Here is a 142,648-nt window from a genome sequence, read left to right as displayed (position 1 = left end):
AAATGATAAATAAATTAATATAAAAAGTAACGGTAATAACTCAATTAAAACCAAAGAAGAGATATCAAAATCGACAAAGTTTGTCCAAGGGCCAACTTGTATACCATCTCTCTAATAGAGGTGGAGCCCACCAATACAATGGGTCACACACTCTATTAGAGAGATGGTACACCAATTGGTATCTAAAGTTGGTCTCCCTAACATTTTCCTTAAACCAAACATTAAGAATTTCATTGTCAACGTAAATTAGATTAGATTAATTTTTGTATTTTGAAATATTCATAAAAATTCCAACAATGGTAAGGGTTTGAGAAATTAACATATTTAAGTTAAGAATAACACTAGTCTTACCACATTTTTTATACCACAATTTTATACCACATGATGTGGCAAGCTAATGTATACATACCACATCATGTAAAATACTAGTTTCCCATTAATTTAATTGATATGACGTATGATATGGACATGCCACATCATGTGGTATAGAAATGTGGGATAATAATGTGGTAAGTGTAACATTACTCTTAAGTTAAATGAATTAAAATGGTTTAGCAAAAATAATTGAATTAAATGAATGGTTTCATGTTGTTTATTGCCACATCAATAAGTTAATGCCACTAGCATTACTGTATATCTATAAGTGTTAGGTTATGAGTTATTTTCTTGGCGCATATACAGTGCTCCATTTTCTTGTCCGTGTGTGTAATAGTGAACCAATAAGGCAGTGGGCATATTAAATTATTAGAGTTATTTAAAGCCGCAAATACAGGCATGCATGTTTTCTAAACATAAAGTCCATTATTTTCCATGTAGTTATACATTGACATGACATGACAATAAGGTCTTAAATTAATATGCTATTGTACAAGGATGGGGTGACATTTTCCAGATATAGTGAGGATTTTGCTAAGGACGTATGAGAATGATAACTATCGTTTTCTTGCAATTAAGAGCATATATTGCGATTACAATGCAGTAAGATATACACCACATTATATATATAATGGCCAACCTTTTCCAAACTCAGATCGGGCAAACCTTCTAATTGCTTTGGAAAAAAAAAAATAGAAAATTTGGGATAAGTTCAAAATTTAGAACATATGTTGGATTTAATCTTCGCATTTGTTGTCGTTGATATAAGTCCCTTGACTTTTCTGTCCCTGAAGTATAAATCGTGTAGAAATTAATTTATAGGACCATAATTACAAGATTTTATTATGTTTTTAATATAGGGATATACATAAGTTAATAAATCTCATAATTTTAGGACATCTTATTATTTTGGAGATACAAAAAAATAACAATTTTTAGTTTTGTTCATCCTATGGTAGAAGTATATCATATACTCTTGTAGATATATTATTTTATGGTGTAGTATATTGTTCTATTGCCTATTGCATAGGTATACATGTGGTTTTTCATATTTTCAATAATGTGTAATAGTATTTTATGTACCTTTTTTTTTAATAGGTAACATACAATTTTACTTGTCTATTTTTGTATCTAATTTATAGGTAGCATTCTAATTTATGTTCCCAACTTCCAAGCAGTCTTCTAATTTATGTTCCTAACTTATAGGTCACACGATTTATCACTAAGTTTTTTTCGTTGCCAATTTTGAGTAGCCATGATTATACTCTTTGAAGCTTTTCGTTGCTTTTGATTTTGAGTTGGGACCTTCACATCTGTTGCCAATCCAATAGCTTGAAGAAATTTTATTATGTACCAAGTAAAATCAAATTGCCACCATTCTAGCCCTTGTCGTGCTGAGTATTCAAAAGCGTCGTGGTTATTATGCCACCCTTCTCCAAAAGCTAACAGTGCCACCCACCTAAATTATTAATATTAATATCCCTAGTTTACATCTAGCAAGATGAAATATGGCAGCGTGGGGAATAAATACAATATATCAATTGTTCCTGGACATATCACCAGTGTTCCGTGGTTTCTTTCCCCACTTGTGGCCAGTTGAATTAATTAGAAAAGTGCTATGAAAAATAAGTACCATCCTCACCCCCTAAAATTATAATTTAGATTTAGGGCATGTTTGGATGAAGAACTTAAACATGATATTTAGAAAAGAATCATGTTTTAAGGAATCATATATTACTATTTCGTTATAAATTGGGTTGATAAACGAGGAAGTTTTAAATTCAGCATTAAAAAAAAAAAAAATTAATATGAAAATGTCGTAAATTTTATTTCTAAATTCCACCTAGATTTTGTTTCTTAAAAATCCCAAAACAATGCGATTTTAATATTAAAAAAACCACATATAGCCATGACAAAACCACCATCAGCATCCCCACCCCTTAACTAAGCCACAACTAATTCTAGTGTCGGTCACTTCTGGTGTTACAATCCCAAACCCGCCAACCACCTCCTGCCTCGGTCACTTCTTATTAGTGGCCACAGTCACTTCTAATCAGTTGTAAGATTGGCGGATCAAAATAGAAAATAAAGTATATCAAATACATATGATTTAAAACTTACGTGTTAGAGGTAAATATTTCAAACTTAAACATGTCTCCGCCCCTGCTTCTATTGACAACATTGTCACTATCACCACCGCAACTGTGTGCACCGACATTGCAATTAAATAAGATCATGGTTATAGGGTTTTGCAAAACAAGAAATGTTACAAATTTGTGGACTTTAAGTCACAAGTTTTTTTAGAATTTTTTATATAGAAAATTTGATATAGATCCAAACTCTCGTTGAGGAGTTGTGCTTAATGCTTGGATTTGGAGACTTTTATCCAAGTCCTTTGACTTTTATGCCATATAGGATTATATTTCTTTTCAAATATTTTCTGGTGTAATCTTTTTTTTTTTTTTAATTTTTTAAAATCATTTTTTATTCTAATGTTGCCCCTTATGACTTGAATCGGGTAATAGTCATTTATGTCATATTGCCTATTGCCTATCCATTGGTATATATATTCTTTTTCATATTTTTGACAATGTGTAATAATATTTTATGTACCTTTTTTAATAGGTAACATACAATTTTATTTGTCTATTTTTTGTATATGACTTATAGGTAGTTTTCTAATTTATGTTCATAACTTGCAGGTAAGATGATTTATCACTAAAAAAATTTGGTTGCTAATAATAACACTATTTTCATTTATGTCATGTACATAACTTAGTGTGGGTGCTTATCTGATCGATTGATATAATATATGGGTCTTTACTTTTTATTGATTAAATTATATTTTATCCATATATTAGGAATACTATCAAGGAAAGAATTTAAAATTTAAAGAGTAATGCTACTCTTACCACATTCTCATACCACCTTATGTGGAAGTTGAAGCAGATAGCCACATCAATTAAAAAGTGTCAATAAATCATAAAGTGGTATGAAAATATGGCATACAAATATAGTAAGAGTAGCATTATTCAAATTTAAATTATGGAATTCAATTACAAGGAAATAATACATTAAATTTAGATTTTCAACGTGTTTTCCTTATTTACATCAAAGGGTAAAATCAACACAACAAAAAAACTAATAAATGTCAAATGACCCATCTAAAACTAAACGTGTTGACTAAACCCAGTAGCAACTAATCGTTTTGAACCTAGATCTAAGAAGCCCCCCCTTTTTTTATTTTATTTTATTTTTATTTTATAAACTCAATATAATTGTTCCGTCACTCCTTCCTTGTTGAACAGGAGTTTTCGAAACACCAAAGCAGCCAAGTCTTTGTCTAAATAGGCATCGGCGGAACTAGCAACAGGTAGCCTTTAAAAAATATTAAAAAATATTATATGTATTTTAATGTGATTTCACTCTATAAAAGATTAGTAGTCCACCAAAATATAGCCTAATAACCTAGTGTCCACTCAACCTATAGGCTTATAATCATCTTATATTTAATTTGTTTGCTCACTTAAGAGAATTTCCAATGGAGATGTCAAATAATATGTATCAAAATTGAATTTGATGGCTGATAACTTTAGTCAATGAAACTATGATACATTATAAGCACACCAAACAATGGCTAGGACCCATATCAATTTTAATTGAAAAAATCCCATCTAGTCCAGCCCACCAAACATGGCCTATTAACTTACGACGCCGCATTATATAATGGCCAACTTTCTGCAAACTCATATCATGCAACGAAAGATCAACCTTCTTGTAATTAAATGGGGCTTTTGAGCACGGTTGTGGTTAAGACCTATGTAGAGTTCTGGGGGAGGAAATGGAATATACAAGACATATCCACAGTGGTTGTGTTTTTGGCTTCGCATTGCCTTTGTTTATTTGCACCCTTTCATTTCAACTGGGGTGCACTTTGGGTGGCTATGGCTCTCTATCTTCTGACTGGTTTAGGAGTGACTCTCTCCTACCATAGAAATCTTGCCCACAGGAGTTTCACCCTTCCAAAATGGCTCGAGTACTACTTTGCCTACTGTGGGGTTTTGTCACTTCAGGTATATAATATGTACATACATGAAATTATTCTGATCCATCGATGTGACTGGAAAAGAATTTCATGTGATCAAGAACGTTTCGTATGTTTTTTTATCATTGTATTAGCTAGCTGTTAGTAGAAAGATAAAATATGCCTTTGCGTGTTTGTTTGGGTTTGCAGGGTAGTCCGATTGAATGGGTGAGTACGCACCGGTACCACCATCAGTTTGCTGATACAGGGAAAGACCCTCACAGCCCTATCAATGGTTTTTGGCATAGTCACGTGGGTTGGATCTTTGATAGCAGTTATCGGTTCGGACAAGTAGAATACAAATCTCTCTCTCTCTCTCTCTCTCTCATACATTCTTCGTTATTTTTATTTAAATGAGAAATTTGCAGTATGGAGGCCTAAAGAATGTTGAAGATTTGAAGAAGCAGCCCTTCTATAGGTTTCTTCGTCATACTAACCTTCTACATTCAGTTCTTCTTGGAGGTTTACTATATGCTGCAGGTGGATTTTCCTTCTTGGTTTGGGGAATGGTGAGACTGGTTATTTACTGGTTAATTTCCATTAAATTTAAATGGGAACATATGGTCTTTAAAAATTTATATCCAAAAGAGACAACCTATGCTAATGAGTCAATAAATACATCATGGGATGAGGAAGTATATGTCAAAGTTCAACCTGTGGAATTTAAAAACTTGTGACTACATATATGGGTTTAATCAAGTTGACTAAAGTGGATGTGCTCTTCACTCTCCACCAGAGTTCAAATCCCCCTTCCCCGTATTTAATTTTAATTTTAATTTTTTGACCTACCTCCTCTACTATATATATATTATATATAATATTATATAAACTTAATAATCGACAACTTGTAATTTAAGTTAATTGCTTCTCTGAAATAAATTAGACATGATTAAGTTCGAAATATTAAACTATAACATGTAAGTATTAAATCATATATATTTGATATACTTTATTTTCTATTTCGATTCCCCCCAATCTTACAATTCTAGCTCCACCACTAACTAAAAGTGACTGAGGCAAGAGGTGGTTGGTGGGTTGGGGGTTGTAACACCAAAAGTGACTGACACTAAAATTAGTTGTGGCTTAAATGAGGGGTTGGGGGTGCCGATGGTGGTTTTGTTTCTGGCTACATGTGGTTGTTTATATATTAAAATGACATTGTTTTGGGATTTTAAAGAAACAAAATCTGGATAGAATTTAGACATAAAATTTACGACCTTTTCATATTCTAAATTTTTTTCACGCTGGATTTAAAACTTCCTCGATAATCAACCCAATTAATAACGAAATCATAATATACTACTCGTTAAAACATGAATTTTGTCTAGTTATATGTTTAACTTCTTCATCCAAACATGGCCTAAATCTAAATTCCTTGTAATTTCAGGGGGTGAGGACCGCACTTGGTCTCCACAACACTTTTCTGGTTAATTCAGTTGGCCACATGTGGGGAAAGAAACCATGGAACACCGGTGATACGTCTAGGAATAATTGGTATATTGTATTTACTCCCCACTCTGCCATATTTCATCTTGCTACGTGTAAAATTGGGATATTAATATATTTTATACATCATCTTTAATCATTTAGGTGGGTGGCACTGTTAGTTCTTGGAGAAGGGTGGCATAATAACCACCACGCTTTTGAATACTCAGCTCGACAAGGGCTAGAATGGTGGCAGTTTGATTTTACTTGGTACGTAATAAAATTTCTTCAAGCTATTGGATTAGCAACAGATGTGAAGGTCCCAACTGAAATTCAAAAGCAACGAAAAGCTTCAAAGAGTAGAATCCTGGCTACTCAAAATTAGTCTTTGAAGATTCATCCTACTATGGATACGATGGATAATTATAGCTTCAAATCCTATATGTATTTGTAATGGGGTTAATATTCATGCATGGTGTGGATTCTGCGATTAGTATCGTATTTCTATGGCTTCTAAAATAATCACTTATAATCATATTGTGGAAAAATCAGCTATGAAAAGTGTGTAATTCTGGCATATTATACTAATTTTCTGTATTATGAATAAAATTGAACCCATGTTGAAAGTGTGCTTAGTGACTTGTTTGGTTAAAAAAAAAAAGTTACTTTCATTTGCATTCACACTGATTAGTTAAGATTATAATAAGAGTTATTTACGCATACATCTCATGAGATTTCTCTTGTTTTCACATAACCCCCTGAAGTTTTGAAAATTACACGACCACTCCCTTGAGATTTCCAAATCATTACATGTAACCCCCTTGATAGAACTTGAGAAAGAAAGAAAAAAGTACATGTTTGCACTACTACAAAAAAGGATAAAGACGACGGGAACTCACCGTCGTGTATTCGGTTTTCAAACCGTCATGGAATCGACCGACATCTATTTGGGTGTTCAAACCACGACGCTAAATCACTGTCGTCGTTACAACAAACAACGTCATTAACAAATAATAACCGACGTCTTTGTAATGGAAAAAGAGATAATAAAAAACAGTAGAGGATGAGAATAGACGACCAATTCTAACAAAAAAAGTCGTTAAAGAGGAAACATGTGACATATATTAACAGAACATGGCCGCAAGATATACATACAACGACAAGAACTAAAACCCAGCGCCGTTAAATATACCTTTCACGACAAATAAAAATATGACGTCTTTAAATACATAATCGACGCCGTTATTGACTCCTACTACATCAGTATCTTTTTAACAACCGTCGTGAAATGAATTTTCTACTTCGATTTTTCTATTAATGATGACTTGGAAATAGATGTTTGGGTCATTACTTACGACGCATATATTTAAACTGCCGACGTTGTACTAATAAACAACGTCGGTTACAAATAATTGAGAGCCGTATTACAGAATTTATACGTCATCTCTTAAAATATAATCGTCGTCTAATGGATTTGATACGGCAAGGTTTCTCAGTTCAACGCCGTGTAAACTAGTTTTAACAACACGATCTTAAAATAAACGACGTGGAAAATATGTTGGGGTCATTACTTACGACATATTAATTTATAAAGACGACGTTGTCGTCAATATACAACGTCGTTATCATTCTAAAGACAGCCGCGTTTCATAATACATACGTCATCATTAAAAAAAATACCGTCATCTAATTCCTATTAGACGGCGTTGTTAATCCGATATTAGCCGTGTAAAGAAATTTTAACGACATTATCGTAAGAAAAGAGACATGGATACATTCATATAACGTTGTTTTTGTAAAGGAACGACGACCAAATATATCTTAAGATGACGTCGTCTTTTGTAACGTTCATGTTAGATATCTCGTCTTTTAGACGTCGGTATTATGGGATTGGAGTCGTGTTATTTGGAATTACATGGCGGCCCTTTATGCTTCTTCGATGTGATATCCTTAATAACTGTTTCACAATAGCATCGTGGTTCTTCTTTGTTACGTTGCTTTAAGACGTCGGTAAATATATTGCAGTCGTTGAATGCTCCAAAACGTCGTTTTTTATTAGAACAGGCGTTTGTTTTTCACATTTTTATAAACCGTCGTGTTTGTAATCTTGAACCAGTATTTTTTGTACTGATTGTTTTGTGGCCAAAACCTGTATAATGAAAGTGAAGAAATCACATTACAATATATTACAAAATTAATGTCATACACTGCCAATTATATAAGCATCATTCAATCCATATATCTTCACACCTATCTCGAATATTTTGACTCCCAAACTCACCCACTAGTTCATCAAATGTGTCAACATTTGGTATCCCTCTAGTAAATGGCTCACACTCAATTCTCACATCACCTAAGACATCATCATCACCAATAACATCATTATATTCTCTATTAGGCATTGATAACACTACCGACCAACCACGATGCATCGGGTCGTCAACAAAAAATACTTGTTTGACTTGAGAAGCCAAAACAAATTGGTCATTCCTATGTCCAATTTTACTCAAATCTACAAGGGTAAATCCAAGTTCGTCGACTACAAGACCAGAAGTACTATCTATTCAATCACACCTAAAGACTGGGATTGTAAACTTTTGGTAGTCAAGGTCCCAAATTTCTTGAATGACACCATAGAAACCCATATTTGAGAGAATTGGGTTTTTATCCTTGGCACTAGCAACTTGCATGGTATGTGCAAGTAAATAAACTCCACTATTTTGAGTTGTATGCACATCATCTTGTGCCTTAATGTTAAATTTAATATATTTAACAAGATAGCTCCTATATGATGGCACTGCCATGTTTGGACCAACTGCTAGCCACCTTAAATTTTCTGATACGCTATGATTGTCTTCCTCATTAAGTTCACTTTGAACCTGCAAATTAATCATATCTTAATTCAATCTAACATTAAAAGAATAGAAGAAAATTAAAAGTCCAATATGTTATTCAATAACATATACCTTAAAGCGTAGCCATTGAATGAAAGTGCTATTGTGCTTATCCTGCAGCCACTTTGTTCTCTTTCTAAATTTTGGATAAGCGGTCTTGATGTGGATCATATGTTGCTTACATGACACGAAAAATTCAAGCATTATGGTCCCAAACATATAAGATAAACATAAGAAATAATTTAAAATGGAAACTTAAAGAATAAAACTTATACATACTCGATATAAAGTAGGACTTCCTTCGTATTCTCCAAGACATATAGATGTGTTTGGTTCAATAGGTCCCGATGAACTACGCTCACTGTACAACCTGATAATGGCTTTGAAACTCCCATCTTTTGGGTTGAAGGCACTCCAACTGTACTAACATCAGATAAATGCTCGGTACAAAACTCTACAGCTTCTTCAGCTATATACCGCTCAACAATGCAACCTTCGGGACGAGTATGATTCTGAACATACCCATTTAGCACTTTCATATATCTTTCAAACGGATACATATATCTAAAATATACTGGCCCACATAGACGAACTTCTCTGACAAGATGTACTACTAGATGAACCATGATATCAAAGAATGAAGGGGGAAAGTACTTCTCAAGCAAACACAAAGTAACTACTACATCTTCTTCCAACTTATCTAACTTGGAAACATCAACAGTCTTTGCATATATAGCATTGAAGAAGAAGCACAAACGAGTTATTGCATACCTTGCAAGCTTCTCCAAAACAGAACGAATTGCCACAAGGAGCAATTGTTGCATTAAGGTATGACAATCATGTGATTTAAGGCCAAGAAGTCTTGAATCTTGTAAAGATACAAGATTTTTTATATTTGAAGAATAACCTTCAGGGACCTTCATACCATAGAAAGAATTGCAAACCTCTCTCTTCTCTGCTCTTGACAAATTCCAAGGCCCGGGAGGTAAACGAGTACGTCTTTCTCCATACTCGGGTTGCAAATCAGTTTTGACCACCATGTTCAATAAATCTAATCGAGCAGCAATCCCATCTTTATTTTTTCCAGGATCTCCAGCAATGTACCAATGATACTATCGCAAACATTCTTCTCAATGTGCATAACATCTAGGACATGCCTCACAGGAAGGTATTTCCAATACTCGAGATCAAAGAATATTGATTTCTTCTTCCAACAAACTCTGTCACCATCTTCAACCATATGCAGCACTTCTTCTCCGGTTAATGGCTCGGGAGGCGTGCCATATTCAGGTTTTCTATTAAAAGCTGCACGTTGCCTCCTATATGGATGATTGATTGGTAACCATTTTCTATGCCCAATGTAACAAATTTTGTGGCCATTTTTCAATCTATGACTAGGTGTATCATCGCCGCATATTGGACAAGCTTTATATCTTTTAACAACATAACCAGATAAGTTTCCATAGGCGGGGAAATCATTAATTGTCCACATTAATGCAGCTCTGAGCGTAAAGTATTCTACATTATGTGCATCGTACACTCCTTTAATCTCATCCCACAAAGATTTTAAATCATTAATGAAAGGCTCCAAGTAGACGTCTATATCATTTCCGGGTTGTTTAGGACCGGAAATCAATAAGGTCAACATCATGAACTTTCGTTTCATGCATAGCCATGGAGGGAGATTATATGTAACTAAGATAACTGGTCAGCAACTATATCTACTACTTAGAGAACTGTAGGGATTGAATCCATTAGATGAAAGAGCCAATTTCAAATTTCTCGGCTCATTACCAAACTCGGGCCATTTATCATCAAGAAGTTTCCGAGACAGGAATCCATCGATGAGACATCCGACCGTCAATTGATTTTCTAGCAGCATGCCAAGTCAAACTCTTAACTATCTCATGTGATCGAAACATCCTTTTAAACCTTGGATTTGGAGGAAAATACCACACCACCTTCGCTGACACACCTTATTTCAAGATTGAATCTTTGCCTTCCTTCCACCTTGAGATACCACAAGTAGGACAATTAGTTGAATCTTTATACTCCTTCCTATACAAGATGCAATCATTGGGGCATGCGTGCATTTTCTTATAACTCAGCCCCAATGCTCACAAAGTCTTTTTTGCCTCATACATAGAGGCCGGTATTGTATTTCCTTCTGGAAGCAAATTGCCTTGAAGTATCAATAATTCTGTAAAACAGACATCACTCATCTCATGTTTTGCCTTAAAATTATACAACTTCACTAATGCTGATAACTTCGTATACTTTCTACAACCAGGGTACAATGGTTGATCTCCATCCCCAATCACATTGGCAAACTCATAAGGATCGGATCCAAAATCACCAAAATCATTATCATCCATCTCTATTTCTTCAGACACAAAACTGTACCTACTATGGTCATCATCTTCTTCAACATTTCTACTAGCATTAGTAGTTGCTTCCCAATGTTCTTATAGCTTTGGTCAACTCCATTAAAGTATAAGTGACCTTATAATTCCAACCCCAAATAATTTCAAATTAACACATTTAACACATGGACAACGGATATGTATTGTAGTTAGAAGATTTTCTACAGAAAAGTTCAAAAATGCTTCCACCCCTAACTCATATGCCTTCGATCTTCTATCCGAGTGCATCCATGACTTATCCATCTCCGACACTATACCCTATTATCTATAATAAAGTGAAAAGACAGGCAATGACCATCACTATAGTAGATTATATAAAGTTTTAATAACAAGTAATATACTACACAGACGACGGTTTTTAAACAAAACAGACGTATTAACATATATAGACAACGGTTTATCAACAAACGTCGTCTAATTATAACCACGACGGTGGATAAAGAACACCGTTGTGTATAAGTAATACAGATGACGGTTTATTAAAAAACCGTCTCGTATGCCTAAAAAGGCGTCGATATCCCAGTTTATTTTCAAGAACCCAAAACCCTATTAAGAACATAACATATACATTAATTTTTATGTTGGGTATTAAGCATGAAACCAAGCATGAAACAACATATACTAAGCATGAAAACAATAAATCCATTCCCGATTCAACATAACAGAGAGTGATTAAAAGATTCGACAAAATTAAATCCATTCCCTATTCAACATAACAGAGAGTGATCATGAAAACATTAAACAAAAAATCCATGAACCCATACCTCCAACAACATTATTAAAAGATCGTACAATATATATCTAAAACCCTTTAACAAAACAACCTAATATCATTCAATGAATTTACAAGGGGAAAATAATGGTTTGTACTTACAGGTTGGCAGAGCTCACAGATTATGGCCTACTTGGATTCGACGGAGCCTAGAGAGCCCAACTTTGAATTAGAGAGTAAGGGAGAGAGCGAAATGTTATGTTGCTCGAAATCTGAAAATTTTAGGGTTCAGGGTTACAAGTATAAGACTTAGAGCGAAATCTGAAAATTTTAGGTCTCGCGAATTTTTTTTGGAAAGCGCGCTCTTTAAAACATCGACGAAAAAAAAATCAAGTCGTCAAAACTAAGAGAAACCATGGCGAAAGTTTTACTAAAACCGACGTAAGTTCATTATTCCACGACTCAAACACTGAACTCAACGCCGTTTATTTTAAAGAAACCACGTCGTTTGTTGAACCAATAGAGTCGTTTGAATAACCTTTTACGTTTTTTTAAATCGATGACGTTGTTATTCATGTACAACGTCATTTTAAAGGAACATAAACACCGTCGTCAAAAAAGTAAACGTCGACTGAAAACATAAATACCGTCGTTAAAAAATAAACCCTAAACCCTAAACCCTAAATTATATATATTTTAAATATAATTTTATAAAAGGGTTTATGGCTTTACAACCTAATATATAACAAAAATAAACCGTAAACCCCAAAAATTATCCTTTAATCCTAAACCCTAATAAATAACAACCCTAAACCCTAAACCTTAAACCATCAAACTACAAGTGATGTTATGACTCATCAAAACAATTTATTTTTGGGTGGTCATTTTAAATTTATATTACTCAAAGTGATTTTTTTTAAGGTTTAGGGGGAAGAAAATATATCAATGACTTCATAAGAGTTGACGTTTCATTTTTTGAATTTATTTTATATTTATTTTGAATATTTTGAATTAAAAATAATAAAATATTCTTATATCAACTACAAACCACGTCGGGTTAATAAATTAAAGACGTTGTAAATCATAATAAACGACTTACTTATAAAAAGGACGTCGTTTAAAAGAGAAACCATGGCGGATGTTTCACCATCCGACGTAAACTCAATATTCCACGACTCAATCACTGTCGTTAAAAAGTAATACCCTAAACCCTCCTAAACCCTAAACCCTAAATTATATATTTTTAAAATATAATTTTATAAAAGGGTTTATGGTTTTACAGCCTAATATATAACAAACATAAACCGTAAACCCCAAAAATTATCCTTTAATCCTAAACTCTAATAAATAACAACCCTAAACCCTAAACCCAAAACCATCAAACTACAAGTGATTTTATGACTCATAAAAACAATTTATTTTTGGGTGATCATTTTAAATTTGTATTACTCAAACTGAATTTTTTTAAGGTTTAGGGGGAAGAAAATATATTAATGACTTCATACGAGTTGACGTTTCATTTTTTGGATTTATTTTATATTTATTTTGAATATTTTGAATTAAAAATAATAAAATATTCTTATATCAACTACAAACCACGTCGGGTTAATAAATTAAAGATATTGTAAATCATAATAAACGACTCACTTGTAAAAAGGACGTCGTTTAAAAGAGAAACCATGGTGGATGGTTCACCATCCGACGTAAACTCAATATTCCACGACTCATCACAACAAACCACGTCCACTTTAAGAAAGTAACGACGTTGTAAATATAATTAACGACTTACTTGTTGAAAGGACGTCGTTTAAAAGCGAAACCATGGCGAAATTTTCACTAAAACGACGTCCTATCGACGTACAAACATTATATCACGACTTAAACAAAAAAGGTGTTGCCATGTAATTTAATTACCACGTCATACTTGTCGTCTAAATATCCTTTTACATCGGTTTTGTTTCAAACTATTACACGTCGGTTACGCAATTTATTTATTTTTTAAATTATGAAAACCTCAACAAATTTTCAGGGAAAAAACGGATGTATATTATAGACAAAATTTGTACATTATATATTATAGACAAAATTTGTACATTATATAAAAATATCAAGTGTTCTAAAAATCCTCTAGTCCACATGAAGGCAAACAAACTCTGCCCATTCATTCCTGACTTCATCAATGGTCTGTTTTAGTCCGCGCTTGCTCTTTTCCCTTGGCAAACGCAATCCATAAACAATGATTATTAAGCTTTATAAATAAAAAGAAATTGAATCACAGATGACACTATTTTCATAACTGACATAGTATATCAATTCAACAACGGTAATTTTAAAGGACCGTCGTTGATAATACAAAAAACCACATAAAATGTATCTGAAAATTTTCTTCTTACGGTCTTCTCAAACTCCAGGGAAGGATCCATGATGATGTCTCTCATGAAAGCGCATGACATAATACCCGCATTCGACACTGCTGGGTTGCTTTCGTGTGCCTAGTAGAGTTTTCCAAATGGGTGCTTTGCGGCCTTGTCTGCCTATGTGAGAATTATAAATTTTTATAACACTGTTCACCATTTTTTGGCCTCCTCATTAACCACACGATTTCCGGGCAGAGGATCCAGAAAATAGACGGTTTCCTTCTTTGTTCTCACATTCAGCAAGACCAAATGACAGCTATACAAAATTAATATAAAACAAAGATATATAAAAAAAGTTCAGCACAAGAAAACAAACGACTGTTATTTATAAAAACGACGTATTACATAGTTTCACACGATGAAATAATGTAGCAATCGACGTCATTATAAATTTATCATGACGGTAATTAACTAACGACATCGTTAGTAGTTTCAAACGACTCAATAAATAAAGAATCGACGTGGTTAGATGTTTCAAACGACACAAAATTAGTTAAACAGTTTTATATGCAGTGCATCATACAAACAAAATCCCGTTAAGGAGACTAACCCTGGATTGTAAGGCATCATGAAAATCTGTTCACCATCCGCCTTCAAGTCGATCGCTACAATTCATGATCTGTCAGTTAGTGACCCAGCGTTGGCACTAACTTGAGCTAGGTCGATAAAGCCAACCATGTTGAGCATATTTGCTACTTTCAAATGATCATATAAGCACCTAAATATATAAAACAAAGATATATAAAAAAGTCAGCACAAAAAACACACGACGGTTATTTATAAAAAACGACGTAGTATACAATTTCACACGACGAAATGAAATAGAAATCGACGTTATACTTAATTTATAATGACGGTACATAACTTAATTTATAACGACGGTACATAACTAATGACGTGGTTAGTAGTTTCAAATGACGCAATAAATAAACCACCGACGTCTTATGCTATAATGATTTTTTTTTTCAACACAAATTTGAGTGTGAAATAAATATTTGATAAGGACAAACCTCATATATACTGCAAGCACAGTAGCCCCAATTTCTTCCATGTCCGCTAATCTGTGTAATATCTTCAGCAAGACGAAGGTATCGCGATCTGCACCAAACACCTCCTGCCCAATTGTAAAGGTCATGATCTTCTCCTGAGGCTATAGTGTGGTTTCCACATAACGACAAAGGGATTGTAAGGAAGATGGCACCTCCACCTTTGAATAATGAGCTACTTCAATCCCTGCTTAAAGAAATAAAGCAAAATAAAATGACGTGGTAATTCAATAAAAACGACGGTTTAAAGAAAACGACATCGTCTGATAATAATTTAAACGACGGTAACAAAACACCGTCGTGTTGAATAATTTATTACGTCATAGGAAACAAATTACGACGTGTAATTTGAAAACAAATGACGGTTTAAAGAAACTATCGACGTCTAAAATTTGAAAAACAAATAAAAAAGGCAAAGTTATGAGAATATACCTTTTCATCATGCTTTTCTTCATCTTCTTTTTTTTCTTTCTTCTCTTCATCTTCTTTTTCTTCTTTCTTCTCTTCATCTTTTTTTTCTTCTTTATTTTCTTCATCTTTTTTTATTCTTTATTCTCTTCAACTTTTTTTCTTCTTTCTTCTCTTCATCTTGATTTTCTAAATCCCCAGATTTCTGTTTTAAGTAAAAAAGAAATATATATATATATATATAAGATAGATTGTACAGAAAGTAAAAAAATTAAATCAAAACGTCGTGGTAAGGCATAACTTAAGACGGTATGTAAAAATTATGGACGTCTTAAAATTATTAAACGATGGTAAATAATAAACATCGTGGGGATTCATATATTACGTCGGTAAGGACTAAAACCGTTGTCTAAATCACCACAAAAGTTTCCAAAAATAACGACGTCTAATGGCGTGTAAAACAAGTAAACTAAATACGACGTTGTATTGAAATACAAACGACGGTTTATTAATAAAATCGTCGTGGTATGTATTTCAAACGACGATTTTCTTCATAATAACGACGTCTAATAGCTCTTTTAAAAAACAGAGAATTCAAAGTTATATATATTACCATTTCTTCCTGCTTTTCCCCATTTTTGGCAGTATCATCCTCAAAATCTAGGGATCTCACATCCCCAGAGCAGCTTGCTTTGTCAGACATTGGATTTTTGGGACTTTGCTCTAGACCTAGATTTTGACAGGGGCTAGTTTTTGGTTTAAGCATGCTTGGATCAAAATTGGGGATGAGTTGGGAAAGCTGACTCAGTAAATGTTCCTTCTCAGCCTCTACCAATTGCTTGGTTCTAGCCTCCATCCTTAAAGTCTCTTTCCTTGATCTAGCTTCCATTTTCTTAGTCTCTTCTTGAAGGACAATTCTTACACTTTCCTTCAATTGATCGGCAAACTTTACCCTCTGTTGTCTAGGTAAATTGAAGTATTGCCTAGGGAAATCCCAGCACCTACCCCTCTTACTCTCCAATGCTCGGGACCCAAAGCCAAGGTCAACACATCATTACTACCAGATACACTGAGATCGCCTTCAGCGACTTGTTTTTGCAATTCATCCTAAAACGAAGAAATATAAAAAAGTCAGTACAAGAAAACACATGACGGTTATTTATAAACAAACGGCGTATTATATAATTTCACACGACGCAATAACATAGAAATCGACGTTATAATATATTTATAACGACGTTACTTAAAGAATGACGTGGTTAGTTGTTTCAAACGACTCAATAAATAAACCACCAACGTCTTATGCTATAATTACAAAAAACAGAGTAGCAATTCCAAATTCAGAATCTGTAAAGACGTTTTTAAAACTTCTCGACGTAGCAATATATTCAAACGACGCAATAAATAAAACACCGACATCTTATGCTATAATTACAAAGACAGTAGCGATTCCAAATTCAGACCTGTAACGACATTTTTTAAAACATATCGACGTAGTAATATCATTCCACTACTACAATTATGTTAAACTACGACACCCAATAGACGACCGTTTATATAAAAACTGTCGTGATTTTTGAAAAGACGACGAGTGTTATAATACCGTCGTGGTAAGTTACCTAATACACTGATGCGTTGGGTTAATTTTTAAAATTACGACGACAGCCTATTAGAACCGTCGCGTTTTTAGGAGGTGCTAAACAGAATTGAACGTTTAAGTTCGCAAGCGCGGAGCTTTTCAGAGACCCCATGCTCTCTCAAACACTGTACTATATCACGACCTTTCAGAAAACCCTTTCTCACATCTATGAAGCAAATCTCCCTCGCGCCGTCCATTGAACTTGCCTTGGTCACCATCTCCGTCGCGCCATTCAGGTCACCGAGCTTGCTCGTTCGCCATCTCCCTCGCGCTGCCCATGGAAGCTACCCTTCTTCATCGCGACCATTTTTAAGCCCCCATCTGGATTCCCATCTTCCATTTCATAAGCTTTAGATTAGATCTTCCTCGTGGGCCAAAAAGGTACGAATCTACTTTTCTAGGTGTTAGCTTAGGCTTCTTCTAATTTGTTGTCTAAAAATCCGATGCAGATTTTCATGATTTTTTGTTTGCAGCAAGGATATTTTGAATCCTTCGGTTCCCATGGCTCTCAGACTCCGAGATTCTCATGGGTAGCCAAACTCTCTCTCTCTCTCTCTCTCTCTCTCTCTCTATATATATATATATATATATGTATTCCCTTTGTGTTATGTGTGCGGCTGCAGTCATTGGGTTGCTGATTTTGGTCATTATCAAAAGGGCAAGGCAGGGCAGAGGAACAGAGAAGATAAATTTGAAAGATCCATGGTTGAGAAAATTTCCGTTCGAAGCTCCCCAAAGCCGAACATCGATGCACTATTTAAACATATAAACACACCCAAAACTCATCATTACACACACTCAAAACACATTTATAAACACACCCAAATCCTTGGGTTTTTTTATAAATACATGTCTAGGATTGGGTTTATTTATAAATTTGTTTTTTTTTTCCTTAATTCCTTTGAAATTTTCTGATTTTAATGACTAAAAAAAGAAAAAAAAAACAAAGATGCATGCTTTATGGTTTTCCTCCCGTTTGGTATACCAAAGTTGTCTTGTTGGTACAAGTACTTTAAATCATGTTGCTGCCTTTCTCTCTTGTACAATATAAAGCTATGTTTAATGTCTCTTTCAATGTTTTTAAGGATGATGAGTGACTATATTGTGGAGACAATAAATGGAAAGTTTTTCATCTTTCCTTGTCTTTTGGTAGACGTTAATTGAGTTTGCTCTTAGATGAATGCGTTTTGGAAACGAATGTTTCTTTTTTATCCGCTAGTCTTTTAGTGGCTGAGGCTCTAATGCCTATTGGCTTTCGTTTAGACATTGTTTAAAAGACGTTTTGGTATAATATACTCTATGTGATGCGGTGGTTGCAGGTCTTTATGAAGGCGGAGTTTGGAAAATCCGAGTTGAGATTCATGAACAAGATTTTCCACCCAAATGTTGATGATTGTGAGTATTCTGCAATTTAAAAAGCAAAATCACCTCTCATTACATCCGAGTAGAATTATCTTCTCTAGGATATTTTGAGTTCTAATTGTTACTGGTATCCAGCACATTGGGTCAAATAAAGGCACAAGTATTAAGTTTACTTAGAATGGTGTGATATACTGCTGATTATCAAATGATTTGAATAAGTTTGTGGAATTGATAACGTACTTTCTTTCTTATTTTTGTAGTAAGCAGCTGGAACTTGAGTAATTGGTTATTGGTTTTTAATTTTCTATGACCTGACTGATTTGTCTTTCTGTTTGTGCTTAAATAAATCACGGTCGTCAGAAGGGACCTCTTCTCGCCGTGGCACTGCTCATGGATCTGAAACGCCACGCTTCGCCAAACATTTAGCCTTTTCGAAAACAGAAGAAAAATACGAAGGCAAGATCTTCTCGCCAAAGATACTATGGTCAAGTCGCCACGTGGCCTCGTGGTCCCACGCCCCATTTAATGAAGTAGTGTCTCTGACCGCCACAAAAAACCACGGGTGCAAGAAGCATTTAATGCACGAGGGCAGAGGAGAAGTGATTGAAGTCAGGATTTGGTAACAGGAATCAGAGTGGTTAGGCGCAAACATTCTCACAATACATTCTCACAGCTTGAGGTCGATCACCAACCACTGGACCAGAACATTAAATGCGTTCCCACGGCCAAGAGTGCAGAGCCCACGATCAGGGTGGTGGCCGAGATTTGCCGAGATTTATGGGGGTCACACCACCATGCTTCACGATCCCAAATGCCGATTTGACTACCCACTTGCCCCGATCAGACTCCATCATGCAGATATTTTCAAGCCATCAGGCAGATCTTTTTTCAGCCTCGATTGGCCCTCCAGGACTCCTCCTATAAATACTAAGCTCAAGACCAGGTTCAAACACCAAACCAAAAGCCTCCCACGGAGCAACTTATTTTTTCCTGTAATGCACTTTCAATACTTTACATGCTTTCCTAGGAGTAGTGGTAGATTGTAAAGAAAATCCATTCATCAATATATCATACGACCCTTGATTTTCAAGGTGCCGGAGCACCATTCCTGTTATCGCCTCATTCACCCCACATATCATACGACCGTCGCTCCCCGAGCAACGCGCCGGAGCGCCGCCTAAAACCCACCACCAACACCACCACTAAACGGCCTTGTAGCTTAGGCCGTGTACCTGACGGCCGAGACCAGTTCCTCTCTCAGCCACAATCGTTTGATTAGAAGTCGAACCAGAAACAGGCGCATCATTTGAACATCTTCTACCCAAACCCCATCACCATCTTGAAGCCCGATAGACCGTGCTGACACGCCCGCGCACAACCACACCGCATCCAAAAGGAGGATGTCACGTGTTGACGCACATCCTCGGCCCGAGCACCAGGCCGCGAGATTTACGACGGACCAACACTTTCCCGAGTAATTGCAAATCTGGTTATGTCTACTTAGATGTAATTAACCAATCATAGAGTAATTGCATATCTGGTTCTGTCTACTTAGATGTAATTAACCAATGATGGAGTCCAATGTTCGGAAATTACGGTGTGTACTGTATGCTTTAACACTGTAGTATTGGTTATAAATGTTTATAAATCATAATGTGGAATTGGAGATGAGACTAGTGCTTAATTGAGGTTTAATTTCTTCTTTCTACCTACTAGTCATTGACTTGAGATCTCTCCCTCCTTTTATTATCGAATTTCTATCTGCTTTGCAAGATGAATACTTTACTGAAGCTACAATTGCTAAATATTTTGTAGAAAGAGAACATCATCACTCTCTAGTTCCCAACATTCCATTGATGAATTCTCTTTAAACTTTAATTATATATATCAATCTCATTACTGAAAATTAATTGTATCAGTGGTACACTTGAGATTAAATGCAAGTGGAAGCATGGAAACCGATTCTTGATGCGGTTCATGCCAAAGGTGGTGTCTTTCCAGGAAACTTTCCATGTTGATCCAATCGGTTCATGCTAAAGGTGGTATCTATATGTCATTCATATAAGTGCTGGCAATTTTTATATTTTGTTGAGTTTTCTTTCTAACCAGTACACTGATTGGATCAACATTTAGGTCATTGATGTAATTGCAGCCAACACGAATGACATGGGGCCTTTGAGCCTTGATTTCTTCAGAAAAAACAATTTGTCAGCTTCATGGAAAGTCAATGGGGTAAAGACTTCAATTACGGATAAGGTTAGTACGTCTGTTATGTTTCTTCTTGATTTTTTAACCATCCCTGATAAATCTTGTGTGCTACTGCTGCAAAAATGTCATCCATTTGTTGCTTGCTGCTGATTGTTTGCGTTTTGGATTGTCTGTATAAAGATAAATTTTACAGCTGTAGATTCTAGACAAGAGACACCTAAGGTTAAAGTGGATGTATCTTCAGGTGGTAATGTCTTTTCAACATTACTTTCTGTTGTCCGTAAAACATTTCTGCTTTCTTTTTTATTTTATTATGATTTGCAGGTGGTCATGCTCAACTTGTTGATCCTGCAAAACTAGCCCGACGGGTAATTATCATACTCCAGTGTGCTCTATGTTTTGCTTGTTATATGTTTTTTTTTTTGTCAAAGCTTGTTATATGGTTCTTGCTTGCTTGAAATTGTCTAATCCATGTTTGCAAACTCAGAATGGAAATGAAATAAACTGTAATTAAACCAAGGTTATGTTTACATGGGTATGCTCCTGTTTATTATTTTTTCTAAAGGTTCTAATATCTCACTATTACATTATTTTGGCTTGTTGAGCAGATTCCTAGGCCATGGAAGTGGATCTAACGAAGCTACTCCTAGTGGTAAAAGTTGAAGAAATGCATAGGAAAAGTGGTGATGATGAATGTAGTTCTATATACATATGGAGAACTGGACTTGAAGGATAATTAGGTATAGGAATTTTGGTGTATTATTGTAATTAGGCTTGTAGCTTGCAGCTTTCATTTTTTAGATTTTATTTTGTTCTATTGTACTCTTGATATTCTATTTATGAAAGAACCAATTTTTTAGTATATATATGTATTCCGTGGGTAATAACATATTTGAGTATATATTTCTGATACCATAGGAAACAAGAAAAAAAAAAACTAAACTGTAAAACCGTCGTCTATTTCAGAAAAACCGTAGTCTATTACATTAATAGACGACGGTTCTTTTAAAAACTGTCGTCTATTACATGTAATAGATGACGGTTTTTCTGAAATAACCGTTGTCTATTAATGTAATAGACGACGGTTTTCTGAAATAGACAACGGTTTTTATGAAATAACCGTCGTCTATTAATGTAAAGACGACGGTTTTTATGAAATAACCATCGTCTATTAATGTAAAGACGACGGTTAATTATGTCGTAGTTTGACATTCAAAAAGATGACTGTCGATTTAACGACGGTTTGAAAAAGAAAAAGACGACGCTGTTTTCCCGTCATCTATTTCAATTTTTGTAGTAGTGTTCACACGACGGTAAATATAACATAAGACGTAATAAGAATTATCAGGGCAATACAGAGTTTAATAAAAATTTAAAATAGAGTGAGTAGGCTTACAATTAATTTTGCTTTCTCTGCCACTTTTGGATCAGGGATGTTACCATCTTTGTCTTGTCTAGCTTTCTTCCATAAGGTAGATCGATCAATTTCTACCCTAGGCATGGTTTCCTCTAATTGATCCTCCAAACCAACATATCCTTTTCGAGACAATCGACGATTGTACTCAAGTTTCTCCCTAATCTTTGAATGTTGAGAATGCACAGACACAAATTCTTGAGATAACCTTGAAGCCACAAAGGCATCCCATTCTGCTTTCTTTATGAATTTATATAGTTCAGGGGATTGGCTTAATTTCTCCCTCTCCTTGATGTATGAAAGGATATAATGTCTCGTTAGTATAGACTTGAAATCCTTCCATTTCTTGGCAGCAGAAGATAACACCAGGTTCTTGCCCCCTTGACCTACCACAAAAGCCATGTCAACGGCTTCCCAAATCTTCTCCTTTATATCCTTAGGGATTTCAGCCCATTTCTTGTCCACAAGTGGGACTCTGGAGCATGCCAACACACCAATGTAAGACTGCATCTTAGTATGTGCAGGGCCACATCCTTTCCCCCTTTTATTGTACTCAACAATTGGCTTGATTTTCTGAAATTTTCTCTTCACAACACGAGGCATTGTGCTCATATCTCGACCTGACTTTGAATCCTCAGAAATTGTTGTCGTGCTGGCTAGTTCTGTCTCAGCAGATGAAACAAACTTCATCTTCTTCAAGGACTTGTCTTGAGGAGTTACCATTCCAAGCTCCATACCTCCATTTTTTTTCGAGCCAGAGTCCTTACTTTGGTCTTGAGAAACCATGGTTACAGACAAATCAAACCTGCAAGTGAAAATATTTCAGGAAAAAATTAAGAACACAAACGACGGTTATTCATAAAACACGACGTATGATAAGATTTTACACGATGCAATAACATAACATCAGACATAATAAATGTTTAAAACGATGGTACTTAAACAACGACGAAACCATATGAAAGAAGACGTAATAAGAAGTTATTACGGCAATATTTACACTCCGTCGTGATATTTAAATTCAAACGACGTTAATATTAATATAACGTCGTGGTATTGAAATTAACACGACGTGAATAATAAGATACTGTCGTCTATATAAGATTCCAAACCCTTCTTTCTTTGTCTGTGAAAGTTTGATTGCAGGTTTGATTTCTCGAACCATGGTTTTGTTTTTCCTAATTTGATAAAATACAAAGACAAAGAAAGAAGGTTTTGGAATCTTATATAGACGACGGTATCTTAGTATAACGTCGTGGTATTAACATTCACACGACGCGAATAATAAGATACCGTCGTCTATATAAGATCCCAAACCCTACTTTCTTTTTCTTTGTATTTTATCAAATTAGGAAGAACAAAAACCATGGTTCAGAGAAATCAAACTTGCAATCAAACAAGAAAATAAAAAAAACGACAGTCATTTTAAAAAAAACTTAGATCAATTTTCAGACGACGCTAGGGTGATTGATGAACCTTCGTGGTCTACCTATTTAACCACGTAAATAAGAAGCTACCGTCGTCTTATTTAGTTGAAGTAGTTGTGTTCAAATTTGGAAACTTTCCCTCTTGTCTGTATATTTTATCAAACTTGGAAAGAAATAAATTGATTTTGGCCAGAAAAAAGGTAAAAATATTTTCAAAACAAAAACCGTATGAGCATGCAAAACAGCAACAAAAATAGTGAGAAATGAAAGCTTACCTTTAGCGTGCAATGAAAGCTTCCTCTCGGAGTTTGGTGTTTAAGTTCAGAGAAGACGATGAAGACGCAGAAGACGATGAGATACACTGACAGTTCTCTCGACAAGGAAAAAAGACGAAAAGTTTTCTCTCGGAGATTGAAATTTTTTATCGGGTTTGGAAACAGTGCATGTGTAAGTCAGGTAGACGAAAAGTTGAATATATACACAAACCGTTTCATAAAAATAAGATGGCGGTTTACAGAGAATGACGACGTATAAATAAAAAACTACGACGATAATTTGAACTTAGGACGTGGTAAATAAATACGACAGTAGTGTTGTAGGTACCGTCGTAGTAAACTCCAAAATAAAAGTCGATAAATTAATATCTCGCGTCATGGTACAAGGATTTGACGTCGTTTTTTTGTAATATACCGATGTGGATTTTTATGATATACAACGTATATTAAATAATAACCGACGTTGATTTTAAAATTAACGGCGGTTTGTGTGTAATGACCGCTGTGGTTTAAAAATTTATTGTATAAATTTGTCGCTTTCTTTCAATTTCAGTTTTCATTTAGGGTTCCAAGTTCTTCCTCTCTCACAGACACTCTCTCTCACCTCTCAAAGACAATAATATGGATGTATTTCTCAAAGAGAAATAGAGCTTACTCTCCAACAAATCTATGTCCACAAGAAGAAGCTTGTCATCTAGACTTCTCACTTCCGTGATCAGGCATGATAGGAGACTTAGTGTGTCACACCCCAACCCTCGGATTTACAAACCTTGGGTTACGACGTGATTCACACCTTAATTATAGAATTTAATAAAAACTCTAACTAAAATGTGAAGAAGACATTTAAATAAATAAAATAGATATTTCACAAAAATATTCAGCAGAAACGCGGAAACGATAACGTTTGAAACCATAAAAATTTTACATTATTTTACAAGTTAGAACTACTCGAGAGTTCACTTAAAGAGTAGCTCATTATTCAACCACAAGCTATGTTACATTCTATAGACATGCCAAAAATCATCACAAGCTCTAGATTTCAGGTTCGGTACCTGCAAAATCTATTAGGGGGTGAGCAAAACCACAGCTCAGTAGGGACATAAACCTTTTTACTATAAATTGATATAATTAAATTAAGTGACAAATAATCAAGCAGCCAAATTTCACATTATTAGTAACAATGCATGAATGCTCTTCATCTAATCCCGTTAATTCATATAACTGGACAAGCAGACCTGCACGTCCCATACCATGCTTATACCACTTGGTCCCGAATGCCCATTTATATGAACTAACACCCATTTTAATCATCCATAATTCCCCTTTTGTTAGTCATCTTGTCTAACTCCCTTTCGCCAGTCCCGAATCACCCAATAAAAACCATGTGCACTGTGGGATCCCTGAGACTGGTACCTGCCAAGAGTTAGACTCAACTACACAAAAGACCATTCTCATTACCCTCTTTTTCCACCATTATTTTCTCAACCCAAGAACTCCAAATAATTTCCATGACATTATATAGTTCAATATCTCATAAAAACAATGTAATCATTTAAATATCACCAATGTACATATAATCATGCCCACATTGTTCAAACAGTTAAGAGTACGTAAATCAAACAGTACCATGTATAATATAATGCTCATGAAATTTAATTAAATCAATCTCTGAAAAAGGCCCCCCAAGAAACCCCTACCTCGTTTCCAAAGCTAACTCCAAGTTAAGAAAACACAAGCTCCAACCTCTAACTCCTCTAAGAATATTATCACCTCTCTCTCTCTCTCTCTCTCTCTCTCTCTTTCACGTTGCATGCACTACTATGCAAGTTGTTTAAACAAGTTAAAGGAATGGTTTCTATAAGGGAATGGTTTCTATTTATACTAACAAAAGGCGGCAATTGATGGTTTTTGATTGGCGGAAAGTAGGTTTGGTGATATACTTCACTTCCTAAGTTATCCAACTTTCTCTTAATGCCAACAGCTCATGCTTTATACAAAAGCTTAGTCATCTAGGTAGAAAGCTTAGTCTTCTAGGTATACACTTGTGAAGAAACTAAAGTAGTGGTAAATATGTTTGTACGTGGCATCAACTTATATCAAACAATAGGTATTTTTATAATAGTATTATCATAAAGGTAACAACTATGTGGTCAAACAATTATATATAATTAACTATAACCCAAATAAATATATAATCAATTTAAACATATAACTAAATAGCCAACAATATATATATATTAAAAAACGGGATTTCACATAGTGCTTCTGAATACTCCTTGCTTTCCATCAAAAAAGATGCAAGCTGCCTCCACTACTGTCGAAGGAAAGTTCGCTTCTCAAAGACGGATCCATCGCGCCATTTCTTTGCAAAGGGAAATCAAGATCGATGTGCTCGATCCTCTGCTCGATTTTCTTGGCTAAGAAGATCCATCAGATTTGTGATAGCATGTTCCTTTATCCGTAGACTTCAGAAGAAGAAGATGGGTTTTCAAGAATGCGATAAAGAATAGAAATGGCTTCAGATGGCCTCTAAAGCCTGAGCAATCGAATTTGTAAAGACATTGTCAATGCTTTGAACTATCCAAGTCCTGTAGAAAGAGAATAGACCAAATTTGAAACAACGACGGTTTTTTGTTCTATCGTCGTCTTTTTTGTCGTCGTAGTATATTAAAGTAAGATGGCGGTAGGTTTATAATTACCGACGTAGATTATTTTTGTTAACGTCATTAAGAGTAATATAACCGACGTGGATTTTATTTTTAAATTATAAAGAGTTTTTTTTTCCCGAGTTCTTTCAGTTTTAGTTTTCAATTACAGTGCGTTATAAATAGAGTTTTTTTTCCGATGAAATTTAAAATGACGGAAATTAATGTTATAGAATTTGTAAAGTTTCTTGTTTGGGTGACTGATTTAAATTAAATACGAATATAAAAACAACGACGATTTTTTGTTCTACCGTCGTCTTTTTTGTCGTAAGATGGCGGTAGGTTTATAATTTCCGACGCCTTTAATTTCTACGCCGTTTCTTAATTGATTCTGCTGGTTTTTTGCTCTGAGACTAAGACGATGCAATATATTTGTTTCGCGATGTGGATTCTTTTTGTTAAATGTCGTTAGGTGTAATATAACCGACGTGGATTTGATTTTTTAATTATAAATAGAGTTTTTTTTTTCCGAGTTCTTTCAGTTTTAGTTTTCAATTACAGTGCGTCATAAAATAGAGTTTTTTTTCCCGAGGAAATTTAAAATGACGGAAATTAATGTTCTAGAATTTGTAAAGTTTCTTGTTTGGGTGACTGATTTAAATTAAATACGAATATAAAAACAACGACGGTTTTTTGTTTTACCATGGTCTTTTTTGTTGTAAGATGGCGATAGGTTTATAATTTCCGACGTCTTTAATTTCTACGTCAGTTACTTAATTGATTTTATCGTTGGTTTTTTGCTCTGAGACTAAGACGACACAATATAGTTATCTCGCGACGTGGGTTCTTTTTGTTAAATGTCGTTAGGTGTAATATAACCGACGTGGATTTGATTTTTTAATTATAAATAGAGTTTTTTTCCGAGTTCTTTCAGTTTTAGTTTTCAATTACAATGCGTTATAAATAGAGTTTTTTTCCTCAGGAAATTTAAATGAAGGAAATTAATGTTCTAGAATTTGTAAAGTTTTTTGTTTAGGTGACTGATTTAAATCAAATACAAATATAAAAACAATGACGGTTTTTTGTTCTACCGTCGTCGTTTTTTGTCGTAAGATGGCGGTAGGTTTATAATTTCCGACGTCTTTAATTTCTATGTCAGTTACTTAATTGATTCTGTCGTTGGTTTTTTGCTCTGAGGCTAAGACGACGCAATATATTTGTTTCGCAACGTGGATTCGTTTTGTTAAACGTCGTTATGTGTAATATAACCGACGTTGATTTGATTTTTTAATTATAAATAGATTTTTTTTCACGAGTTCTTTCAGTTTTAGTTTTCAATTAGGGTTTCAACTTCTTCTTGCCCTTTTCTCTGTCTCACCTCACCTCTTAGGAGGCAATTGTTTGGATGTTGGTGTGTGTGTATGTTTGTGTATCGGATTCCCAAACATACACACATCACCAATTTTCAAAAAATTGTCTATCTGATTGCAAATCTGCTGCCGTCGTGAAATTTTAGGAGGTAATTGTTTGGATGTTGATGTGTGTGTGCGTTTGTGTAGATATACAAACGCACACACATCATCAACTTCCAAAAAATTGTCTCTCTGATTACAAACTGAGGCTGCTATCGTCAAATTTCAAAGACACAAATCTGAGGTTTCGATTGGATGTTAATGTGTATGTGCATTTGTGTATCTCAAAGACACAAATACACATACATCATTAACCTCTAAAATATTCTTTCTGGTAAGATTATGATGAGGAATAGAGTTCCATCTTGTAAGATTTCGAAACCCTTGGGATCTCAAAAAATGTGATTATGTCGGCGGTTTTCTATATAAACCGTCGTGGTTATTTCAATTCTTGTCATTAAGTTGATCTACCGACGTAGGATAACAAAATTCAAGAAATAAATTGTTAAAAAAAATTCTTATTAAGACGACGGTTTAAATATAAGGCATGACGTATAAAGTGAATAAATACGACGTTAAATTTTATAATACGTCGTTAAATGAAAAACCCAAATGTGGTGAGAGTTAAAGATACCGTCGTAGAACTATACGAGAAAGACGTCGATATATTTATCTATGTCGTAGTTGTACATTAATTTAATACTGCAGTATTTTGTATTATACCGCCATGGATTTATTTGTAATTATACGGCGCCTTATACGAAAACTTGGTCGTGTTAATTTCTGAGTAAAACGGCGGCTTTTTTTGACATCGTCGTCTATACTTTCAATGTCGGTCTATTCATAACTTCGCCGTTCTTTGATTGCTTAGATTTTAGTTTGCGGAAATCCCATTTCAATAAGACATCGGTTTTTTAATTAGGTGTGTCGTCTTTTATGAACAACCATTGGAATCTCCCATTTTTAGGTGTCTAAGGTGTTATTACACGGCGGTTTTATAGAACCATCGTTTTAAAAACAACGACGGTTTTCCCTTAGACCGTCGTTTTTTTCTGGTCGTCTTTGTCACTTTTTGTACTAGTGTTGTGTCTTATCTTCCAATACTTGTTACAAGCAGTTGGGCCAGAAAATCAGCCCACTCATCCTATTCTATGTTTATTTACTTGTGTTTTAGGAAGCTATGGGATTTATTCTGAAATGCTTTTGGCATTTTTCATATAGCGAATCTCTTTTATGTAAAATTAACCAACTTAGCACCTAAACTGAGAATTTTTCAGTTTTTATTGGTTCAAAATGAGGTAAGTGTTGAACAAAAAAGGCCTCAACTTTTATTTCGGCCCAAAACCTCCAAAATCAATTAACCAACCCTGTTGGCATGTCCATCAGAGCTGCCTTCTTGTGTGTTCAAGTGACATCATTTTCACCTAACTAGTATGTGTGTGTGTGTGTCTTTTTTATTTATTTATTTATTTTATAATGTATGGAAAAAGGGGAACTAATATGTAATGTGGTGTGCTTTGTCTTTCTGCGTCTTGGTACAAGTATTAATTTTGTTGACGTGAGTTAACTTACTAAATCAAGGTGATTTATTTCCTAAGTTAATTAGGTGATTTACTTCTTTGTTTTATATAGTTGACACATCTTTTTATAATTAGGGGATATTCTCCTAATTAATTACTGTATATATTTCCTTGTAAAACACCCTTATAAACTCCTATATATACCTCCTCAATGAGAAGAATACAATTAACTTAAAGTATTCAAACCAAATATCATATCTTAGCATGGTATCAGAGCAATCGATCCTAAGTTGCCTCTAAACCCTCAAATCATACCCTCAAATTCAAACCCAAACACTAAATCAAATTCCTTATCTCTCAAATCAAATCCTCTTGTCCAACTCCTTAAACACATACCTCTCAAATCAAATTCCTAAATCAAGTTCCTAAATCAAATTCGTATCAAATTTCTCAAATCAAATTCATCAAATTCTCAAATCAACTCCTTAACTCCAAACACACACTCATAACAAATCTTACTTCTGTTACGGTGTTAGGACCCTCTACGATTCTCTTCCTCCTTGTAAACTAATAGAAGCATGCGGTTAATCCTGCTAAAATGGCTACCCGGGCTCATGCTTCTATCGCCACCACCAAAGGTTTTGCCTTTCATATGTCATCTCCAAAGCTCGAATGGATTATTGACTTAGGTGCTACAGATCACACGACATTTGATCCTAGCCAACTTATTAGTTGCAAACCATCCACTCAGTCGGTGGTGTCTAATACTAATAGTACCCATTCCCCTGTGGCTAGGGAGGGTTCTCTATATATCTCTAACTCCATACATCTGGATCCTATATTGATTGTTCCATCATTGGAACATAACTTATTGTCTGTTGCACAACTTACTACTACTTTGGAGGTGTACTGTAACATTTTGGCTGAATCATTGTATTTTTCAAGACATCTTCACAGGGAAGACGATTGATTGCGGTGCTAGACGGGGCAAACTCTACTACTTGGATTGAGTGTTGGATAGTAAGACCAAGGTTGATCAAGCTTTCACAACAAGTGGAGCTAGTTCTAAGAGGCAGAAAGACAAAGTTTGGTTATGGCATAAACGTCTTGGGCATGCCTCGTTTGGTTATCCTGAAGAAGTTTCCATCATTATTTTTTAGTTTTGATGTTTCCAACTTCCAGTGTGATACTTGTGAATTGGCCAAGAGTCATCGTGTTCCGTTCCCATTAAGTACAAATAAAAGTTTGGTTCCCATCTCCCTTATTTATTATGATGTCTTGGGGCCTGCTCAAATCGCTACTCTTACTGGAGCTCAATGTTTTGTCACTTTCATTGATGACTGCACCCAAATGACTTTGGTTTCCCTTCTCAAAAGCGAAGGAGAAGTCAATTTAACGTTTCAACAATTCCATAAAATGGATATCGTCTCTACAACATCATTGAAGCCCCGTTTTTGAAGTAATGGATTTATGAGATGCAAAGCAAGTCAAGCAATTTTAATGTACACCAACAGAATCTTAGAGGATTAAGAACTTAATTTGTTGTATTTTTTTCCTTTTTTCTTGTTCTTTTTGGGGGGACAGGTAAGGATTTACATTGTCTTTTCTACATACCACCCCATTTAAATATCATCTAATGACTGAAAGATAGACACCAAATTTTATTTTTTGGCTTTTAGGTGTAATGGTCCCGAACTTTGACCCGATTCACATTTTGGTCCTTCAATTTCCAAAATCATTCTCGTGGTCCTTCAACTTTAGTTTCGTTAGGACAAATGGTCCTGCAGTCAATTTTGTTATCTTTTCTGTTAAATGCAGAGGAAAATTGTCTTTTTATATTATTTTTAATTTTCACCAACCCAAAAAATAAAAATAAAAACTAAAAACTAAAAACCTTCTTCCAATCCTCGCCATAGTAACCACAACCTCTCCAACTCAACCCTACCGAAATTTGCCCATGTACCCCAAGAGTGAAGAAATTTCTAATTTTGACCATCAACAGTACATCATGTACCATGCACATACTCAAATTTGACGGCAGGATCATTTGTCCTAATAAAACTGAAGTTGAAGGACCAAGAGAACAATTTTGAAAATTAAAGTTCAAGGACCATTGAACCTAAAATTCTTTATTTTTTGGGTAAATTGCGGAATACTCCTCTAAACTATTTTGATTGTCCAAATTACCACCCTTAATTAAATTTTTAGCCAATTTAGCCCTAAACCCAACAACCAATCACCGCCCACAAACCTATCCCCTTCTACCCTCCCCTCCCCAAAAAATGCAAAAGCTAGAATCGCTCTCTCTAATTCCCTCTAGACCCCTCCCTTTTTTTTTCCCAATCCCCAACCTCAGAGAACCGTAACCAGCGCCCTCACCTTCGATTTCTTCTTCCCCATTTCCCAACCATAACTCGAAACCCCTCCCGTTTCTCCCACCCCCACCTGCAGAAACCAAAGTCCCCTCTTCCCCATGCCCCTGATTTATTTCTCCTCCATTTGAGCTCTTTAAAGAACCAAAGAAAAAAACATTAATTTTTAATTCAACAGTGAAGCATATACTTAACATGGTTCTTTTTTAATAAAGATTTCGATGGAAATTGCCAAAAATAACAATGGGGGTCAAATTGGAGATATAATTTAGTATGAGGGCTAAATTGGCAGGAAAAAAAGTTAATAGTAGAGATTTTGACAAGCGTGATAATTCAAGGAGGTATTCGGCAGTTTACCCTTATTTTTTTCAGCATAAAGTAGGAACTAATAATTGTTCTATGTCCATATCTTCTCCCTTGTGATGGGCTTCTTTAATGTTTCTTTTTGTTTTACATTAGATGAGTGTATGATGCACATATATAGGAGAATACTTTATGCTCAGAGTTGCTTTACTGTGGACAATTAATGATTTTCTCGCTTATGGAAACTTATCCGGTTGTGTCATTAAATGATATAAAGCGTGTCCAATATGCGGTGATGATACACCTAGTCACAGGTTGAAAAATGGCCACAAAATCTGTTACATCAACCATAGAAAATGGTTACCAACATATCATCCATATCGAAGGCAGCGTCTAGTTTTTAATGGGAAACCTGTGTAACATCTCATATCGACCAACGGAGATGGGGTGATGTGCCTTATATGTACATGCCCGCGTCCATCTAGTACGAGGCCTTTTGGGAGCTCACTGGCTTCGAGTCGTGGGAACTCCAAAGTTAAGCGAGTTGGAGCCAGAGCAATCCCAAGATGGGTGACCCACTGGGAAGTTACTCGTGAGTTCCCAGAAATGAAACCATAAGGGCAAAGAGGGGGTGCCAAAAAGGACAATATCATATTACAGCGGAACCGATCCCGGGATGTGACAATTTAGTATCGAGTCATTCTACTGTGTGGTGCGAGTGTGCTAACGAGGACGTTGGGCCCCTAAGGGCGGTGGATTGTAACATCCCACATCAACCAACGGAGAGGGGGTAATGTGTCTTATATGTACATGCCTGCCTCCATCTAGAATGAGGCCTTTTGGGAGCTTACTGGTTTTGGAGTCATGGGAACTCCGAAATTAAGCGAGTTGGGACTAGAGCAATCCCAGGATGGGTGACCTATTGAGAAGTTGCTTGTGAGTTCCCAAAAACAAAACCATGAGGGGCAGACGGGCCCAAAGCGGATAATATCGTGCTACGGCAAAGCCGATCCCAGGATGTGACAACCTGAATATGACACGGCTCAAGAGCCATTAACCGGAGTTGAATGTATTAATTATACATGAGGCTCGAAAAAAGGGGGAGGTGGAGGTGAAAATGAGGGTGACAAAATTTTTTGAAAGAAGAAGTCAAAATTCTTTGATCTCGAGTATTGAAAATACTTTCTTATGAGGCATGCCCTCGACGTTATGCACATTGAGAAGAATATTTGCTATAGTATCATTGATATGTTGTTGGAGATCCCTGGAAAAAAATAAAGTTGGGATTACTGCTCGTTTAGATTTATTGAACATGGGGTCAAGACTTATTTGCAACTCAAGTATGGGGAAAGACGTACTTGCTTGCCTCCAAGGCCTTGGAATTTGTCAAGAGCAGAGAAGATAGTGGTTTGCAATTCTTCATATGGTATGAAGGTCCCTGAAGGTTATTCTTCAAATATAAAAAATCTTGTATCTTTACAAGATTCAATACTTATTGGCCTTAAATCACATGATTGTCATACCTTGATGCAACAATTGCTCCATGTGGCAATTCGTTCTGTTTTGGAGAAGCATACAAGGTATGAAATAACTCGTTTGTGCTTCTTCTTCAATGCTATATGTGCAAAGATAATATATGTTTCAAAGCTAGATAAGTTGGAAGAAGATGTAGTAGTTACTTTGTGTTTGCTTGAAAATTACTTTCCACCTTCATTCTTCGATATCATGGCTCATCTAGTAGTACATCTTGTCAGAGAAGTTCATCTTTGTAGGCCAATTTATTTTAGATGGATGTATCCTTTCGAAAGATATATGAAAGTGCTAAAGGGGTATGTTCAGAACCGTACTCATCCCGGAGTTGCATTGCAGAGCGGTATATAGCTGAAGAAGTTGTAGAATTTTGCACCAAGCATTTATCTTATATTAATACAATTGGAGTGCCATCAATCTAGAAGATAGGACTTTCAAAGCCATTATCAGGTTGCACAGTGAGCTTTGTTGATCGGAACCTGTTAAACCAGCACATCTATATGTCTTGGAGAATATGGAGGAAGTCCTACCTTATAACGAGCAAGAGTTTTATTCTTTAAGTAGTCATTTAAAACTATTCCTTATGTTGATCTTATATGTTTGAGGACGTAATGCTTGATTTTTTCATGTCATGTAGGGAACATATGATCCACCTCAAGACCACGTATCCAAAATTTAAAAAGAGAACAAAGTGGCTGTAAGATAAGCACAATAGCACTTTCATTCAATGACTACGCTTTAAGGTATATGTTATTGAATAAATATTGGACTTTTAATTTTCTTCTTCCTATGTTACATTGAATTAAGATATGATTAATTTGCAGGTTCAAAGTGAACTTAATGGGGAAGACAATAATAGCATATCAGAAAATTTGAGGTAGCTAGCAGATGGTCCAAGCATGGCAGTGCCATCATGTATGAGCTATCTTATTAAAGGTGTTAAATTTAAAATCAAGGCACAAGATGATGTGCGGGCAGTTCAAAATAGTGGAGTTTATTTACTTACACATACTATGCAAGTTGCTAGTGCCAAGGATAAAAAAACTCAATTGTCTCAAATATGGGTTTTTATGGTGCCATTCAAGATATTTGGAACTTTGACTACCAAAAGTTTACAATCACAGTCTTTAGGTGTGATTGGATAGATAACACTTTTGGCCTTGTAGTCAATGAACTTGGATTTACCCTTGCATATATGAGTAAAATTGGACATAGGAATGACCAATTTGTTATAACTTCTCAAGTCAAACAAGTATTTTTTGTTGACGAACCAATGCATCGTGGTTGGTCGATAGTGCTATCAATGCCTAATAGAGAATAGAATGATGTTATTGGTGATGATGTCTTAGGTGATGTGAGAATTGAGTGTGAGCCATTTACTAGAGAGATGCCAAATGTTGACACATTTGATGAATTAGCGGGTGAGTTTGGAAATCAAAATATTCGAGATGGGTGTGAAGATATATGGATTGAATGATGCTTGTAATTTATGAAATTACTTATGCCCTAAACGGCCATGTATGACTTTTAATTTTGTAATAAATTGTAATGTGTTTTTTTTCACTTTCATTATGCAGATTTTGGGCACAAAACGATCAATACTAAAAAAATTGGGTTCAAGATTCAAAAAACAACGGTCCTTATAAAAAATGTCAAAAACAGAAATCTAAAATATATCAAACGTCGTTTTTTACATACGTCGTGTAAACCAAAAACTTTGGATACAAAACACGTCTGTTTTAATAAAATTGACATTAAAAAATGACGTTTTGGAAGCATTCAACGACCCCAATGTACTTACCGACGTGTAAAGCATAACTCACAAGACTTCTCATTTAATTCAAAGTAACGTAAAAAAGAAGAACGACGACGGTAGTAAGCCACAGTTGTTAATTATATCACGGCGGAGATGCCTAAAGAGCCGACATTTAAAGCCACATAACATGACTCCAAAGAATACCAACATAAAAAATGACTACGACCATCTACATTTTACACTTTGCGCGACGAAGAGAATTTCGTCGCGCAAAATACATTGTAGTTGCCCAAATTTCAACGCGACAAAAACTTTGTCGCGCTGAATCCGTCCCGCAAAGATCGTGAAGAAAGACTTTGCGAGAGGAAAATTTTTCATTGGTCGCGCAAAGTGACTTTGCGCGAAGAACAAATATTGGTAACTTTGTGCGACGAAAAAATATTGGTCGCTCAAAGTGACTTTGCGCGATGAAAAATATTGGTCGCGCAAAGTTTTGTGCGATGAAAAACTTTGGTCACGCAAAGTCTTTAAAAAATTTAAAAATTTAAAAAAATTCCCGCGTCCCATTTTTGGTACCGCCCAAATTTTTAGAGTTTTGCACAACGAATACTAACGTCGCGCAAATATTTGCGCGACGAAATATTTTGGTTTTTCACTTTTTGTTTTATTATTTCTATTAATTTAATTATATTAATTTTTTCAAATTTTTACTTTTAAATTTAATTTAATTGTATGATTTTTTTCGCTACTTTAATTTAAATTGATATTAATTTTTTCAAATTTTTACTTTTTAAATTTAATTTAATTGTATGATTTTTTTTAAGGGAGCTTTAGTAATATACCCAAAATAGGGGCTGAAATTATAAAAAAAAAACCCCACATGAAAATGCACTTTAGAAACACACCCAAAACCTATTTACTAAGTAAGAAATGAGTGTTGAAGTTTCTATAAATTACATATCTACCATTGATTAACTTAAAACAAGCCCAATACAAAAAACTCAAAAAGAACCCAAAACAAGCCCAACCTAAATTTAAAAAAAAAAACCAAAACTAAAAAAAAATTGTGAAAATCAAGGAGCTGTCCTTACGACCCTTCTCCACTAAACCTCCGTACACTGTTAATACTATGTGATAGAAGTGCATTGTTAATACCATGTGATAGAAGTACATTGTTAATACCATTTCATAGAAGTATATTGTTAATGGCATGTTATAGAAGTACACTGTTAATATCATGTGATAGAAGTACTTTGTTAATACCATTTTATAGAAGCACATTGTTAATACCATTTCATACAAAAAAATTTTAAAAAAAAAAACTAAAACAGCCCAGCAAGACATCCGATATCTTTTGCAGAAACCACCTCCAATTGTCCATAGTTTCACCACATACAATCGCAAAGGCAAAAGGAAATACCTCTACAAAAAGAAAAAAAAGTACACTGTTAATATTATGTCATAGAAGTACACTGTTATTACTATGTCATAGAAGATGTTGTGAGTACTAAATTCTCCACAAGCTCTGATTACCACCCAGTAAAACAGCATCCAAACTTATGTAGTTAAAGGAAAACATTCCCATGAACAAAAAGAAGAAGAAAAAATTGACCCTTGGATTGATTTACTGTGAAACATTCCCAAGTGCCGCTTAACTCTCCGGCCCCTACCCTTTACATTTAGAGTGAACTCGCAGCGGTGTTCTCCCGCTTAGGGTCTAGGAGCCACCTAGGTCGAATTTTCAGAGTTTCTTCTTTCTTCATATTCTTTGGTGGTGGGAGGTAAAGAGATAAGAAAACATGTAAAAAGGGCATGAAAGATGAAGAAATATTAATAAAATAAAAACAAAAAATTATTTTTAATTTTACTCAACAATCATTTGATATTAATTTGTCCTTACCAGCCCTTAAATGTCAGATGAATCATCATATTTTTGACTAGCATTGGCCTAATGCATGAAAGCACTTTTGATAATAAGAGTAGAACGGAATTGTTTATGTTCTTAATATGAAGGAGACATAAAGCCATGACAGAACTAAGCTGGTGGGCGTTGAGTTTTCTGCATATTTTTAACATAAAGCTAATTCACAACAACTAACAATTGCAAGAGTAAATCAGAACAATACAATTAGATCACTCTTAACAAGTCAACAATTATCATGGCATCCACTGTTTAGAGAGAGAGAGAGAGAGAGAGAGAGAGAGAGAGTGGTAACACTCTTGTATATACATCTGATGTACTATGTATGAGCCCTAATCATACCAAGAGTGTGTTATATTGAATCTGGAAAGAATGGCTTCAAAGGAAAAACACAACAGTTGGCCAAACTTACAGTAAAAAGGGAGTGAAGTGAAGACAAGTGAAAGAGAATGGGGCATCAAGCTAACAACACCCTTCTTGACATGGGAATCTCTCATCTTGCATTGCATGTGAGAGAAAATTATAGATAGAGAGCACATAGATGCAATGCAGCCACACCATGCACCTTGCAAATCAATAATGAAGTGAAAATGGAGATTGAGAGTTTTGAACTCTAAAGCAACTGACAATATTACCAACCTTAGTCTGTGGAAAATACAAGATACATATACATGACAGTCCTGCTCTATATGCGAACTAAATGTATAATTTTAAAGTATAAAATTCCAACTTTTGGTTCAATTTTAAAATAGGTTTTAACTACTTACATTACTTCAGATACATGATAAGTTCATTTTCATATCTAAGTACATACAAAACAAGACAGTTGCATTGTGTTACCAGCATATCACAAAAAATAAAGCCAACCATTTTAAAATTCACCGTACAAACCAACACAACACACGGAGTCTCAATGAACAGAATGCATTGCAAATATCATATCAGCACATTGTTTCTCAAAATAAACAGAAGCAACTTTACATACAAGGTCATCAAGATAACAAAGCTTGCATATAGAAATGACCATGAAACTGATGAAAGCAGTAAAACAAGTATTCACACTGGGCGGGTCGGGTGGTTGCTTACATATTCCTTTGTGTCATGCATTGTTAGTACCAAGGCCATACTAGAAAACTCGTTGGTAATAACTAATAACCACTTCACTACCATAAAGGTGGTAAACACTTTCAAAATATATAGACATTGAGTGAATGAACAAAGTCATCAAATTCAAAGACACCATTTTCTTTTCATCAAAGAGATCAAAAACCTAGAAAAGCAAAATCCAGTTCGTGTAAGTAGGTGCAGGGAATTATATATATCCTAGTCAATTAGTTCAAGATGTTGGTATGAAGCATATACCCTGTCCATGAAAAGATTTTCACCATAGGGAATTCTGAATAGTGCTAGTTGAAACTCTTCCTGCAACATAATCATCATCCAAATAATTACTACAATGCATGAAACTAGAAAGAAACAACACATTTCTTCATAATTGAATTTGAATGATTCAAGTAAATTTGGCTGACCTTATGAATTCATCTGTCATTGATAATTGAACTACACAACTTTTTAAACAGCTCATACAATACCTCCAGCTCATTAATAGTAACTGCATCATGATTTCATGCAAGTAAATGGCCCAAACAGCATTCAAAATTCTCATTAACTAATCATTTATTTCTTCTTCTTCTTTTTTCTTTTTTTCAAAATTCCCAAAGCAAAAGGAAATAATTCATGATTCGAAGTTCTGCATATATATAGTTTTGTTAATCTTCTGAATATTTTAAATAAATAAATAAATTCATACATCTGGTTTCATCGGCAATGACAACATATCTCCGAAAACGAAACGGCGTTTGGTTAGGCAGGGACGGCCGCTGAAGCAACCGGTCACAGCAAAAATCAACACCTCTATGATCGCTACAAACAGTATAAATGCCACGCAGATCCACTCGCCCAATGATAAAGAACTCGATCTCGATCTCTACTCAACCTCCTGCTTGATTAATCAGAAAATCAAAAATTAAGCATAAACAATAGGAAATGAAAATTCGCACATTTTAATTTTTACCGAGAAATCCATTGTCGTCTGCAACAACTCATTAGATCGAGGCTACTAATTCTGGCACTGTGTTGCTTTGTGCTTTTCAATGAAATATGCCTGCGTCCGCACCACAGAGAGAGAGAGAGAGAGAGAGAGAGAGAGAGAGAGTAACAACCGATGAGTAATAATCCACTTTTGAGTTTTTTGTATGAATTTCTCACTAAATGGTAAATCAGGAAATCTGTATATTAAGTAAACTAAAAAAAAAACAGCTGGCAATAGTAGGGTGTGTTTATAAAGTCTGTTTAATGTAAGGTAGGGTGTGTTTATGAATTCAATTTCATATAGGGTATTTCTATGATTATATAGCTAGAATTGGGTTTCTTTATAATTATCTATTTTTTTAATTACTTTAATTTAAGTTGACATATTCAAAATAAAATTACATATGAAAAATAGTGATCAAATTATCCAATAAATATATATATAATATTCAAAATGTACACATAAATTAACAAAGTACAATAATAAAATCCTAATACAAGAGTATTGTGGTGATAGTGGCGGAGGATATGTTTTGATAGCTTCCTAATCCTCAACATTAGCCGCAAAGTCTCGATGATTCCCTACCCAAAAAAAAAAAAGGTCAAATAACCACACAAAAAAAAAAGGGACAATCTCCCCTAAAATTGTTATACCACAAATCCAACCCAAACTCCAATCCCAAACCCCACACAAACTCAAAACTAACTCCAAAAACACATTAATGAAAAAAATTTAAAATTTGGAGAGAATATACCTTTTGGCAAGATTGAGAGTGAGTGAGAATGAGAGAGAGAAGTGAGTGTGAGAGAATTAGAGAAGATAGTGATAGAGAGATGAGAGAGTGAGTGAGAGTGAGAGATAGTGAAGAGAGAGATGATGAGAGATTAAGTGAGAGGAGTGAGTGTGAGAGAAATGGTGGGATTTGGGGAGAGGGAAAGAGAGAGGAGTGTAGAGAAAGACATTGAGAAAATAGTGGAGTTATTTTCGTTTTAAAAACTGAATCACTTTTATGAACAATATTGTTGGTCGCAAAAGTTTTGCTCGACTAAAAATATTGGAATATTGGTCGCACAAAGTTTTATGCGATGAATACTGGAATATTGGTCGGGCAAAGTCAAAAAAATCCCACGTCCCATTTTTGGTACTACCTAAATTTTTAAATTTTATGATTTAAAAATACATATTGGTCGCGCAAAGTTTAAAAAAATTATATAAAAAATTTGCGTCCCATTTTTGGTACTACCAAATTTTTGCACTGAAAAATACATATTGGTCGCAAAGTCTAAATTTTTTTAAAATCCCGCGTCCCATTTTCGTACTACTAAATTTTTAGAGTTTTGCGAGACAAACTATTGGTCGCGCAAACTTTTGAGAGACGAAAAATTGGTTCGTAGCACAATATTTATAAAAATAATTGTTATGAATAATAAAAAATAAAATTATTTTATTTTACGATTTAAAATATAAATAAGGTTAAAGCTACTTAATAAATGTATATAATATTCAATTTCTTAAGTGTTATACATACAAAATAAATAAATTTAAAGTTATTTAAAAAGTAAATAAATATATATATACACACACGATTCAACGATCCAACCGTCAGACTTGTTTGTATATACTTCAAGATGGTATACCCCAAAAATCGCAAAAAACAAACATTCAGAGACCTAGTAATAAGACAAAAAATTTCGACGGTTACAAATGAAAAATCACAATTTAGCGGTTATTTTAATTCCTATTTTGATGATTTTTTACAGCTACACTCCTTGACCCTATATGAATACAATGAACTAATTTGATCGTCAATTTAAAACATTTACACTAGTGGATACCACAAAATCTTATGTTATATTTAACAAAAGTGTAAATAAACTCTTAATTGTTAGTGAATCTATTGTTTTGATGGCATACGCATTCAACAAAACTTGTTTAAACGATCCAACTGTCAAATTTATTTGTTTATACTTCGAGATCATATACGCCAAAAATCGAAAAAAATAAACATTCAGAGATGAAGTAACGGGACAAAAAATTTCAACGGTTATAAATGAAAAATCACGATTTAATGGTTATTTTAACTCTGATTTTGATTATTTTTTACAGCTACACTTCTTGACCCTATATGAATACAATGAACTAATTCGATTGTCAATTTAAAATATTTACACTAGTGGATACCATAAAATCTTATGTTATATTTAACAAAAATATAAATAAACTCTTGATTGTTAGTGAATATATTATTTTGATGGCATACGCATTCAACAAAACTGGTTTCAATGATCCAACCGTCAAACTTATTTGTTTATACTTCGAGATCATATACGCCAAAAATCGAAAAAAAATAAACATTCACAGATCAAGTAACGGGACAAAAAATTTCAACGGTTATAAATGAAAAATCACAATTTAACGGTTAATTTAACTCCGATTTTGATTATTTTTTATATCTACACTCCTTGACCCTACATGAATACAATGAACTAATTCGATCGTCAATTTAAAATATTTACACTAGTGGATACCACAAAATCTTATGTTATATTTAACAAAAGTATAAATAAACTCTTAATTGTTAGTGAATATATTGTTTTGATGGCATACGCATTCAACAAAACTAGTTTCAACTATCCAACCATCAAACTTGTTTGTTTATACTTCGAGATCATATACGCCAAAAATCGGATAAAATAAACATTTAGAGATCAAGTTATGCGACAAAACTTTTCGACGGTTATAAATGAAAAATCATGATTTAACGGATATTTTAACTCTGATTTTGATGATTTTTTACAGCTACACTCCTTGACCCTATATGAATACCATGAACTAATTCGATCATCAATTTAAAAATATATTTTCTAACAAAAACCCAATTCGAACAACTATAATATATTTTTCTAACAAAAATCCGATACAATCTAAAGTAATAAATTTAGAGCTACTTAATAAAAATATATATACCGTTTAATTTCTTAAGTGTTATGCATACAAAATAAAAAACAAAAATAAATTGGTTTAGGCGACAAAATGTTTGGATTACGCCATGCAAAGATTTTAAAAAAGATTTTTTTAATTTTATTTATTTTTATAAGGACTTTGCGCGATGAAGTTTATTATTTTGTCGCACAAAGTCACTTTGAGCGACGATGTATTGTCATCGCGCAAAGTCGCTTTGTGCGATGAATTGTTTTTCGTCGCTCAAAGTCACTTGCGTGACGATTTTTTTCGTCGCGCAAAATTTGGTCTCGCAAGACTTCATTGTCGAGCAAAATTTGGTCGTGCAAGGGTTATTTTTTACTAGTGATATATTCTACGCCTTCTTTTGCAGCAACAAAAGGCTTTTGCATTTAAATATCTAACGTGAAAGTTCTTGTGAACATCATAAAGATTACAACAAATGACGTCTTAGATGACAAGCTCGATGGTAGAATAACAAAAAGCATCGTGTTAACATTGTACCACGCCTTTTTTTAATGGGAGTTTCACTAAAACACCCAAAATAGGGGCTTAAATTATAAAAAAAACCCAAGTACTATTTAAACATATAAACACACTCAAAATCCATTTATAAACACACCCAAAAAGTTGACTTTGGGGTTGATTTTGGGTGTGTTTCTATGTTTAAATAGTACTTGGGTTTTTCTATAAATACATGTCTAGGATTGAGTTTATTTATAAATTTGTATTTTTTAATCTCATAAATGAAGTGGAAAAGCAACAAAAAAACAATACTATCGTAATAGATATTTATAACGTGGTCCTTGGTAAAGTAGTCGACGTGAAAACTTGTTTGAATGTTGTACTTTAAATGGACGACGTTATATATAGGTCAATTACATTGTTTCTTTTTAACCAATGTCGTTCCTAGTGTACACGGCAATTGACCAACAAACTCAGACGTCTAAGGTTATTGAAACGATGGTCTTTTTGTTCCCAATGACGTATAAATCATAAAACATGGCTGCCTTTTCATTTTACCAACGTTGTACCGGAATGGCAACGTCGTGTGTAGAAACAAAAGCGTCGTACGAAATGACTATAACCTCATTCTTCACAATTTACTGCCGTTACTAAGATTTACCATGTCAACGTTTATAGAAACGACAAAGTAGAAACCGGATTTTAACGACGGTTCTATAAATAAGGGTGATGTAGTAGAACCTAATAACATCGTCTTTGGTTTAGTTAATGACTTCAGAATTTATATTTCACGTCTCTAATTTGCTCATGTGTCATGGAATATAAATAAAAAACAAAAAGCCTTATTTTTTTGGAAAATTGACTAACATAATCACTAAAGATAAACCTTAATCAGAAATACTCACTTTACAAAACTTAACCACAAATATTCACTTTCCAACTTGAAAATACCAAGTTACCCTCCATATAAATACTTTAATATTCACCTTTTATCACGTCTCAAAAATTCATTTCTCAATCTGAACCCAACTCTCCAGCTCTTTGACTCTCACTCCAACCAGACTGCACCTTCCTCGTTGGCACCCAGCCCCTCCAGCGACGCCATCCATTTCCCTGATCAAAACCCAGTTCTCCTCCGAATTCCTCCTTTTTCCCAATCAAACGACCATAACTGTTTGAAGAAGGTAATTTTATTAGTTTTTTTGTTGTTAATTTTCTTTGTATGTTTGTGAGAAATTTTTGGCCCGCACAGGGCTGATTTTGGCATGAGTTGGGGATGTAATTTCAACTTAGGATTGTGGTTTAGGGTTTCTAAGAAATGGATTTAAGCTTGTGGTTGTTGATTCCTTTTTTCAAGAAATTAACAATTCAAGCTTGCTATGGTTGCTGACAGAAACAAATGCTAAGCTTGGTGGGTTTCTCAGTTTTTCCTACTTACAAGCTTGATAAATTTCACTTTCGGGTGTTTGATATTATGAGGAAAATTTATGATTTTTTGTTATAAAACATAGAATTTTGACAATATGGTCGGTCCAAATCTGATTAGCAGGGTATTTCTGATCAAGTGGAGCTGTTTTTTCTTTGGATTATAGAGCCCCAGTCCCAGAAGATAGAAGTTGTTCTCTATTGTGGACAAGCATGGGTTGTAGCTGTGACTTTTTAAGACATGGTTCTTTCTTTTTCTTAGTTTCCCAGCTTTAGTGGCTGGTCTTATATTGTACAAGCCAAACGTTGATTATGATTTTACGTTAATCAGAATATCTAGATGGTATTCGTCCATGCCATTTCATATTATCTTAGTAGTTTACCTACATTTTCCTAGGGCAACCTGAAATGTGGAAAGCCAGTTGTTGTGAAGACACTTTCTGCTCGGTCGAAGCAGGGAGTCCCTGAATTCTTAAATGAGATTATTGCTATATCAAATGTCAGGCATCCAAACCTTGTTGAGTTGATTGGGTGTTGTGTTCAAGGAGCTAATTCTGGTCTTATATTATGTATCAGACAGACCATGTAATTATTTAGTCCTCATCGAATGAAATTGACCACAATTATTTAGTTCCCCATTGTTGAGGAAAAATTACTATAAAATCTTTATTTTTTGGTGTAGGGGTGTAAGAATGCGATTCCAGAGCGTCTTGTTCGTTTTTAAAGAGATCACGTTATATACATTCTGTATTGCTTGTATTTGCCCTGGTATTGCATGTATATTTCTTCTATATAGCCCACGTATTGCTTGTGTATTGCCATTCTAAGAGAATTTGCAGATATTGAAAACAAGAGAGAAAAGGAAGCCAATCAATATATTGCGCTTATATTGCCTATGTATTGCCCTTGTATCACTTTGTTTTTCAAGTCTTTTCGAAAGAAATTATATAGTGGGAGTATTTAATTTTTGTGTTGCCCTCTTATTACCTACGTATTACGCTATTACTGCTGCGTATTACCCTTAAATTGTGGTTGTATTGCAGGCTCGACAGCAGTACAATGGCAATACATGGTCAATACGTGGCAATATATGGGCAATACATTGGCAATATATTGGCAATGCATGGGCAATACACGGGCAACATTGGCATTAATTTGGGCAATATGAGGGTTATATGAAGGGAATATAAAAACTCCATTACCCCACTATAATTTCATTCCAACAGACTTGAAAGCAAAAGTGATAGGGAGGCAATACATTGACAATACAGGAGCAATAGGAGGACTATACAGAGGCAATACAAAAACTCCATAATCCCACCTTTTTGCAGATAGTCCATATAATTAATTTCAGGACAGATTTGAAACTGATAAAGTACAATGAAACCAGAGCATGTTTATTAACAAACTATACTGTAAAAAACATCTCCAAAGCAGTCGAATTTGCAGCATTTACTGTTGCAACCATTCCTCGTTTTTCAGAACCATTGTCACTCAAGGAATTCATAGCTTCTTTACGGACTTTCAAAACCAAAGGAAAACCTACAAAATAGAAATGGAAAGTACATAAAGTTCCAAGAGATCAATTACTATCAACTATGATGTGTATATTCTATCAAGGACATAACCCAACCATTTTTTAAGTGATGAAATATAGTAGCATTACTTACAGTAATTTCTTTGTTTTTGATTAGAGAAATGTACTTCATAGAAACATGACAATCAATGCAAACAATTAAATTCTTCATCACCCTTACTATTGCACTCTCAGGAGTGTTCGAAAATCCAAAAGCAATGAAACCAATACAGAACTGGTGAACCTGTATGGTGTATAAAGTGAGCTATGAAACCTATTTCAAAATTCAAAACATAATGAACTACTTGAAAAAACTGTCCTTTCTACTCTCATATTGCAAATTATTTGCTCGTGAAATTTTTTCCAGAAACTTATTTCCTTTAAATAGGATTAGACGCCAAACCCCTAAAAATCAAAATTGAAGCAAAAACTGACCTAACTAACCTATTTCTATGCTAGAGAATATCAAGATTTGATTTTTATTTTTTTGTGTTATTTTGAGAAAAATGATTCCTGTGTATTGAAGAAGGAGAAAAATAGCTTAGAACTCAAAATTACAAAAACAAAGTGACAAGAGGATCAGAAGAGAGCACCAGGTGACAACGGGTATGGCGGGTTGCCGTTGTTGATGCGTCCTTTTCTATTCCTTCTGTTTCTCCTTTGTGTAGGCTTTTGTTGTTGGGGTGGTTGTGTGTGTGTGCGTGGTCTCCTCCTGAATTATGGTGCTGGTCTCAGATGCTCTACGTCCGACAGAGGAGAGAAGAGCTAGAGAGTTGTGTTCAAATCAGAAATGAATTTTTGTGAGTGGATAAATAGGTGAATATTGAAGTATTTATAAGGAGGGTAACATGGTACTTTCAGGTTAGAAAGTGAGTATTTGTGGTTAAGTTTTATAAAGTGATGATTTCTGATTAAGGTTTATCTTTAGTAACTAAGTAAGTCAATTTCCCTTCTTTTTTTTTAACCATATTGTATTAGCTAGCTGTTACTTGCGGGAAAGAGGAAATATGTTTGCGCATGTGTTTGGGTTTGCAGGGTAGTCCGATTGAATGGTTTTACACGCCGACACCACCATCAGTTTGCTGACACAAGGTGGGGCTTTTGGCATAGTTACATGGGTTGGATCTTTAATAGCACACATCGTTTTGGACAAGTAAAAACACACACCTTTCTCTCTCTCTCTCTCTCTCTCTCTCTCTCTCTCTCTCTCTCTTACCTTTTTTTGAACTTTTTTAAACGGAAATTTGCAGTATGGCGGACTCAAGAACGTTGGAAGATTTGAAGAAGCAGCCATTCTATAAGTTTCTTCATTTTACTCACCTGGTACATTCAGTTCTTCTTGGAGGTTTACTACATGCTGTGGGTGGATTTTCCTTCTTGGTTTGGGGACTGGTGAGATTGTTTACTGGTTAATTGCCAATTTAAATTTCCCTAACCGTTTTATTAGTTCCTGAACTTGGTTGAGTACCTCAATTTTCAATATGGTTCTCGTGATCCTTTAACTTCACTTTCGTTAGGACAAATGATCGTGTCGTTAATTTTGTTAACTTTTCTATTAAATGCAGGGGCAAAATGGTATTTTTGTATAAAAATTGATTAAAATATGAATAAAAAATCAAACAACTGAAAAATTAAAATTAAACTCCCTCTCTGCCCATCTATCCTGATTTCTACTCCCCAAAAACTTAATTTTTCTTTTTTTTTTGTTGGTTATTTATTTATTTTTTTATTTATTGTTATTTTAAAGATATTATGTTTTATTCATTTTTTGGTTTTAATGTAAAAATACCATATTGCCCCTACATTTAACAAATAAAGTTAATAAAATTGGGTCACCATTTTGTCACCAATTTTGGTTTGTGAGGGTTACTAAAGGCATCATTTTTACTTTTTGGTGAAAAAAGTCACTAAAAAAAAAGGTGACTAAAAGCCTTTTTAGTCACCAAAAAATAAAAATGGTAATCTGTTGCCTTTAGTAACCCCCACAACAGTCACCAAAACTGGTGACAAAATGGTAACTATTGCCACTTTTTTTTGTAGTGATAACCATTTGTCCTAACGAAAGTGAAGTTAAAGGACCACCATAACCATTTTGAAAATTGAGATATTCAAATACAAATCGGGTCTAAGTTCAGGAATTAATAAAATGATTAACCCTACTTTTGAATAGGCACACCCCATGCTCTTCAAAATCTCATACCAAAAGTAAGTAATGTGAAAAATTTATACAAGGCGGTTGACGTAAGTGTAAGCCGTGTAGATAGGTCATCCATCCAAATACGTATTTATTATATCTACATTTTTCAATGTAATCAATCATAGAAAAACTATCTAAATTAAAAAGTTGAATATTTTGGGCTCGAATCCAGAAGCCCCTTCAGAAGGGGTATTTTCTCCTTTGTCAACCCAATTGAATCATAATAGTAAATGGGGTCTAGGGTCTAGTGAAAAAGGACATTTCACTTGCAAACCAGCGATTTCATGTTCGAACCTTGATGGCACCATTGATAGTGCGTGCACGTAAAAAACCCCCTTCCCCTTTCGCTTCTATTTTTTTTAAAGTAACTGAATCATATATGTCATTCGTTCAAACAAGAATTTGGCTTGAACAACACCTCGTTCGATAAATTCAGTTGGCCACATGTGGGGAAAGAAACCATGAAACACCGGATGATATGTCTACGAACAATTGGTATATTGTATATATATTCCTCACTCTGCTATATTTCATCTTTGCTAAATGAAAATTTGAGATCCTAAAAGTTTCATACAAATTTTTAACAATTTAGGTTAGTCGCGTTGTTAACGCTTAGAGAAGGGTAGCATAATCACCACCACGCTTTTGAATACCCAGCTCGACAAGGGCTGGAAGTGGTGGCAATTTGATCTTCCTTGGTACATAATCAGATCTCTTGAAGCTTATTGGATTGGCAACATATGCGAAAGTCCCAATTGAAATTCAAAAACAACGAAAAGCTTCAAATCCAAGAATCATGGCAACTCAAAATTTGGGTTTGAAGATTTACTCTGCTATATGTATGTATACGATGGATAACTAGTTGTCAAGTCCTATATGCATTTGTAATGTGGTCAAATTCATGCATATGGTGTTGACCTTGGGGTTATTCTCGTATTTCTGAGGCTTCTTAAATAATCACTTGTAACCATATTAGTGGAATAATCAGCTATGAAAAGTGTTTAATTTTAGCATTGAAGTAATTATGTGTACTATGGATAAAATTGACATGATGTTGAAGGTGTTATTAGTTACTTGTTTAGTAAAAATAAATCTTACTTGCATTTGCATTCCACAATTATTAGTTAAGATTGAAATAAGAGTTTTTTATTATTATTATAATCAAATATAAACTTGGGAAGCTTTAGTATTATACCCAAAATAGGGGCTGAAATTATATAAAAAAGCATTACTTGTGCATCCTTATTTCAGAATTGCTGGACATTTCTTATGATTGAAAAATTTGTTGAGGTTTTCATTTGAAAAACTTGTTATGCATTTTAATATATATATATATATATATATACTTGTATGTCAAGAACTGAGGTTTAGCAAGTTGAGCATTTAATTATCTGTTTATTCATCACCTATTTATACTTGCTCATATGATTAATTGTGTTATAAGAGTATAAATATGATATTGGAATAATATGCAAGCAGAGAGCAAGGTGGTTAATTAACTAGTTAAGTAGTTGATGCATATATTTGGTGGTTGAAAAGGAAGTAATATAACCTTTTGGTTTTTATCAGATTTTGGTATATATATATATATATAAATATACAGATATATATCGATACATTTAAGCTTAGTTGAGAACTAGTTTATTGAATAAGTTCAATTCAGAACTAGTTTATTGAAAGTTTATGTAAATAACAGATTATGATTTTCAAACCCACCATAGGGTACCCCCTAGTTGCCTTGAGATAGTTTATGCCCCACGAGTATCGAGGACGCCTGAATCGTGTGGTGCAAGGATTGTGGCTCAGGTGACTAATGGTCCCCGAGACCTGTGAGGAATGAGACTCGGATGGACTTGGTGTCTTCGGGACCTGCGAGGATTGCGGCTCAGATTCAAGTTTTATCTCTGAGACCGAGGAATGCGGCTCGGTTAACTTTGTGTTTCCGAGGCCTGCGAGGATGGAATTGACGGATAAATGGAATTGACGGTATTAAAAGAATTGACGGTATTAAAGGAATTGAAGGATCAAATATGAGGGTACACCTAGGTGGAGAGGATTTAAGTTTTGAGATTTTTTTTAAAATAAATTAAGGATTTATACAGTTAGCATTATTTATTTAAACATCACAGTTGTTTTACAAGTAATAGATGGAGTATATATATGCATATATATATATATATGTATTTACTTATGGACTTTATTTATTTTAGTTTAGTTTGCTTTAATTCATCTTAGTTTATTTTATTTAAGTTGTTTTATTTTATTTCATGTAAGTTGTTGGCTTTCATATTTTACTATTGGATATGGTATTAAACAGTTCCAGTAATACTAGCATATTTTGCCCCACGAGTCTTACAGTTACCTGATGTGGAGCTGTGCGGATCAGTTGACAGATGTCTCCTGAGTCCAGCAAGGATTACAGAACATGATGAATTATACATTCAATGTTTTTCAGCAGAACTACTATTTGATAATCATGCATAAGTAAGAATGCACGAGTTAAAATGTTTGAGGTTGCCAGAGTATTTTTATTGATCTCAAAGTTGACATGAATCTCCTGAGCAGATTGAATTATTTGATTTGTTGCAACCTGAGACTTGAGTGCTACAATGCTTGATTCCTTTTGGATATAATTCATTACATGCTGGCAGTTGTAATACAGATACATATTTAAACATATATGCTTGTTTTACAGGTAGAATGTTTTTGGGAATGTTCATTTACAAGGAAAACTCTGCCCAATTTTCGTAGAAGTTGCACTTGAATTTCAGTTAAAAAGGGCAATTAGTCTTTTGTGCCCAACATTAGCCAAGTGTCGGACACTCCTAGGAAAAAGGGGATTTTAGCTAAATATCAGATTAATGGCAGCAGAGTTTTAAATTTATCATAAATTCAGTTAATTAGCAGATCTTTTCAGAGTTTTATACTTTCTTAAGCTACCTCAAGTACCCATATATACATAGGTTGCCTTCAGATTTTATTGATTGTCTTATAGATACAGTTATTGAGATGCAAGTGGTGTGTGCAGTACTAGAAGAGCGTACTTAAGCATCCGAGTAGCAGTCGTAGGCCCAGCACCTCCACCCCATCTAGTGAATGATAAGTAAATTCCGAGGACAAAATTTTTATAAGGGTGGGAGATTGTAACAACCCGTTCCTTAATTAATATTTAATTATTAATTTATTCCAATAAAAGACCATTATATCCTTAGAATATTTTAGGGAGTTTCACTAAAACACCCAAAGTGGGGATTGAAATTATAAAAAAACCCAAGCACTATTTAAACATATAAACACACCCAAAACCCATCATTACACACACTCAAAACCCATTTATAAACACACCCAAAAAGTTGACTTTGGGGTTGATTTTGGGTGTGTTTCTATGTTTAAATAGTGTTTGGGTTTTTTTATAAATACATGTCTAGGATTGGGTTTATTTATAAATTTGTAAATATTTTATTAGTTTAAAAGTTGACTTTTTGACCGAGTAGGAATTTGGGGATTTCAGTTATACCGCTGCGTAGAGCGCGATGAAACGAGTCCGTAGACCGTAGTGGACTCAAATCGGAGTTGTAACGAAGAAGTTACGATTAAAAGAAGTTCAGTGACATAACCGTAAATATTTCGAACTTCAGTTTATATAAACCCAGAAATTTCTGGATTCGAGGGCACGACCAGCCGACTTTGGGAGCTGTTTTCTCACCGACCTCCGATTCAGGCAAGACCAGTGCCAAACGAACCACCAAACTTCCCTCTTCCAGTCCCAGCCCTTCACCGCCTCGATTCGCTGCCATAGTAGCCGGAATCCCTCGCCATAGTCGCCGAATCCGCCACAAAGCGGTGCCGATGCTTTTGATGAACTTCCAACCTTTCGTTCTTCGTCGTCCGGCCACCAAATCGGACGAGTGAGGTATGGTTTTCTAGCTATTTTTCATGCTCTAGCTGCTGGTTGGGTAGGATTTCAGAAATTTCAAGCATAGATAGCTCGATTTACGAGTTAGGTTTCAGCCGGTTTTGAGAGCACAGTTCCTGCCAGTTCCGGCCACTTTTTGGGGTATGTCCAAGAACAAAACTTGTTCCAAATGGGGTATGTTACCTAAGTTAGGAGTTTGGACGGGTGGTATAGAGTTTTTCAGACCGCCAGGAATTGATCAAGCCACCCACGCGCGGCGCATGTGGCGGCGCGTGGGCGATTGGTAGAGACCACTTTCAATTTTAGAATGATCCTTGGGTCGTCACGAGCGCGTAGGAATTCGCAGATCTTAATTTGGTTAACATTTGAACCCCAAACGGATCTCGCATATTGTGTGATTTCCGGATTCAATAGTTTCGAACCGTTGGATCGTAACCATTTTCGGATATGGTAATCTAGACTTGGCCAGGATCGTATAGTGTTTGACGAATCATAAAACGGAGTCCCGGATACTCAGGAATGCCAATCCTAGAACCAGGTTTACAGAAATGCCTGGGCTTACATATCGAATGAAGAAAGAACTACGTGTGGCTTGATCCTCGTAAAGGGCACGTGGCAGCCTACGCTATCAAAGCGCAGCCACGAGTTAGGGGCTCAGGTTTATGTTACTATTTTCATGGCATTTTGGTCATTTACGATCCACGGTTACCATGTGTCAGTTTTAAATAGGTTTTGACCCGAATTCCAAAGTGGAAATTGGGTCAGGTCGTTTCAGACTAAGTTTTATATTTCCTATTATTATATTATATATTTATATAATTTATACAAATCTTAAATCATACTACTTATTTAGGGTTATTCACAGCAATGATCTCTAAACTATACCCGTAGTTATATTTGGGTCACTAAACTCAATTATTAGTTGCAGATATCACTCAAGTATGTGTTTTGTTGCACCAATAGTCCTTCCATCAAGTTTGTGAGTTTCTTCCTTTTAAAATGACGACGTGGCAAGCATCTCACAGATTCTTGATGGTCAAATCTGGCTTTTCAGTTAATTAAGACAAATCTTTTGTTTTTGAAGAGAACGTTAAATAGAACTGGCAGTCTGAGCAAAAGGGAAAAATCGCGAAGGTCTAGGGTTTTCAAATCGAGAGGTATTTGACTTCGATTTTTGGGGGATTTTGGAACATTATCTCAGTATTATGCTTTAATGAACTAAGTTGCGAAGGATTTTGAGTTAAAAAAAGCGATAAAGTATAGATCTAGGATTTCAATTTCATGGAAATCACAAAGAAAAGTGTTGGGTCTACTGTGTGTGGAGGCTTCTTCAAATGGATTCAATTTTTCGATGGTCGAGAACACCCCCAAGTATGGTAAGTTACTATTACCTAAATATTCCTTATGCATTTTATATTTCAATAAATTTTTTTTGCAAATGTGTGGTCCTATTGTTGACAATGAAGTTTTGGCTTCAAGGTTGAAAAAAATGTAAGTTTGAGTCTTTATTATTGTTTGTGGTCCCATTTATGTCGGTTTGTCATGGAAGTGATTTCACACTTGCACATGTCTGCACTTACTTTGTCTTCATTGTTTACTTTGTCCTCATTGTCATGGAAATTGTTTGTAAGCATACCTTTGTGTAATGTGATAGATAAAGCAGAGCTGTGTACTTTCGAAATCCACCACTTTGGTCTGTTGGAGAATGGCGTGTATAAGGAAGGCAAAGTATGCTATGTTGACAACTATATTCATGACTATCTCTCATTATTGGATTTAAAGAAAATTGGGATAGATCTTGGATACAAAGTTGATATAACACAAAGGGTTACAAACTTAAAAGTTTACTATAAGGGGCCTGCAAAAATTGGTCAACGTGTTGTGAATGAGGTTGTAAATGATAGTTGTATTCTAAGGTTGGTTGGGAGCATTTCATCATATCAAGTATTGGTGTTGTATTACCATGATCCTACTCATAACAACGAGCTAGAGAGTGAAGACAAATAGCAACAACAAGCATAGTGAGGATGTTGGCAATGAAAAGGAAGAGGAAGAGGAGGAAAAAGAGGATGTTATTGTTGACAGTGATTATGAATTAAGTGAAAAAGAAAATGGTAATAAAGAGGCTGCATCAAGAGCACAACCAAGGAACGATGCACCAAATGTTGAATATGCACAATGTTTTGAAGAGATGAATGAAATGCGTCTTAATGAAGCTATAGGGGAGATATCAGATGATGATGAAGATAGTGATCGACTTCCTTTTGATGGTGATAGCTCTGGTGGTGAGGAAGATTGTCAAAAAAAGACAAGCTAGAGGAAATGAAATAAGCAAAATTTTAAATAGTCTAGGAAATAAACTGATTTGAGAAATCCAGAGTTTAGAATTGGAATGCAATTTGCCAATAAGGATGAACTCAAGGAAGCTATTAGGGAGTATGTAATTGTGCAAGAGAGTAATGTTAAATTGGTGAAGAATGATAATAAAAGGATTCAAGCAAAGTGTGTAGGTCACACGAAATGCCCTTTTATTCAGTTTGCTTCCAAGATAGACAAAGATGAGCAGACATTTGCCATAAAGACTCTCTCCTTAGAGCATGAGTGTACTAGAGTGGACAAACTTAAATATACTAATTCAAGGTGGTTGTCAAAAAGATTTGCTGACAAGATTAGGAAAAATCCTGGGTAGAATGTGGGGGCATTCCAGTCTGAGGTATTAGAAAAGTATCATATGAATGTTTCAAGGAATCAGATTTATAGAGCAAAGAGCTTGTCCAAGGTGATCATTGAAGGAAGCTATGTGGAGCAATATGCGAGGCTATGGGACTATGCAGAAGAATTGAAGAAGGCTAACAGGGCAGCACTGTGATTATAAAGAATAAGATGAAGGGTAATGTACCTATGTTTGAAAGAATTTATGTATGTTTGGAAGCTTGTAAGAGGGGATTTTTGGCAGGATGTAGACTCTCATTGGTGTAAATGGATGCCATTTAAAGGGACCTTACATAGGGCAAGTTTTAACGGCCATTGGTGTTGATGGGAATAATGGAATGTACCCAGTTGCTTATGCTGTTGTAGAGGTGAAATCAAAAAGTAGTTGGATTTGGTTCCTTGAAATTTTGATTGAAGACTTAAAAATTGAGAATGGGAAAGCTTGGGTGTTTATGAGTGACAAGCAAAAAGATCTAATACCTGCAATTGAGATATTGCTTGCAACAACTAAGCACAAAATGTGTGTTAGGCATCTCTACAACAACTTCAAGACAGAGCATGCTGGCCTTGCACTGAAAAACATTCTTTGGGCTGCGATAAGAGCAACTATCATTCCCTGGTATGAAGTAGAAATGGACAAGATGAAAGAGCAAGATGAAGAAGCGTGGAAGTTGTGAAAAGACCAGCCAAAAATTGGAGTAGATCTCATTTTGAGCCACATTCTAAGTGTGATCTATTGTTAAACAACCTTTGTAAATCCTTTAACTCTTGCAATTTAGATTCAAGAGAAAAGTTTATCTTAACATATCTAGAAAGGAGTAGAGTTTATATCATGTTAAGGATGGCTAATAGAAGGATTGCTGGTACGGTTTGAAGACATCCAATTGGCCCTAGGATTCTCAAGATCGTTGAGAAGAACAAGTTGGGAGCTAGTCAATGCATTCTTAGATTAGCATGTGAGAGCAAATACCAAGTGAGCCATATGTATGGAGGAGAGTATGTAGTGGATCTAAAAGCTAAGACTTGCTCTTATAGAAGATGGGATTTGTGTGGGATCCCATGTTCTCATGCTATTTCTTGTATCTTTCAAAAGAAGGCAAATGTGTTTGACTATGCACATGACTGCTATAAGAAAGAAGCCTACCTGAGTTTATATGAACCTATGGTACACCCAATACCATCCATGGACCAGTGGTAGAGAACTAATTGGCCTCCAATTAAACCTCCTCCATATAAGAAGCAGCCTGGAAGACCTAAGAAATCAAAGAATAAAGAACCAGTTGAGGTTGAAGTACCTATTCCAATTCCTCCAAACCCTTTGCCCCCATATTACAATCCACCACCTACTAAGTTGAGAAGGATTTATGTCAAGATAAGATGCTCTATTTATGGCCAGGAGAGACATAATAAGACACGGCATGCCAACCAAGGGGCAGCATAGGTATTTGGGTTATATTTTCTTTAGTTTAATTTCCTTTTGTTATTATTTACTTTAATTAGTTTTTTGTTTTTGTTATTGTAGGACCTTCCTAATCAGCCCAACCAAGGAACATTTGGCTCTTCTACAGTCCAAGAGGCAGCTTAGGTATTTTAGTTAAAATCTCTTTAGTTTAAATCCTTTTTGTTCTTTAGGCCCAACCAAGGAACATTTGTTATTGTTTAGTTTATTTTTGTTTTTTAGGCCCAGCCTAATCAGCCCAACCCAACTAGAGGCAGAGAGAGAGGTAGAGGTACTACTACAGGAAGAAGGATAGGAAATAGGAGAGGACAAATGCCAAATGGAAGAGGAAATGTAAGAGGAAATGTAAGTGACAACTCTGTCATGCTACTTTGGTTGGTTAATTTGGTCAGAAATTTAATTGATGTACTTTATTTAGTTAATATGGTTCCATTTTATTTTAGGTTGGAAATGGGACAGTAGAAATGCCAAACAAGCCATCATCATCACAACCACTCCCATCATCATCACAGCCACTCTCTTACACTAGAGCTACATCATCATCATTACAACCACCCAAGTCTCCTACCAAGAGATTCAAGTCTCCTGCCAAGAAGCTTAGACCATGGATGTTTTGAAGGCTAACTAGAAGGATGTCTGTTGGATGTCTTGTTTGAAGTAGTTAGATGTGTTTTGTGAATAGTTTGTTGGATGTGTTTTTTGAGTCTCTGGGCTGGAACCTAGTGTGGTTGTTTTGTATTTGGTACATTTTGGAACCTGAACTGGGTGTTTATGTTCATCTATCTTTATGCTTCTGTTTCACTTAGAACCTGATTTGGTACATTTTGGAACCTGTAACTGGGTGTTATATATGCTGAAGAAATTGTTTTATATTTCTCCCACCTCTTGATCAACACCTACTACTAGTTGTTCATATCACAATTATCCACTCATGCCCTCTCATCAACAAAATGGAAACAAATTGAATACACCAACACCAATATGCCCACCAAACTGGAACTGAAATTATATTGCAAAATGAACTATATATCGGTTACATTTCGACCTAATTGATCATAAGCTTTTCATAGTTTCCACCCAGAAATGTCAACCAATTGCTCAAGATACAGAGCATCATCATAATCACCAAAAACCCAAGACCCAATGATAGAAATGAAACCCCCCAAATTTGATTCTCTCTTGGTTGTTGGCCTATTGTTTTCTCTTCCCACAGTCTTTTCTGCTTGCCTAATTCTCCAACTTTGTACTCCAATTCCTTCTTTTCTCTCTCCACCATTTTCAGCTTATCTTCCACTTCTTTCTTCTGTTCTTCTATTAACTTTAGGTCCTTTTCCATTGCTCTCATTCTTCTTAGCAACCCAGGAATTAGTTCTTTTCCTCTAGCACAGGTTGGTGTGTCTAGTCACTCCTAATGATGCCCATTTCCACTGTTTCTCTGCAAAGTACATTTCATAACATCAAAGCTAAACCCATCAAGCAACAAAATAAAATTTCATAGATGAACTTACTCGACTCATCTCACAAGCCTCAAATCTTCTCATAGGATTTAAATCAGTCCATGAAGTCCAAGTTTTGATATATCCCCCGCACCTATATAGCTTCCTTGCACTAGAGCTCTGATTTGTTGATGAAGAAGAAATCTGCGACATTTTTGCGCATGCACTGTGTGGACTTCCCAGATTTCCTTCGAATTTCTAAAATTTCAACACATCTACTGTTTTCATGTCGATTTCTTCAAATATAAATGGGAATTAGATATTTATTTAGCGTCATATTTGACATTTTTCGAAGGGAAGTTACTTTAGATGGGAAGTTGGACATTGTAGACTTGAAAAGACAAATTTGCCCATGAAATTGACACCACATTAGCCAGACTTGACGAAAGGACTACTGGTGCAACAAAACACATACTTGAGTGACCTCTACAACTAATAATTGAGTTTAGTGACCCAAATGTAACTATGGGTATAGTTGAGGGACCATTTCTGCCAATAACCCACTTATTTATTTAGTTAACTTCCAGTCCATATGTAAACATTCTTATATTGTCTTATAAGTATATATATTAATTATCTTGTCTTAATACTATTTTTTTCCTTCAACAAAGTAGTTATTTATATTAATTTTTTCTTCTGTAATGGGACGGGTGGAACCCATTCTCAACGAAGGTGGGGATGGGGAATCCCCGATATAAATATTGCGGGTATTAAGGCAGGAATAGGGAGGAAAAAGTTTAATGAGGATGGGGATGGAGATGACATACCCACCCCCGATTCGACCCATTGCCATACATCTTTCCATGCAGGCCCCGCCCATAGAATACGCTAGTTGGGTGATGGCATAGGGCCCTGAAAAATAAGGCCTCCTATAAAACCTTTTAGCCCAAGAATTATAGTAACAAAAATGGCATTTTATTTGTGTAATTCATGCTTTTTGGGATTTATTCTGAAATATTTTTTGTATTTTTCTTTATTTTTCATATAGCAAGTCTCTTTTATATTTTATATTTTATATATACTAGCCTCTTGGCACATGCGTGGTTTTATTTTTTATTTTATTTTTAGAATTAAGAAAAAAGTAATATGGGTAGTTATGTTCCATAAAAGTAGGACTTATTATTTGATTTTTTTTTTAATTTTAATTTTTTTTAATATTAAAAAGTGTGAATTTACCATATTATCCTCATTTAATTAATAATTTCAATTCTTAATATTTGCATTAACCAAAGGCATTTTCTGGTATTTTAAATGTGTTATCTATATATGTAATAAGGTGAAACATTCAAAATACCAGAAAATGCCTTTAGTTAATGCAAATAATTGAAATTATTAATTAAATGAGGATAATATGGTAAATTCACACTTTTTCATATTTAAAAAATTAAAATTAAAAGAAAAATCAGATAATGAATCCTATTTTTATGGAATACAACTACCCATTATATTTTTTAATTCTAAAAATAAAATAAAAATAAAAAAGAAAACTAATTGACACATGCATTAGCATGTGCCAAGGGGCTAGTATAAATAATGTATGAAAAAAGGGATCTAATATGTAATAAGGTGTGCGTTGTCTTTCTGCGTCTTGGTACAGGTGTTAATTTGTCTTTGTTTGTACCCAGCTCGCCCACACTTTTAATTATCTCATTCAACCTAAATATGTCTTCCCACAAGATTCACATATATCTCATTTGATTTAGCTGTTCGAATTGAATGGTTTCAAACTCAAAAAGTCTACACGTTATTGAAAGTGGGACTCTTCATCTTTGATTTGATTCACTTTTGCTCCTTATTATCGAACGGTTGTCCTCACGTCATGCTTTTGTATCAATGATGTCAGTAAACCAAGGTTGTTAACTTACTTTCCTAATTATTTGAAAATTGTGGTCTTAATCACATGATAAATGCAGTCCACTATATGATTAGGCAAAATGAGAACAAATTAGATGAAAGTACCTAATTTCTAATTGCAAGTAATTAATCTTGGGAGGTCATGTGTATGAGATCAATGAAACATTTTCCTTGTCCGGATGGGCCCTTTTCTTGTTTTCCTTGTCTGTTTTTCCTTCTTTGTCCATTCTCTAAACAATATCGCTTTTTCTACGAAAACGGGAGCAAATGCATGAAACCTTCTCTTTTTCCAACATTCTTTTCAAACGCTAGCACAACGTCATGTTTATTTATGTTAGGAATTCACTGTTTATGGGCATTTAATTTGAAAACATGGAAAATTACATTTTAAAAATAAGAGAAACTAATGGAAATCCTTTTATCCGTGACTGCCTTCATGTTGTGTTACATGCTAATTCACAACAGAACTTTTCTTGTACATGGTGACCTGCAGAGATCAACTAATTTTTCGCCTCGTGATATTTATATCCGCTTTTACCCTCACTACTCGTGGTTTTATAAATGAGGGAAACAAAAAAAAAATTGTAAAAAAAATTGAACTTAAATTAAAATGCCATTTGTAGACGATTTTAAAAAAATGAAACATACGTCCAATTCTGTGATCATAATTCACAAACCTAATGTATATGCCTCAACTTCAAATGAAAAGACAGGACCATTGCGTAGGAAGGTTCCATAATGGGAAGACAAAATATCTTGCCATTGCTTTTTGCGAACCAACTTCCGATTTTGTTCCCAGAAATTGCGTGCCCCCACACAACATCTCTAAGCATGCATAAGCATGACCCATGCATTCCATAAGCCGTGGCACTCATGAAACTAACAGCTATGATCAAACCCACGACATCATCAAAACGTCATGCTGATGTCATACACTAAGGTACATAATAAAGTCCCTGGAGCTCAAGCAAACCTGTCCCATTTGGTCTTATTGGCTGTCAACAAAATTCACTTTGACCTTCCAAAAACATACCGTCTTTTTTCTCTCTCTAAATTCTCTCTCTCTCATTGCTATATATACACCTACAGATATCTCTCAATTTCCCTCACATTAATTTGAACCACTTTTCAAACCAAAGTTTTTTAAGACTGATAACAGAGAATATGCCTGAGAGAGAAGTTGTCAAAAAACCCCGTCTTGTGGTGAGGAAGTTCTTGGCTAGGCCTCAACATGAAGGAGTTGGGGCAGTTGTTAGAAGGAGCATTGGGAGGTAAGTTGATCAGTGAGTTCATGACAGATAGACCAGAAAAGTTCTTGTCTTTCATTCAAGACCAGAAAAGTTCTTGTTTTCATTCAAATGAAGGGAAAGATTGGGGAATTTGAGATGTTTGAATCAATGGGTTGTTGCATTTTTGTGCAGGTTTGAGCTGAAATACTTTGATCCTTTTCTTGTTCTGGATGAGTTCTCAGGTGGGCAGCTCTGTTTTTCTCTGTTTCTTTATTGTATGTAAATGTAATAGATGTGTTTGTTTACAGCTATTTTCTAATATTTTCTTTTGCAATTGCAGTTTCTGCTCCTGCTGGGTTTCCTGATCACCCACACAGAGGTCTTCATCACCGTCCTTGTAATTAGCTATGCTCATTGAGATTAATATCGGGTTGAATTCTAATTTTTTTTTTTTCTTTCTTTCTTAAATTACAGGGTTTGAGACAGTGACCTACATGTTGCAGGTATAAAGTCTTTATAATTATTTATTTGCTGTTTAAGTTACCTTTCCAGCTAATCAGTTTCTTGTAAATTAATTACCTGAAAACTTCCGCAGTGGACTAAGACATAATAATACCTCTTTTTTTTTCTTTTGTAATTAAAAAAATGAACCACCTGGAAACTAAAGTCTCCCTCACCTAACTGTTCTATGTGACTTTTTTCAAATAAACATGTTCAATGTGGCTTAGTACTTAATTAGTCAAATTGTTATGCATTTTTTTATTTTTTTCAATGGAAGGGAATCAAACCTTTAATCTAGGACGTAACGTTTTAATTTCAATGAAAAATAATACAAAATTCGAATAGCGTTCACTGCATGACTGGCAAGGTCAGCCTTCCAGACCTTGTTTTTTTTTTTTTTTTTGGTTACTATTTTCTTTGATGTGAACTGTATATGGGTAGGGTCTGATTAATGAAGGCTATTTGTATGATAAATAGACTTACGTTAGTTGAATGAAATTGGTTTTGGGTGATCAGGGAGCTGTCACACATGAAGACTTTGAAGGGCACAAAGGGACAATAGGAGCCGGTGACTTACAATGGATGACCGCAGGAAGAGGTATTGTTCATTCAGAAATGCCTGCGGCCCAGGGAACCCAAAAGGGTTTGCAGTTGTGGATAAACCTCTCCTCCAAACATAAAATGTATGTATATTCTTCTGTATTTTTATTGACCATGGTCCATGGATATGTATGAAGGGTGTGAGTCGACTTTATGACATATACTTGATGTCATCTAGGGTTCACTATAAAGCGTATACTAATTTGAAACATAAATAGGAAAACATTCTTCTGCGAGACAGTTTAACAACATAAAATGCTTATGTTACGAGTTGTGAATTTAAACTATTTGATTGAGTAAGTTTTTATCAGAATATGTAGTGTAGATTCACAACATTCAGCGTGAACGTCTTACACTACTAGTATGATAAGAGAATATTACCCGAATATTTATATGGAATATTTATGTCATTGGTCATGATGGGATATAATCCTTTTCAAAAAGTGCTTTTGAATGCAGCGCACATTCTGTGTGTGCAGGCCAGCCTGAAATATCTTAGCCATACTAAAATCCTATGGGCTTTTTACCCTCATATTCCGTGGTCATCAAGAAATCTTCTGTTCTGTGATGATACATCATTTGCTAGTGCTGGTCTAGCTTTCAACTTTTGGAAACTTAGGATAAGTTTTGACAAATGGAGCTAAGACTTTGATAGTGGTTGATCAGCTTTTATTTCACACCATCATTTTTGCTTTTAACTCATTAAAAAAGTGACAGAAGTCCTTGTCGCAATCAAATAGTATTCTTCGAATTAGGTAGCTTTTTTTCTTTCTAATCTATAATCATTATGTAAATTTTGTTAACACAGGATTGAGCCAAAGTACCAAGAAATGCTGAGCAAGGACATTAAGGAGGCTGCAAAAGATGGGGTGAAAGTTAGGGTAATAGCTGGAGAGGCCTTGGGAACAAAGTCACCAATTTACACAAGGACCCCAACCATGTACTTGGACTTCACTCTGAAATCAGGGGCTATTTTGCAACAGCCAATACAAGTATCATGGAATGCATTTGTGTATGTGTTGGAGGGTGAGGGTATTTTTGGAAGTCCAAAATCTTTGCCAGTGACAGCCCACCATCTTCTCCTTCTTGGATCTGGGGATGGCTTGGAGGCATGGAACAAATCTTCCAAGCCCCTTAGATTTATATTAATTGGAGGTGAACCTTTGGGTGAGCCAATAACACAATATGGGCCTTTTGTGATGAACACTCAAGAAGAGATTGACCAAACCATTGATGATTTTGACAATTGTGTCAACGGATTTGAGAAGGCAAGACATTGGAGTTCTGGAGATGCACTTAGCCTTGATTTTTAGGTCTTTTGTTATTTGATAATTTATTGGTTGATTTTGGAAGATGTGGAAATAAAAGTAGTTAATTGTTTAATCCTTTTGTCTACATCAAAATTTATGATTTGGATAAAGAACCACAAGCAGTTTGATGGGTACATTTCTATTAAATTGATTGTACGAGATATATATATATACATATATATATATATATACACACCTTTTTATCATACAAACTGGGTTTGATAATGACAAATAATATAGAACAAACATAAAGATCCAAGAGATAATAAAGATGATGATCATTGTGAAGACAAAGTGCTTAAAATATTATGTGAAATGATAGAATGAGTACTGACGTTTTATCAACCTATATTCCTAAACAAATGCTTATATTGTCAAATTGTGAATTAAAACCACACATCTCTACAAAATATTAGCCTCATCTTCAAATTACATAAAACAATTTTCATGATGAAATGTGTTTATGCTCAATTTATTTAGTACTAGTGGTTGAGGGATCCCTTAAATAAGCTTATTTGAGGGACACCCCTTGTAGGGCCCACTCCGAATTGTATTTCACTAATCCAAACCGTCTATTTTGTAGATACATATTCAAAGATCATCTCTACAAAAAATCACTTAAATCCGATATCTTTTGACCATGCAATTGAGTTATTGAAATTTTAGTATTTTCTTGAAGCACCGTGTTCATTGATTTTGTAGGACACAATTGGATGTCGAAACGGTTTCCGATTTGTCTAATTTTTTGTAAGGATGATCTATAAATGAAGACCTAAAAAATAAATGGTTTTGATCATTGGAAAAAAAATTGTAGGGTACCCTAAAGGGCATCCTCAAATAAAATTATTTGAGGGATCCCTCAATAGAAAGGGACTGTATATATATATATACACACCTTTTTATCATACAAACTGGGTTTGATAATGACAAATAATATAGAACAAACATAAAGATCCAAGAGATAATAAAGATGATGATCATTGTGAAGACAAAGTGCTTAAAATATTATGTGAAATGATAGAATGAGTACTGACGTTTTATCAACCTATATTCCTAAACAAATGCTTATATTGTCAAATTGTGAATTAAAACCACACATCTCTACAAAATATTAGCCTCATCTTCAAATTACATAAAACAATTTTCATGATGAAATGTGTTTATGCTCAATTTATTTAGTACTAGTGGTTTTTCTTAATATGTAAAGTATTTGATAAGTCCATAAATTTACACATTTATGTACTGTTTATGCTTAGGTTTTTTAGGAGAATTGGATTTAAAAAGGACTTATTACTTTATTTTCTCAATTTTTTCAGTTTTTCAAAGCAGTTAATTGATTTTCAACGGAAATACGACTTTTTTGTGGATTTTTTGTACAAGACCAATTGGAGATGAAAGTTAAAATCTTGAAGATGGTTATGGAATTGTTATAGAATTTTCGGAGCAACCAATGAGAGCAGTCTTTGAAGTTAAGTCAACACAAGGTGCAATCTTGTCAAAACTGTGCTGCTATGGAAGAATGATTATTTGAAGATTTTCCTGATTTTTTCTCAAGACGTGCAATATATGGTTGGAAATATAAGACCTATAATTTAAATATTTTTCCTAAATGATCCTGAAGGAGGAATTACCTCAGACGTGTATAAAAAGAAACTAATCTGCTGTCCCAGTCAAAGAAGGATTTTGAGTCAAGACTTTCCTAGTTTTATGTCTTTACCTATTCTTTAGGGATTGGGACATCCTAGGTTATTTTCAAAGAACTTTTAGGACCCTAGGACGTGATATAAGGAGGTGGAAAATTTCAGAGAAAGGGGTTATGCAAAAAAAAAAATTATGAAATTTATACAATCCATGTAAATGCTTAACAGGTTAGTATTATTCTAAAGGCTTAGTAAGACTTACAAGCAGGTCCAGCCTTGACATTTTGGTGGCCCTAGGGCCAAACATTAAATGTGGTCCTTAGTAAACAAGAAAAAAAAAAAATTGCTCATGCCTTTTTTTTGGGGGGGGGGGTTTTAAATAGAATAACTTCATGGGGAATGCTAACAACCTTCTCTACATATGTCATTCTTTTTCACTAAAAACAATATTTTAATTATATAAAAAAATTTATGTATGTCCAAATTTACCTTTCGCACAAACTAAAGAGTCAAAACTCCTTAGTTTTCTACTTTCTTGCTGGTGCACTTGCCATTTTTTGTTCATTTAATTCTTGCACCACCTAATTCTTCATAGACTTAGTAAATCTTCCAAATCATGCTCTGTGAGATTGTTTAACCCATATAATGATTTTCTGAGCTTGCAAACTTGATTTTTCTTGTCAAGAGCTGAATTTCATCTTGGTGGTAAATCCATGTATACCTCTTCTTCCAAGTCATCATGTAAGAATACATTTTTAACATTGAACTGAGGTAGTGGCCAATCTAAATTTGCTGCTAGAGACAGTAGGACTCTAATAGTGTTGATCTTGGCTACTGGAGCAAAGGTCTCCTGGTAATCCACCGCATACCTCTGTGTATACCCTTCGCTACCAATTTGGCTTTATATCTTTCAATGGATCCATCTACTTTAAGTTTCACAGTATAAATTCATTTGCATCCCACCATCTTCTTTCCGTGAGGTAAAGGCACAAGATCCCTTGTGGCATTCTTATGGAGAGCTCACATTTCTTCGTTCATGGCTTCTTTCCATTTTGAGTCTTCTAGTGCTTCATTTACACCAAATATATCGGCCAACTGTTTCACAAACTGTACATGTGACTTTGATAATCTACTTAGAGATATATAATTATTAATGGGGATATTTTCCTTTAGCTTTAAGATCTACTTCGTACTATACTCAATTTTTACCACGGTTCTTCCTTTATGGAAGTTGATATATAAGGGTATCTATATCCTTTATGCTTTTTTGAAATCAAATCATCATGATATATTTCATTAGTGTTATCAGTTTCAGGTGGAGATGTTACCTGAATGACATCATCAGGAGGCGATTGGTATGGTTCTAGAGCTGAAGACGGATCCAGAGCAGGAAAAATCTCATAAAACGGATCAACTGTCTCCTTCTAATTTTGGCAGCAGGGAGGCGACATGTCGCGTAGCTCGCGACCTGCCATTTCTTGGCAGAGACACAGGTGTAAACAACCCGAGGGAGGCAACCGCCATTTTGGGGGACGATCGGTCGCTTGGAGGCGTAGACTCCTCCTATGCACGGATAAAGGGAGGCGACCAGTCACTTTGAAGCTGAGTCTCTGCTGTTGTGAAAAAATCTAGAAAAGTTGGGGTGTTTGGCTCTAGATTCTCCTCATATGCTTTTGAAAAATATATGTCGTCTTCTCGAAACACTACATCCATGGAGGTATATACTTTCTGACTTGGAGGGTGGTAATATTAGTAGCCTTTTTGATTAGGGACATATCCAATAAAAATACACTTTTCTACACGGGCATCCAATTTATTTCGTTAGTGGTCATGTAAGTGTACGAATACAATACAACTGAAAATTCATGATTTAAGGTTTGGGGTGAGAGGTATTGAATTAAATCCGTTTTATGGGGACAAAATCTTTAAAAAAAATTTGTTTAATGAGAGGGAAATTTTTTTCATATTGATCTTATGGTGTGTTTACTAATCATGAATTGAATTTCATATACGGAGAATTCCTGCGTTTACTTCACATCAAGTAATTGAAAAGTAAGTGGGTCCACACATTAAATTAAGAATTGAATTCCTGATTTTGGAGGAATTCAATTCTTGGGTGTGAGGTGGTATTCTAATTCCTGTAGAACTAACCTATTAGGAATTCATATTTTTTACCCATTATATCATCACACAAGTTTCAAAATTCCAAATTTGTCATCTACTCTAACCTAACAATGAGGACATTTTAATAATTAGTACCACTCCTACCATAATTCCATATGATTTAGTAAACAATTTCAATTTCTCCTAATCCAACTATGGATTAGTAAACATACCATTAGTGAAATGGCGGCACAAAAGCAATTGGGCTGGGCCTGAACCAAAAGATTTGTTTTTTGGGTCTGAGCACCAAAAGGTTTAGAAGCAAAATTTGCTAAAGAGGATGCCTCTAAACAAGCACACAGCTAAACAAATGGGAACCTATTTGCTAAAATAGGAAACCTAATATGAAAATATTTGTTTGTAGGAATTTTCTGTGTATTCTTCTCCTTGTAAGAAGTCATATTTATAATACAATGGAACTTTAATGGGCAAGTAAATAATAAATTCATATTTCTATTTATAGTAGGAAATTATAATTATAATGAGAATCCTTGGTGTGTAAGGAAAGAAAGTCAATGGTCCACAAGTCACGCCAACACTCCCCCTCACGTTGGTGTATAATGTCGCCAATGTCCAACTGGTCCAGTGAATTGTGGAACGCTTTATTAGAAATTGCCTTTGTCAAAATATCTGTCAATTGATCCTTGAACTTTACAAAAGGAAACTGAGTCACTTTAGCTTCGGGCTTCTGTTTGATATAGTGTCGATTTACCTCAACATGTTTGGTGTGATCATATTGAACTGGATTCTATGCAATAGCGATTGCAGCATTGTTGTCACAAAAGATATCCATTACAGATGTAGGTCTATACACCAGTTCAGTAAGCAACCTCTTTAACCAAAAGAGTTCGCAAATTCCTTTGGTTATACCTTTGAATTCGGCTTCTACACTGGATGGCCACCACCTTCTGTTTCTTGCTTCTCCATGTAACTAAATTACCTCTCACAAATGTGAAGTAACCGAATGTGGATTTCCTATCTGTTATACTTCCTGCCTAATATGCATCTGTGTAACCATCAATATTCAGATGATCATGTTTTGAGAACACAAGTCCTTTTCCGGGTGCAAACTTTATATATCTAAGTATCCGAATAACTACATTCATGTGGTCTTCACTCGGAGAATGTATGAATTGACTGACGAAACTCACCGCATAAGGAATGTCTGGCCTAGTATGAGACAAGTAGATCAATCTTCCCACTAACCTTTTGTATCTTTCTTTGTTAGTGGGAACTTGATCCGGGTATTCTCCAAGATGATGATTCTGAACAATAGGAGTGTCTACAGGTTTGCAATCTAGCATTCATGTGTCTGTCAATAACTCCAATATATATTTCATTTTATTGAGAAATATGAATTGTTGTGATCGGGCCACCTCAATCCCCAAGAAATATTTGAGTCCACCTAGATTCTTCATCCCAAATTCAGTAGCCAAATAGTCTTGTAGATGAGATATTTTATGTTTATCATTCCTAGTAATAATCATGTCATCAACATAGATTATTAGAACTGCTACCTTTCCTTTCTGATGTTTCAAGAATAAAATATGATCTGAGTTATTTTGTCTGAAACCATTGTCATTCATTGCTATGGTGAATCGTCCAAAACATGCATGTGGTGACTGTTTCAATCCATACAACGCCTTTAGTAATTTGCATACTATTCCATTCTTAAGTTCAGGAGGAATGTCCATATACACCTCCTCCATGAGTTCTCCATCTTTACATCAAACTGGTGTAGTGACCAGTCCAAATTAGCTGTAAGGGACAGTAAGACTCTAACTGTGTTCAATTTTACAACTAGTGCAAAAGTTTCTTCATAATCTACACCATAAGTCTGTGTGTACCATTTTGCCACAAGTCTTGCCTTGTATCGCTCGATAGATCTATCCGCATTCTGTTTTATGGTAAACACCCATCTACATCTAACGGTCTTTTTTCCACGTGATAAATTTTCCAGTGTCCAAGTTTGATTCTTTTCAAGAGCTTTCATCTCTTCCTTTATAGCTTGAACGTACTTAGGATCTTTAAGTGCTTCAGTAACTTTGGTTGGGATATGAATAATAGACAACTGATGCACAAAGGCCTTGAGTGGTTCATATAGCTTCTCAGTGGATACATGATTCACAATTGGATTCTTTGATGTCTTGCTAATATCAGGTGAATAATGATTTGGTGGCTTTCCATAATTCTGCCTGAAAGGTAATTGGTATCCAATAGATTTATCCTCTAAATTCACTAGTGTAGTAGGAGCAGTTACCCCAATGATATTCTCAGGAGATTGTTCTGTTGGTACTGTTGAGTTAGATGGGGTCTTCATCTTGTTGTTATGTATTGTTCGTAGGTGTGGGACTTAGATCAGAAACATCTTCGTAGGGATCATGGGGGTTAGGCGATTGATTGTTATGAATGGGTGATTGATCGGTTTTTGGCAGAGAGTAATCTCGTGCTCCGAACTCGGGACTATTGATCATTTTTGTACATAGGAAAAAAATTTCGTTTTCAAGTTGGTCTAATTTTGCTCTTCACTTCGTATCTCTCCCTGAAGCGTAGAATTGGATGATGGGTCATGGAAGAACAACTCAGATTCCAGAAAGGTCACATCTAAAGCGACATAGGTACGTCGGGTAGGAGAGTGATAACAACGGTAACCTTTCTGATGAATGACATAACCTATAAAAGCACAATGAAGCGCACAGGGATCAAGTTTGCGACTTTGATTTTTGTGGAGATGAACGAAAGCCATACATCCAAAGATTCAAGGTGTGAGTACCAAAACAAAGGGCAGGGGCCCGTATTGTGCAAGCACTTGTAAAGATGTTTTAAAGGTCAATACACTAGAAGGCATGTGATTGATTAGGTGAACTACGGTGACAATAGCATCATCCCAGTGATGACAAGGAACATGAGTGCCAAGTGCTCAAGCGGTTTCAAGAAGATGTTGATTCTCTCATTCAGCAACACCATTTTGTTATGGTGTCTAAGGACAAGTCGTCTCATGGATAATTCCATGTTGTTGGAAATAAGCCTGAAAGTTATGATTGACAAATTCTCCACCATTATCTGACGAAGAATCTGTTTTTAGCATTGAGCTGAGTTTTCATTTGTTTTGAAAGAACTGAAAACGGAAAACACTTCATTTTTATTCTTCAGCAAATAAAGTAATGTCATCGGTGTACAATCATCTATGAATGTGACAAACCACCGAACTCCAGAAAGAGCAGTGATAGGTGAAGGTTCTCAAACATCATTGTGAATTAACGTAAACGGAATAGTACATTTGTTCATTCTCAACGGATAGGGCACATAGTGACTCTTGCTCAAAATACAAGTATCACATGTGAAGTCAAAGTCCTTGAAACTTGAGAATAAATCTAGTATAAGATGCTTCATATAACTAAAAGACGGATGTCCCAATACACAGTGCCACAACCAGATTTGCTTTTGTTTGCTGTCAAGGGATGCGTCACATTGTTAGCCATGCCGGGACTGAAGTCATCTACATAAAATAGCCCCCCTCTCTTAGTACCACAACCAAGAATTTTCTTAGTGTGAATATCCTGAAGCAAACAAAAATTTGGGTAAATGAGTACACAACAATTCAATTGTTCAGTAAGCTAACCAACGGACATCAATTTATTGGATAAAGATGGAACAAGTAAAGTATTAGACAGTGTGAGAAAGGATGAGAATGCAACAGTGTCAGCCCCTATCACAAGATAAGTAACTTCATTGGCGTCAGCAATACAAGTTCATCAGGGTTGTGTAGTATTCAGAAAATAATTAGAATAAAATGTCATATGATCAGTTGCACCGGAATCAATTATCCAACTTTTGGAATCAATCTTATCCGAAGTATGGAATTCATAACCAGTACCATTACTAGTCGTATCACGTTGTGTTCGATCTTTGAGAGTAGCCCACCATTCGGGATAGCCATGCAATTTAAAACAAGTCTCACAAGTGTGTCTCAGATCACCACAATATGCGTAATCCCGTCCATGTGTTGGGGTTGTTAGTCGAGAAGTCATAATCTGTGCAACGGAAGATGCATAGGATACAGTGTTTAGTAGGAATCCGGATCGGATCTAAGCTTGAGTCGGGGCCTCGGAGTTGAGTCGAAGTCGGGATCGGGTCCAATCGAGGCAAATTCGGGGTCTAGGTCATCATCGGAGTTGGGGTCGAAGTCGTCAAAATAGAGTCCTAATTTAGGATCAAGTTCGAGGTCATCAAAATAGGATCCTGATTTAGGATCGGGTTCGAGGTCAAAGTCTGCATCTGTAGGAGCCGAGCTACCTGAGCACTCAACTCGACTATGGTTAGTTGAGAATAAGAGAATGAGTCGGTGGTGCTACTTCCATAGGGGTTGAAAAAAATCATCAACCCCCATAGCGGCAGGCGGAGGTTTGAAACTAAAGTCAGCAATTTCAAGATTGCCGCTCTGATACCATGCTAAAATATGAAATCTATGAGAATATTTGTTTGTAAGAATTTTTTGTGTATTCTACGCTTTATAGGAAGCCATATTTATAATACAACGGAATTTTAATGGGTAAGTAAATAATAAATTTTTATTTCTATTTATAGTAAAAAATTAGGAATTAAAGTAAATCAATTATAATTATAATAAAAATTATAATTATAATGAGAATTGTTAGTGTCTAAGGAAATAAAGTCAATCCACCACAGGTAACGCAAACTCCATTTACTAGGAGCAGATCGAGAACTCCCTGATACATCTTCCAGAATGTGTAAAAGCATATATAAGTCTACGCAGTGGGCAAACTTCAATTGGTCCGAGCAGTCCACAACATAAGGTACTCAACTGCTGCACTTCTTTCCCTTTTCTCACAAGGCCAAGAGAGAACCCAGAAACTCAGAGCCGAAGACTGATCAGTTTTCTCAGAAAGAGAGAGAAGGAGCCATGAACAAAAGGAACTTGTTACTGCTGAAGATCCTTCTGTTTCTCTTTGCCTTAAACTCTCTCTCTCTCTGCCTCTACTTCACTTCTCACTCCAGAACATTAACTCCAAGCCAAACCGACACCCAAGCCCGCCATTCTTTGTCCCTGAACCGCCTCCCCTTAACAGATCAAAATCGCCACCCGTACCGCTATTCGAAGCCATGGCCTATTTTGCCCTCTTACCTCCCTTGGTCTCAGACAACCCAAGTTCCCTTTCGCTCCTGCGAGGCCTATTTTGGCAATGGGTTCACTAACAGAGTCGATCTCTTAAAACCCAAGAAGGATTTGACCTTGAATCGCATGGGTTGGTTCAAGTGCTGGTTCAGTGAGACCTTGAGAAGCTCAGTATGTGAAGGAGGGGGGCTCAGAATGGACCCAGGGAAGATTAAAATGTCAAGAGGTGGTGAGATTTTGGAGGAGGTCATTGGGAGACGAGAGGAAGAGGAGCTGCCTGAGTTCCAAACCGGTGCCTTTCAGATAGACGGAGGAGATGGGATTAGTGGAGAGGATCAAAGGCTTGTGACCCAAGAGTTTCTTGATGAGTATGTGCCTCATGGTGAGATTGAGAAACACACCATGAGAGAACTGATTGGGTCTGTTCGGATCGTGCCCACCACAGAGCTTCAGTGCAATGAGGTTAGTTGGGTTTTGTTAGTTTCTATTTTTGGATTTGGCAGTTGATTATAATTATGAGAGGTTTTAATCCATTTGTTGTGAGGGTTGATGTGATTTTGGTTTATAGGGTTTCAAATTGCTGAGCTTTCTTTAAGGAACTGCTGTTTTTTGGGGGTTTTGTTAATTTTGTGTGAGTTTTGTGGTAGGTTTTGGTTTCCTGGGTTTGATTTGCATTATGGTAATGTAATCTACGTTTTGGGAGTTTCCAAGATTGGGGATTTCCTATATGGGGGTCTGTTAAAATGATATTTGATGGTTTCGATTTTTCAAATCTGTGGAATTGAATGCATATGGTGCTGGAAGAAAATTTAATGGCCTAATTACTTGGAAGTAATGCAATGCAATTGTGAATGCAACTTTTGTTAATTACCGAATGATGGGGAGTTTCCTTATCTAAAGTGGATGCAGATTAATTGTCTGCTAAAATTTGGTGTTGAAATAATTTGTATAAAGAAAGAAAAAAAACTGCAACTTTGAGAGAATGGTTATAACTCAGCTCTTCTTTTTCTTTTTGTAATTGTAGTTAATGTTCGATAATGATTATAGTATTATTTTTCTTCTTTCTAAATCTGGTATAAAAGTCTGTACTTGCAGTGGATTGAGGAGCCAACACTTCTGGTGACACGCTTTGAGTATGCAAATCTTTTCCACACATTCACAGATTGGTATAGCGCTTATGTAGCTTCAAGAGTCACTGGCTTACCTAATCGACCTCATTTAGTCTTTGTAGATGGACACTGTAGGGTACGTGTGATTGACTTTTCTTCTTTGCATATTTTGTTCCTTTCGTAACATTTTCGTTATAATACTTCCCATTCTACTGGCTACACAAGTATGTATGTGCACACAATGCTAGGGGTGTAAATTAACTTTTTATCATGATTTATCATTCGAGGCATGCAATAGTTATTTTTTATTTCCTTTTTATTGAAAGGAAGAGGCATGCACTATTTCTTTTAACAATTTAAAGGAGTCCATATATTTTCTGGAGCAAGGAGGGCAGTTGATGTCCTTTTATATAAATGTTAAGAATATTACAATGATGATATTTCAGATGATGCTCTATACCCCTGGTTTCTGTAATCGTCTGTCTAAGTTTCAGTGTACCAAACTTGGTGTAAACCAAGAACACACCTTACAAGGCTCATGACTGATTGAGAGAAAATCAAAATATGGAACTCCTAAATTTTTTCTGAACTAATCCTCATTAGAAATGAGATCCTTTGTATATGTGATTAGATGGGATGAATAGAATTTTATCAGCCATAAGAGGAGGGACTTTATAGGTGAGCTGACTGTCAAGTTCTGATAGAAACCAGGACAGGGTACCAGGGAGCCTCTACAGTCCGTAATATATTGATAGTGATGCTCTTACTAAATATTTCTTCAATGGATGGTTTTCGCTTAAGATGGAAGCAGTGAGGATGTCCTCTTGAGGATAGAGGAGCATCATTTGTTGGTTATTCTGTTTTTGTTGTTCTATATTCAATTCTTCCTCCTAAGATTTCAATGTTACTATTTATAGGAGTATAATGCAGCAATACTTTTATCAAATTTCATCATTTATAGTGAAAAGCATGTTGAGTTTGTTCTGTTTGAATTCTGGTCAATGATTCCCTGTTTCTGATCTCTCTTACTTTGGTGGTCATTTTCAGGCATCTCTGGAAGAAACATGGAAAGCATTATTTTCTAGCCTTAGATATGCTAAAAACTTTAGTGGTCCAGTTTGTTTTCGTCATCTTATTCTCTCACCTTTGGGATATGAGACTCCACTCTTTAAGGGGCTGATTGAAGATATAAATTGTCATGGTGCATCTGCACCCGACCTGTGGCAACACCCTGATGACCAGAAAACTGCGCGATTATCAGAGTTTGGTGAAATGATTAAAGCCGCTTTTGGATTTCCAGTGCATAGACATCGTATTGAGAAGCCAGCCTCAGGTCATAATGTCCTTTTTGTTCGACGTGAAGATTATCTAGCCCATCCACGTCATCATGGTAAAGTTGAGTCGAGGCTAAGTAATGAACAAGAAGTGTTTGATGCCTTAAAGAGCTGGGCATCTAATCATAAGGAATGCAAAATAAACCTTGTGAATGGACTGTTTGCACACATGTCCATGAAAGAGCAAGTCCGGGCCATTCAAGATGCTTCTGTTATTATTGGTGCTCATGGTGCAGGTCTCACACACATAGTATCTGCAATGCCAAAAACCGTGATTCTGGAGATTATTAGTAGTCAATATAGACGGCCACATTTTGCATTAATTGCCCGGTGGAAAGGGCTGGAATATCATGCCATTAATCTTGAGGGGTCATTTGCCAGTCCACCAGTTGTTATTGACAAGCTTAACAACATAATGAGAAGTCTTGGGTGCTGAAAATTATATGGTTTTGGCAGAAACAAATCCATCTCAATGCTGGGAAGCGGGAGTGATTGAGAATCCTTTCTGCTTTCTGTGTCTGTTCCATGTACCACCATTTCTGCTTCCTCAGGAGCTAAGGCCGTTTTACACAATTCAGATAGAAGCTTATTTTACTGAAGATAGAGTAGATAACCATTGTTCTTGGACAATTGATCTGTAATTTTAGGATTTACCTTGTGAAACTTAAAATGTGGCTACCTAAGCAATGGTATGGGAAACTTCAAGGGGTTGGCCTCACTTTGCAAAGAGATATGGGCATTGTGCAAGATTGGCCAAAAATCAGCTGAGGGAGGTAAAACAGTTTGTAGATGTGTGCGGGTATGGTATGATCCCTTGACACCCAAAATCATTGTGTTTTTGAGTTCATTTCTCAGGTAAATCGCCTGACCGGTTGAGGCATTGTGTTGCTTGTAGTATACTGATTCTTTTCTACTCACACCATATCATCTTGTACAATAGATTAAAGCCTGTAGGATTGTATCCGATTTTTGTTATATACTAATAAATTTGTTTCTTTTTCGTTGTTAAAACTAAGGACGATGTTGCATATGCCTTCAGCAATTTAGTCTCACACTGTTTCGTCAGAATAAAGCTTTCGAATGCTACGGATTGACAGGAAAATTACCAATGTACATGCATTTGCACAAAGGATTTGAATTCATTTGATGTGTAATATTTGCTACCTCAACAATTCACACCTATTCAATTGTGATGGAGGCACATGAATTGAGATGGTTCTTTCCAACTTAAGTGATCAAATTGAAGTGGTGGTTTTGAAAAGTACTTCAATTATTCTGTGGAACTGATGTTTCTAATGTCCAAACCACCAAACCTGAACCACTAAATTTAAGCTACACGACTAAGTGGTAGCCCTCCCTTCTTAAGCTGCCAAACCAAGAAACCTAAAAGTAAATTTAGGTTTTAGTCAAAAACCAAAAATTTCACTTTTGGAAAAAGCTAAAACTTTTTGAAAAATACAGAAAAACCTCTCAACTTTTAAATCAAAGACATGCAAATGTAAAAGATTCCTTAAAATCCAAAAATAAATAAAGGCAATTTTGTCCATTTTGACTTTTTTTACAAAATTTCTCTCTCATTTGTGTTTTTCCAAAGCCTCCCAAACCTAAAACCACTAAATCCTAAATCCCAAATCTTAAACCCTAAGCCATTAAACCACATTAAGGAATAACTAACAATTTAGTCTCTTTTTACTCTCATTAAAAGAGATCTACAACGATTGGCTACTCTCACTACCACAGCGATTCACAACCTGAGCCATATGAATTTACGTGTGGCACCCAACCGTCACATGGATTTATGTAAGAAATTACAAATCGCGCACCATCAAGCACTAGTGACACTACACACATTATAGGGACTTTACTAACTGAACCAACCCTCGTTGGCAAGATACCCACAAAGTTGTTGGTTGCAAGTCCAATATTAATCATCCTTGCTGTAGTGGCTTATAGTCTCCAATTTAGGGTATTGCAATTTGTGAGCTGTTTGCTATTATAAATTTGGGAAAGGCCTCAAACTCTAATCTTTTTGTTTTGTCAATTCTTTATATGATATGTGATCCATCTATAAAAGAGAATTGATAAAAGGGAAAAAAAAATATAGAAAAGACAAAAAATTGAATTCTGGTATGTTACAGTTAAGGGACATCGCAAAGCAAATTGACTTCTTGGTCTCTTTCCGTGGTAAAGGCAACAGCTTTCTCTGCGTCGTCTTTCCTTGCTCTGCCTGAGCCTCCGCGTTGTATTCCAAAAGGCGTAGCTCTCTCTCTCTTTCAGGTACGATTTCTCTTTGACCGATATTGAGCTCTCATCAATTGTCTCTCAAATAAAACGGGTATCAGCTTAGTTCACTGCTTAAATCACCAATATGGAGTACCCTCTATGTATATGATGAAATGCCACACAGAGATGTTTGTTCTTAGAACTCATTGCGTATGTTTTCTTTTTCTTTGTACAAGTAATGGGTAGTTGACTCACATAAGTTTATATCTGCATAGAATTTCATTTGGAACCGCTTTGTTCTATAAGTTTGGCTTGTGAGATTGTGATTCTTGTTTGATGCATTGCATAGGGAAATTTGCAAGCAAAGGTCCGAGGAAATGGTGGTTTGCTTTCCGTCCACGCCCAAGAGGTTGGCTATGACAATAGGATGCTTCATTTCTGCTGCTGCTCTTTTTGCTTTTGGTGCTCATATCTCTTATGTCAATGTTGCCCCGCAACAAGCTCGAACCAAAGCTCGAAATGAGTTTGTGAGAGAACGGCTGAAACAGAAGTATGGCAAATGATAGAACACGCAGTATTGGCATATTGCAGTTGGGTTTTCGGATTGCATGCCGTTGAAAGAAAAAATGACACTTGAGTTGTGAATTTTATGATCATACCATTCTGGGATGAACATCCTGCTCTTGTTTTTCTTTTCTTTTCTTTTTCTTTTTGTTTACATTGTAGGACATACAACAGGGATGATAAATAATTTTGATGGCCATGATTTGATTGCATTTGGATGCAATTGATAGGTTTGAGAATCATACTTGAATCTGAGTTTTTAAAATCTTTTGAGTGCAATTTGGTGCACAGCAATGGTTACTTTCACAAAGAAAAGCATGGTGGAAAGGTCTGGCTGCTCTGGTTTGCCATCCAAGCTCCACCATAAAGTGTTTCAAGCCCAAGCCACGACCCAGATCCCCACAAACACAAAAACCAGAAGACCCTTTCTGCTTCTCCACCAAAGGGTTCAAAACAACATGGTGTTGTAATTGGAAAGGAAGTGCCTTCAAAACCCAAGGAAAAACCATGCCCCAAGGCAGCTTCTTCTTCTTCATCTGCAAGCAAGTCCAGAAAGCACGAAGACAAAAGCCTAAAAACCCATTAACTTGATCTTGAAGCTTGTTGGAGGGGACCCTTCCATTGGTGCTGTGGAGAGTATTATCTGCTTCGGGTTGGGTTGGTGAAGTAGGCCTCAGAATTGAGAAGGTGTTGAGGGTGCACCAGAGTTTGGATGTTCTTCATGGTTTTGAAGAGTAAAGGAAGATGGTGAAATCCAAGTATGAAAAGGATCGGATTTGTAAGAGGGTGGAGAGGTTGGTGGTTGATGGGAATGAGTTTCTGCAATTCCATGGTGCAGCCATTACTTGTTCTTTAGGGATCAATGGCTTATCAACCATTTGTAAAAATAAATGCTGCCAAGTTTGCAGGATAATAGCTTCTGGCTTTGACACCAAAGACAGGACTATTTCTTTGTCCACGACAGTTGGAAGGCACATGAGAAGGCTGCCAAGGAATGTGCTGGGATAGGAGAGTGCAAGGAAGGCAATTGTGGTGTGTAGGGTGATTGCAGGGTGCATTGCTCATTATCATGCACATGGACTCATGGATGAGGAAGATGGTGAATTTGATTCTGCCATGGAATTGGGGGAGCAATTTAGTGAGCCCAAAAGGCTTGTGGTTTTGAATTCGGAGGCTGTGTTTCCATAAAATAAAAATCTTCCATGATTAGGAAGATAACAGATTTTCTTATGACTGGAAATCCATGTTTTGCACAAGCAAAGATAGATTTATATGCAAATAGCTGTATGCCTTCATTTTTTGCTCATATATCATCCTGAACTCTAAATTTATGAGAATGCCATACATCATCATGATCTTTGTTAACTAAAAAAAGAACTCCCATTCTGTAGTGGTTCAAACAGAAGGCCAGGCAGAGAAAAATATAGAAGACCCCCCCACAAAAAAAGGATTGCAAAGAGTTCTTCAACTATTCTCATTTTGTGATGCACAGCAATGGATTGTATAGCGGCATACTAAAGACCAGCTGGTACCTGCAAGAGTCCAGTCTCCATCCTGCTGTGATCAGTTCTCTTCTCGAAGGTTCGGTGCTAAAGTCATCTCAGCTGCTCATCCCGCAACCAGCATTGTCAAACGACTCAAACCAACGAACCACTCAAGAGAGCACCATATCTTGATAACATAACGGGGATCCTTTTAGTTGACTTTCACTGTTACTCAGCATTTCTGCAGAACTTCATGACTGAATCTCTGATATGACTATCAATGATATTGCTTGAAAGTCCGACTGTTCTGCAATTTACCACGGGTTGGAATATGGAATAAGTTATTACGGTGCATTGAATATGAAAACAAAGTGGATTCTAGTAAAGTTGATTCATTATCAAATATTCTTATTATCATTATCAAATATGCTTTGATCACCTGAGACAATCACAAACTCAAGTTTCTTGAAGTGAGTTTGTCCCCGTGCAAGGTAATCTTCCAGCAATCAACTTGAAATATAAAAACAGAAAACCTTTTGGGCACCACTGCAAATAACCCCAAAACAGATAAATGAAACCATCAGCATTTCCAATATTAGTTCACAGAAACACATTAGTTGTACCAACAACATCTTAATTAATTTAAAGTTTGAATCAGCAGCTCAGTTACCTCTGAATTTATCATCCTGTGTAATTATCCCAAATGTTTCTGCTGTTTCACGAATCATGATACCACTCACTCCGGTGTAGGAAGTTACTTTACATTCAGCAACTGCCAGAAAATAGACAGGGAACTGCAGTAAGTACTGACAGAGAGTTGGAATTTCAACAGGCCATGGTACATAGATCACTGTAGTGTCATAAGAATTTAGAATATGACTTGGACAGTTCTGATTAGAGGTGGATGAACAAAATATATGTTCATGACAAGAAAATCTTGATGGCTAACTGTTAACGAAACAAATTAAGAAATACACCTGAAATAATAGCACCATGTAGATCTGCAGTAAGAAGACATTGAGCCAGCTGATTCTTCCTGCAGTATTGAATGAAAGTATAGTTAATTACATCATCAAAGACCAAACAGATGCCAAGAATATTGCCCCCTAAAACTAAAATGCTGAAGAAAGAAAGAAAGAACAAAATTATTGACCATTAACTAAACATGAAAAAGCGCATAACTGTGACATCTGCAAAGAACAAGACATACTCACCCAGTAGTTTTCAGGAGTTGCACAATATAGTCTTTCCACATCTCATGCATTGGCTTAAATTTATCAAAGCTGTAATCCAAACACAGGCAAGCATCAGGGTGAATCTTTCAAAGTAGAAGGCAAAACATAACTAAAAAAGTGAAACAAAATTCTTCAGATCTTATCATCAATCACACAAGACAAATCTCTCCAGCTACTGAAAGCAGAATAATGCGATCATAAACAGTAAAAACAAGGGAGACTTTGGAAAAAGCAAAATGAGAGAGAAATTTTTTAAAAGAAGCCAAAATGGACAAAATTGCCCTTATTTATTTTTGGATTTCCTAAGAAATCATTTACATTTGCATGTCTTTGATTTGAAAGTTGAGAGGTTTTTCTGTCTTTTTTGAAAAAGCGTTGGCTTTTTCCAAAAGTGAAAAAAATTTATAGCTAAAACATAAATTTACTTTAAAACAATCCATTCCAATTCGAATTTTAAACTTGTGACTGTCAAGATCAGCAACAAGAATTTGGCCCAACCTATCCTTACTTTGACTTATTTTATGGAAGAAAAAATATATTGTCACACTTGGCAACCATAAGCTGAAAAACACAAATCTCACCAATGGAAATCTTGGGGCAAATCAAACAATCCATGCCTTTTTTGCTGCTTCATCGACATGCATTTTTTCGAGCGCTTCGAATGAATCTGCAACGCCCTGGCACGAGAGCCAGTCGAAACGCCACGTCCTTGCACGTAATTGTCAAGGAGGATCCAATTGTCAATTCTCTTGCTTCTGGATCCTTGCATGTACTTCTGAGCCGAGTCTCCACTCTGAAGAAGCTCGTGCAAAACCTTATCAACTTTACTCTCCTTTCTACCAGAGACCTGCATTTAGCAAAGCAGATGCTAAGCCAACAAGTTAAAGCAAATTTTTTGCATCAATTCACAAACAAGTACCTCAACATTGGTTGTCAGCAGATTCTCATGTACAGATTGAGAGAGTTTTGCATACGTTGGACCGCTTTCGTCAATATCTGCAGATGGAATTACAAGCAAAACAAACACACAAAATTAATCCAATTTACCTAAATTAGATTAACAGAAGTTTATATCCACAAAACTGAAACAGTACCTTGTGAATTAACATAACCAGAAAAAGTGAAAGCCCCTACAAATAAGCAACAAGAAGAATAAAAATTAAGTAAATTCAAACTAATATACAAAATAAGAAATAAATCAGCAAAAACAAAGCTCAGATTCTGCTGTGAAAACCTTTCTTTGATGGCGTTGAACGTGAGGCTGATGCATTGGATGACTTTGCTGTAGAATCAACAGCCGAAGAAGTTGGGATATGCGATTTCTTTCCAGCTTCCTCGGTTTTTGGTCTCTTTACAGTCTTCTTTTTTTGTAAATCAAGTTCGGCTTGGGCAGCCTCGAACCTTCGCTCCAATGCTTTCAAAGTTCGTTGCCGTTGTTGATCTTCAACGACTGGCTCACCAGCCATAGCAGCTTGAAAAGATTCAACCTGCTTCCTTAGCTAAACAATGACACAGAAGCCTTAGGTACTTTCATCAAACACATGGCATGCACCAAAAACCTGAGTCTTGTTAGCTTGAGCGGCGCACGCGAAGACGTTGAGAGCCAAAACGCACCGTTTGGTTAAGACGGAGATAACGCTAGGGTTGTTACGAGTTTGCCATTCGATGAGGAAGCGAGGTTGATGATGCACTCGTTTGGGCAAAGTTCAGACGATTTGGAATTGGTGCAGAAATTCAAAGACACAGAAAGGAGGCCTATGCAGATGTAGAATTCGCCCTGACTTCCGTCGATATCTAAAAATTGAAATTGGCCTATGCAAATATATATCGTATAGCCGGGCGGCTATACTCGGCTTTTGCCCTTTCTTATTAAAAAAAATAGTCTCGCCGGACGGCTATACTTATTTTTGACACGTGGCGCCTAATCTCAAGGAGTGTTATCTTTTCTATATATAAAATAGTATAACCGGGCGGCAATACTACTTTGACACGTGGCGCCTAATCCCAAGGAGGATCATCCTCTCATATATATATATATATATATATAGAGAGAGAGAGAGAGAGAGTATAGCCGTTCGCCTATACTTGGTTTTTTGAATTTTTTTTTTAAAATAGTATAGCCGAACGGCTGTACACTGTTTTATTATTGTTTCTAACAAAATAGTATAGCCATGCGGCGATAATATATAAATATAATATTTTTACCGTTTGGATTAGTAGTTAGTAATTATGTTTTAATTATTATTTAATATAAAAATAAAAAATAAAATTCATAAAATAATTCATTACTATTTATTAAGCAAGTAACATATGAAATATGATTTATTCTTGTCGAACTTGAGTGCTTCTTCTCCAAAACACAATATAAAAAATATGTCTTATTCTTTTTAATTTATATTTTGCTGTGCAAAAACCAAAAAATAAATTACTGATTTCCATTTGGGTGTCTTAACTAAATTTCTACAGAGCCCAAGTGGATCATTTGTATATGTATATATATAATTCAGTTGAGGGATCCCTCAAATATGCTTATTTGAGCCATTATAGGTCTCACTCTGTATTGTATTTCACTAATCCTAAACCATCTATTTTGTAAATACTCATTCAAAAATCATCTCTACAAAGGATCACTTGAATCCGATATCATTTGACCACTCAATTGAATTATTGAAATTTTAATACTTTCTTGAAACACAGTGTTCATTGATTTTGTATGACACAATTGAATATCGAAACGGCTTTCGATTTGTCTAATTTTTTGCGAGGATTATCTATGGATGTAGAATTTAAAAAATAGATGGTGTGGATCGTTGAAACAATATTTGTAGGAGACCCTAAATGGTGTCCCTCTAACAAAATTATTTAAGAGATCCCTAAATAGATAGAGATATATATATATATAGTTTTTTCCTCTTTTTTTATAAAAAATAGTATAGCCTCGCGGCTACGCTTATTTTTGACACGTGGTGCCTAATCGCAAGGAGGGTTATCTGTTTTTATATATATAAATAGTCTAGTCGGTTGGCTATACTCGGTTTTTTCAATTTTTTTAATAAAAAATCGTATAGCCGAGCGGCTATACGATTTTGACACGTGGCGCCTAATCCCAAGGAGGGTCATATATATATATATATATAATATGGTAAATTCACACTTTTTCATATTAAAAAAAATTTAAAATTAAAAGAAAAATCAAATAATGGATCCTATTTTTATGGAACACAACTACCCATTATCATTTTTAATTCTATAGTAAATTTTTTTTAAAGCCTCTTGCAAGTGCGGAAGCACGTGAAGAGGCTAGTATATATATATATATATATATATATATATATCTATAAATAGTATAGCCGTCCAGCTATACTTGGTTTTTTGAATTTTTTTTAAAAAAATCATATAGCTATGTGGTTATACTCCATAAATATAATATTTTTACAGTATAACCTATGCGGCGGTACTCCAAAAATAGAATATTTTAAAAGTATATATAATGTATAGCCGGCGGCTATACCCAATTTTTTTCTTTTTTTTTTAATTAAAAAAATATTATAGCCACACGGGTATTCTTATTTTTCACATGTGGCGCCTAATTGCAAGAAGGGTTATCTTTTTTATATGTATAAATAGTATGGCCGAACAGCTATACTCGGTTTTTTCGATTTAAAAAATATATAGTATAGCCGTGGGGCGATACGATTTTGACACGTGGCTCCTAATCCCAAGGAGGGTCATCCTCTTTTATATATGTGTGTGTGTGTGTGTGTGTGTAGTATAGCCGTGCGGCTATACTTGGTGTTTTGAATTTGTTACAAAATAGTATAGCCGCCCAGCTATAGTCTGTTTGATTATTTTTTTCGTAGAAAATCGTATAGCCATGCGGCTATACGTCATAAATATAATATTTATAGTATAGCCGTACGGCTGTACTCCAAAATAGAATATTTTAAAAGTATAGCCGTCCGGCGATACCTTTAAAGTAGCATAATATGGATCTCTCTTTTTTAATTACTTGGATTAGTAGTTAGTAACGATGTTTTAATTATTATTTAAAATAAAAAAATAAAAACAAAATTGACAAAATAATTAACTACTATTTATTAAGTAAGTAACATATGAAATATGTTTTATTCTTGGCGAACTTAGAGTATGCTACTTAAAAGTAAGCCAAACTCATTAACTTTCAGTTTCATTGTACCTTTAAGATTACACATCCATGAAGAGTTTGAAAGACAAGCGCTGCTGTCGTTTTAAGAAAATTTCTTATAATGTGATACTAGATAAATTCCACAATTAGGTCTCTCTCTCTCTCTCTCTCTCTCTCTCTCTCTGTGCCACTTGAAATGAAAGCTGGTGGTCAGCTCATTACCTTTCGCGGTCGAAGAGTCGGTGATGACAGCCACACACATCGCTCTTCCTCTTCATCTTCAGCTTCCAACAACCCAACGGCTAGCTTGCAGTTATTTAGGCCAAATCGTCATTAAATTTAATTACAACAAACAAATTATTAACAAGCAGCGTTACTCAAAGGCGTCTTCGGTAAGCTCAAGAACTTGGGGTCACTCGATAACAATGGAATCATAGTCCGAACTACAAGCACAAATCTGCTCATCTAGAAAATAACTCCCAGTTTGATCACCAGTGATATATACGTAGAGCACAAGAATCAAATAAATCTTTTTGTTTCATCCAATTAAAATGTCAAATAGTTGTTCCAAAATTGTACTACAAAGTCATCTAGATTGTCTTTGCAAAGGTAGAGATTTAAGAAGATACGGCGATGGCCTACGCAAAGTGTGATTGAGAAGGATCATCAGTGTCAGGAGAGTCAAAGCCCCAGCTTGATGTGCTGTACCAAGCTCTACAGGCACATATGACAACAATGTAGATATTCCCAGTGTGACCTGCAACAATAACACAACGAATTGTGCAAAACAATTAAAATCAACCTGTAAAACTAATGAAATAATTCGAAGGAGAAGAGGAAAAAAAAATTGAAAAGTTGGAAACCATATATACCTGAAGGCCAGCCATGCCTACAGCACTTCCAATCAAAGACCGAACTGCAGGATGCATGTCAAGCTTCCTTGTTGACCACCACAAAGCACCAATTGAAAATAAAGTTGCAGTTGCAAGGATACGATGATCAAGCTACAAGCACAAATCACAACCCTACTTCATGTTTGAAATTTGAAAAGATTAAGGAACAAGCTAATACGCAGTAAAAAATTTAACAATTCCATAATTTCACAAAAGCATAGTCGCCTCAAGAAAATGGTTATCATCACAAGAAATTACAGTGTAACCTCAAAGAAGACACAAAAACTGCTGCTAGCCGAAACACATTTCAATGGCTTTAAAAACAATAACTTTCCTGTAAAGATGATGACATAATCATATTTCATTTGTTCCTACACAAAACAGAAGTTCCTACAGAAAACGGATGTTTTTTAAGTGAAGGAAGAACCTTAAAATAAGACATCTTTCCAATTTTTAACCTTTTTTTTTTTTTTTTGGTGTAATATTTTAATTTCCCTTGTAATCATAAAAGCAACCTTGGAGATAACATATAGCAACATTAAGTCGCAAAAAACTAAAATAAAATATATTCTTTGGTCAGAAAGATACCTGCACAGTAGATGTATTCTCAAAGAAGTTCCGGATTAGCGGCTTCATGTCAAAAACATCCTCTGGGATCCATGTATCCCCCATCTTTGGAAAAGTATTATAAGCATGCCCCTGGAATTTTCACACATAGCATATTTATAATCTCTTACTCAGGAAAAGCCACATATCATCCATTCAATTCATTGTGAAAGGCATGAAGGAAAACAAAAATTACATACAGCATCATTCCCGGCAACAAATGCTCCTGAGACAGCAGTTACTCCGACAAGTAAGCTTACAGGAAGAGCAAGTTGCTTCACCTTTGCTGCCCCACGAACCCAAGCTAGTGATTCAGAAGGTGGTTCAGGCATGACAACAGAAAGACCTGTCCATAAAAGGCCACAATATATAGCGAAGGCTGAAGTAAGATGAGCTGCAAGACGGTAAGGGCTTACTCTTGGCTGAGCATATTCAGATGCTGGCTCCTGTGAAAGACAGAATTATTTCAAAAATCCATCGGTTTTATTAAATTTCAATCAAAACCAAGACAAGAGAAACCATATCTGACCTCTAAACCACTTTTAACCATCCACCAACCAATTAAACCCTGCCCAGCACCAAGACCAAAAAGAGCAGACAGTCTCAGTCCAAGTTGTACAGTAATATACCCCTTACGGAGAAAATATGAGAAGGGCAATGCAAACATAATTCCCAGTGCCCTTCCCCACATTCGATGTGCATATTCCATCCAATAGATGAATTTGAAATCTTCAATGCTCATCCCTCGATTTACACTACATGAGATCAAAAACCAGGTAACATTAGAAGGGTCCAAAAGAACTTCAACTCCCGTTGAAAGCAACAATGTAACATCAAATATGTAATTCGTCAATCCTAAAAATTTGGGTTAAAGTAAACTACAAAATGCTAGAAAGACACATGAATGGTAAAATTATCATTACTCATATAGCCCTTCAGTTCAAAGCACATATTTTCTGTTTTGCTTCCAGTCAATAGAGGATTGCATCTGTAAACAAACTTAAGCAATTCTTGAAGACTTTTAATGTAATTTCAAGTTTAGAGGCAGATCATTACGAGCTATTAAGTGCTTAAAATGAAAAGTAAAAATTAATGACGCAAAAATTTCCAGTGTTGTTTCCACTTTGCACTAACCGATTATACTCAGGGGACTGCTTGTACTTCCCAAACTCAAGCAACCAATCCTCATCTGAGAGAGGAGGAAGCCTCCCAGTAAATTTCCAATCAGTCATCGAAAGACCAGATCGCGTTAGTCGTGTAATACCGCCAAGTATCACCATACTAAAAACCCATGCAGCAGAGCCAAAAAGCCAAATTCCGACCATTTTCTGAGCACGAGGTCCTCCATTTACAAGAAGCTTCAATCCCTCCTTATTTTCGATGCCTACAGAAGCAATAGTGGACATATTCCTTATAGATGGTACATAATTTCCCTGAAAATGGCATAAGAAATTCCCTTTTTATTTAATATTTTACAACACATCCCAGCCTAATTAAGTTAAATTGCACAAATTTGTTTTTGGCACATTTTGTGCATTTATTCATCATAGAAAAAGGAGTTACTTCAAAAAATGATAGTCAACCTACAGAAAAATAAAGATTAAAAGCAGCTGCATTCGATGATACGCTACAACTGAAAAGCCTTAGTTCCTGGCTCTAACTCTAATACAAGTCTGCAGTGTCATCCTAGTGAATCGATATTATATTTTACGTTCACCCCCCCTCAAATACTCTGTTTCAACAACCATTTTATCATTATTAACACTCACAGATTTCAAGATTCTCTAATTCCAATCTAAATTTCTTTTCCTTTTTCCAATTGGTTACAATGACAAAATGAAATTTCAAATCCATTAACTCATAGTTGGATCTCAAAATCTTTGAATGATTTTGTTTGATTATCAGAAAAAATACTGCTCAAATAGAAATTCCACAGCTGAAAATGAAACTGCAAAGCTTGTCCCAGCTCTGAAAAGCTTCCCTAATTCGACATTCACAATCCACCACACAAAATCTAAAGCATTGAACTTTAATATACTTTTTTCGAATTTACTTAGCAAAAATGAATTCATAATAATTTTAAAAAATAAAGTGAGAAAGGAACCTTAGACAAAGATTGAAAGCCATCCAAGCATTTTCGTGTGGCTCCAGTAGAGAATAATCGATAAGATTCCTCGTTCAGAACCCTAGACGGTGTCGTTCCCCAGAGATTGTACAGAGCTTTGCTGTTCTTCTTCACAAACAACGCTACGACTTGGCTCCGAAACATTTCTCTCTCAGCTCTGAAGTCTGAAACTGAGAGGGTTTAGGAGCGGTTTTGGTTGTTCGTGGCTGATTTTATGCCTTCTTTCTCTTGGACCAGCAAACAACACCGGTTTGGGGACCCCTTTAAATGAACGAACATGTTGTCAATCTTCAAACCACGTAGAAAGTTTTCATATCAAAAAACCACACAGTTTGATTGCAACAGTAACATACAATATATAACTTTAGGGCAAACGACATTATACCCAATTAAAAATTAAAGAAAAATATTGCAAAATCAAACCCACTTTCCCCTTATCGCAACCCTCCCACGACACCTACGGTTTAGGGGGCATTATCGAAATGGGCCACGGATTTTTAATTTCATCAATTTGCACCCAAACGTTTTAAGATTGTATCAATTTACACATTCCGTCAATTTGACCGTAGAGGGTCTGCAAAAACTCAAGCCCCACATAGGAATACCAGATGTGTGTCTTGATTGGTGTGAGAGCAGATAAAGGGGTAAGGGATGTCTCATGATCATGTCAGGTGGTGATAAGAAGCAAAAACAGAAAAATTTTAAAAAAAAACCTTGAGATATAAGCATGAAGTTTTCAATAGTGTACTTCTTGAAGTACCATAGTTGAAATCATACTTGTAAGAAACTAAAATAGTTTATACAACTTGACCATGAATGACACTCCCACTTACATCAAGGAAAATAAATCAAAATTCGACATAAAAAAACAGTTCTTCAAATAATACCTGTTGCCTGGTGGTCAGTCCCGACCTCTTAACCAATGTTGTTCAAATTGGATGTTGAAAAGGGCTTCCTCCAATTTTGCTATCTGCTCCAGCAAGGGTGCAAAATGCTCTGCATAAATCCATTGAACATCCAGTGATCACTCTTCTGCTTAAAAAAGAAGAGTAATTTTGAAACAAACTGAGGGGCAAATGGAATAACAAGTAATGGACACCATCTTTAGCATGCTAGTCATAATATGTAAAGTGAGCAGCATGTACATCAAAGTCAATGGTTTCATGGTAAGGAGACTTACTAGTGAAGCAGAACTGGTGAACACCTTGCTTCTAAAACCACAAACTCAAACTTATCTGGAGACATTGGAAACAAAACTCCAAGGTAAATGATAGACTATGGAAATTGATTGCCATCATTACCACTGTTATATCATTCAACAAACAACAATGTCCCAATTGGAAAACCAGCTCGGATTGTCTTATAAATTTTGCTTAAACCAGTAACCAAGAAAAAACAACATTCTAATTTATGTTCTTTCTGTTAGTTATTTAAATTCTTTTATTTTGTTTTAAGATTCACTTGTTTTTGCCACCTACAAAAATTATGACCAGGTTTAATACTATTGGCTTCTTCTAGGTTTTCCATTTAGTAAACTGGAACAAGTTAGAGACATCAGATTTCTATAATACTGAAAAACTTAAAATCACAGAATGTCACTAACTAGTTTACAAGCAATAATCTGTCCTAAAGTTGAATCAAGGCAAATCTAAAATAATATATATATATATATATATATATGATTTATACAAATATGGTAACAATCACAACAGAATAGTAGTTAAAAGCAAATTATATCAATATGCCATTACCAATGCCTCTGTTCTGTAACTATCTTGCACCGATACGGATATGGGTACCGTGATACGATAGGATATGCCGATTCAACAAATCTCCAAAAACTAGGATACAGGTACGGCACCGATACAGCAATTAAAATAATATATATTTAAAAAAATAATATAAATACAAAAATTGATATTTCATCCTTAGTCTCCCTATTATTATTACTAATATTCCCATCACTAGAAGCTAGAACTATTACCCACACTATTCATTTCCTGTGAATCAAATGAAGTTTGATAAAAATAAAAATAAACAATTAATAATTTAATACATATACAAAACAATTAGTAGGCTACTAGCCAATAGGCAACTATTTCCAAAATATAAGCCATTTCGACACTTCCAACTTCACAAATTAACCACACAACAGCTTATTAAAGAGTATATACAGCCATCCCCACCCCAATATTACCCATGTACCTATTAGCTAATTAACAACACATCAGCTTATTAAAAGAATAAGAAGAAAACCTTAAGCTGCGTAAGAAACCCACCCAACCAAATGAATCTGAGATGGCGAAGGCAAAGGCGAAGGGTGCGACGGCGATTGCTGGTGGGTTCTCTCTCTTCCTTCTTCCTCCTCTTCCTTGTTTGGTTGCCGTCTGAATCGCCCAAAAGCCCCAGCTAGCCTCTCCCCTTCCTTTATTCTAAGTTTTCAGTTTAGATTTTCCACCCCAAATATTCAATAACTTTCACAATCACCTCCCAAATGTTCAAAATATTTTCTCTTTTACTCCTCGATGCGTATCGATGGAGTATTGGAGCCGTATCGCATAAAGTCACTCAGCCCGTGAAGGCTTGGTGCGGGCTAAAAATTTAGAAAATTTACTTTGGGCTGTAAAAAATTTGAAGAGGCTGTTTTCATTTCAGTCTCTAATAAAAGGTCCCTATTGAGCCTTTTTCTAGCATAATTCGTGCCTCTGGTTTTTTTTTGGTCAAAATGGATAATTGCTACTTGCTAGTAATCTGAAGAAGATCACTTCAATCTCATGGGACAACCTAACTTCTTTTTATGAGATTCTAGCAAAAATAAAACTTTTTTTTCATTTTATGAACTAATAAGGTTTTGCCACGTAGAATTGATGTTAACTTGGCAACATGTGGACCTCGCAGATAAATCCTGCAATGCTTTCTGATAATTTGGTCCAATTTGTCGAATTGGGCAATGAAGACGAGGCTCAATTGGTCTCTATTGACCAATTTATGGATCACTCTGAGTATGATGAATATTGATGGCTTGCTTCCCAACTCCATTCTCTACAGATCCCTCTTCACGGCTCCTCCGTCCTTTGGTTTCCTGACGGAGGCGGCGACAGCAGCGATGGCAAGTTGGTCTGGTTAGGGTTAGTTATTGTACTCGGGGTTTCTCTAATTTGGGGTTATTTTGTTGTATTGTGCAAGTACTGGAGAGGACAGCTCTTTAATTGGGCATGTCTTACTTTGTTCTAGGTTTTGCTTTCTTTATGGCTGGATGGGCACCCTTCCGTTTCCTGTGTGGTTTGGGCCCTTCTTGTATGTTTTCTGTGATCTTTCTGTGATGAAATGCACTCATGGATCCAATTTTCAGACCCAAAAAAAACATGAAGCATTGATGTCGCTAAAGAAGGTTTGAACTTAATCCCAAATGATTTCAAAGTTCCAGCAAGCCTTGTTTGTTGAGAAGTTGAGTAAGAAAATAAACCAACATTTGAAACTGCAGCATCCAACCAAAGTGTTGACGCTTAAGAAATGAAAGAGAAGAGATCCAAAATGAAATATAATTGCTGATTAAACATCCCAACCATAGAAACAGTGTTTACCAGTTCAACATCAAACCGAAATAAAGTGCAACCCCTCAAAAAGTAGGAAAGGATAAAGGCAATAACATATTCCGAGTCTAAATGACTAAAGTTCTGGTAACAAAATTCTAAGCAGCAGCACCCTTCCCCTTCTTCCTCTGGAGCTTCTTCATGTAAAATTCCAGCTCTTTGCCCTCCAATATATATCTGTAAAAATTTTATAAGACCCATTATATATGACATAACTTACTTCAAAACAACAATAAAAAGAAGCTGATATCATCCATATTTCAGCCCTTACAATACTGCAACTACACTAATATTGTGCCTATTGACAAATCTGCTGACTAGAAACAGACATAGGCAGATGAAGTCACATACCCATCAGCACGGCCACACTGTCCAGGTCGTGATGAGATACAAGCCAATAGACGACCACCACCAAATTGCTCTTCAATATGCTGGTCAAGGGTGCGACTCTGTTGACGCTTCTCTAACTTTCTTACTACATGGTTGCTCTTCTTCACCTCCTCAGCGACGGCAGCAGGAGCAGCAGCAGCATCACCTTCCTATTAAACAAATAACACAAAAATGCCATCAAAGACAGTAAAGCCTAATGCTGTTGACCACATTCAATGCAGTCATCAGAAGTAAATTAATCTTCCTTTAAATTTTGTTACCCACGCACAAATATATTTCTTTCCACCATCAAGTGAGAATATTAACACAATGCCAGAAACCATCATATATATTTTCTTTAGGATTCAGAAATTAATACAATGCTTCCAGAAATAAGGAAAACACAAAAGGCAAGTCCAACCTTAACATGAACAGCAAAATATCTTAAATCATTAGGAGAAACAAAGACAAAATTAATAAATTTACCAACCCAAAGGAGATAAAAGAGACCTACCTCTCCTTCTTTCTTGGCAGCAGCTGCAGTTTTCTTCTTGCGGCCAATTTCAACTCCGTAGTGCTGGAGATACCACTGCTTGAATGGTGCTGCATCAACCTGAACAATGGCACCCTTCACCAAAGTTTGAGTACGGACCAGCTCATTGTTAGATGCATTGTACACGACATCAAGAAGACGGGTTTTGCGGGTCACAGCCTCACTACCCCATGAGAAATTTCCTGTGTCAAGCCTCAGAGCACGCCACTTCACATTCCCACCTCGAACTCTGATTCTCCTCACTGTCTTGTTGCTTGACAACTTTGTGTTTGCAGGTTGCCTTCCAAGCTCATACCTTCAAACAACAAGTTGAAACTAAATCAATTCTGCAATCATTGAGGCTTTAAAGTAAATTCATTTTACACAAATATAAAAACTGTTTGTAATCAATTAATATCAAACATCATAGGAACCTAAACCACTTAGCACTACAGGATTTGTGTTACTTCAAATTTTGCAAAAAATTGTCAACCAGAATTTGAGGAAAAAAACTAAATAACACTTCTCATAATCTAAGAAATGTAGGCTTTGTGCTGGATGCCCAACAAAATTAGACAAACGCTATGATCAGAGGCATTAGATGGTGAAACACACATAATAAAAAAATTATCAGAGAAATAACAAGAACACAACTTGTAAAGCATTTAAAGTTCTTACAACATATGCAAATATATAGCTAGTTCATAAATCATCCATTCACCAGAAACGAACAAAATGAAAACACAAAGGTTTCAACTACTTGTTGGAAAGAAAGAAAGAAATAATTACATAAACAAAAGAAGCACATTATTCAGAAGTACGACAACTCTGATTCATTTATCAATTAGAAAACTTTAGTCTTTGTTTGGCTGACCCATAAAATACAATAAGAGATCAGGAACCAAAACACGGTATAACAATCTGTACCAACAAAAGCATCTAAATCAAAGAAAAGCAATTCAAAAATTACTTTCTCTTCTTCCTCCATGCCTTCTTCTTGCCTCCAGTGGCACGTCTCTTGTGCATGGAATCTCGGGAAATACCTACAAGCCATACAAAATTTGAAGATTAGCATCACAAAAATGAATGCGAAAAGCGAAAAGAGAAAACAAAACATCACGAGAGCAAATTCACAGGTACCCATCACTGAAACGAAGTTGAAAAACAGAAAATGAATATGAAATCAAGAAGATGAGAGTGGTGTGATATGTACCCATCTTGGGAGGAGGAGAGTTCAAGGGTTTCTCTGCTCCTGGAGTTGCGGCAACGCGGCTAGGGTTTGAGACAAGTGAGGCAGCCGAGCTAGGTCTTTAGTACAAACGAAGTCAACGAAATTACTATTTTGTCCTCAATAGCCCAAACGAACTCTTAACTTCGAGCAAGTTTGGATTGGGCTTTCCCAAGAATCCGCATCCCCAATAGAATTTGGTTTGAAGTGACGTCGTTTAGATCTTTATAGGCAAAGCGGCCCAAACCCTAACTTAGTTCATGGCCAATTCTTTGGACACCCACGTGATATCCTAAATATTCTTTGGTCACCCATAACAAATTAATAATTTAACGGTGGTATATTGCGATTTTAATAAATTAAAAATTAAAAATAAAATTTGGGGTCCATTTGAATGGAGTGATTGTCAATCTAGAAATTTATGTGACAGTACAAGTTTAAATTATTTGTTTAGACTATTGTAATAATTTATGTATGTTGAGAATTAAGTAAGGAAATAAATTCTAATCCATACGATGCAACATGAAGATAAATGAGAAATATGTAGTATTGAGCCCAAGACTTCAATGCCTATAGAAAGCCACTTATAGGCATCAAAGTTTTTCTTAAATACGTACTGACTTGAACATCAAAGTTTTTTCTTATAGGAACCTCCTCCTTATTCATTTATTGGCAAGAAAAGATGGTGGCCTCAAATCTCCCACATGGATTAGAATTAGAAGATTGGCACTGGGCTCCTATAGGTTATCACCACATCAACCTTTAATATAGTGGATGCAACCTTGACTTTGTATATAAATACAATCTCTTGAAAATGAAGCACTGAAAATAATAACAATAATACCAGACAACTTTTTATATATTACTAAATACTATCTCTTGCAAACCTTGTGGAATGTACTTCATGAGGGGTGCTGGTCCGGGGCTAATGGATGCTGCTACTAAAGGTCCTTTGCAAGCCGGAACACCAGTTGGTCGATTTAGGATTGGCAAAGAAGCTGGCGAATGGACAGCATCAAATTTTCATCCTTACCTACCATCAGAAGTATATCTCACATGCAGGAAAGATATATTTATCTGCTAGAAAGCTTACAAATGCGTTTTTAAAAAACTGCTGCCAAATTGCATAACTGCTTTATGCTTGCAGGTTTTTCTCTGCTAGGAAGCATGGGTTGGTAGATACTGCAGTTAGAAGCCGCAGTTCTGATAGGACCGCTGTTGTTACTCTACCTGGTGGGATTGGTAACTCTAGATGAAAATTTTGAGATATTAGCATTAATTCAGCTAGAAAGGATCGGGTCGGAGCTTCCAGTTCCATTCTTGTTGATGAACTATGACTCATTCTATTCAAAGCTTCTAGGCTTCCTTGATGATTGTAAGGACTGGGGCACCCTCTCCAACGGAGAGATTACATCTCTATGGAAGGTTTGTGATAGTAACTCAGAGGCTTTGGCTTATTTGGCAGGGTTAGGTAGTTTGGCTAAAGAGAAGGAAAATCCTACTTCCAGCAGACTCCTTACTCGGCTCTCTATTTTGGAGAACCAACTTTTGGCTCTCTACATCTAGCAAAAAGAGAGAGAACTGGAGGCTCACCAAATTGAAGAGAAAGAGAAAGAGAGAGAAAAAGGGGGAGAGAGATAGAGACACTTGAGAGGTTGGTGGGGTTGGGTTTTTACTTTTCTTTTTAATATATTTGATTTGCCAGAGAAAGATGGAGAAAGAGAAAGATTCAAGTATGCATGCTAAACATGAGGGATATATGCCATAAACCCATGCTTGGTTTTTGTGATTTTCATGAAGAAAACAAAAACTTGACCACATAGATAAACAATGGCAATTTCAAAACCAAAAAAGAGAGTTTGCATTGATCCTAACCATTGCAGATATTCTTAGGAATGAAAAGGAAAATAAGAAATAAAGAATAAGAAATCAAAACAAATGATTCATGAACATTATTAGATAGAGAGGTGTAGATAAGTGGTCAATAATTTCTTCATTTCTTAGACGTACAGGGAGAGGGTTTGAGGGTGTGCTTTAACATTTTTGGCCAGCCTACAATTGATAATGTACCAAAAGGAGGTTTGCAAAAAAAAATATGTACCAGAAGGATTCATTTGTATATGAGAAGGACTTGTTATTTATATATGCTAATTTAAAAAAGATTACATATTGTAGAGGCTACATGAGATCGTCATTGTAGACTACAAGCTTTCTTTTACAATAAATGAAATGAATACTTTGGTAAAATTAATAACATCATCAAGCATGACACATAGCTCATAAGATGATTTATGTTAACCTCGCACTTATTCTATCTCTCTCTCTCTCTTAGAGGTGGAATTTATTCGTTACAGATATCACATAAACATATAGTATACATCTCTCTCTAAAGAGGAGGGATACTTTGCTTATGCTTGAAAAAATTATGAGGATCGACCATGGTTTTCACACGCACCAATCTATCAAAATTACCTTTGAAGTACTTCCTTCCATAAAGTGTAGCAGTTTCAAAGTTAGTCTTATTATCTTGGTTCGCACCGATGTCGAGATCCCTGTAGTTTTGGAAGGCCTCTCTTGGATTCTTGGAGACATATGGTGTCATCATGTCATACAACTCTCTTGTTAAGCGAACGTACTTGTTGGTGGCCTCAATCCCTTCGTCATACCACGACGAATAGTATAGAGCAAAAAATAGGTTTCCGGCCCTGTGAGGGTATGGAGTTGCTGACTCGGAAATCTCACTCATTCTTCCACCATAAGGGTTCCAATCCAACCAAATGTGCTCTATCTCAATCATCTTCTTCCATATGGAATCAAAAACATGTTTTGGAATTGGTTCCTTCACATAGTCTGACTTACCTTTGTAGAAGGTCTCTGGTTCAGTTGGCTTGCTGAGAAGAATTTCTATGGGGGTTCCAATAGGACTTTCAGCCCAAAATACAGTGGATTCCACCCAGCTCACTTCATAGCAGTTTTTTCGTTGTAAGCCCAGTTCAGGGAAACTCTCATTCAACAATGCCACAACCTTGTCACTTGTTCCCAAGAAATGGCCAATGAATGATACTCCCACAGTCTTGTTTCCCTTGGTATCAATATTCTTCACTTGTGGCTGTGCTCTGAGGAAGACCTCTTTGGGCAGCTTGGGTGCAACAGTTTGCCACTTGTAAACCAAATCTGTAACACCTTCCTCTATGGTCCTGGTAAGGTTGAACACAGTCACTTTGGGTGGAACTGGTACCAGCTTGAGCTTCCATGAAAGAATAACTCCGAAGCTAGCTCCACCACCTCCTCTGATGGCCCAGAAAAGGTCCTCTCCCATTGACTTTCTATCAAGTATTCTACCATTAGCAGTAACTAACTTAGCATCCACGATATTATCGATGCTAAGCCCATACTTTCTCATCATAAACCCATAGCCGCCGCCACTAAAATGGCCACCAGCACCAACCGTTGGACAAATCCCAGCAGGAAAGCCGTAAACGTTGGTTTTTGCAGCAATTGCATAATAAACTTCTCCAAGAGTAGCTCCAGAGTGAACCCAAGCGCTCTCATCCGCAACATTAACATCAATGGAGTTAATATTAAACATGTCGAGAATGACGAAGGGCACATCCGACGTGTAAGATAAACCCTCGAAATCATGGCCGCCACTTCGGATTTTAATTTGCAACCCATGATGTTTGGCACAAAGCACTGTTGCTTGGACATGGGACTCATTCTTGGCGGCTATTATGGCCAGAGGTTTTGGAGTTGCAGCTGTAGAATATCTGCGGTTATTGATATGTGCTACCAAAACAGATTGAAATGAGCTATTTTGAGGGGTGTAAATTGATCCTTGGATTGTGTGGGCAGGGTGAGGATATTTTGTGAGGCATTGGAGAAAGCGATCAATGGAAACTGTTCCTGCAGTTGTCCATGGTATCGAGAGTGAAAGGACAGAGAGAATGAAAAGCAGGACTCGAGGGTTTGTGAACTTCATTGGTAATATGTGGGATTGTATAGCTCTCTTGATTTAATGCTTGGCAGGGTGATAAAACAACAGGCTTGGGGTAGTATTTATAATGGAGCCAAAGCACCCAACTTTGAATTTGTTTTTGGTTTCTCACCAACTCGTGTAGGCTTTTTATTTTCTATAGCATTATTGCGGACTTTTCTAATATCAGCGGTAACTTGTCAAACTGACCCACAGAGGTGGCTCTGTAGGGGAGGAACTCAAGAGGCCCCCAAACTTTTCCTAATACTTTTCTGCTGTCCATATGGCTGCAATGGTGGATGAAATTCGAAAAATTTAACTGTAAGGGCTAAATTGGTTGTTTTAATTAATTCAAGTGCTAAATTGGTTGACTTTTTAATTTCGGGGGTTGAGTTCAATTAGGGTCATAATTCGGAAGTAAAACAACTGAAAATCCTAACCTTAAAATAGAACCCACATTTATCATGTTAATATTTACCACATATAATAACCGTATGATTAACAAATGAGATCATGTATAGAATTTTCTCGAATTTGTGTAAGAGTTTGTAAGGTCTTAATTACAAGATCGGATGTCAATTTGGAATGGGATATGACCCTAAACTCAAACACATAAGACCATGTGTTTTCACATGTACAAAGTCATCTTTGCTTGTTAGTTTGGCACTTGAGGACCATTCGGGGTGGCGGACCATGCACTTTGATTCATATATAAATCAAATACGTTCGCTTAATCTTTTGTAGACTTTTCTAACAAAATTATTGGCAATAGTTTTATTGTAGTTGTAGACAATATATACATGCATATACATGTTATTATTATTATTATAACATACCCATATATATTATCTATCATAATGGAGGCGGATCCGTGGGGTTTTTGACACAATTTTGGCACAAATTTCACATCTTTAGATTAACCCACTATCAATGCATGTGATTAAATCTAAACTAATTCTTTCTTTTTAAAATTATTATAAATTGAAATTAATTTTAATTAAATTCACCACTCTATTTTCTCTCTCTTCATTTATATTTTCACATTCTCTTATAAAAAACTGCAATTGTGAGATGAAAAAAATCATTTATTTCCCACTACACCTTTACGGAGAAATTTTTTCCTTTCCTCATTATCCTTCTTCTTCTCTTTCATTTACAACCCAAACTTAAAACTATCCACCAAAAAATACATTTTTCTCTTATTGCGATATATATCCTCCCATATTTTACTGTTATTAGACTAGCTATATCATAGTTACCCAATTCGCTCGAACCCTTACAAATTTTGAACTGGATCGCACATATCTAATTGTGGTACATTAGCGTTCTGGAACAATACATTTAGCAACCCAAAACTTATAAGGATTAGAACAATACATGAGTGACCTTGCTGCCCAAACTTGATTGGTTGTTCCAATCATCAACTTCATAGGGTGGTGGGAGAGCAATAAAGCCTAGAGGGAGCCATGAAAACAGAGAACCATAGAGAGAAAGCGATGAAAAGAGAGTCTGGAAAACAGAGAACAAAGAAAGAGTTTTGAAATTGGGTTAGAAGCAGAGGAGGAAGAGGATGGGTTCTTCAATCTAATAAGGAAAGTGGTTTTCCAAAGAGGTAAATGCTGGAAAACAAGGCACGGACCCTAATAAAGAATCCAAGATCGTCTCTCAAGAATCTCCAAACTAAGAAAGTTCATTGAAAGGTAATTTTCAATTCATTGGAAAGACAACGATAGCAATAATCTTAAATTCATAATATATATATCCAGACCAACAAGAATCTAAAATATATCCGATCAATCTCAGTTTTCTCCAATATCTCAAACTTACTAAAAGTTCGTTCTCCATTTCTAACCAATCATTATTAAATGTATCAACTTAACAACCTACAATATATGAAGTGCATTGTCATGCAAATGTGACAACAGAAAAAGAAATGTATGTTGCATGATGTAAATATACTTTTACTTATTGGAAATAGGGGCAGAGCCAGAAAACATGATTCATCATGGAAATTTTGAATTGGATATCTCAAATAGTCAAACGAGAGCTAGAACCAGAAAAAAAAAAAAAAATAGAATGGGTCAAAATATATTAATTTTTGGACCACCATGTAAGAATAGACTTTTACAATCCGCCGTGGCTTTCAAATTTTATAAAACAATTTTTCTATTTTAGCAAGTGAATATAGTATTTCAAGCATGGATTAGACGAATGTTTGTTGGAGGATACGAAATTTCCACTCCGACAAATATAAAACTGAAAATGCATTTAATTTGAGGTGGGGCCAAGACAAAACCAGTCGAATTGTTCAAACCAGCCAAAATAAACTAGTCTGACTAGTTTGGTTCGATTTTAACAATAAAAAAAAGGGAGTTTCACTAAAACACCCAAAATGAGGGTTGAAATTATAAAAAAACCCAAGCACTATTTAAACATATAAACACACCCAAAACCCATCATTACACACACTCAAAACCCATTTATAAACACACCCAAAAAGTTGACTTTGTGGTTGATTTTGGGTGTTTCTATGTTTAAATAGTACTTGGGTTTTTTTATAAAAGGGAGCTTTAGTTTTAAAGCATAATATAGTTTACTAATTTAGTAGAAAGAAATACAATTTAGTCTAATTAGCAAAAGGCAAAAAAACAAAATGTAACAAAAATACCATTACAAAATATGAAAATTACAACATATGCCATTTTCAGTATTTAGTTTTAAACCAAAATTGAAAAACGACATCAAGCCAAAACTGAACCAAAACGACATCAACCGAAACCAAAATTGAATCACAACCCTTTCGCGCGACGTTTCAACTTCTCCTCCGAAACCTCGCAACTTCACCTCCAGAAACCTCCAGACCACCAACGATCATCGAAGACCACCAACCCATTCGTGCGACCATCATCGAAGACCACCAACGATCGAAGCCGATTCTTCATTCTCTCTTTCAGCAGTTCCAACCTATTCCCCCAAAATCTGAAAGCGGCGAAGCGGCGGCGACGAAGCGGCGACCGGCCAACTATTTACTTATTGAAGGGTTTAGCACTCTCTTGGGGAAAAATCGTAAGAAAATGACCCCTAACATAAATTTGCCTTCGATTCTAGGGTTCTGAAATTTTACTTACTGTTCATTCATCATTCTGCAATGTAGTTTAGGTTTTGGGTTTAGTTTTGGTTTGAAAACCTCTAAAAACCGAAAAATTACAAAAGAAAGAAAAAGAGCATCAAAACTGTTTTCTGCACTGAACAAAACAGAAACTGCATTGTAGTTTCTGCTAAATTATTTATACTTCTTTCCATTTCACGTCATGTTGTTCTGTAGTTTTGTAGTTCTTGTTTTGAATCATTCTACCTGCAGCTTTGTAGTTCTTGTTTTGGCTATGCTGATCTTTCAATTTCATGTCAAGTTTATGCATATTTTCTGGTACATTTTGTTTTTGCATTGCTGAAAGACAAATCAGATTAGTGAACACAAACTGCATTGCTTTACAGGCTTCTTGAATGTTGCTCATTTAGCCATGTTCTTCTCGTAGTTTCATTATGTTTTGCAGTTCTTGTTTTGGCTATGCTCTTCTTTCAATTTCATGTCAAGTTGATGCATATTTTCTGTGTATTTCTTTTTGCATTTTAGTGAAAGACAAACCAGTTGCGCTTACCACCAGATTGGTGCTTACCACAAAATTGCGATTCAGGTTTCTTGAATGTTGCTATTTCACGCCATGTTCTTCGTAGTTTCTGTTATGTTTTGCAGTTCTTGTTTTGGCTATGCTCTTCTTTCAATTTCATGTCAAGTTGATGCATATTTTCTGGTGTATTCTCTTTTTGCATTTTAGTGAAAGACAAAGCGCATTGCAGTTTCTACCAAACTGCATTGCAGTTCTACCACAAACTGCATTAGCTTTACTACAAACTGCATTTTTTCTTGAATGTTGCTCATTTCACGCCATGTTCTTCTTAGTTTACTGTTATGTTTTGCAGTTCTTGTTTTGGCTATGCTCTTCTTTCAATTTCATGTCAAGTTGATGCATATTTTCTTGTATTCTCTTTTTTGCATTTTAGTGAAAGACAAACTGCATTGCAGTTTCTACCACAAATTTCTGCATTGCTACTACAAACCGCATTGCTTCAGGCTTCTTGAATGTTGCTCATTTCACGCCATGTTCTTCTGTAGTTTCATTATGTTTTGCAGTTCTTGTTTTGGCTATGCTCTTCTTTCAATTTCATGTCAAGTTGATGCATATTTTCTGTGTATTCTCTTTTTGCATTTTAGTGAAAGACAAATGCATTGCGATTTCTACCACAAATGCATTCGATTCTATTCTTGAATGTTGCTCATTTCACGCCATGTTCTTCTGTAGTTTCTGTTATGTTTTGCAGTTCTTGTTTTGCTATGCTCTTCTTTCAATTTCATGTCAAGTTGATGCATATTTTCGTGTATTCTCTTTTTGCATTTTAGTGAAAGACAAATCAGCAGGCGATTTCTACAAACATTTTGATTTGTTTGCTTGTAGTTTATCTCTACTTGTCCTAATAGTATTTTCATCCCTTCTTGTTGCAGATCACAAATGGCACAAGAAATGTCACCACAAAAGGAGGAAGCTCAAAACCAACCAAAGCGAAGATTCAAAATGATGGCTCAAAAGAGTAAACCAAAGCCAAAGTCAAAGCCAAACTATGATCGGAAAGCAAAGCACCCAGACTATGTCCAATTTCGGTGCAATTGCAACGCTTTCAACAGCATCATTACGGATGTAAAAGACAAGCTCAATGAAAGGCAGAAGAAGCTTCTCAAGAACACCCCATTTTGGAACTTGATTGAGGTGTTTTACAACCGAAGGATTGACATGAATAACATGAATAAGTCAGACCTTGACTTAGTTCAGCTGCTCAAGAAGTTTGATCCAGATACAAAGTCCTTCAACTTTGGCACCGAAGCATTCAAGATCACAGGCAATGCTGTGAGTCAGATTCTAGGACTGCCAAATGAAGGAAAATCCGTCCAACTTGTCAATGATAAGTACACTTCTACCTTCAGAATAAGGCACTTCGGATTAAAGGGAAAACCATCAAAAAATAAGGTAGAAGAAGAATTACTAAAGACAATTTCCTTGGCAAACCAACCGAAGAAAGAAAAGGCCAAGGCAGAGGAAAAGAAGAAAACAAAGAAAGGAAAAGAAAAGAAAGAAGCTGAAGAAGAAGAAGAAGAAGAAGAAGAAGAAGAAGTTGACTACGACAAGGAGGTGGTCAGCCTAGTATTGGTTCACCTCTGCATGACATTCCTTTTTGCCAACGCTTCATCAACTTTGCATTGGAAAGTATTTGAGCATTGTGTGAATCTAGACACACTTTCATGCTATTCTTGGGCAAGAGCTGTTTCAGCCTACATGAATGAATCCTTGGTCGCAAAAGCAAAAGCAAAAGCAAAGAAGGGTGGAGAAGGCTCTATAGGAGCTGTTTCGGGTTGCATTATCCTAATATTGGTAAGTAAACAGTGGCTTATGCAATGCATTTTGAGTTTTAGGCAATGCAGTTTTCCTTTAGTTCAATGCAGTTTCTGTTTTATCCTAAGCAGTTTCCAACCTAATTTATGATATATCTTTCAATTTCATGTTTATGTTTTGCAGTTCTTGTTTTGGCTATGCTGATCTTTCAATTTCATGTCAAGTTGATGCATATTTTCTGGTGTATTCTCTTTTTTGCATTTTAGTGAAAGACAAACTGCATTGCAGTTTCTACCACAAATCATTGCAGCTTACTACTAAATTGACAGCAGTTTCAGACGATTTCTACAAATTGCATTGCAGTTTGTACTTCTTGAATATTTCTCATTTCACCCATGTTTTTGTAGTTTCATTATGTTTTGCAGTTCTTGTTTTGGCTATCTGATCTTTCAATTTCATGTCAAGTTGATGCATATTTTCTGGTGTATTCTCTTTTTTGCATTTTAGTGAAAGACAAACGCATTGCAGTTTCTTTTGAATGTTGCTCATTTCACGCCATGTTCTTACGTAGTTTCTGTTTTATGATATATCTTGTTTTTGAACTGTGCAGTTTCTACTGTGTGAGAGGACAAACATAATACAACCAATCTGGGCAAGGAGAAAGAAACTCCTGCCATTCTTAAATGGAGTCTTGTGGAACTCCACACAAGATTCAACCAAATAAAGGACTTGAATGACATCGAGGTATGCAATTTATCGCATGTTCTACTTTAATGTATCTTGAATGTGAATCCATGCTAAATCATTCTCATTATACAGGTATTTTAAAACTCCTAAAAGCGAAAAACTACCGGGGAAGAGGAAGACACTGACAAGGTAATTAAAATCTGTATACAGTGCATTGCAGTTTGTGTTTTCTACATTGCAGTTTGTATTTTATCCAATGCAGTTTTTGAATCATTCAATCTCATTGTACAGGGTATTTTGAAAGCATATAAAAGGAGAAAAACTACTAGAGAAGAGGGAGTCCCTCTTGACAAGGTATAAGAATCTCTAAACAAAGAATTATGCATTGCGGTTTCCATTTCCTCCAATGCAGTGCAGTTTCTAATTAGTTTCCGTTCAATATGCAGAAAAAAGAAAAAGAAGATGAAGGACAACAAAGAGAAGCAGAGGAAGCAGAAGACCAAGGAAAACCTGATAATGCTGATCAAACTCCAGAATTAAAAGAGGATGGAAAGAAGAAAATGTTTGAGAATGAAGCTGAAATGAACCTCTTGCAATTCAAGACCTCTTGGTGAAGTCCATGACAGACGAAATCAACTGTCGCCAACGTCAAGATCCTACCTTCATTTGCCCAGAAAGATTACAACTGTGGAAGGATGAAATAAATGAAGACGGTGAGAAGAAAATGAAGGAATTGTGGGATATATTTATCCAAGGAGAAAAGAGATCAAAGGAGTTGGAAGCGAAGTTGGCAACATACGAGAAATTAGATAATGAAGAATATTTGATTGCCACCATGACAGTGGAATCTACTGATTCCTTGAAATACAAAATCTAAAAAGGAGGATTGCAGAATTGGAAGGCAAGGAAACTTGTATTGACAAGGAGAAGATTGCCAAGAAAAAGGAGATTGAAGAAAAGTACAAGGTAGAAATTGAAAGCTTGTTCTCGGACCCAACAGCCTTTGAAATGGAGATGGATCACTTACAACACAACCAACACAACCAGTTGAAGAGCAAGAAGAAGAAGAGGAAGAGAAAGAAGAAGACAAGAAAGAAGAAGAGAAGCAACAAGAAGAGAAAGAAGAAGAGAAGAAGCAAGATGCTCCAAAACCTGATGTTCCTTCAAGAGTACTAAGGCTGAAGAATAGAGAAAGAAAGAGGTTTCAAGCATCTTGCTATGTGTACGAAAAAAATAAGAAACCAAAAAAGAAGGCAAAAAAGGATGATGAAGAACTACCACAATTCAAGATTATCTCTTCCGAGGAGCAATCAACACAAGAGGATCCTCAAAATCAGAAGGTGGTATGCAATTACTGCAGTTCAAGCTGCTGCTTTTTTTTGCATTGCGACAAATAGAAAGCGCATTCGAAATTTACGCTTCTGACAGCGCATTGCAGCTTTCGCTTTCTAAACGAAATCGCATTGCGGTTTCGCTTTACAGAAACGAAATGCATTGCAGTTTACTGCTTTATCAAATGTAGTTTCTAATTAGTTTCCTTTCAATCTGCAGTTAACACAAGAGGCATCTCAGCCCGATGCCACAAATCCAATTCCTGATCCCCCAAAAGGAAGGAGCCTTCATGATTCAATACCTGTAGGTATGCAAGAATCAAATGATGAAGATGAAGGAAAAAAAAAGCCAACAAAGAAAAAACTAGGATGGGGTCAAAAGAGGGTTTGGCAGAAAATTCCAAAGGAGGACAGGGACATAATTCAAGAATACTACTTAAGTACTCAACCTAGGTAATATCTCTATTCCAAAAGAACAACTCTTTCATCTTTTAATTACAATAAACTAAAACTAATCTTGTGAATTTCATGTATTCGAATCCGCAGTGATAGCTTTTAAGTGACTCGATAATGAGAAAGTGACAAACCATGATATCAAAGATATTGTATGGGACTGGAACTGTCACAAAACGTAAGTATAAAATACTAATTCTATAACACACACTGCACTGCATTTTTTATTTGTGCTACCTATATTACCCGTTAATAATTCCATTTTTCTCCAATCAATGTGAAACAAAGTTATTGAGGCCTATATCCAAATAGAGGAGGAGAAAATAGGGCCCATGCAGACAGATAGTCCACAGTACATGTCTACATGGACTTGGGTAAGAATTATTTTGAAAATTCAAAGTTGTTTAAACAGACACGGCACTGCAGTTTTCGAAAAATATATACTAACAAATTGCCATTCAATGATGGCAGGCTTACATGCAAACCTTTCTAGAACCAAATTGGCATAGGGCCCTGTATGAACACTTACTTGAAAAACTCGGGAAATGCAATGTTCTCTTCTTCCCGATCATTTCAAGTTCTGAGTTCCACTTTACACTTCTCACATTTCACAAAATGGAACGAAAGTGGAGACACTACAATCCACTTAGATCGTTGGGATCTAGAAAAGAAGAAAGGTGTATTGACATTGCTCAAAATTTTGTAAGTGGAATGAAACTGTCTTAATTTCTCAGCATAAACACAAACAGAAACTGCAATGCAGTTTCATATTATAATGCATCGCTTAATTTCAGACCAAAACTATAATATGCAATGCACTGATTACCATTTCTTTTTCTCTTTTTTTCTTCTTCTTTAAACAGGTTAATATTGTGGAAGGGTGGCTAGAATATATCAGACCACAAGCACAAGAGTTCTTAGAAACTAAAACAATACCAAAACTTGTGAAGCAAAAAGAAGGCCCCCTACACTGACACAGGTTGATTTGTCCCCAAATGAAGAACTCACTCTAAATTGGATTCTGCAAAATCCATATCGTTTCCATTTGAGGATGACACAGAATGTGCTCAACAAAATTCGTCTTCGTAAGAATTGTGTCTACTCAACCATTCATTACAATTTGAAATCATTCAAAACCAAAAGCTAATCTCGATTCATTTGCGAGGTTGGATTGCGGCATGTTCGTCATGTTCTACATGGATAAAATAGCACAAGGACAGCCCATTCCAAAAAATGTGGACAAGAATTTCATGAATGAATATCGAGCACAATATGTCACAAAACTCCTACACCACAAACACTGTGTAATTAATCGTCTCTAGTGATTTGCCTTTCGTTAACTCAAGACAATATGTATCTTAATTCTTGTGGATGTTTGTAAATATTTCTAGTTATGGTATATAAGAACATATTTCCTATACATATAAACTGTAATATAATCTTGGAAGCAGGATGCAACAAAAGCGAAAGGGAAACAACAAACTGCACTTTGAATTTTCTGGTCAAATCTGCAACAAATTAAAAGCTGCGGTCATTTCTGGTCTCGAACAATTATTCAATTGAAATATCGAATAAGAAAGCTGTGGCTGCGATTCAGTCTCGAACAAGAAACCGCTCATAGCTCGTCAAAATCACCTTCTTGCTCAAAAGGTAAAGGCATAATCAAAGTACTAAAACTAATATCAAATCACATTTAAGTAGGTCAGCAGTTGTAACATTCCAATATACTTGCAAAAATTATTCTGAAATTGAATTATCGAACAAGAAACTGCGCTGCATTTCGTCTCGAACAAGAAAATCTGAGTTTCTGGTCAAAATCTGCACTGCTGCTCAAAAGGTAAAGGCATAATCAAAGTACTAAAACTAATATCAAATCACATTTAAGTAGGTCAGCAGTTGTAACATTCCAATATACTTGCAAAAATTATTCTGAAATTGAATTATCGAACAAGAAACGCTGCAGTTACTGGTCTCAACAAGAAAGCTGACCGCTGGTCAAAATCTGCACTGCTTGCTCGAAAGGTAAAGGCATAATCAAAGTACTAAAACTAATATCAAAACACATTTAAGTAGGTCAGCAGTTGTAACATTCCAATATACTTGCAAAAATTATTACTGAAATTGAAATATCGACAAGAAATGCTGCGATTTACGTCAAATCTGCACCTTCTTGCTCAAAAGGTAAAGGCATAATCAAAGTACTAAAACTAATATCAAATCACAACATAGACTAGCAAAAAATATTCTGAAATTGAATTATGGGACAAGTTCTGTTCAAAATCTGCAACAAATAAGCAGCTAGTGCGATTTGCAACAAATCTGCTCAAATCGAAAACAAGCATTCAATGGCAGTCAAAAACGAATATCCACTCATGAAACAATTGTATAATTTTCATTAACTTCAAAAAACAATCATAATATCCAATTAGAAGCTGTGTAGCCAATTAAAAGCAACTAAAACTGCAATGCAGAAACTGACTATACATTCACTAAACCATATCTAACGTAAGCAATCGTCAACGAGAAGTAATGTTCATATCACAGCCTTGCAAGTCTTCCTATTATGCCCAGTAACACTACACCGACTGCATTTCAATGGCCTTTTAAATTCACCAAAAGCTTTGATCCTCTTTGTTGGTGGTCTTCAGGCTGGCCTCTTTGTAATTGGCGGAAGCACAAATCCAGCAAAACTGGTGCTGCCCAAGCCTTTCCCAATATCTGGAATAGGAAAAATAGGACTCTCATAGGCTTTTCGAAAGAAGTCAGTCCTATAGTAACACTCCACGTAATCATAAATTGAATCTTTCTTTGCTAGAATTGCAGCTACCGCATGCGTGCAAGGAAACCCGTCAATTGCCAAAGACGGCAAGAACAAGTCCTTTGCTCAAGATCAACCATCACAGAATAATCAGCAAATACTTCAAAAACAGTGAAACTAGAACGACGAACTACCCAAGTCCTACCGGCCTCCGCATTTTCCCACAGTCTAGTTTCCATCTCCGGACACAAAATTGTTGTCCACTTCTCCGCTTCAATTCTGTCTGAGAATTCAATACCATCAATTTCACGAATCCCTTCTATCAAAGGTAGCAAGCAAATCTCAAACACACCAACCCAATTATTAAATGACTCCGCTAAACTATTTGCCATCTCCCCATACCGCATTCCTTTGAAATATGCGTTCGCATAGTGATCTCTAGACAAATCAGATATAAATGTCTTCACTTTCGAACTCCCAACAATCACCAACTCCTCCATTGCTACCGTAAACTCTTCCTCTGTAACAGTATATGCGCACCTACTAAATAAATTGATAACACGATCCTGGAGCAATTTCCCATAACCTGACTTCGGGTACTTGATATCAAATTCTGTTTGAGGTGATAGTAAAGTGAAGAATGAGGCCATCCAGGAAACACAAACCCCGTTGCATTTAACAAACCTTGATTGCGATCCAAAAAGGTCACCACTCTCCCCATCGGTAGCAAAATAGAAGCCAAATGTTGAAGAAACCAAGTCCAATTCTCCTCTGTCTCAGAATCAACAACTCCAAAAGCTAGAGGATAAAACCCTGCAAAACAAAACCAAGAGCACAAGTATAAGCAAAAAAGGGAAATTGCAGTGCAGTTTTTGAAAACAAATCTGCTCAAATTTGAAAGGAAACCAAAAGGCAAAACCATGATCCAAGTACTAAAACTAAATTTAAAACACATTTAAGTTCATGAGCAGTTGCAACATTCCCACAGACATAAAAAAATTACTAAGAAAATCGAATTATGAAACAAGAAACTGCAATGCGTTTACTCGCTAAAAATTGCAACAAATGGAATCGCAATACATTAAGAACCATACCTTGATTTCCATTCTTTCCGGAAGCACGAGAAGCTGCCCCTTGTACTTGCTCTTCAAAAACGTAGCATCAACGAACAACAAGGGTATGCAATATTGAAATCCAGCAATGCAACCGCTAAACGACACAAAAACCGTCTAAAGCGATTAATTCCAGCTTCACATTCAAGAGTGCAGAGAGAACCAGGGTTAGTTTCCTTTACGGCGTCCGCATACCACACTAACTCGTTGAAGGACTTCGACTCATCACCGTGAACGTTCAATTTAGCTAACTCTTTGCCAAACCATGCATGGTAGTATGAAATGTCTATACCATAATAATCTTTGAACTCGTGTATAATCTCAACTGGCTTCACTCTGGTTTTGCAATTCTGTCCACAATGAGGGAGGACACCACACGAGACTTCATCATCTTACTCTTTGATTCCGTATCCGACCCACACATGTATGCACATTATTTAATGTCCGAATTACAAAGCGACCAAAGTAGCTTCACAACGAGAAGCATAAACACGCCAACTACAACCCTCCAATTTCTTATTCGAACAAATAGCAACCACCCGCTTCTTGTCATTGCCGGCATATAAAAATTAAATCCTACTTCAAGAGCGTACTTGCACAATTTCAAACGGAACTCCTCTGCACCACCGTCAAACTTCTGCCCTACATGATGTATGTACGTCTCCCACTCATTCGACAACAAAGGCTTAGCACTTGCTCTCTTCGACCTGCCCAAAATTCATTTCTGTCTTCGACAAGATTAGAACACGACGACTCGCCCTTTTCACATGCTATCAACTCCTTATTTGCACAAAAATCACCACTATATTCACTGCTCCCGCATAAATCCTTCACTAAAATATCAACACTCTTCTCATTTGATACAAACAAAAATGACCTCATCATGTCCAAATCGCTATCCGTTTCTAGAAAACAACTCGGATAACTGGGCAGCGAATACCGTAACGTAAAACAACCCAACTGCAAACCCTTAAACCTTAGACACAAAGTCTTCAAAATATCAACCATGGATGACTCTGATGAAACTGAAAACATAATGGTTTCCGACTTATATGTGCACTTGGCAATGACACACACCTCCATTAGCCTTGAAAATGCAAACAAAACAACAAACAAAAACAGAAAACAATTTAAATCAGTAAATAATGTACATGAGCAGTTGTAAAATTCCAATAGACTTCCAAATATTAGTCTGAAATCGAATTATGAAACAAGAAACTGCAATGCAGTTTCTGCCAAAGTACTAAAACTAATATCAAAACACATTTAAGTAGGTCAGCAGTTGTAACATTCCAATATACTTGCAAAAATTATTCTGAAATTGAATTATCGAACAAGAAAGCTGCTGCGATTTAGTCTCAACAAGCCTGCAGTTTTGGTCAAAATCTGCCTGCTGCTCAAAAGGTAAAGGCATAATCAAAGTACTAAAACTAATATCAAATCACATTTAAGTAGGTCAGCAGTTGTAACATTCCAATATACTTGCAAAAATTATTCTGAAATTGAATTATCGAACAAGAAACGCCTGCAGTTTCTGGTCTCGAACAAGAAACTGCACTGCAGTTTCTGGTCAAAATCTGCACTGCTGCTCAAAAGGTAAAGGCATAATCAAAGTACTAAAACTAATATCAAATCACATTTAAGTAGGTCAGCAGTTGTAACATTCCAATATACTTGCAAAAATTATTCTAAAATTGAATTATCGAACAAGAAACTGCACTGCAGTTTCTGGTCTCAACAAGCTATGACAGATGTAGTTTATGACAGAAAATCAAAACAATTCGAATAGAAACCAAAAGGAAACCACGATAAAAGTACTAAAACTAAATTCCATAAACATACAAGTCGACATAATCGAAAACAGGTTCTAAAGTACTCATACCTCAAAACTTAGGACTGCCAAAAATCTCCACAACCAAGCGGCAAAGAATTTAAAATCAAATCGATCAACGAAGAATATAGGGTTTAGCATTGAACGCCACAAGATCGCGCGCAAAATCGAGCCACAAAACAGCTCGAAATACCCGAACTAAAGAGAACAGAAATCACCCAAAGCGGTCATTGGCGCAAAGATGAAAATCGAGCGAAGCGTGGCGAAAAGGAAGGCGAAAAAGCGAAGAAAATAAAAGCAAAACCTACAAGAAAATTGAGCTCCAATGGCGAACCCACTCTGAAGCGAAGAAGAAAGCGAGCGAAGAGAAGAACTCGTGCGTCGTTTAAGCGTTGAGAGGCAAAAGCGTCATTTAATTTGTAGGTTCTGGATGAGCAGGCTTTTTAAGAGAAAAGGGTAGAATTGTCTTTTATTTGACATTTTTAAAGCCCAACGAATCTGGGCAGCCTTGGGCCTAATCTAAAATAGCTATTTTTATTGAGTATTAAAACCCAAACTAAAATACCTAATATCTCACTTCCTAATTAGTAAACTTAATTATGTCTAATACCTAATTTTCCTTTTTTATAAATACATGTCTAGAATTGGGTTTATTTATAAATTTGTATAAAAAAAAGTGTAAACTTGAACTGAACCATAATTAGTTTGATTTGATTCGATTGGACCTATACAGAATTCAACCAAATCGAATGAAAACATATCTACTAATCTTATTATTTTTTGGCACTAGGTCCAATCAAAAGTTATTATGACGAAAATGTCTATGATAAAAAAAATATATGTATCATAAAGACAACCATGTCTAATTTTTCTAATTTTTCTAAAATAATTGATTTATTCTTAACCCAACACAAATAATTTGAGACCAATTGGGACAAAAATCCAAGGGTTGGCCCCGCCAAAAATGATTTATTCTTAACCCAACACAAATAATTGAGTGCAAAAGGAGCCCAATTGGGACATAGGAAAATTTGTAGGACTATTTTAGTTTCTACATAACGGTTTTGCCATGAGCCACATGTCGCACCAGCTTTATAAATCCACGCTCACCAACCTATCTGATGCTACTTGACCCGATCATAGCTTATTGCGGTACAATAAAACTCAAGCACAAGCATGTTAAATAAACACACGATGCCATGTAAATGATCGATATTCTAATACCATGTCATGCTACAAGCTTAAGTGGGCCCAAGCCACATAATTACCCAGAGCTTGCTGAGAAGGTTGTGGTATGGACGGGAATAAGCAATCACAGGACCCATTGAGGGTTCGAGGAATTAAAGTTTTAAGTCACTTGGGAGCATTAAAATTCAAGCCCGTTTCTGGGCCCAAACACATGGGTTAGCATGAGAGAGGGAGAAAAATGATCCAATGCCTTAGGAGGACATCTAGTAGTCTGCTATAACACTTAGATAAACCCACATTAGTAGAATGCCCAAAATAAATAGACTATTTTCAGTAGCCTGACGAAAACCCATTAGACATTGGAAATAATATGCCAATAACCCAATGCTGTACACAAAGCTCAGCCTAGTGCCGTGTAAAAATCTAGCATCGTGCTCCACCCTTGTCAGAACTTTAAGATGGTCAACGAGGAACCATGGCAGGGACCAAAGGAAATCCATGTATATAGGAGGAATATCCATTGGACAAATGACTCTACCCATTTTCTTTAACTCTGTAAGCTCCATTTTGAAAATCAAGAAAGAAGGCAAGTGGTGCCTCAACCCCATGGGGAGGTCCACACACAAAAACCTTGGAACCCCAAAGAACCTGCAACCAGAATCTCTGGTTAAGGAAATTTCACCAAAAAGGGTGAATAAAGAGAAGCAAAGGAAAAATAGGAATGGATGATCAATGGAATTAGGGTGCTTAGTGCCTATAAAAGGGAGCTTGCTCTACCCAGCAAAAATCATCCAGGGCATGACCAAGCTTTGTCAAGCAACTGAGAATTTACTCAAGACATCCCATCTTCTTCTTCCATTGTTTCTATCTCCCTGTGATAGAAATCTTCCTAATTTCTTGTTCTTCATTTTGAACCTTTGCTCTCTGTAAGAAATTCATACTTCTCTCTCTCTCTCTCTCTCTCTCTCTCAAATTGCTAGACTTGTGAAAGCTTAGCTCCCATGCCACAAGCTCCTCAAGTCAAGCCACTCATTAATTTGTTATTTTTATTTGGCTATTAGTGAAATGAACCTAAAAATGTTTTCTTAAAGTTTCAGCAAACTTTTCGAAAACTCTTTTGGGAGCTTGGTTCTTGAACTCAAGCACTGGGGGAATTTCTTTTCTTTTTCTCTTACAACAGCCCAAGTCCATTCGTCGGGCTGCCAGAACAAAAATACCCCTACAATAATCTACAAAATGTTATTTAACACAACTATTGAAAAAACCCTCTCCCATCACAAAATAAACAAATCGTTATGGTGTGTATATTGGAAAAACCCAAAAAATATTTACTAGAGGTAATTGAAGAAAAATAACCTTTTGTAAAACAAACAGAGTGGACACCTGACGGCACGTTAGGCAGTAGGTAGCCCATTTGCTTATATATATCGAAGCAAGTTGGACTGTTGATAGTTGAAGAACCCTATTCCCCTTCTCTCTCAAAAGGTTCCACATTTTTGCACCACAGTTTGCAAATTGTGAGAGCATAAGTTTGGGTTTTCGTTCGCTTTATACCAATTTTCTGTTTGCCAATGCTGATAATTTGAGTTAATGACACATACCCATTTGGAATTTGGCCAAATATCATCCAGCAAATCAATCTTCAAGACGTTTGGAAGATTTGAGAATGGGGTTTTCGGTGTTGGATTCAATTCCAATGGGTTCTCATGTATTAGTAAAAAGTTGTCATGAAAGGACTTTGAAGATTCAATCTTTCTGGGCAAGAGAGAGACCCACCATTAGTGCCATTAGTTTCAAGCTCTCAAGGTCGAGGCCCTACCCACACCCAGGAAGACTTATATCATGCAAGTCTGAATTAGTTGATTTTGATGAGAGAACAAGCCCAAATGAGGTATGTAGCTTTGATGATCCTTTTGTATATGTTCATATGTGCTTGCTAATATTTGTTGTTAAGTGTGAATTAGACAATAAAAGAAGTAGACTGGTTCTCTCCATCTTATTATAGTCTAAGGGAACCCCACTTGTATTAGAAAAGCCCAAATTTTGATCGACTGTCTAAATGAAAATTTTGAAGTAGAATAGAATAGTGAATTGAAAATCTAGTGCCTTTTGTCAAATGTTTTATGCTTGATATGTCAGACTCCATTCGGAAGTTTTTTCAGGCAATATTTTGGCAATAATGCTGTTGTGACCGAGTTTGGTTGTCACCCAAATTCTCAATAAGTGTTGAGAGTTTGATCTTTTGTATGAACTGTTTTAGCATCATGTAGAGCCCTGCTTTTAATACTGGTTATAAGCTTTATTTGCTGACTGAGGGTATACATTGAAAATTTGAAGGGCCTAGTTCCTAAATTTTTGGTTTGCTGTTGAAAGATCAGAAAGAGATGCAACAATGTTTTGAATTACTTATACACATGCCCTGGAGAGGAACAGTATATTACAAATTGATCTAATTCTCATATATAACTTGTTTTAGCATATCATTTGTAGCCCTGCTTTTATTACTGGTTCCAGGCATTAATTTTAGCCCCGGAATGTTGCTCACTATTATAGATCCTTAGTTTCAACATAATTATTTACTGGTTATAAGCATAATTGACTGACTGGGATTATCTTGCAAATTTAACAGCTTGTTTCCTAACTTTTAGTTTGTTGTTCAAAGGTCAGGAAAGAGATAGAACGATGTTATGAACTCATACACAGACTTGGGAGAGGAGTCGTGTATTTGGGTTCTTCAAGGATGGGACCTGATCATTCACATTATCTGCAAGCACTAGAGTTGGGTAGAGAGGTGGGTCACTTTGTCCCGCCTTGCTTTCCCTAGCACACCCATTGATGTAAAAAGTATTTATGCATAGCATGCCTGTAAATGAAACAGAACTGCAGGGCTGACACATTAATGTTGAAACTTGAAATGCATTTTGGAATTAAAATTTACAGTAGTCTAATTGAGGAGATTTTCCGTTCCACACATTTTACTGAGCAGATTGCAAACCTTTTGGAATGTACTTCATGGACGGGTGCTGGTCCAGGGCTAATGGATGCTGCCATGAAAGGTGCTTTGCAAGCAGGAAAATCAGTTGGTGGATTTAAGATTGGTAAAGAGGCTGGCGAATGGACAGCATCAAATTTTCATCCTTACCTACCATCAGAAGTGTATCTCACATGCAGGAAAGATATATTTATCTGCTAGAAAGCTTACAAAGGCTTTTAGGGTTTAGCGTTTGCATAACTTACAAATGTGTTTTTAAACTGCTGCGAAATTGCATAACTGCTTTATACTTGCAGGTTTTTCTCTGCTAGGAAGCATGGGTTGGTAGATGCTGCAGTTAGAAGCTGCAGTTCTGATAGGACTGCTGTTGTTGCTCTACCTGGTGGGATTGGTACTCTAGATGAAATTTTTGAGATTTTAGCATTAATTCAGCTAGAAAGGATCGGGTCAGAGCTTCCAGTTCCATTCTTGTTGATGAACTATGACTCATTCTATTCAAAGCTTCTAGGCTTCCTTGATGATTGTGAGGACTGGGGTACCCTCTCCAAGGGAGAGATCACATCTCTGTGGACGGTTTGTGATAGTAACTCAGAGGCTTTGGCTTATTTGGCAGATTTTTACGAACTACCTCCTACTGACAAAGCCCGGCATGACAACGAATTGCAAAGCGCAAGTGGAACGTTTTCTTAAGATGATTTGGAGCTGAAGTGGTTGTCTGTAAAATGCTCTTCCCTTTTTAAGTGTATGTGCAAGAGATGATAATTGTCACAAAAACTGTTGTAACTCAATGACACTTGAACGTAGAAATATTGTTCATTACATGGATTGAAATAAATTTCCCAATCATATTCGAATGCTTGCAAGTGCAGTAACATAATTCTATGATAAAAATTGCAGCCATGCTCTACAGGCTACAGCCCGCCATCTGTTTGATGTTTTGCCTCTTCCGCCATTCTTATAATTCTATGACAATTCTAGCTTCTTCCACCATTCCAGAGAATGAGTCTCCAGTTTTCTTCTGTAGACTGAGCACCTTAACACAGAAAAAATTAAGTGCAAAGAAATTACTTTCCTTGAAGAAAAGACAAAATAGAGAAATTTCATTAATAATGTATAAAAACAATAAAATTAAAACACATGCACGGAACCCTTTTTTCGTTCTTTTGTCTTTTGTGAATCCACGGTCGAGACTCGAGAGCAACACAAATCAAGCGAGACGGTGGCGTTTCAATATGTCGAACTTTTTGCATTTTTAGGCGGCCACATTAAATTCAAATTTTAAACCAACTGACAGCTGTAAAGCAACACAACAGTAAATCCTGATTAGAATTGGAAACTCCAGCAACGGTCATATTATATGTTGTGTATATATACCACTGAGGGGAGTCAACGATTAACTCACTCACAACACTCGCCATTCCAGCCCACACTTCAAGTGAGTGCCTTTTGATGATCTCTCAGTTCTCCTCAAAGAAGAAACAGAGATTAATTCTCTGTACTTTTCAATCAAATCCAAAGAAACTCAGAGATAAATTCTTCATATTTGATTAAAGAAAGAAAACCCATCGAATCAATTGCAGGATTGAAGAATTAAAGAGAAAGCTGCTTGCTTTCCCAGAGAGAGAAGTAACCATGGGCCCTTGTGCTGTTGATCTTCCGGTAGGTTTTTATTTTCATCCCAAAGATTCTGACTTGTTGGGCTATTATCTTCACAACAAAGTTTCTGGAAAGCCAATGAAGTACGAGGTGCCAAAGATCAATCTTTATGGCACGTCTGAACCCTGGAAAATTTGGAAGGATTTTGGTGGAGATGGCTTAGAGATCGGTGAAGACTTGTATTTCTTCACCACGTTGAAGACCAAAGGCACCCGTGTGTCTCGGAAGGCTGGAAATGGCTGCTGGCATGGAGAGAACTCTGCCAAAGTTCTTGATCCTAAGAATGAGCAGAGGGTTTTGGGGTTCTCGAGGAGGTTTCATTATAAAAACCCTAAATCTGATCAGAATGGTTGTTGGATTATGCATGAATACAGTCTTAAAGACTATCCTTCCATGCCCAAATCCAAAAGTTCCAGTGTTAGTAATGATGATGGCGATCAATTGGTGTTGTGCCGGATTCGGAAGAACGACTCGAAGCTTCATAAGAATGAAAGGAAGCGAAAATTTAAATCTGCCTCAGAGGATCATGGTATTGATGATGCTCCAGTACAATCCAAGAGCAAGATTCAAAAGATTAATATTGATGACCATGATCCAATTGGCCTCACCAGTTATGAGCCAGAGTTCGTTACGAACCCAATTGGTGTCACTCAGTCAAACCATCAACCTGAGATGATTGATGACAACCAATTATTGGGTGACGAATTTGATGAAGCCCTGAATATTGCTTTCTCATATTTGGACGGCCCTACTATTATTGATAACAACACCACACCCCAAATGCAATCATATTCAAGCATGCTACTGTGTGCAGAGAGGGAAGAAATGGGGAATACACCATGTACAGATCATGAGACCGAGTGTCATACTTCTCAGAGTTTCGCTACTGGCTCCGAGTTTATTGAAGTCACAGATGACATTGGATTTGGGACAAGTAAAGAAACAAGCCATGAATATCTTGACATTGATGATCAAATTGCCCAAATCAATATGTCAGAGCCAGACTACTTGCAGCTTGACGATCATGTGTTCGAAATGAGCCTGTTTGACAATGATGATCCCCAGTAATCTTTCACAACACAGCCGTTTGGTTCATATCTATATCCATCCTTGCACCAACTACTCCTCTAACCAAGAGAGCTGTGCTACTGTTGGTGCTGAAGCAACCAAGAGCAACAATATTGACACTGGCATTGATGTGTGCAATTGGTCACACAAGTCCATAATGGTCATATGATAGATCGATAATTAATCTCCATATGATCAATTAAATTACCACTTTTCCTTTTGGTTTTGTTTTTCTGTTGTATTGTTTGTGCAACAATTGCAAGCACTGTATTCGTAAATTCTTTTGTAATTAATGTTTTAGTTAATTCAATAACATTTTTTTTTATCCATCTATACTTTTTTGTTTCACTTGGTTGATCAGAGCTGTTTACTTATATTTCTACAAGCAAAGCAAAGCTGTATAAAATTATTCAATTGGGAAAGTTATGAAATTCTGCAAAATGCCGGTTTTTAAAATACGGTGATCAGAGCTGTTTTCTTTTTCTAAATTGTTTAAGCAACAACAAGAAGCTCTGTGTAATGGAGAATAAATGTTACTTAATGCTTAGGCTTGTTTTTCTAGTTGAATCTAATAATAGACATATTGGTCATATGATACTGATACAATATCAGATTCAAGACAAATTCTAACCAAAGCGTTTAAACAGGCTGATATGCAATACGAGTATAATCAAGGACGTGACCGCTGTACAGATGGTAGCAAATCATCACTACTCCCATCCTCATAACTTGCTGAATTGGATGTTGAGTTGTTCAAAGCAGCAAGCTGTGTTATGTTCTCAATCACTTTCACCACTTCCCCCATTCTAGGCCTTTTATCCTGTGATTCTTCCACGCACGACATTGCCAAATCAACAAAAATTTCTAAACCTTTTAGCTCTGTTCCCAAACCAATATACGGGTCAAGAACTTCACGAAGGTTGTACAGTTCTTTTGTCTTATCCATTGCCATCTGCACCACTCTCACTATATACTTCCCTCGCTCTATTGGCCTTCTAGCAGTTATCAGCTCCAACATTACCACGCCGAAGCTATAAACATCACTCTTTTCCGTCAACTGTTGAGTCATGTAATATTCAGGATCCAAATAGCCCTATAACAAAAAAGAATATTAAATACTCGGTCATAATTTAGGATGATATTGTGATAAACACAGACCTTTAGTCCTCATTGCTTGAAGAACACTATTACCCTTAATAGTCGATATGGAAAAAGTGCATTATTTTTAGTAGAGAGGTGGGAAGTTTTCAATACTGACCATTGTTCCTTTAACTTGAGTAGTCACATGATCAGTTCCACTATCAGCCATAGACTTGGAGAGGCCAAAGTCAGCAACTTTTGCAGTTAAATCTTTATCAAGTAGTATGTTGTTTGATTTAATGTCTCGGTGTATAATTGGAGGGTTTGCATGTTCATGGAGATAGGCCAGACCTCTTGCTGCACCAAGAATTATTTTAAGTCTCCTCAACCAGTCCAACCTTATTCCTGACTTCCCTGCATAGTCAGTTTTCTAATGTATAATTATTACATTAAAGAAAAATGATGAACAAGGGTTTCAGCTTTAAAAAAAAAATGAAAATTTCAAGGTGAAGAGCTGCATGGAATACCTGAAAGACTATCCAACAAATCACCATTTGGAACGTACTCATATACCAAGATTTGTTCCCCTTGCTCCAAACAGAAACCAAGAAGGCTGACAAGATTCTTATGATGTACCCTTGATAGAAGCTCAACCTCAGCTGTGAACTCAGGCCCTCCCTGCATAGAATCCCTTTTAGCTCTTTTAATGGCAACCATTTGGCCTGTCGGAAGAATTCCCCGATACACCTGTAAAATGTTGCCAAATTATACATTTTGTAACTGTCTAGCGACTGTAATAGTTTTCATTGTAATGAGTTATTCTTCATATATCATTTCGTGGAGTCTGTTGAAGGGAATTGCAGTTTTGAGGATTGAAGTTTAGTGGTGAGGCTATAGATGAGATATATGGCAAGCCTGAAGTATCATAAACATTTTTTCATAAAGAAAAAAGAGGTATGTGCTGACTTGGCTTTTATTCCTACCTCATACTCGTCATTCCCACACCATTCTAATAAAACTTTCAATCATAAACTTCCTTATTCCTAAACTTACAAAAGTATTTACAAAAGAAAATTGAAAGAAAAATGAAGAGGAAAAGTCGGTGTTTCTTGCTGCAATGGAAGCAATGACCATGACATGGTCATGAATGTCGCATCTTGTGCCAGTCAATGCCACAAGCTGTTTATAGCCAGCCAAAAGAAAGTCAGAATTAGGGATTAGGAGTTTTTCTTTGGACTACTGAGAGCCAGGATATCTGCATAATCTGACTTCAAAATGAAAATAAAATGAAACTGTGGTGGGGTGAGCAAGATAGGGTTGGAATAAAAGCACTCTTGTGGTGAAAATAACAAACAAATGAATGGCATATGGTTTCTTGCAATTAGATCACCATATTATGGAGTTGGTGAAAATAAAGCACTGATATGTTGCTAGGCAAGGTAACATGGTGGACTCACACTTTCAGGAAATAATCTCTATGATAATGAAAGATAATCAAACAAAGTTAACCTTTCCATAACCACCAGCTCCAACATCATTGGCTTCTGAAAAACCATTGGTGTATTTCTGAAGTTCTTCAAAAGAGAACGATATTGCTCCTTTTAGCCGAGGAGCACTGGCACTGATATTTGAAATCCCAGACTGTTACATTGTAAGACATTGAACACAATAATTAACTCATGCTCGCACGATGAAACATAATTTGCTGCGTGTACTTCAAATTTTTCTTGACCGTGTTTTGAGTTATTGATGAACTACATCTTACCAAAGGGATTGATCTGCTCCATTGCTCATCTGCTCTTCTCTTTTGTTGGAGAGCATAAACCCCTACAAGGGCTAATAATAACAGAAGCACAGAACCACCAACTGCTGCACCAATTATCAAGCCTTTTTTTGATCCTGCAGGCACCTCAAAATGATGAGAAATGGAAAGAGAGACGTGTCATCCATTATAAAATTGAGTTAACATTTCCACTTTTTGAAGCAGAACTAGAACTAATATTTCCAAGTTCATTGTGGTTTCAGAGTTACCTCCTCCTGAGTTGTCATAAGGAAAAACAGCAGAGTAGGGTCCAAAAAATCCTGGACGTGAAAGAGTCTGGTTGCTAATTACAGACGCAATCGCTGATGCTCCTGTTTGATTGAAGCGATCTTGACCAGATGGGAAGACTTGTATGAACAATTCCAGGTGATAAGATGAACCAAAGGTAGGATAACCCAGAGCAACTGATTCCACAGGAAGGTTATAGGACTGAAAGGTTCTTACGAGCGAGTCTTGAAGAGTTGTGTAGTAACTAAAGTTTTTCAAATTGGAGAAAGAAACAAATATGAAGACTAGAGTTCCTGTGTAAGGATATGCACATTTACAGGTTGGGGAAGAAACCTGGCCAGGACTACAGGCAACAGAGGCACAGTTACTTGGTGGTATCAAATTTGAGGAATTTGATGGAGACACAATGCAGTAGTTATTTGCCATGTTTGTTCCCTCACAAATCGGATTATCAACGAGTCTGCAACAGATAATGGACGACATGACAGATAAGAACTAGGTATATCTTGTGGAAATTTGATCTTCTGAAATTCTTAACACCGAAAAGAAGAGACTACAAATATGAATGAACACTAATGCTTACATTAATGTATAGTTGGATCCTCCTGCACTTGGTTTAAGGTCAGTAATGAAGTTCTTTTCCATATCAATCAGTTGCAAATGGTTGCTAGAAATGGTTTCGAGATCCAATAAACCATTGATCTTGTTGTTCCTCAGTACCCTGTCACAGATTAGAATAATCATTTCACAACTATCACTGCAACTATACCACGAAAGATAAAGAGAGTACTACAGGCCTTGTTTTACATTCTCTTCTTTGGAACAGAGTCCATGTCAAAATCAAAGCCGTTTAGATTCATGAAATTAAGTGTGGTGCTATTAGAGATCAGTAAGATACTCACAGTGTCTCCAAATTGTAATTGCTGAATAGAGCTTGAGGAACTTCTCCCTGAAGTTGCGTGTTTTCCATCATTCTGCCGTTCAGGAACGAAAGGCACATTAATTTGGAGCAATAAACTTTTCTCTTTAGCTCGATGATGTTTAAAATGCAGTTACATGCACTTCGACTCGAAGTGCAAACAGATACACACTCACACACACGAGGTATATGGACGAGGAATGAAACATACAATGTCGTCAAATTCTGCAATGTCGAAAACCAACTAGGAACATCTGATACATCAAAAGTATTGTTGCTCATGTCCCTGCAAATCAAATTCAGTCAAGGACCACAAAGTGATATCAACAATGGTGAATATGGTTTTCAAATTTCGTGGAAAAATATTATTGTAACCATTTTCTTCACGGGAAAAAGTGACATAATTCTCATATTTTATTGGAAAGTACAATGCGTGAACAGATAGAATTAATAAATCAGTAACGTAGTTCATACTTACACATAGCTTAGGCTATTCAGGTTAGTAAGGTTGGGCACGGGGCCAGTCAGCTGATTGTTGGACAAGTGCCTGAAACCATATTACTATTAGCCTCTCATAGTAAAGTGAACTCCGAACAATATGTTCAAAAGTTTCCATATAAATCATTGACTTACAGTTCAGCTATTTTAGAAAGATTTTTCAGGCTTGAAGGTACGGACCCATTTAAAGAATTCCTATCAAGGCGTCTGTACCAGAAGAAGATATTCAGTACAAGCAACTTTACAGAGGTAGAAATCCAGCAGCAAAAACCTTGGAATAAATCTACTTTAAGGATATGAAATAAATACTCACACTGCCTGCACAGACTGCACAAGTCCGAGTGTGGAAGGAATGCTGCCAGTTAGATTATTTCTGTCAAAAATCCTGCACAAAAAAAGTAACAAGCAGATAAAGTAATGTGTTTCCCTTAAGATTTGGAATTTGCAGATGGAAAAAATAAAAAAAAAAAACCTTCAGTCCTCAGTTTCCATATCAAAGACATTTCATCGGGTATTCCATTACCAAAAGATGCAGCAATACCCTTTTAAAATGAAATATGCACTAAGGAGAGGCTATTAGATACGCATTTTTCATACACATCAACTCATACATTTACTGTTCTACTCTGTCATGTAGTTAAGCCAAATTGAACAGGTTCTCTCCCTATATTCTCAAGCTATACCTTCAAGAAAATAGATGCTTAAACAAAACTTACACATGTATCAGCTTCATCCGTGCGCTGAAAAGTTCAGGTGGAATTTTGCCCGAGAGCTGATTATTTTGAAAATGACTGTATTTAAAATAAATAAGAGAATCAGATGGGCATAGAGCCAAGGTAGAAAAAAAATTAAAAAAAATATTCAGCTCAGAAGTAGCTAGAGTTGACATACAAGTGCCTCGCGTTCTCTAACTGATCAAGACCAGGTGCAGCCCCGTTAGAGACTGGGAAGGATCCCACAAGTTTGTTGTCAGAAAGATCCAGAAAGAAAAGTTTGGTCAGATTACCAATGGAAGGCGGAATCAGCCCATTGAAACTATTGTTCTTCAAGGATCTATAAATGCAGAGTTCCAAAGTTAGTGCATATCAGCCTGTTTAAACGCTTTGGTAGGAATGATGAAGCTAGAAGGAGGCCTTACAGATAAGACAGCTGCTTTAGAGATCCTATTGTGTCTGGGATATGGCCAACGAAACTGCAACCAACTAGGTTTCTGGCTCGCAATGAAGAAAGCAACAAGGTGATTAGCAGAACAAGTCAATAAATACTTTAGTGGAAAAACCAATTATTCTTTATGTTTTTTTTACAAGTATACTAGTTTCGTCAATTTTCCAATTGATGCCGGAAGTGATCCTTTCAGGCCCTTGTTGAAAGACAGATTCCTATATGAAAAGGGAGGAGAAGTGAGTTACACAAGACTAATTGATAAATCTGTTATCAGTATCAGTAAATGTATATCCAATAATGGAGGAATTCATTAATGCAGTTAAACTGATTTGACTAGTGTTTAAAATTCTTTGAAACAGTCAGTGCCTATTGAGCACTGAACCTCATAGTATATTCTTGAAAGAAAGACAATTCCTGGTTTGTGGCTCACATATTAGTTGTAATTTACAAATTAAGTACCATTTAACTGTAAATTGAAAAATGGAGATAGAACCTACAGAATCTCTAACTCAGATAACAGCTCGATATCGCTTGGAAGCTGACCTGTCAAAGACATATCTGCCAATGCTCTGAAATTAAAGAAGTCGAATTATTATCAAATTTGAAGCAAGCAACTTCCAGGAGCATTGAAAAAGGTGGAAACAGGCCAAGAACTTACATGGAGGTTATACGTGAATTGGTGCATTCAATACCTTCCCAGCCACCAACACAAGGATCTGAACCCACCCAACTGGGAGGTCTTATGTCCCATTCATCCATGAGAATCTTCATAGGAGCATCTGCATCAGAAATTGTAAAACAGTTCAATGCTTCAATCGTCATTTACTGATTTATCAAAGCTGATATACCATACTACCATATTTCATTGACTGACTGCTTAGTTTCCAATGGATTGATTAGTACTGAAACAACTCATAAGACATGGATACACCTAACCACTTTACAGGAGCTGATGTCTAGTTGACATGAGATTTCTCAACTAACATCTGCCAAATTACTGAAAACTATTGTAACGATAAAATCGAAACTATCAAACAATACTAGACCAACCCTCATGGCCAAATGTCTAGAATTGAATTACCCTATGCAAGTCTAATGCTGATCCAAACTTATGAATGCCACTTAAGAGTTCTACCTGGGGGAGAAGAAGCAGTCATACACACAAGTATTTTGAAGGTTATTATTGAGAAAGCTAAAGAAAAGATCAGTAGCCTGTCATACAACTATCAGCAAAAACTGATGAACTGCACAATGAAAAAGGACATATCAATTGAACAAAACTCACACTCCTCAATGGCTCCCTCTGCTGCAATAACAAAGAATGAGATTAACACAAGCATCGAAAACACATGAGCTGCTCGAGTTCCACCCATTACTTGACTTGCCATTGTTGTGGATAAAAATTTATCGAGTTCCATCAATTGATCTAGTGCAGCTACCTACTTTTACAAAGTCCATGGGAGAACTTTTCAGAAGTTGTAACAAAAGTAAATGGTCTTGCTCGATTATAACCAAGTGCGATAACATATTGGAAGAGAGAAGTCAATGGCCATATTTTAAATGAATCATGAAAGATAAAGAAATGGATTATTGTGCAAAGAAAAGGGAAGACTAAACCGTATCAAACGTACATGTTGGAACTTGCAAAAGGACAATCTTGAATAATTCTTTACGCACTAACATGTTCAGTATAAAAAATTTAATCAGGAAACATTCAAATGAAGAAACTCAAATATATGTATGATTTCAAAATATTATACGATGAAACCAACAACTACTACGACAAAGACCAAACAGATTAACCCAGCAAAGTAGGTGACTTTGGTCTGCCTGATGTTACAACCTTTTGTTTTTAATTGTTGTCACTATCTGTATGGTGGGGCTAGCCAACTGAGGTTAGCCAAAGTATGGCCCAAGGTGTCTGAAACCACCTAAATAAACCACAATTAGTATCTTCCAATGTCCAAACACAATTTTGACCACAAAAAAAAACAATAAAATAAAAAAATAAAAAAAAGATAAGGTAATTTTCATTTTACTACGTTGAAGTTAACCGAATTTCAGCCTTCGATACATCAAGTGTTTTCGTCTCAATTGCATACATAACATTTATTTTCATATCACTTTCATACATCCGTTAGTTTGACCGTCATGTTCTCCATTAATTAATGACATGACAATTAATGTTGCCACATGGAGCTATCCATATCTTGCCACGTAGGCTAAATAATGAAAATATTTTAATTAATGAATTAAGTTATTAAAAAAATATTTAAAAACTAATAAACTAAATATTTTTGTTAAAACAAAAAACACTTTCTTCCCTTCACCTCAAATCGCATCAACCCAACCTTCTCGCCGCCGCCGTCCATTCTGTCTCTCTTCCCTCTTCCTATCCCCCCTCTCTCTCTTCGAGCAAACCCAAGCTTGCAGACCTATTCCTAGACCCCTCTTGTCTTCGGTTTAACCCAAACACTTGTCCAAAATCTTTAGACTAGAGGAAGACCAGGCTGAAATTCATGGACAAATATAGCAAACTTGATATATAAGGCTGAAAAAAACTTGATGTATCGAAGGCTGAAGCTTGGTATACTTCAACATGGTAAAATGAAAATTGCCCAAAAAAATGTCCAAACACATTTCCCTCACATTGCACTCTCTCTTTAATTTTCCCAAATAACAGTAGAGCTTTTAAATTTTTTGGTGCAAATCTAATAAACTAACCTAGAAGATTTAAGGGAGATAAGTAGAAGAGAAATCAAGAAGTTTTATGGTTAACTTGTAGAGAAAAAACCTAATATATTATTCATTTTAGGGTAAATATCCTAAAACTAATGGGCATCAATCCAGCCGAATCAATAAAACTAGTAGATCCAAACCGTAATTATCGGTTTGGTTTGGTTTTGACCAATAAAAAGTGAAATGGTTAAAAACTTAACTGGACCGTATATGGTTTGATTTTAAATTTTTGTAAATCAGCCTAAACCAAACCGAACCATTTATGTGTACATTGATATTTGAATTAGGGAGGTGATTTTCTCACTCCCCTTTTCTACACTCTCTTTTTACTTTTTAATACTTTTTAATCAATATTGTTATTTTTTATTTTTTCTCTTTCCTAGAAAATTAAGGCATTCAATAGGGAAATAAAATCTGAAAATTATATATTTATAACCCCACAATAAATAAAATAAAATAGCCAAAATAATTAAACAAATCAAAAGATAAATTTTTTTAAACCTTTAAAATTCCAACAAGGATAAAGTTACTATGGAAATACCAGCAGATACCGGAGCTCAATCAATCTCAGAATTGAATGAGAAGCTTGAGAGTTAAGGTAGTGAGCTAAAAGATGCCATTCGAAGATAGGGTGATGCGAGTTGTGCTATCCGAGAGGTAGGTTAACTTGAAGCTACTGATTGTAAGCTCCATGTAACCTTTTTTTCTTACTGCTATTAGACTAGCTATATCATAGTTACCCAATTCGCTCACGCCCTTACAAATTTTGAACGGGATCGCACATATCGAATTGTGGTACATTAGCGTTCTGGAATAATACATTTAGTAACCCAAAACTTATAAGGATTAGAACAATACATGAGCGACCTTGCTGCCCAAACTTAATTGGTTGTTCCAATCATCAACTTAATAGGGTGGTGGGAGAGCGATAAAGCCTAGAGGGAGGCATGAAAAGAGAGAACCATGGAGAGAAAGCGATGAAAAGAGAGTCATGGAAACAGAGAACATTTTGAAATTGGGTTAGAAGCAGAGGAGGAAGAGGTTGGGTTCTTCAATCTAATAAAGAAAGTTGTTTACACCATAATTAACCAAGCGTGATTGAACACCAAGGGAGACATGTCTTCCTCCCTGCCAAAGGGAGATGCTCTTCCGAAGGGACAACCACCTGCCGAAGCTCCGAACCGCCAAACCTAAAACACAGGAGACACGTGTCATCATCACAGCAACTTGCACAAAGTCCCACATCGGAACTTTGTGCAAACCTCCTACTTTTACTTCCCTATAAATGGGGAACAGTAACCAAGAAAAAGGGTAACTCTCTCTCTCACTACTATCACATTTACAAAAGTCACTACACCTAGTCGACTCAGCATCGGAGAGCCTTCGCCGCACCACACCGTGTCCGCTTGACGATCGCTTCCTCTGCTTTTGTCTTCTGCAGCTAGCCTCACCAAGGCCCGCACTTCTCTTGCTAAGGACAACCCCTATCTCTAAGTTGACCCTCTCCAAAAAGAGCATCAACACCGTCTGTGGGAATCCAATACTTAAAACCCATTTTTCTCTACCAAATTGCTCCTTCACCTATCCGCCCGTCGCCTCTTCTTCACTCCACACTCAGCCATGCCTACCGAGGATAGCCGCGATGCCCAGCGTAGTATCCTCAGAAGGTACCTCTCGAGGGGACCATCGCAGAGGTCAACCTCCAGCCGAGGTGGAACTCCTCCGCGCTGCAGTGTGGTCAAGATGTCCGAGAGGTGTGACCATCTTCACCCAGTGAATGTTGAGCCGAACACGACCATCTGGCCTGCGGAACGGAACCAGCCCAGGCTCCAGCCGCAGCCTTACCCAGAACCCGAGCGCACACAGCCCAACCAAATGAGCATTCCCACCATGGCCCCCAATCCAGCCTAGGCCCGGCAAGGGTAAGGACCCTCCATCCGGAGACGACTAAGTCACGCCTTCTCCAGTATCTCCCGCCGAGGATCCGCCTCATGAACCAACGAAGGTCTACAGGATTGCAGGACCGATCTCGAACCGCCGACGGACCCCTTTATCCTCGCATCTCCAAGACCCAAAGGTGACACACCTAGGCCCCCCACCAAAACCAACCCATGTGCCTACTGGAGAGGGTATGGGGGACTCGGATGATTGGGAGCATGATTACTCGGAAGAGCACGAGCCTTATCACACCGAGGAGTTCGATGGACTGACCTTATCTAGCTCCGCCACACACACACTGCACTCCAAAGAACCGAGACTCTCCTCATGCCGACTGCGATGAGACTTCTCTTGAGAAGGTCCGACGTCTGAGAATGAGCAGCACAAGAACCACCAACCACTGGGCAAAGCCACGACCTGGGCCCTTTAATGAGCGATCCTTAATTTCCACCAGAGAAGGAAATCCAGCCCCTCCGCATTGCCTTCTACACTGCACGGAGGATCCCTCACCCACATACATTCTTTCCACCGCTATGGGATGCAAGGGCTTGACGGACGAGGGCATGTGCCTCCTCTTCCCATCTACCCTCGCCAAAGTGCGGCCTCGAATTGGTTCTACAGCCGAGCCCCGCACCATCAATACGCTTGACACCTGGCAGCTTTCCGACCATTTCATGATCCAGATCGATTGCTCTACTCTGCGGACGACTGCACATGCTTAGGCAGGTGAGGATGAGTTCTTCGAGTACGCAGCCGTGTTCAGCCACGAGCACGCCACGCCTGCCCAGAGACCGATGATCGTGCCGCCTTGGTGCTTTCAAGAGTGGCCTCCGAGAGTCTAACTTTCGGTACCTTGTCCACAGAACCCTTGGAACACATATGCTGAATTAATGAAGCAGGCATGTGCACGCCAAGGTGAGTATTTCAACTCCAGCGTGGCCCGCCACCCAAGCACATCATCCTTTCACGATCCCCAACCTCGCTTCAAGACCCACCTCACCCCGCTCAACATTCTACTCCCGCCTATACCTGTGGTGCCCAAAGACCCCAAACGAAAGGATAACTACCAAAGATACCTTCAACAATAACAAACGGGCGACATAACAACCACCACCCAATAGGTTAACCCAAGACGGAAGGCGATCGGCTCCACTTCCTTCTCACCCAAGCCCAGTTTGAGGTCTTCACCACCCTGAACACCACCTACGAAAATGTCCGGTGCACGAGGCACCTATAATACCCAAGCCCCCGAGACCAGCAAAGAAGCCCATGCCCAACACGGGTGTCTTCTGTCGCTTCCATCAATTCGGTGGACACGACACCGAATCTTGTGTTGCCTTGTGCAACATCATCGAAGGACTTATTCGCGATGGGAAACTGGACAAGTATGTGAGCAATCTCCCACCCCCACCTAACCCTCACCAACGCCAGATCAACATGATCTCAACTATCAGTGGTGGTCCCACCCTGGCTGGAACCTCCAACAACTCCATCAAACATTATGTCCGCTCCACCTATGCGCACGTGTCTTCGGCGAGCAGGACGCTGCCAAGACCCACAAATCAGCCGGGCTCCCATTACCTTCTGTGAGGAGGAAGAGCGCGGTGTTATCCTCCCCACGATGACCCAATCATTATCCGCGCCGACATTTCTAACTTTGATGTGGGCGTATCCGTGGACACCGGCGGTTCGGTCAGTGTGATGTTTGCCGAGGCCTTCAACGAGCTCCGTGTCCCATCTCACCGCCGATCAAGCATCACACCTCGTGAGCTTCTCGTGAGGTGGTCCACCATTGGAAGCATCTCATCTCCCCATCTCTATTGGATCGGCACCCAGCAGAGGACAATCACCACTCCCTTCCTCATTATCGACGCCCCACACCTACAATGTCATCCTCGCCCCGCCATGGCCCAAATGAAGGTTTTCATCTCCACCCATATGTCGCTGCTCAAGTTTCCTACACCTCATGGCACGGGCACGGTGCGCGGAGACCAACTTGGCGCCCGGCCGCTACGCTCAGCAGAAGGTCCACCAACCGCCAACATCGGGTGAGGCCTCGCGAGAACCTGTGCTCCAAAGATCGTCTGCCGCACCGAGCGCCGAGGACCCTAGGGAGGAATCTGCTACTCCCACAGTGAACTCAGGAGGATCTTGAGTGGTTACTCTTGATGAAAACATCCCTGACCGACAGTCGATTGGCACCTCTCTCTCACAGAGCTTCGTTCGATCTTGTCGCCTTCCTTCGCTTTAATTCGAGGTCTTCGCCGTCGCATACAATGACATGCCCGCATATCACCCGAGATCATATCCCACCGGCCAAGATTAATCCCGCCGCTCACCCGCTCGCGTAAGCGCCGCTTGCTTATGACCCGAGCGATACGAGGCCATGAGGGCAGAGGTGGACAAGCTAACTAGCATTGATTTATCAAGGAGGTGGACTATCCCACCTGGCCGCCAATGTGGTGATGGTCCGAAGGGTATGAAGGGTGGCGCATGTGTGTCGACTACACCAACCTCAATCGGGCTCGCCAAGGATAGCTTCCCTACCCCGTGATCGACCGCTTAGTTGATGCCACACCGCCACGCCTTTCAGCTTCATGGATGCTTACTCGGGGTACAACCAGATTTTCATGCATCCCGAGGACTGGCACATACCTCCTTCATCACGGATCGTGGCCTTTATCGCTATAAGGTCATGCCCTTCACCTCAAGAATGCCGGGGCCACATATCGCGTCTAGTGAACGGCATCTTCGCTCCCGATTGGCAACACCATGGAGGTTTATGTCGATGACATGCTCTAAGAGTCGACCATCACCAAAGACATCCCCAACCTCTCACCATGTTCACCATTCTGAAGCAGTATAGGATGAGGCTCAACCCCACCAAGTGTGCATTTGGGGTGGCTTCAGTCAAATTCCTTGGCTTCATGATCAGCCAGAGGGGTATTGAGGCCAATCCAGAAAGATCAAGGCCATATTAGACATGGCCATACCCAAGACGATCAAAGACATCCAGAGTCTTACCGGGCAGTCGCGCCCCGACTGATTCATCTCCAAAGCCACCGATCACGCGCCCCTTCTTCAAGGCACTTAAGGGTAGCAAGCGGAGTATTACCTGGACCGCCGAGTGCGACAAGGCTTTCAATGAGTCAAGGCGATATGGGCTGGGCCCCTTATTGTCAACACCGAGCCCGGGACACCTCATGATCTATCTCTCCGCCTCGCCACAGCCGGCCGGGCCTCAGGCTCATCCGCACTAAGAAGCGGCCGAGCACCCATGCATTACGTCGACAAAGCGCTACAGACGCCGAGGCTCGATACCCGACATCGAGAAATTGGCATTCGCCCGGTGGTCTCACCGGCGCCAGCCGTATTTTCGTGCTCATACCATTCATGTCTTAACCAATCAACCACTTGGCAAGTATTGCGGCCGTAGACTTCGGGAGGCTAGTCAAGTGGGCCATTGAGCTTGGCGAATTTGATATCCACTACAAACCCCGCCACCACGAAGGGCCAGGCCGTGGTCGACTTTATATCCGACCATCAACCCCATGCCGTGGCACCCACGATCACGATGGAGCCCACTCCCACCCCGAGCCAGTCCACGCCGCCGCAACGGCACCCTAGGCGTAACACGCCCTTATGGACTTTGTATGTGGATGGCTCTTCCAACGCCTAGGATGCGGAGTGGCCTTGTTCTCATCTCTCCGCATAAGGTTGTCCCGAGTACGCCTTCGCTTCCAATTCCACGCCCAACAATGAGGCCAATACGGCACTCTTAGCCGCCTCCTGCTAGCCAAGGAGATGGGCGCCAAGCAAATTCAGATTTTCAGCGACTACACGGCTCGTCTGCACCAAGTCAACCAGGACTTCACGCCAAGGACGTGTCCATGACACCTACCTCCAACATACACGCCATCTGCTTGCAACCTTCAATGCTTATCTCATAAGCCAGATACCACGCTCGGAGAATAGCCATGCCGATGCCCTAGCTAGACTAGCCTCAGCCATAGAGCAGGGTCTTGGCCGCAATATCCACATGGAAATCTTGGATCAGCCAAGCACACGGACACCACTCATCTGCGCCATCGATCACAGCCCAACATGGATGGACCCCATCCTCCATTTTTGCATAACCAGACGCTACCCGCGACCTGCGAGGCGCGACGTGTTCGCTATCGCCCGCCCGACACCGATCATTAATGGCGCCTCAGATAAGCGCGGATTCACCTACCCTACCTTCGGTGCCCGACCGGAGGAAGGCCACTATGTCCTCTTGGAAATTCACGAAGGCATCCGTGGTAGTCATTCAGCGCCCGCTCCCGCGCATAAGGCCATTAGGCAAGGATACTCGCCCTCACTTCACACCGATGCCTGTGCCTTCACCCGAAGGCGACAAGTGTCGGCCGTTTGCCAATATCCCGCAACTCCCAAATGAACCTTTAATACCATGGTCACCCTGGCCATTCGCCCTGGGGACTTGACTCATTGGACCTATGCCCGAGGGCAAAGGCCAGTCACGCACCGTGGCAATCGACTACTTCACTAAGTGGGCAAGCCGAGGCCCGCCACCATCAATGCGGCTCGCATTGAGACGCTCGCTTGACAAAATATCGTGTGTCGCTCGCATCCCCAACGCCATCGTCACGGACAACGGCCGCAATTTGACAACGCAAAATTTAGGCGCTTTGTTCCAATCTCAAGATCAAACTTTGCTTCGCTTCTCCAGCCCATCCTCACCCAATGGCCGGTCGAAGCCGTGAACAAAATTATCAAGAAAACCTCAAGACCAAGCTTGACAAAGCCAAGGGTTGCTGGCCGAGCTACTCCTGAGGTTCTTTGGGCTTACCGCACCACCTTTCGTGACCTCAACGGAGAGACACCATTTTCCCTTTCCTTTGGTACCGCAGTGGCACCAGAGAGATTGGCCAGCCCACGATCAACCTCCACTTACGAGGCCGAGGCTAATAGCGAGCACCTGGCCCTCAACCTCGACTTCATCGATGAGCTTCGTGACCAGTCCAACATGCGCAACGTCGCATACAAGCAGCGTGTTGCAAGTACTACAACTCGAGTTAAACCCCGAGCCACAACTGGGACGGGTCATGCGCAAGGTTTCTTGGCCACTAAGGATCCTAATGAGGGTACCCGGCCCTACGTGGAAGGTCCGTATGAGATCACCAAGGTCCGCCGCCGGGACTTATCGCCGGGACCCCAAGGGCAAAACGCGTTGCCTCACCCTTGAACGCCGACCATCTCAAGTACTACTACAAGTAAACATACCTAGACCCTAGGACATTATGTTTTCTTGTACCTCGGTCTCGAGCCTTGACTCAGGCCCACCATTGTACTTTCGCCTTTCGCACCTATCTAATAGAAATACCCGATCGGGCCCCATTTCTACTTCAGAAATTGGCGAATGCTTAAGGTAAAAAGCTACCAAGCTATCATAAAATCAAAGTAACCCGCTTCGGCAGGGAAATATCCATACATGTCAAAAACTAAGTCCAAATAATCGGGTACAACATAGCAAAATACAAATAAGCCCTCGGGCATCAAGATGGTCGTCCGCCTCATCCTCGGCAAATGTGTCGATCCACGGCCGACTCCTCCGCTAGCATCGGCACCTCCCACGCCTCACCTCCAAGGACTCGTGGCCTCGGCAGATGGTGTGGCTGCAAACAATGACTCGACCGAGGGAATGGGAGGAGGAACACCACTAGTGTCGAAGTTTATATCCAACTCTGGATTAAACCTCGCAACCGCCTCCCACCCATACCTGCTCCTCGACCATCGCATCCAAAGACAAGGCTCTTGAACTTGTCCGAGCCTCGACATTCCTCCACGGCCTCAGACGAGCCATGCTCAGCTCCTCGGTCCTCCTCCTCTCGGACTCGAGCCTAGCCTCCTCCACCGCCTCCACCGCGGGTCGTCTCCTTCACCTCCCGCCCAACCTCCCCACCTTCAGTGAGCACATTCCTCTCCCGGATGGCACTGGCCTCGGCGGTGGCAGCCTTGGCTGCCTGAATGGCGCTCTAGCCAAGTCCACCTCTCTCTCGCCTCGCCGGTAAGGTACATATCCCCAAAAGCCTGCAAGAAAGGTATGTTCATAAGCACATCACAATTGCACTGATTAGAGAGTCAAAGGCACAAGAATACTTACATTGGCGGCAGAGAGCACCGTCTTCTGGATCCGATCGGAGAAGTCCGTGGCCTTGGTCCGAGCGAGCTCCCGCATCAATCTTTACCCACCAGAAGACGCTGACAAGAGGCACTTCTGGCGATGCATGGCGGTTACCTCCTTCGCCTCCCGCCGAACCGAGGCAAAGTCTATATCCTCTGACTGCAGGAATAGCTCCTCCATCTCGAGCGGCACCTAGGTGGGGATCTAGGTCAAAGGGCGGCAGACTGTCCCACCCATGACGCCATGGATCGAGGACTCAAGTCCTCCGTTTCTTCTCCAGCCCGCTAACCGCCATCCTCCTCCGTCCGAGGCCGCTTCCAAAGAGCCCGGGCTGCTGTCCCCTCGCAGCATCGGGCGCCTTTGCTCGCTTGGCCCTATTGGCCCTATCCTCTCTCTTCTCTCTCGCAACTTTCTGCCTCTCCTCCTCATTCACCGCTACCTTCGGTGACGCCTCAACCACGGTCACCACCTTCTTCGCACTCAGCCATCAAAACAACACCGGCTGTGGTGAGAAGCTATACAACAACATACACATAACAAGGAGGGAGTGGGCTAATACTTACTTCCTTGAAGCAACCCCGACTGTAGAAGAAGGGCTGGTCACAATATTCTTCAGCTCACGCGCCTCCTGGGGCACCTGCCTCCTCACCAGCTCTATCTCTTCCTCCTCCTCCCTAGACACTAGCCTACACTTCACAGAACCTGCACATGGACAAAGGCGTTAGTTCTCACAAGCCTCAGACAACAATACATATTCATACCAACACATTCAAACACAAAGACATGAGTGATGACCCAAGACCTATAGATTGAAAATGGGTAGGCACATGTTTGCTGACAGTCGTCCCAGGCCAGCACTCCCAATCACCAAAGGCAAAGAACCATCGGTTTCGCCACGTCTTCTGCGACGATGGTGGTTGCCCTATAAAGTATCCTCTCTCCTTCGCCTTTCGGCAGTTAACCTACACCCACCAAAATTGCCCTGTTGTTCGGACACCGAGCATGATGCATGAATCGCCAAGGTGGGCTCCCTCGCTTCGCCAACCACCATGTTATGTACACCCTGCAAGATACACCGTGGTTGGGATTATATCGCCCAGGCATAGCCCAATCTGAAAGCATCATTTGCACCCAAGGATGCAATGGTAACCTCAACCCAAATTTGTACATCGCTGAGAACACCATAACGCAACCCTCGGGAGGGTACCTAGCCGCTTCGGTAGGTATGGGCAACCTCAACCCCACACAATCAGTACCGCATAGTCTCGCCTTCGTGACTCTAGATCATACAAACTCATCTTATTTTGCTTCGGTAGTGGCACCCCTATTGAGACACCCACATCAGCAGATGCTACTACCACCGTACCACACCCGACGGCCCAGCCCGCCCACTTCCACTAGCCTCTGGTGCCTGGGTTATCCCCAACACTCGGTTTGCACAAGCTTCTAGGGCCACATAGTTCCTTTGCATCTCCCTATAAGCTTCCCCGAACTCCTTGATCGCTCTTCCCCCAACCCTATTTCCTCCACTATCACCCTTCCACCACATGTTCAGACTCACCCTTTCCCATCAGCACCCAAGTCCTCATTAAGGCTACCACTCTCAAACTCTTCCCCATCTGAAGGCATGGGGACTTCGGGAGCTTTGACTTTCTCTTTCAGAATGATCAGACATCTACAAACACAAAAAGGGAAACTAAGGGGCATGCGAAGATTGAAAACAGGAGCCTAGGCATGTTCTTAGTATGTTCATGACACTTCATCTACGTTCATATCACATTCATGCAAAACTCAAACAAAAGGGGCATTTCAATCCAGAGGGGGAGCATGAGCACAAGGCATACCTTGTTATCTCCACCGTCCACGGTCGCCGGAAATCGCCTAGCTCACAAGGGTACCGTCTCAAAGCCTCACTGAAATCGCTCCGCCGTCCTTGCACTCTCTCGGAAATCGCCCTTGCTCGTCTACTAAAATCTTTCGAAAAACTCAAGTGCTCATTCCTTCAGCCTTCCACAACCTTTTAAAGGCATACGAGGGACCCTTCGATTCTTGCTCCAAGCAATAACTCATCATACCATTGTGACGCCTCGATTCCCACGCCCGACGTTTCTATACCACTGCCACATGGCACTCATGACGCCACACCTTCCTTCGAAGGCTCCTTCCAAGCTTGGAAGGACCCTCGCGACACGCAATGACGCCACACCTTCCCTTAAGGCTCCTTCCGGCTTGAAGGACCTCGCGACACGCGATGACGCCACACCTTCCTTCGAAGGCATGATGACGCCACACCTTCCTTCGGAAGGCTCCTTCCGGCTTGGAAGAAGACTCGTGTTGACGCCACACCTTCCTTCGGAAGGCATCATGACGCCACACCTTCCCTTCGGAAGGCTCCTTCCAAGTTTGGAAGAAGACCTCGTCGACGCCACACCTTCCTTCGGAAGGCATGATGACGCCACACCTTCCCTCAAGGCTCCTTCCAAGCTTGGAAGAAGACCTCGCGACGCCACACCTTCCCTTCGGAAGGCATGATGACGCCACACCTTCCTTCGGAAGGCTCCTTCCGGCTTGGAAGAAGACCTCGTGCGACGCCACACCTTCCTTCGGAAGGCATGATGACGCCACACCTTCCCTTCGGAAGGCTCCTTCCGGCTTGGAAGGACCTCGCGACACGCGATGACGCCACACCTTCCTTCGGCAGCTCCTTCCAAGCTTGGAAGAAGACCGCGCCGACGCCACACCTTCCTTCGAAGGCATGATGACGCCACACCTTCCTTCGGAAGGCTCCTTCCGGCTTGGAAGGACCTTCGCGACACGCCGATGACGCCACACCTTCCTTCGAAGGCATGATGACGCCACACCTTCCTTCGGAAGGCTCCTTCCGCTTGGAAGGAGACCTCGCGTGACGCCACACCTTCTCTTCGAAGGCATGATGACGTCACACCTTCCCTTCGGAAGGCTCCTTCCGAAGCTTAGAAGGAGACCTCGCGATGACGCCACACCTTCCACTACTACGTTTCACTATTTGCGCGACGAAACATTGCGCGATTTAAGATAAACTCGTCGCAAGAAACTATAATTGCGCCGATTTAAAAACATATTCGCCGCCAATGCACGGAAAATTTGCGCCACCAAACTTTTTCGTCGCAAAAGGTATATGCGCGACAAACAAATTTTTCGTCGCAAACCGAGTTAAAAAGCGGGGAATTTTTTAGCGCGAAACATTTGCGCGACGAAATATCATCGCTGAAGGCAACATTGCGCGATTTAACACATTCTCCGTCGCGCAAATAGGATCCTCGATTTAGCGCGACGGAAATAAGTTTCACGCAGAAGAGAACAAGAGATATTTTATATTTTGGCGCCAAAATGACCGGTGGATATTTTTTTGCGCGACGATTTACGCTTCGCCGCGAAAGTTCAACGCTTATGCGATTTAATAACTTCTTTTACGCGACGGAATTTTGTTTTTGCGCGACGGAAAGTATCGGCGCAAAAAGTTAGATGTCGGCAGTGTTTGTGCGACAAAAAATGGGTTTGCGCGATTTAATAATTTGGTTTTATGACGGGAGTTTGCGACGAATAAGTATGTTCGCGCGAAAGTCTTTCTTCTTCATATTAGAATTGCCATTGCAGAGGCAGAATGCAAAAACAAAGCATTCGCCTCGCCTCTCTCTCAACCTCTCTGCACTGGGATTTCAATACATTGATTGGGTAAGTATTTTTCGTCATTAGTTTAAAAGTATTAATTTAAGTTCGTACTAAGGTTTTTTAATTTGTTTTCGTTAGGGATATTTGTAATTAGCGATTGGTGGAGAACGATTGAGAATGTATTTTATTTGTTTTATATATGTTTAAAATGTTCTTGTGAAGTTATATTTATATTATGTTGTGCGTAACGTAGTACAATCGGTTAGATGTACGGTTAATTGAAATTAACTTCGTGCTTTTATTTTTATGTTTAGTAACACTTAGTTTCCCGTTCGAGATTAGTTGGATTTCGTGCATGGATGCGTAATGCATGATCGCGTCCAATTAATTCTTGAATTGTCCCATTATTTGGACAGTTTGGTAATGCATAGTGTTGTCACGCATCTATGGCTACAGATTAGGTTTCGATTGTGGATATTTCGTTGTCATCTCAAGATCTTCGGGTGGTACATAGGTATTTATACCTATGGCCACCTCAAGAACTGAGCGAGATGTCGAAATTCATCCACGTCGAAATCTAATCTCATGTAGTCGTAGGTTACGTGGCAGGAGTATGCATTCCCGAATGGGATAGGACCCTTACCGGAGGCATAAGGTGACATTATAACTTCGTATGAAGTTGTTGTGATTGTTGTGTTGTGATTCTGGTTTCAGGAATTATGGATGAAGGTGGATACAAAACCCTAACAGATGCAGATTTAATACTTGGATGGAATCGAGGATTTTATTGAGTTTGCACGTAGACACAACCCGGTGCAACTAGAATCCGTTGTCCTTGTAGGAGGTGCAACAACACGTTATGGGAGACAATTGAAAATGTTGGATTTCATTTAGTAAGAAATGGAATGATTGAGACATATAGCATTTGGAACCTTCACGGGGAACAATTAGAGCATGCTTCGTCTTCAAATGCCACAAGAGTGGACAATGTTCAACCTATTGTGGATGCTAATGATGAAGTCATGGATATTATACAGGATGTTTTTCCATTTGCATCGACCAACATGAATCAAGAAGAGCAAGATGATGTGCCTACACCAATAGACAGTGCGGAGTTTGAACAATATGAGAAATTGTTAAAAAATGCCAACCAAGAGTTATACCCGGGGTGCGAGAGCTTTTCCGTTCTCACGGCCATTGTGGAGCTAATGCACGGAAAAATAAAGTATCGTATGTCGAACCTGTGTTTCGATTACTTTTTGGGGGTTTTCAAGAGAATGCTTCCGACGGACAATTGTTTGCCGAAAGACCATAAACAGGCGCAGAAGGTGTTGAATGGTCTTGGATTGGGTTATGAAAAAATCCATGCTTGCAAAAACAATTGCATGTTATTCTACAAAGAGCATGAATCGTTGGATACATGTCCTATATGCAATGAGTCGAGGTTCAAGATGACATCTCAGAATAGGACGACTAAGATCCCACAAAAAGTCATGCGTTATTTGCCCTCAAACCTAGGTTGCAGCGATTGTATATGTCGACGCATACCGCCACAGACATGAGATGGCATCAGGAAAAACGGGTAGACGATGATGTGATGCGGCATCCTGCAGATGGGGAGGCATGGAAAGAGTTCGATCGAATGTTCCCAGAGTTTGCTGCTGATCCCCGAAATGTTAGATTGGGACTTGCCACCGACGGATTCAATCCGTATGGGGTTCTAAACCAACACCACAAAGACTTGGCCGATTTTCGTATTCCCATATAATTTGCCGCCTTGGAAATGCATGAAAAAAGAATACATGATGATGACTGTTTTGATAATCGAGGATCCTGGGAGGTCAATCGATGTTTACTTAAGGCCGCTGGTTGATGAGCTAAAGGATTTGTGGACAAACGGTGTTCGCACGTACGATAAATCAATCTGGGAAGATGTTCACTTTGCGGGCAGCAATTATGTGGACTGTGAATGATTTCCCAGCATATGCAATGGTTTCTGGGTGGAGCACAAAAGGTTATATGGCATGTCCTGTATGCAAGGAAGATGTAACTTCTGGTTGGCATGCTGGAAAAGTTTGTTACCTTGGTCATCGGAGATGGTTGCCATGGGACCATGAGTGGAGGGAAAAAGATAAAGAGTTCGACGGGAACACCTGAGCATCGCCTTAGACCCAGAGAATGGTCCGGTGATGAGATATTGGACCAGCTGAACCGGTTGATTTTGTTTCTTCGGGAAAACAGTTAGTCGTATCAGACCTTCTACACATATGAACTGGACGCACAAACCTATGTTTTTTGAGCTCCCATATTGGTCGAAACTAAAATTGAGGCACAATCTAGATGTGATGCATGTTGAGAAAAATGTATTCGACACATTGGTGGGCACGATTCTAGATATCGAGGGGAAGACAAAGGACACGATCAAAGCTCGTCTTGATTTGGAAAGAATGGGCATACGAAGGGGTTTATGGATGAATAGGGACAATGATAAAGCTAGAAGGGATCTTGCATTCTTTTCTATGAAACCGAATGACAAGAAAGAGTTTCTAAAGTTTGTATCGTCAGTAAAGTTTCCCGATGGGTATGCTTCTAATATCGCACGTTGTGTGAATGTTGACGGGGGTAAATTTATGGACTTAAAAGCCATGACGCCATGTATTTATGCAACGCCTACTTCCTGTTGGTATTCGACACCTATTGCCGGAAGATGTAGTGAAGCCAATCATTTTGTTGTCCAGATTTTTTCCCAACGACGGCGAAAACTTTGCGAAAAACGGACATGTTTCAGTTGCGCCATGACATTGTCCAAGTCCTATGCAAGTTTGAGATGATATTTCCTCCAGCTTTCTTCACAAGTATGATGCACGTGATGGTTCACTTGCCAGAAGAGGCATTACTTGCTGGTCCTGTCAACTATCGCTGGATGTATCCAATAGAAAGGTATATAATCCTTATCATTTGTGTATGCATCATTATCACATGCTTGCTAATTTCAATCATATCGTTTTATTTTGGCAGGCTTCTCGGAGAGCTGAAAAAAAGTGTACGCAACATGGCCCGAAGGATCAATCGAGAGGCTTGGGTTCAATATGAGTCGCTTACTTTCTGCGGAATGTATTTAAAAGATGTGGAGACGGTTTTCAATCGTCCTCAGCGCAATCATGATGGAGGTATGAGAAATGAAAAACTTTCTGTTTTTGCCCAAAGCGCACGACCCTTCGGAGATCCTGGACGCGGAGAGTCGTTTTCTAGAAATGACATGGAGGTAGCGCATTGGTTCGTACTGAACAATTGTGATGAGATCATGGGATACTTATATGAGCATGAAGAGATGATGAAACGAGAACATCCATCACATTTGGTTGCCCAGAAACACCGTGAATTGTTTCCACAATGGTTTTTGGATTCTGTAAGTTATCAGTGTTTGTTATTTGAGAAATATAAATTTTTTAATAAATTTTGTCAGACTAACATATGAATGGTTTTGTATAATATTAGGTGAATAAGTTGAAATCATCGAATTCCCCAACTTACAGTGATGAGTTATATAACTTGGCGTTTGGCCCGATTCGCGCTGAATTGTTCTCGGGTTGTAATGTCAACGGTGTCAAATTTTTGGCCGAAGCACGAGATGACAAGTTGTGTACGCAAAACAGCGGTGTCCATGTCCTAGGTGGAGGCGAAAGTACGGACATTGATTTCTATGGCAAACTCACAACTGTCGTGCAATTGCTTTACAAAGATCGATACCAAGTGATCATGTTTAAGTGTCGATGGTTTGACACCAACCCAAATAGGCCGGGAAGTGTTAAAATCGATCATGGCTTACTATCTGTGAACATGAACAGAACTTGGTATGATGACGACCCTTATATTTTGGCAAACATGGCAACACAAATTGTGTATCTAGATGACCCTAAAGCCGGAAGCGGTTGGAACGTTGTTCAAAAGATGGATCACAGGAACGTGTATGCTATACCGTAACTAGACCCTAATCGACAACAACGTCAACAATGTAGCTGACCAACGTTTAGAATCTTCAATGGAAAATGATGCGGAAACACTTCGAGATACTAATGTTATACAAGAGCCATTTCAAATACAAGGAGTGTCTTCAATCGAAATACCGATTCAGTCAATTACAATTGACCTCGGTGATCTTCCGCGATATGATGTTGCAGTTGGCCCGAGC

General features: G+C 37.4%; 12 protein-coding genes, 3 long non-coding RNA genes and 4 pseudogenes across 34 annotated transcripts; 12 read left to right on the top strand and 7 right to left on the bottom strand.

The window, feature by feature from the left end:
• Nucleotides 1-4,120: 4,120 nt before the first annotated feature.
• Nucleotides 4,121-6,519, top strand: LOC103326617 (palmitoyl-monogalactosyldiacylglycerol delta-7 desaturase, chloroplastic-like). The gene is made up of 5 exons (XM_008228861.2): nt 4,121-4,448; nt 4,610-4,750; nt 4,828-4,968; nt 5,847-5,953; nt 6,050-6,519. The coding sequence occupies exons 1-5, from the start codon at nt 4,161-4,163 to the stop codon at nt 6,267-6,269; spliced, it is 897 nt and encodes a 298-aa protein (XP_008227083.2). The 5' UTR covers nt 4,121-4,160; the 3' UTR covers nt 6,270-6,519.
• Nucleotides 6,520-17,424: 10,905 nt separating this feature from the next.
• Nucleotides 17,425-21,845, top strand: LOC148918981 (polygalacturonate 4-alpha-galacturonosyltransferase-like). 3 transcript variants are annotated; one of them, XR_016124975.1, is made up of 7 exons: nt 17,425-17,804; nt 17,897-17,953; nt 18,743-18,818; nt 20,705-20,824; nt 20,919-21,041; nt 21,174-21,361; nt 21,602-21,845. XR_016124975.1 is itself a non-coding variant. In XM_089047769.1 (5 exons), exons 1-5 carry the CDS (start codon nt 20,816-20,818, stop codon nt 21,626-21,628), a joined length of 267 nt encoding a protein of 88 aa, XP_088903895.1. In that variant the 5' UTR covers nt 19,299-20,815; the 3' UTR covers nt 21,629-21,845. The 3 variants fall into 3 exon arrangements, 1 of the variants encoding a protein (XP_088903895.1); XR_016124976.1 differs by lacking the exons at nt 17,425-17,804; nt 17,897-17,953; nt 18,743-18,818 and adding an exon at nt 19,299-19,728; XM_089047769.1 differs by lacking the exons at nt 17,425-17,804; nt 17,897-17,953; nt 18,743-18,818 and having other exon boundaries at nt 19,299-20,824; nt 21,174-21,237; nt 21,318-21,361.
• A 15,035-nt stretch (nt 21,846-36,880) lies between these two features.
• Nucleotides 36,881-39,830, bottom strand: LOC103326599 (uncharacterized). Of its 4 annotated transcripts, XR_016125667.1 has the most exons (6): nt 39,643-39,827; nt 39,379-39,567; nt 39,098-39,180; nt 38,931-38,990; nt 37,981-38,133; nt 36,881-37,069 (listed from the first exon to the last, which is right to left on the bottom strand). It is a non-coding gene; the product is annotated as an uncharacterized LOC103326599 (long non-coding RNA). The 4 variants fall into 4 exon arrangements; XR_016125664.1 differs by having other exon boundaries at nt 37,981-38,990; nt 39,643-39,830; XR_016125666.1 differs by lacking the exon at nt 37,981-38,133 and having other exon boundaries at nt 36,881-37,413; nt 39,643-39,825.
• A 4,286-nt stretch (nt 39,831-44,116) lies between these two features.
• On the top strand, nt 44,117-45,141 carry LOC148918980 (uncharacterized). Its single transcript, XR_016125555.1, has 2 exons — nt 44,117-44,270; nt 44,636-45,141. It is a non-coding gene; the product is annotated as an uncharacterized LOC148918980 (long non-coding RNA).
• A 15,555-nt stretch (nt 45,142-60,696) lies between these two features.
• Nucleotides 60,697-63,434, top strand: LOC103326600 (pirin-like protein). Its single transcript, XM_008228839.2, has 6 exons — nt 60,697-60,992; nt 61,143-61,192; nt 61,291-61,329; nt 61,425-61,453; nt 61,968-62,134; nt 62,860-63,434. The coding sequence occupies exons 1-6, from the start codon at nt 60,886-60,888 to the stop codon at nt 63,362-63,364; spliced, it is 897 nt and encodes a 298-aa protein (XP_008227061.2). The 5' UTR covers nt 60,697-60,885; the 3' UTR covers nt 63,365-63,434.
• Nucleotides 63,435-71,906: 8,472 nt separating this feature from the next.
• Nucleotides 71,907-75,755, top strand: XYLT (beta-1,2-xylosyltransferase). Its single transcript, XM_008228840.3, has 3 exons — nt 71,907-72,763; nt 73,397-73,546; nt 74,458-75,755. Exons 1-3 carry the CDS (start codon nt 72,089-72,091, stop codon nt 75,178-75,180), a joined length of 1,548 nt encoding a protein of 515 aa, XP_008227062.2. The 5' UTR covers nt 71,907-72,088; the 3' UTR covers nt 75,181-75,755.
• A 1,125-nt stretch (nt 75,756-76,880) lies between these two features.
• On the top strand, nt 76,881-77,773 carry LOC103326602 (uncharacterized). The gene is made up of 2 exons (XM_089048600.1): nt 76,881-77,021; nt 77,317-77,773. The coding sequence occupies exon 2, from the start codon at nt 77,345-77,347 to the stop codon at nt 77,528-77,530; it is 186 nt and encodes a 61-aa protein (XP_088904726.1). The 5' UTR covers nt 76,881-77,021; nt 77,317-77,344; the 3' UTR covers nt 77,531-77,773.
• Nucleotides 77,774-78,777: 1,004 nt separating this feature from the next.
• Nucleotides 78,778-82,042, bottom strand: POP4 (ribonuclease P family protein). 2 transcript variants are annotated; one of them, XM_008228841.2, is made up of 9 exons: nt 81,485-82,042; nt 81,345-81,380; nt 81,170-81,246; nt 80,832-81,097; nt 80,230-80,298; nt 79,993-80,051; nt 79,686-79,787; nt 79,455-79,561; nt 78,778-79,322 (listed from the first exon to the last, which is right to left on the bottom strand). In XM_008228841.2, exons 1-8 carry the CDS (start codon nt 81,714-81,716, stop codon nt 79,464-79,466), a joined length of 939 nt encoding a protein of 312 aa, XP_008227063.1. In that variant the 5' UTR covers nt 81,717-82,042; the 3' UTR covers nt 78,778-79,322; nt 79,455-79,463. The 2 variants fall into 2 exon arrangements, with proteins under 2 accessions (XP_008227063.1, XP_008227064.1); XM_008228842.2 differs by having other exon boundaries at nt 79,235-79,317.
• A 2,871-nt stretch (nt 82,043-84,913) lies between these two features.
• LOC103326605 (heme A synthase COX15) lies at nt 84,914-90,452 on the bottom strand. Of its 13 annotated transcripts, none has more exons than XM_089048234.1 (10): nt 90,275-90,452; nt 89,199-89,253; nt 88,906-89,050; nt 87,998-88,306; nt 87,028-87,326; nt 86,423-86,648; nt 86,094-86,339; nt 85,876-85,986; nt 85,267-85,398; nt 84,914-85,151 (listed from the first exon to the last, which is right to left on the bottom strand). In XM_089048234.1, the coding sequence occupies exons 4-10, from the start codon at nt 88,160-88,162 to the stop codon at nt 84,981-84,983; spliced, it is 1,350 nt and encodes a 449-aa protein (XP_088904360.1). In that variant the 5' UTR covers nt 88,163-88,306; nt 88,906-89,050; nt 89,199-89,253; nt 90,275-90,452; the 3' UTR covers nt 84,914-84,980. The 13 variants fall into 13 exon arrangements, with proteins under 13 accessions (XP_088904360.1, XP_088904355.1, XP_088904358.1 ...); XM_089048229.1 differs by having other exon boundaries at nt 88,906-89,014; XM_089048232.1 differs by having other exon boundaries at nt 88,906-89,014; nt 90,298-90,452.
• A 1,092-nt stretch (nt 90,453-91,544) lies between these two features.
• On the bottom strand, nt 91,545-93,844 carry LOC103326606 (small ribosomal subunit protein eS8-like). Its single transcript, XM_008228851.2, has 5 exons — nt 93,726-93,844; nt 93,483-93,555; nt 92,495-92,828; nt 91,963-92,150; nt 91,545-91,788 (listed from the first exon to the last, which is right to left on the bottom strand). Exons 1-5 carry the CDS (start codon nt 93,727-93,729, stop codon nt 91,710-91,712), a joined length of 678 nt encoding a protein of 225 aa, XP_008227073.1. The 5' UTR covers nt 93,730-93,844; the 3' UTR covers nt 91,545-91,709.
• A 752-nt stretch (nt 93,845-94,596) lies between these two features.
• LOC103326618 (uncharacterized) lies at nt 94,597-95,595 on the top strand (annotated as a pseudogene).
• Nucleotides 95,596-95,921: 326 nt separating this feature from the next.
• On the bottom strand, nt 95,922-97,756 carry LOC103326620 (berberine bridge enzyme-like 17 pseudogene; annotated as a pseudogene). Its single transcript, XR_016125718.1, has one exon. The product of XR_016125718.1 is annotated as a berberine bridge enzyme-like 17 pseudogene (transcript).
• A 4,479-nt stretch (nt 97,757-102,235) lies between these two features.
• Nucleotides 102,236-104,113, top strand: LOC148918979 (uncharacterized). Its single transcript, XM_089048751.1, has 4 exons — nt 102,236-103,196; nt 103,768-103,775; nt 103,977-104,033; nt 104,107-104,113. The coding sequence occupies exons 1-4, from the start codon at nt 102,282-102,284 to the stop codon at nt 104,111-104,113; spliced, it is 987 nt and encodes a 328-aa protein (XP_088904877.1). The 5' UTR covers nt 102,236-102,281.
• A 350-nt stretch (nt 104,114-104,463) lies between these two features.
• On the top strand, nt 104,464-105,640 carry LOC148918978 (uncharacterized; annotated as a pseudogene).
• Nucleotides 105,641-106,619: 979 nt separating this feature from the next.
• LOC148918977 (uncharacterized) lies at nt 106,620-107,035 on the top strand. The gene is made up of 2 exons (XR_016125618.1): nt 106,620-106,713; nt 106,794-107,035. It is a non-coding gene; the product is annotated as an uncharacterized LOC148918977 (long non-coding RNA).
• A 1,126-nt stretch (nt 107,036-108,161) lies between these two features.
• On the bottom strand, nt 108,162-109,107 carry LOC148918976 (uncharacterized; annotated as a pseudogene).
• A 4,409-nt stretch (nt 109,108-113,516) lies between these two features.
• LOC103326607 (Putative lysine decarboxylase family protein) lies at nt 113,517-116,363 on the top strand. Its single transcript, XM_089049342.1, has 4 exons — nt 113,517-114,408; nt 115,180-115,308; nt 115,504-115,689; nt 115,807-116,363. The coding sequence occupies exons 1-4, from the start codon at nt 114,184-114,186 to the stop codon at nt 116,197-116,199; spliced, it is 933 nt and encodes a 310-aa protein (XP_088905468.1). The 5' UTR covers nt 113,517-114,183; the 3' UTR covers nt 116,200-116,363.
• A 552-nt stretch (nt 116,364-116,915) lies between these two features.
• LOC103326621 (NAC domain-containing protein 72-like) lies at nt 116,916-118,561 on the top strand. The gene has a single exon (XM_008228863.2). It carries the CDS (start codon nt 117,142-117,144, stop codon nt 118,231-118,233), a length of 1,092 nt encoding a protein of 363 aa, XP_008227085.2. The 5' UTR covers nt 116,916-117,141; the 3' UTR covers nt 118,234-118,561.
• Nucleotides 118,562-118,744: 183 nt separating this feature from the next.
• Nucleotides 118,745-125,507, bottom strand: LOC103326622 (leucine-rich repeat receptor protein kinase HPCA1-like). The gene is made up of 19 exons (XM_008228864.2): nt 125,230-125,507; nt 124,603-124,723; nt 124,442-124,513; nt 124,085-124,159; nt 123,919-123,990; nt 123,672-123,833; nt 123,497-123,571; nt 123,094-123,165; nt 122,916-122,987; nt 122,761-122,829; nt 122,494-122,568; nt 122,266-122,337; nt 121,947-122,084; nt 121,345-121,823; nt 121,079-121,212; nt 120,823-120,954; nt 119,841-120,060; nt 119,492-119,727; nt 118,745-119,326 (listed from the first exon to the last, which is right to left on the bottom strand). The coding sequence occupies exons 1-19, from the start codon at nt 125,360-125,362 to the stop codon at nt 118,904-118,906; spliced, it is 2,832 nt and encodes a 943-aa protein (XP_008227086.2). The 5' UTR covers nt 125,363-125,507; the 3' UTR covers nt 118,745-118,903.
• Nucleotides 125,508-142,648: the final 17,141 nt, after the last annotated feature.

Source organism: Prunus mume, linkage group LG3 (genome assembly GCF_029339155.1).
Source record: "Prunus mume cultivar Tortuosa linkage group LG3, ASM2933915v1, whole genome shotgun sequence".
NCBI lineage: Eukaryota > Viridiplantae > Streptophyta > Magnoliopsida > Rosales > Rosaceae > Prunus > Prunus mume.
This window is presented reverse-complemented; position numbering and strand designations above follow the sequence as displayed.

Bases quoted from the DNA above. Each gene is read 5' to 3' on its own strand.
- LOC103326607 (XM_089049342.1), top strand. From the start codon at position 114,184: ATGGGGTTTTCGGTGTTGGATTCAATTCCAATGGGTTCTCATGTATTA. The intron at 114,409-115,179 runs GTATGTAGCTTT...TGTTGTTCAAAG, and splicing joins AGAGAACAAGCCCAAATGAG to GTCAGGAAAGAGATAGAACG. The intron at 115,309-115,503 runs GTGGGTCACTTT...TTTACTGAGCAG, and splicing joins CACTAGAGTTGGGTAGAGAG to ATTGCAAACCTTTTGGAATG.
- LOC103326621 (XM_008228863.2), top strand. From the start codon at position 117,142: ATGGGCCCTTGTGCTGTTGATCTTCCGGTAGGTTTTTATTTTCATCCC.
- LOC103326617 (XM_008228861.2), top strand. From the start codon at position 4,161: ATGGGGCTTTTGAGCACGGTTGTGGTTAAGACCTATGTAGAGTTCTGG. The intron at 4,751-4,827 runs GTAGAATACAAA...AGAAATTTGCAG, and splicing joins GCAGTTATCGGTTCGGACAA to TATGGAGGCCTAAAGAATGT. The intron at 5,954-6,049 runs GTATATTGTATT...TTAATCATTTAG, and splicing joins GATACGTCTAGGAATAATTG to GTGGGTGGCACTGTTAGTTC.
- LOC103326606 (XM_008228851.2), bottom strand. The intron at 92,829-93,482 runs GTAATTTTTGAA...TGTTGTTTGAAG, and splicing joins GCATGGAGGAAGAAGAGAAA to GTATGAGCTTGGAAGGCAAC. The intron at 92,151-92,494 runs GTAGGTCTCTTT...TTTGTTTAATAG, and splicing joins CTGCCAAGAAAGAAGGAGAG to GAAGGTGATGCTGCTGCTGC.
- XYLT (XM_008228840.3), top strand. From the start codon at position 72,089: ATGAACAAAAGGAACTTGTTACTGCTGAAGATCCTTCTGTTTCTCTTT. The intron at 72,764-73,396 runs GTTAGTTGGGTT...CTGTACTTGCAG, and splicing joins CAGAGCTTCAGTGCAATGAG to TGGATTGAGGAGCCAACACT. The intron at 73,547-74,457 runs GTACGTGTGATT...GGTCATTTTCAG, and splicing joins TTGTAGATGGACACTGTAGG to GCATCTCTGGAAGAAACATG.
- LOC148918979 (XM_089048751.1), top strand. From the start codon at position 102,282: ATGGCACAAGAAATGTCACCACAAAAGGAGGAAGCTCAAAACCAACCA.
- LOC103326622 (XM_008228864.2), bottom strand. From the start codon at position 125,362: ATGGAACTCGATAAATTTTTATCCACAACAATGGCAAGTCAAGTAATG. The intron at 124,724-125,229 runs GTGAGTTTTGTT...TTTCTGATGCAG, and splicing joins AGAGGGAGCCATTGAGGAGT to ATGCTCCTATGAAGATTCTC. The intron at 119,728-119,840 runs GTATTCCATGCA...CTGACTATGCAG, and splicing joins TTTGTTGGATAGTCTTTCAG to GGAAGTCAGGAATAAGGTTG.
- LOC148918981 (XM_089047769.1), top strand. The intron at 21,238-21,317 runs GTGGTAATGTCT...TATGATTTGCAG, and splicing joins TAAAGTGGATGTATCTTCAG to GTGGTCATGCTCAACTTGTT. The intron at 21,362-21,601 runs GTAATTATCATA...CTTGTTGAGCAG, and splicing joins CTGCAAAACTAGCCCGACGG to ATTCCTAGGCCATGGAAGTG.
- LOC103326600 (XM_008228839.2), top strand. From the start codon at position 60,886: ATGCCTGAGAGAGAAGTTGTCAAAAAACCCCGTCTTGTGGTGAGGAAG. The intron at 60,993-61,142 runs GTAAGTTGATCA...ATTTTTGTGCAG, and splicing joins GTTAGAAGGAGCATTGGGAG to GTTTGAGCTGAAATACTTTG. The intron at 62,135-62,859 runs GTATGTATATTC...TTGTTAACACAG, and splicing joins CTCTCCTCCAAACATAAAAT to GATTGAGCCAAAGTACCAAG.
- POP4 (XM_008228841.2), bottom strand. From the start codon at position 81,716: ATGGCTGGTGAGCCAGTCGTTGAAGATCAACAACGGCAACGAACTTTG. The intron at 81,381-81,484 runs GTTTTCACAGCA...GCTTATTTGTAG, and splicing joins TTCAACGCCATCAAAGAAAG to GGGCTTTCACTTTTTCTGGT. The intron at 81,247-81,344 runs GTACTGTTTCAG...TTCCATCTGCAG, and splicing joins TGGTTATGTTAATTCACAAG to ATATTGACGAAAGCGGTCCA.
- LOC103326605 (XM_089048234.1), bottom strand. From the start codon at position 88,162: ATGTTTCGGAGCCAAGTCGTAGCGTTGTTTGTGAAGAAGAACAGCAAA. The intron at 86,649-87,027 runs GTTAGTGCAAAG...GATCTCATGTAG, and splicing joins CAGTCCCCTGAGTATAATCG to TGTAAATCGAGGGATGAGCA. The intron at 86,340-86,422 runs GTCAGATATGGT...TGTCTTTCACAG, and splicing joins TGGTTAAAAGTGGTTTAGAG to GAGCCAGCATCTGAATATGC.
- LOC103326602 (XM_089048600.1), top strand. From the start codon at position 77,345: ATGGTGGTTTGCTTTCCGTCCACGCCCAAGAGGTTGGCTATGACAATA.